General features: G+C 42.7%; 1 protein-coding gene, 1 long non-coding RNA gene and 1 pseudogene across 8 annotated transcripts; 1 reads left to right on the top strand and 2 right to left on the bottom strand.

Annotated features, from left to right (window-relative positions):
* Nucleotides 1-16,128: 16,128 nt before the first annotated feature.
* On the bottom strand, nucleotides 16,129-44,101 carry LOC309608473 (tyrosine--tRNA ligase, mitochondrial pseudogene; annotated as a pseudogene). Its single transcript has one exon. The product of its transcript is annotated as a tyrosine--tRNA ligase, mitochondrial pseudogene (transcript).
* A 1,710-nt stretch (nucleotides 44,102-45,811) lies between these two features.
* TGFBR2 (transforming growth factor beta receptor 2) lies at nucleotides 45,812-140,574 on the top strand. The gene is made up of 7 exons (XM_082348608.1): nucleotides 45,812-46,374; nucleotides 81,033-81,201; nucleotides 85,027-85,217; nucleotides 115,907-116,706; nucleotides 118,422-118,563; nucleotides 135,162-135,289; nucleotides 137,949-140,574. The coding sequence occupies exons 1-7, from the start codon at nucleotides 46,281-46,283 to the stop codon at nucleotides 138,126-138,128; spliced, it is 1,704 nt and encodes a 567-aa protein (XP_082204734.1). The 5' UTR covers nucleotides 45,812-46,280; the 3' UTR covers nucleotides 138,129-140,574.
* LOC309608533 lies at nucleotides 46,385-134,188 on the bottom strand. 6 transcript variants are annotated; one of them, XR_014232934.1, is made up of 3 exons: nucleotides 127,299-134,188; nucleotides 124,370-124,417; nucleotides 91,735-97,355 (listed from the first exon to the last, which is right to left on the bottom strand). It is a non-coding gene; the product is annotated as an uncharacterized lncRNA (long non-coding RNA). The 6 variants fall into 6 exon arrangements; XR_014232935.1 differs by lacking the exon at nucleotides 91,735-97,355 and adding an exon at nucleotides 116,936-117,577; XR_014232937.1 differs by lacking the exon at nucleotides 91,735-97,355 and adding an exon at nucleotides 118,570-121,974.
* Nucleotides 140,575-144,179: the final 3,605 nt, after the last annotated feature.

Below are 144,179 nucleotides of genomic sequence, written 5' to 3'. Positions count from 1 at the left end.
TTTTCTGAAGCGTCAAATAATTCGGAAGGTTAAAACACATTAACTCACAACTAACCATTAACACCTCAAAGTGAATTAGTCCAGAATACACTTTTCAGACTGTATTATTCTTAAGTGTCCTAGTATCAATATGATTTTTAAAAGGGGTTTTGGTTTCTCAAAAAATTAAACATAGAATTATCATCTGATTCAGCAATTCTACTCCTAGGTATATACCCAAAAGGCATGAGGCAGTCAAATAAAAACTAGTACACACATGTTCAAAACAGCACAATATTTTGTGCTTTTTTGTTTTTTCACAATAACCAAAAGATGAAAACTTGAAATGTCCGTCAACTGATGAATAGATAAACAAAATGTGGTATTATCCATACAATGGAATATTACTGAGCCATAAAAAGTAATGAAGTACTGATACATGCTACAATGTGGTTGAACCTCAAAAACATTATGCTAAGTGAAAACCAGACACAAAAGTTTACATATTATGTTGTGTATTATGTTGTGTGATTACATTTATATGAAATATCTAAATTAGGTAAATCCATAGAGACAGAAAGCAGATTGGTGGTTGCCAGGGGCTGGGAGGAGGGGCAATGGAAGTGATTGCTTAATGGATACAGGATTTCCTTTTGGGGTGATGAAAACTACATGCAACTAGATAATGGTGGTGGTTGGACAACACTATAAATATACTAAATGCCACTGGGCTGTATGGTTTAAAATGATTAATTGTATGTTATGTGAGCATTTTAAAGACTCTGAGAACTCCTGCAATGACTTAGATTTAACTGAGAATTTCTCAAGTGCCTTGCAGCACAGAAAACTCAGTGCTTTGTATGTGTATGTGTGTATGTTCAACCAGTCTCAAAGAGAGAGACAGCAAAGTCCACAGTAGGCAGCCCTTAAATATCAAGGACAGACCAAGAGGAGAAAAAGACAAAAGATGCAGGAAGGAGTGGTGGGTAGGTGACTAAAATTCAATTGCAAAGTAACACGGATGATTTAATGAGATGGGGACCAGGAGACTTGTACTCATGTGTCTTAGGTCGGGTTCTCTGGGAAGTAGACTCAGAGATGAGACTTGTAGGCAGCAATCCCCAGGGATTCACATCTGTAAGGGGTGCAGAACAAACGATGGATGGAGGAGGAAGCTGAGCTGCGATGCAGGCTCAAGAAAGATGTTAGCCAACCCCGCAGGAAGCCTGGAGCTGCCTGTCCTTGAGAGTGGTCCACGGCCCCCGGTCCTCTGCACTAGCGAGCGTGGGGTGCTGGCTGCCCCAGATGTGCAACCTTGATTGAGGAGGACAACCCCTGCAGACAGATTTGTCTGTAAGCCAAAGGAAGGAAATGCTCCTGGAAGCTGGGTGATCAATATCTCTGTGCTGAAGTGGGGATCGGGAGGCCACACCAGAGCATCCTCTACCCTAGGCCGCGATTTTCTGAAAAGTGCCCAACATCCCACAGAGGTCATTCCAGTAAGACCTCTTCCCACACTCACACATCAAAGGAACATCACCTTCAGGAAATCTGCACTCAGTGATACTGAGAGATTTCCTATCCCCACGCACTCTGATTCAGCAGGCATTTTCACTTTGTGAAGAAAAGGAAAAATACAAGTCTACTTTCTAGGAGAAATCCTCTCTAGAAAGTTAGCCCACAGAGTTTGCATTAACATTACTTCAGAAAGAGTTGTTACAGATTAATCATCCTCAAATTGAAATGATTGTTTCTTGCTGCTATCCCCAGAAGTTTCATTAATTTACATCAAATAATGCCACTACTTGCTTTTGGTCCCTGCTCCTTCCATTGGAGTTAGCCTGTAACAGGGAAGAGCCAATTTTGACTCCATGTTGGATCTGTTTCTTTGACTTTAACCTTTGCTTTTTGTTGCTTTTGTTATTATAATCATACATAATGGCCTGCCTCAGGGAACCCTATCCCTCTGCCTGAATGTTAAACTAAAGTGCCTTTGTTCAGCCCACAGGGAGATAATCTGACCCTGCCCACTTGTGAATGGCTGCAGAAAAGAAGAAATTAACACATCCCTTCCGGGATGCTGGCCAAGCCAGGCAAAACTAATGGCCTCTTTACTTTACTTCCTCACCTCTTCTCCCTCTCTGTTCTATAAAAGAAACTGGCATCCAGACTCCAATAAGATGGGTATTTTGAGACATTAGTCTGCCATCTTCTCTGTCCGCCTGCTTTCCGAATAAAGTCATATTTCTTGCCTCAACACCTCGTCTCCCAATTTACTGGCCTGTCGTGTGGCGCGCAGAGCGAGCCTGGGCTCCGTAACAAGCCCACCTTCTACAGTGGAGTCATTTCAAAGGGGTGAGGGGCAATAGCTAAAACTAGAGATTTCTGGTGCCCCTCCAGATGATCTGTACCAGAATCTCCGCGGAAGAAGCACAGCAATCCATCTTTTGTACTTTATGATTCTTGTGGATATAAACATTGGAGAACTGCTCTTAGGAGTTCTCAAACCTATCCTAGTTTAAGCAGATAATTAGGGAGTCATGGGTTTATGGTCCATCATATTGGCTTCAGTAGCCCTCCTTTTACTTAATTGCACTTTGGCCAGATGCCAGGGTTACCAAACTCAGGTTCGGCTGCTCGCTGCTGGAAAGTTGAGTGTTGGTTGGAAAGGAAAGGCTGCTTTATTCAGGAGGCCAGCAACTGGGGGAGAAGGTGGACTCATGTCCAAAAACCAACTCAAAAGACTGCTCAACCACGAAAGTTTTTAAAGGGAGAATCATTTGGGGAGGGGGTCAGAGTCTTCGTTACCTTCTACGGTGTGCAGAATTCCTTCTGACAGGTTGGTGGTGAGGTAACAGGAATCTGTGTTCAGCCTGAAGTTACCGTCCTCCACCTGGGTGGGAGCCTTAGTTTCTGCAGAAGAACTCCGAGATATGTTGTTCTGTATATCCCTTGAGGAGGAACCAGGACCCTGCCCCAGGGCGGCTGCACTAGTGGTTCTTGCCTGTTCCTCCTTTGTTTCTGCATTCCTTTCCCTCCCTGATTAGCAACTGTTTGAATCTGCCCTTGGATCTCAGGGAAGGCCAAGGAAGCTGAATGAAGCCTATTTCCTACAAATAAGAAACAGGGGACACGGAAAGGATTTGTACCAGGGCCCCCAGGGTCCTGCTCTGTTTCACCAGAAGCCCGTAGTATGGCGTGTTGTATGAAACTCCTCTGTACAACTATGTCTGTGTTTACTGATGAGATGACGTTTATGACATTTCATGGTGCCCTCTCTATAAAGACTCATGGGAGAAAATTCTGATCTCAGAATCAGACAGAATTGGTCATCTCTTGAGAAACTAGATAGTTTTGACATTATAAATGGTGTGAATCACACATTTATAATGTTTCCTTCCTTTCGTTGGCTAGCAGAAACTTAAAATCAAGTTTTTGACACACTTCTAGAAAATATGCATGACTTCATAGTGTGATTTTTGTGTCCTGACTCACCTCTGCTTCTACTGGACTTTCCTGATTCATTTTTCTCATTTATTTGCTATTTCATATGTATCTTAGTAAGTTGTTTTAAATCCTTTCTGGAAAAAGGATGGGTATAAATAATCAAATGTTTTCCAATTATTAACAGTTGGACACACACTGGACAAATCCAATACATCAGTGAAACATCTTAACAGTAAAGTATTCCCTGCCAGTATATTCTAAGTGTTTCTGCACAGAAAACTGTGTGAAGTTATTCTAGTAAAGCTGTAGCCAATTAATTGAATAGAATTTCAACTTTTGACACCAAGAACTGGTCTAACAACATTCTGCGACTTGGTACATCAGGGGACATAGAAATAATACACCTTGTACATTTCCAAAGAATTACTGAGGAAGGAATTTAGAAAATGTCCTACAATTTTAATTCTCTTTCCTTCACCCCAATCTTGTTTGCTTATGCACGTGTAGGCATAAAAATAATACAAAGGTTACAGAACCCCAAGATTTGAGTAAAATATTTCTGCTTCTCTGAGCTTTTACACAGAGCAAATTCCCTCTTTTCACCTAGCTGAAATGCATGTATTACACTCTGCTATGGCGTGAGGAAATTCCCAATACATGTTTGTTGCCATGTCTTCGTTCACCTTGGGAAAGTAAAAGTTAAACTGAAAATATTTAGAAGCTTGGAGTTAATACACTACAGATGAATTTGCATTTTGTAGTAGGTATTAACTGTAAGAGTATATTATAATTAGTGCTGGATATTTCCTAGAACTATATAAAGTATCTGAGTCTGCCAGAGATGAGCTCATAATTCTAATGACTTAGGAGTTAACGAGTGGATCATGAGACAACCCCCTCCCCCACTTTTACTGATGTCATCTTGGGAAAGATGGAAACAGCACAGGCCTCTGCTTCCGATAACAGATATGGAAAGGAAAGATGGAGCGCTGGAAAATCTCTGGGGCTGTTAGAATTAGCCTTCCACCACACTGGTGGGTGACATATCACATAGTAGTTAAGCAGGCTCTGGCATCAGATTGCTCAGAGCTAAACCCTGGCCCTATTACATATTAGTAGCAACATTTGGGTATTCAACTTAGTCTCTATGTGCCTCAGTCTCTCTTTCTGTAGAGTGAGGATAGTAATCCTATCTCACAGATTTGTTTTGAGGATCAAAGGAGTTAATCTATAGAGACCTGGACAATAACACAAGTTTAATAAATGTTAGGCTTGATTTTAACTCCTCTCTGGATGACGCCTTGAGACACAGATTTACCTGCATTCTTTATTAGGAGATTTGACAGGAAATTCACACCAAAAGGAGCCATTACCACCATAATTGTTCCTGACCCCATTCCTAGTGGAAGATGCCAGGGGCAACATGGTAGACATGGTCAGAATGAACCAGCCTTGTATGCTTCACTAAGGAGTTGGAACTTTATCCCAGCGACAAACAGAACCACTGGAAGGTTGTAATGAGAAGAATAAAATGACTAGAGTTGGCTTTTAGAAGGATTTTTTGTAGATAGAGATTTGTTAAAGCGAGAGAAAAAACACAAACTAAGAGTGGCCTAAACAAGATAAAAGTTTGTGTGTGTGTTCTGGGATGTGTGGGTGTGTGTATAGTTCTTTCTCTTCCTCCCTTCCTCTCTTTCTCCCTCTCTTTCTCTCCTTTTTTCCATGCGAATGAGATGTGCCCAGTCCCAAGCTGGAGGCTGGTAAGGCAAATTCTCAAACTCATCTATGACCAAGACTGCTCTGTCCTGCTTCCTCTCCATCCTCAAAAATGTGGACTGCACTTCGAGATTCAGGATGAGTATTCAAGACGCAGGCATTATGTCCTCATTCCAGGCATCAGGAAAGGACAAAGAAAGGAAGGCTGTGCATTCTTCCTTTAAGAATACTCCCTGGAAGTTACACATGAGACTTCTGCTTACTTCCTTTAGCTGAGCTCAGTCACCTGGTTTCCCGAGCTGCAAAGGAGTCTGGGAAATGTGATCTTAATTCCAAGTGAACATGTAATTTAAAATATCTTATTATTGGGTGAAAAGAGAAAGGTAACTTTAGGGGACAATTAGCAGCTACCACCATTTGGCAATAGCTATTGGAGATGTCAGAAAGCTAGATCTTATAGGACCAGCTTCGTGTAATGGGCAGAGTCAGCAGTGCCCCAGGTTTCTGGGGTTTGTGAAAGGATAGATAGGAAAATCCACTGATCTAAGGAAAAACTAGTTTGTACAGAAAATCATGTATTCATCTTTGAGCATATTAAGCTTGAGATATTTGTGGGACAACCAAATGGAAAATATACCTGAACAGTTGTATTGAAATTTGAGGAGCTCGGAGGATTCATTCCAGCTGGTCATACAGAGTCATTGGTATAGAAGGTGGTTAAGGACAAGAGAGTGGGTGAGACAGCATGGGCTCCACCTTCCTTCCCTAATTATGGCCTCGAAGGATGAGGGATGTGGCTGATAAAGGCTCCAGCTGTGACAGACCCCACGTGGCCACTCTGAGCGCTGGGATGACTCTAGACCCTCACACAAGCTCGGAAGGACCCGTACGGAAACAGAAAGGATAGTAACGACAGACAAATAAAAGCATGTTGCATAATTTTTAAAAAAAGAACAGGTAGAAAAGAGATTTTATGGAGTCTGTGGGTGAAGAAGGGTTTATTCAGAAGAGGTGGCTGGATAGGCCACATGATGATGGGCAGCTGAGGACAGAGACTCAGATGTCATGGCGGGAGGCCTTGTCTCTTCCCTGAGTCCTGGCAGCTGCTAATGCTTTAGGAAAAGGATTTTCTCCAGTGATTTCTCAAACCATGGCTTTTGCATAGGTAAACCTGTGTCCTAAATCCAAGCAGCAGCAGAGGCCTAAGGACCCCACAGTCTGAGGTCCTGGACCACAGTCTTCTGCCTGTGCTCAGTGCTTCAAGGGAAGCCAGGACAAGGGGTAAGTCTGAGACTTCCTAAGATGTGGAACTGTTTGCAGGGGTGCATCCTACTTGTCCAGGGGGTAGAGGCAGGGATCTTCTAATTTCTCTATCCCATGAGCAGCTACCTTCAGTGGCTTGGAGATATGTCTTCAGTAGATAAACCAGTTACTTATGAGGATCCGTTTAGATCAAACGTTGGCAAACTGGAGCCCAAGGGGCCAGAACGGACCCACTTCCCCTTTTTTTAACAAAGTTTCACTAAAACATGCCCTTCCTTTAGGATTATCTCTGACTACTTGGGTGCTACAGCAGCAGAGCTGAGTAGTTGTGATGCAGACCGTATGGCCTGCACAGTCTAAAATGTTTATTACCAGGCTATTTACAGAGAAAGTTGGCCAAGCCCTAATCTGATTAATATATACAAAGCACTTAATACAGTAATCTAGCACATAGTTAGTGCTGATGATTTATAGATGTTTTTATTTTTACCTCTAAAGGCCAAATCTGGATTACTAATGTCTTTGTGATTGGCAGCTTGATTTTAGATGCTCTGGAAGAGCAATCCATCCTTGCTAATTTACATGTTGGTGGTGGTAAAATTTACCTATTTCTCCATTTTCTCTAAAGGCATGGATATATCATTTCAGCCATATGGATCTTTATGAGTGTGGAGACCGTGCCTAATTCAACCACATGGAAATTATTTCCAACTTCAAAGCATTAAAACCAACAGATAATTTCATCTCTTATATATGCAATTATTATGAGAACTAAAATGTCCTACTTTTAGATGCCAGGACAAGTAAATTCAAGGGTCTTTTAATCACTAACATTGACAATAAAAAGGGAAGTAAAAATGCGATTCAATTAATGTGTAATATTCATGGTTGTCACATATGAAAATTAATAATGTGCGAGAAGAGCAAAGCAAAACAAAATGAGACTCACGTATCCTATAACCTATTTTCCATTTACTTTAAGCACATGATTAAAAGATTTCAGCCTTGAAACTAAAATTCTGTGATACGGTAATACACTAAATGTTAACCCAAATGATATTCAAAGTTTAGTGGAAAGAAATTCCTTCTATAGAATATGGGAAATATGCCTAGTTAATATATTTGATTAAATTTAATTGCAATCGTCTATAAAATGTAATTTGAGAAGAGGTGGACTGATTTGACACCTTATAAAGAAATACTAAAAAGTGACTCGTAAAATTAAAGGTAGTAACAGCTGGGCCCCCCTGCAAGGAGACTTCGAGTTGAGCGCAGGTAGTGATGGGAAAGGAAATGACTCATTTGGGGAAGTCTGGGCGTGTTGTGTTCAATCCTTAGCATCCTGGAGGGGCAGAGAAGTTCATGTCCCATAAAATCTCAGGCCTTGGCCAAGGTCAGATTTGAAGCAGTCATAGGCTGTTTTCAATCCCGGTCCTGCTCATCTTTTAGCACCTATCTACCTTCTTGTGGAGTTCTTTCCTCCCCTGGCCAAGGCCAGTACTGTGATGTTGGAAATGTCCCATATATGCACTGCCCACATGGTCGCCCCTTGCCACCCGTGGCTCCTGAGGGCTTGGAAGGTGGCTAATGCACTGAGGAACTGAATTTTTTATTTTGTTCCACCTAAATTAATTTAAATTTATGTTTACATAACCACACGTGGCTAACAGTTACCACACTGGAATCACAGGTTCTATATCAAATAGGTTTCAGATTATCTTCAGAGCAAAGAGGAAGGCTGGGGATGTTTTCTGTAAGTGACATTGATGGATTATAGCTAGAAGATGTTTCCTAACATTGTAGGAAGCCTGCCGGATATGATCCACTACATTCTGTACCTCTCACTACCTCTCATCCTTCAAAACATACTTATCCCGTGTCCCATTTCTGAAATTCTTTTCTTCCAATCACTTCTCTAATTCATTAACTCAGCAAAAAATTACAAAGCAGAAAGTACTGATACAGTGTCTTCCCCCCAAAGACTTTTTTAGTCAGTTTTGTCCAGAGATAAATACTACAAATTTTTAAGAAAAAAATTAATCATTAAGGTTAAGATTGAAAAATTCACTTAGAAATTGTGGGAAATCCTTATAACGTCATCTTGGTAAATATCTGATTATCTAGCATGATTCCAATTTTGTTTGTGTACATGTGAAACAGGAGGGAAGGGGGCAGGGCACAACCGTCAAAAGAATGACATAGCTCGAGGACACGGCATAAACTGATTAGAACCAAATAGGTCCAAGATGGTGGACGAGTCCACTTCCACTAGACCTTGAGCCTCAGTATACACTCATTGTAACACATCAGCTAAATGACATACCCACAGGCGCCATGATAGTTCCAAGGCCGACCATAAAGGTCAAAAAGTGGGTGGTGACCCAATTTATGGAAATCCCCACCCTTTTCCCAGAATAGCTGGAATACTCCTCCCACTCATTAGCCTATGAAATTACCCATCCGTATAAAAGCTGACAACCCCATAGCCTGGGGCGTCTCTCACCTTCTGAGATGGCCCACACTCTGTCTGTGGAGTGTGTTTCTCTCTAAATAAATCCACTTCTTACCTATCACTTTGTCTCTCACTGAATTCTTTCTTCGATAAGACATCAAGAACCTGAGCTTCATTAAGTCCTGAGACCAGGTGTGTGATCTCAGTTAAAAGAACATGGGTTCAAGTCCCAAACTGGGTTTTGGCTGGGTTTGAGTCCCGGCACATGGGTTCAAGTGCCAATCTGAGTTGCACGGTTTCATGTGTATAATCCTTAGATGTCCAAGTTATTAGACACAATGAAAGTGTTATTTTATAAAAGCAGACAAAAAAGTAGCAAGACAAGACTGACTCTCTAATAAAAGGACTTTCTAGAAAATCTGTAAAATGGAAAGATTTATATAACCCTGGACTTTTTTTAACTTTTCTTAAGTAAAGGCCTGTGCCTATCTATTGGGATAATGCGAGAAAAAATCACGTCAACTCCATCAATGACTAAAGTGAGTAAATCTCACAAATCGGCCACCAAAACAAAATCTTGTCAATGAGTTTCCTGACTCATACATGAGGAAATTATTTTCTTTTGTTTTCTGAGTTTTAGTTTCCTCCTCTCCAATGGAGATAAAACATGTGAGGGGCGTCCCCATGACTCAGAACTCAGTGGATACACTGCCTGGTGTCACTGGGCAGTTGTGAGAATGAAAGCGAGCAGGATACTGTAGGCTCCTGGGCACAAAAGCCTTTCAAACAGCTGCTAATCAGGGAAGGGAGGGGATGCAGAGACAAGGGAGGAGCAGCCAGGAAACAATAGAGCAGCCTTGGGGCAGCGTCCTGCTTCTGCCTCAAGGGATAAACATTAACAATATCTTTGAGCTCTTTACAGAACTAAAACCCTTGCAGAGAGAGGGTCACAGTTTGATAACCTCAAAGCTCATCAGGAGACCACCTGAGGCCAGATTAAAGGAGCGCAGGCCTTGGCACACCCTGATCCTTATCAGCAACCCCGCACTTGAACCATTGCTATAAAACTCCTCACCAAGTCCCCCTGGGTTGGGACACACAGTTTGGAGGGCATTAGCTCGCTGTGTCTGCCTTTGCCTGGCAAAGCAATAAAGCTATTACTTTCTACACTCAAAGCTCCGTCTCTGAGATTCAATTCGGCACCAACACCGGTGTACAGAGGCTGAGTTTTTGGCATCAAGAGGAAAAGATGATGTGTCTTCTAAAGAGTTTTAAAGAGTAGAATGTGCTGTCCACCACGTAGCATTGATTTTCATCCAGTGATCACATTTATGTTTTAGAGAGACTGTTATATTTCAAGAAGGAATTGGAAAGAACTGGCCCACATCCTTCAACGCCCTTCTTAGCTACATCACTACTTTTCCTACAGGTAGACCCTACACAGAGTCATCACAGCCTGACATGGGAAAGTGACTTCTCCAGCCAGAGTCCAGCCTGGGGAGAGAGGGAGCTGCATGCCTTTATCAAAGAATAAGGAGCATTCTCTGTGGCTCCCACCAGACCTGGCTTAACTCCCAGGGTAGCTATAACTCAGACACCTTGCTGCCACTCACTGGCTGCCATGTTATACTATCAGTTGTCTGTATTCTAAATTCTCTTCAAACTTATGTACTTAAAATTTTTAAATAAAATTCTTAGGATTAATAGAAAATTAATGCTTGATATGTACCTCTGAGAGGGATATTTTAAATCCCTTTTAATATTCATGGGACACCAACAGTGAGAATTAAAATGAAGGCCACATTTTGATAAACTTAATATTAACAGAGAAATAAATTTTGATACAAGTCACTGCCTTAATTAGATTGAGGTGATATAATAAAAGATAGCAAGAAGTGCAATTAAATCTTTTTTTTTAAATTGATGTCAAAAGAAAGATGAAAAGGGACAAGTTACGTAGGGAGGGGGAAGTAGAAAATGATGATGTCAAAAAAGTAAAATATACGTAAGATTGTAAGCTATGTGCCAACTTTTTCAATTTTTAACATAAAAAATTGTCCAGTCTCACTAGCACTTTACACAGAGACCAACCCTTCAGGCCCCAACCTCATTCTGATGGAACTTGGAAAAATTCCATTTTAGAGCCTTGATCTCAGGAGGAAGGAAACCTCTGACCTCCAAGTTAACCATGTTTCTCTTGCATGAGGTGAGCCCTCAGCAGCATAGGTGAGATTTACAAACCAGATACATGTTCATCTAATCAGAGCCAAAAAGGGACTCTCTGCCAGTAAGAAGTGGAAAAGGCATCGTTCTGGGCCAGAAAATTCCAAACTGTTTGATTAAGATTACATTTCTAGGGAAGGTCGAAACAGCAATTAAGTAAGGTATTAAATCTAGGTTTGCTTTTAGCCCAAGGGACACCATTTTGGGCCTGTGGATTTTGGTCACTAGGGTTAGCCCTTATCTAACATGACTGGTATCCTTATAGGAAAAGGAGATTAGGACACAAACACACATGGAGGGAAGACCGTTTGAAGACACAAAATGAAGATACCGAATGAAGACCGTTTGAGGACACAAACCAAGGAGAGAGGCCTTAGAAGAAACCAAACCTGCCAACACCTTGATCTTGGACTTCTAGCCTCCAGACTGTGAGAAAATAAATTTCTGCTGTTTAAGCCACCCAATCTGTTACGGCAGCCCTGGCAAACTATATAGGCACCTTTTCAAAATTTCTAAATCCAGTTGGTGCCTAGATCAGATTACACATAGAAGAGTAGTTAAAATGTTTCCTTATCACTGTCGACTGAAAAAATTTTAAAAAAAGCACAACCTTCAAGTTGAGAATTATGTTTTATTCCTTGGACTTTCTGAGGACTCAAGCCCAGGCAGGAGGCAGGCTCTCAGCTCTGAGGGACAGCTCTGAAGAGGTAAGGGAGGAGCTGGGATATACAGGGGGTTTTGCAACAAAAACCAGTAGTCTGAACAACAAAACTGTTAACTAAAGAAAACCAGACATCTCAAGTTAATGAATTTTAGCTCTTCTCTATGTATGAGAAGATGCAAAAATCTGAGCTCATTGAAATCTTTCCTTAGATATGCACCTTAGCTACCTACATCCAGTGTCCTGTTCATTCCCATCCTGAATCCCCTCAGGGCTCATCAGGGTGGCTATAGTGGCTGATGGGCTGATGGCCGCTGTATCCTTTGTTTGCTGATATGGCAGACAATGTTTTTCATTCACGCTAGGAAAAGAAGAAATACCATCAACCCATGATCTGACTTCTACTGGTCTACTGGTGCTGAAGCCAAGACTTTCTCACTCCACTTTTAAACACAGATCCTCCCCAAACCTGAGGCTGCGTGCTCATTTTTCTACTTTTAAAATGCTTAGCAAATGGACTAAGTAATTAATAACAGATGGTGAATAGGAGAAGTAGAATAAAAGAAAAAGCTATCTCCCCATGGCACTGTTACCAAGACCTTTCTCCTAGATGGGTTTGTAGCAACGGAACTATTCCAAACAAGCAACTGAGGAGAACTTTAAAATGTGAGCTCCATGGAATAATCAACCTGCTTCCCGGCACTTGAGTCTTTGTCAAGCGACAGGAACACCAGAATTACCCTAATGGAACAGAACAATGACTTATTTATTCTGATATCCTGTCTCCTACTGAGACTTATGCCAGGTTGTTTTGAGGAAAGGCTAAATACCGCATAAGCACGTAGTGTGTACCACTTGCTCGAGTGCGGAGGGGCGTTCTGGGGAGTATGTGAAGGGTGGTTTTCTTCCTGAAGCATATATGGGATGTATAAACAGTATCCAATCATCTGTCCTCCTAGTTTGGATTTCTAGGGACCTTGGTGAGCAGGATTTCTGAGCTGCAAAAAATATACTATGAATAGTGATAACACACACACCACTATATATTTTATTCTTTTCAATCACTCCTTGGTTTCTCCGTGCCTCACCTTCTTTGATCTCTAAGAGGGTCACACTGCCACCTTTTCTAAGCTTTTTATTTTGACCTTGGGTAAATGTTACATATTCAATTTTCCACTCTTGCCTATGGAATACTAATAACTTCTAGAAATCCATATTGATTAGATCCATTAAAAATGTATGATCTCTAACTTTACCTGGAGCATCAAGACAATTATTCTATTTATCTCTACTCGATGTCTGTTTATTTACACAGCTGTTAAAAAAATACTGTTTTCACTCTGGAATGCTTTGAAAATCCCAAATGCATCCTTGCATTTCCTACTACTTGCCTTATTTTTTTAGAATCTAATGTTTACTCAGTGAATTTTTTATTATATAATATTTTATATCTATTCATGAAGTTTCAAAATATGCCAACAATTTTCATTTCTTAACTGAGTAGCTGTGTATTCTTATAACAAGAAACATAAAAGTCTCAGAATACATCCTCATTATATCAGGGTCCCTGGTTCTGTCCACTGTAGCACTAGTGATGTGATGCCCTCAAACTATACAACTTGAAATCTTTTTTATATGGTAAGAGCTACAAGAAGATGGATAAAAACTCACAGGAAACATTATTCGAAAGCAATTTTCTCTGAAGGGAATGCCCTCACCAAAGCGACAATAGAACTCATATGGGAAAATGCTCCATTAGAAGCACTAGGAACTGGGGTGTATTCCGAGCAGCCCATGGGGTAGATGAAAAATCAGTAGAGGATGAAAGGGCAAGAGCCATTCACATTCCATTGAGCTTTCACTTATTCTGACCCATCTCCTATTGTCTGGTTCTATAAGTTTGTTTTTAAAAAATTTTATTATTTTCATTTTATGAGAAGTAATTCTATTAAACTCAATGCATGCACTGATTCAAAATGCATAAAATACAAAGTAATCTTCCCATATAACCTGAAATTTATAATAATGCAAACAACTTGGGGAAATATCCAGAAAAGAAAATTATAACAGATGAGATAAACAAGAAAAGGAAAAGACCAACAAATGAATCCTGTTTAACTGAATCATCCATGCTCCAATCAACAGTCCTGGCCCCAGGATACTTTGCAGAAATGGTGGAATCGTTTCCATGTAGTAACGTAGTGGAAGAAAAATCTTTTTCCTTCTGCATTTCTAGGTTCAGTGACTGTGGCCTGCAAATTAAACTGGTAACAGACAGACTAACAAGAGAAAACACAGTTCTAATTATAAATGTGTGCACTAGACTTCACAATGCAAAATGAGGCTCTAGGAGGCAGCCAGGTGATTGAGGCTTGCCATATAACATGTCAGGCTAAACAAAGGAAAAGGGCCTCTGGGCTCCTGGGCAGGGGAGGCAAGTTTTGGGACGTCCAGGGGAAGAAAAGCATGATCAGTAAGGGTAGTCTTGCTATGCAGACTAGAGTCTTTCAGGTGATAAGAGTCTTTTCTCTGATACAGAGACATCTCTACACTGGAAATTTCCATTTGTAATAAGTAAATTTATTTAATTTATAAAAAGGGACATTTATATTTACTTTATTTGTAGACAATTAGGGGGAGGTGAAGAGCTTTCCCAGTGTCTGCTGGCTCTCAATTGCCTTTTGCTCAAAATATTCCTAACAGCAAAGTGGCATATTTCGGGGTGCCCTATTCTGGTTCCCTTCAGGGACATATTACCACAAATTAATGAAGGTGAAATCCATCACTTCCCACTCTTCATGTCTATTGGAGAATGAACAGACTTCATTTCATCCCAGGAAAACTGCTAAATAATTTAAGAATATAGTGTGCTGCAAAGCCTTTTATTTTATAACAAGGATTGGAAAAACTTTGCTCTAGAGCGTAAATACACAGCCAGGACTAGGGTAAGGCAAGTGAGGCTTCTAAGGCACAAATTTAAGGAAGCTCTCTCTCATTCAGGGTCATGCAGGTGCCCCTGGGAATGAGTACCTACTTAAATTTTACACCCCAGGCCCCCTCCTCACCTCACCCTCGTCCTGATCCCAAGTCAATCTGTTATGCTTTGCAGGCCAGATGGGCTCCTGCATCTACCCAACTCTGCCATTGTCCCACCATCACACCATAGACAATGCCACATGAATGGGCGTGGCTGCGTTCCAATTAAACTTTATTGACAAAAACAGGCACTGGACCAGATCTGACCTGAGGGCTCTAGTTTGCTGACTGCAGTTTTATGGGAAAATTTAAAATTAATATAAATGTTATATTATGTGATTTGCCCATTAAATTTCATCAGTATGCAGAAAATGTTTTATGCCAGCAAATGACATCTATTAAAAAACAAATTTCTAGAATACTGACTGGACTTATGTAATGCTGGAAGGAAAGTTCCAGAATTGGGATCCCAAATGTCACATGCCTCTGGGTTAAGGCATGTGTATATTTTCACACCTTTTAAATTTTCTTTTAAAAATTTCTTTCTTTTCTTACTTTTTTTTGGGGGGGTGGCTTTCACCTACCCACCTCCTAGTCCACTTGTCAAAATGCTAATTTTTTTTCTTTAAAAGCTAAATTTAAAATTTGCTTCCTCTATGAAACTGTCCCTCTTGGTCTCATCTCCTCAAATACAACATTACTCGCACTCCCTCCCCAAGTGGCCTTGGGTTACAATTTACTATACATGTGTCTAATCCTCACTAAATTGTAATGGCAGGGCTCTTCTTGAATCACCTATTTTCCTAAATACTAAAGCATATTGCATTCTTGGTGGTCTTTAAATATATATCGCAATAAAGTGAATTGATGTTTTGCATTGATTTGTTCTTAAGGTTTATAAAGCACCACTTTTACAAATCTCTCTCAGACCACTGCCCTACAAAAAGAAGTGCCCTGAAACCATGTGGGAAGCATGTTCGGCAGACTCTTGGCTCCAGACCATGATCACAGCCCACACTTTGTATTTTAACGAGCTGATAAACCACCCACCAGTTAATTATTATACTCTAATTTTCTGATGCTACGTAACTCAGAATGAGAATACTCTAACAGCCCAAACAGGCCACGCTTTATTAGAAAAAGATTAATTGCAAACGATTTCTCAAAGTTATTCCACCAAATGCTTATGACATCTGGGATTCTCTTCGTAATAATCTAGTGGGGCAGGGGAAGAGAGGGCATAGATGAACCAAGAATGGTCACGAGTTGATGATTTTTATACTTAGGTGCTGGATCCATGGGGGCTTTTGTATATTTCTCCCCAGTTTTATGTATGCTTAAAATTTTCCAGTAATAAAATAATAGCATTCAGCTAAAAAACAAAAGTCTGCCTTTGCCTTTGGTAAATACATTTTTAATTAGAGGCCAATCCACTGGGAAACAGAAAGGAAGAGTAGGCAGATAGATGGATGGATAGAAAGATAAAGCATTTCCCATTGAACTCATTTTTCTGATTTCATTTGTCTTGCCCCAATTCCTTCTAGACCTTCATTTATTGGTCTGTGCTTATGTTCACAGCTCTGGTAGTTTTCTTACTGTCTTCGCCAAAAGCAGAGTAATGTGGCCTAATGGGTGGGTGGCTGGGTTCTGACATTAATACCAGCTAAATATTGAATGTGTAATAGAGACAGAACACTGAAGTACTGTGTATTCATACATTTCATACATTTAATCAAGCAGCCTTGTATACCAACCAATGAGTTCAATCCTGTTTATTATCCTATTTTGGAGAAGATAACTGTGTAACTTGACCTGTGCAATTCTGCTTATATGTCATTGGTCAAAATTGGGTCACAGAGTTATTCATATTTGCAAAGAAGTCTGGGTCAGTATCTTTATTTTTTTAAGTTTCTATCTGGAAGTATAGTCTCAAGAAGTCGCAAAAATCATACCAAGAGATCCCGTGTAGCCATTACACTGCTTCCCCCAATGTTAACACCTTCCATGACTATAGTACGTTATCAAAGTTAAGAAATTTACATTGACAGATTGCAGTTAATGAGACTAGACTACTGACCCCATTAAGGTTTCACCAGTTTTTTTCATGAACTCTGTTTTTGTTTTTTCTGTCTGTGTATGTAGTTCTGTGACATGTTATCACCTGTGTAGACTCATATTAACTATGGTCACAATCAAGATATGGAAAAGTTCCCAAACACAAAGGAACTCCAGGAGATGGGTCTTTTAAACTACATACATTGCAGCCCTGAACAAAATCAGGGATCCTGCTAGGAAGGAAGAAGGGAAATGCATTTGGGGTAGGCAGCAAGCAATACCTGCCACAAAGGGCAGCTATTTTAAGCAGATGGAGTTTTCCATGATCTTGGAGGTATGAATAGATTCTGTCCACCCCCATCCTTCCTCCTGACACATACACTCCTTTTGTTCTTTAGAAATCTCTCAAACAAATGCCATTCAATTTGATTTATCTCATGCTGTAGGGCTGTAATGACCCCACTGAGATGTGGAATTCATGGTTTCAAGAAACAGAAAATATATGTCTGAGTTCAATACCACTAAAACCACCCAAGAGACCAATGAAAGTACAAAGGGTTTTTGTTGTTATTGTTCTAATGAGAATAATTCCTTGACACAAGACCAAAAGGCAACAAGTATAGGGAAATGAAAAATCAATAGGTTCTCAAATTGCATTATGTTTGGACAGGGAGCTGGGAGTAAGGGTGACCTCTTAACTAGAGAACCAACCATTATTTGCTGTTCAATTCCAGAATTTCCTAAGTGAAATCCAGCAATTTGATTACCACAGGACCTGAGGAACATTCAATCTTGTTGACTAACATGAAAGTTCTTAAAGTGCCAATAATGAGGATAAATGAATATGAAGAAACATGTAGAGAATTTGCACATTCATAGTAGGAAAAAATTATCTTCCAAAAAGTACAAATGTATCTAATAAAATAGGATCGTTTATTGAGTGCACTTTGATTGCACTTGCTTCGTCAAAACAAGGGCAAGCTTGATGTGATATGGTTGATTGGTGACAAACAAAGGCAACTTGGGGACATTCTAATGACTTAGACAAGACTTGTCCTCCCTGTAACTATTAGCTATGAGGGGTCTGCTGCAACCACAGCTAATATAATTAGCAACAGGCTGCTCAGACTCTGAGGAGAATGACCCCACCCAAGTAAAGAAAGAGCAACGGGGAAAGCAGTTTACTCTCCTGGGCACATCCTCTTAAAATGCTGCCTTTTCCACCATTTTTGAGGTTGTGATGGAGGTTTAGATGGATGATGTAAGACACCAGAGTAAGCAGTGAGAAAATAAGGGTCAATCGACTCAATACTGGGTTGAAACCTTAGTGTTCAAACTACCAGAGAGCCAGCGAGAGTAACCAGAGGGTGATACCATTGTTATGTGGCAGCTCCCTCAAGATGGAGTGATGCCTGTGGCATTCAACCCTCCCCCAGCTCACCTGGGCCTCAGTTCTAGGACTTACCATTAGCAGCTAAGGGTGGGTGATATATATTTTATGTACTCATTTCCCTTCATGATAGAGGTGACCTTCTGAACCAAAAGACCTGAAAGACCAGCGAAGGCCATAGAGCTAATAATGCCTTCTCAGGTTTCAGCCCCTACACAAGTAACATCCCCAAGGGAAGCAGATCAGTGCATTCCCATAAGGAGTAGTGAGGACCCTGCCTAAAGGTAGCATGAATACCCTACCAGGGCACGTTCAAAAACACAATAAAAATACAACAAACAAAGAAAACAAACACAAGCACAATGATATGCTCCCTGGATAGTGAGGGACAAATTCAATCTGGGGTGCTCCACTATGAGACTTCTGAGTAAAAGGTAAATATGAGACCAGTTGTGTTCTTCCAACATGCTCCACTTTTCTTTTATTGCAAAGCTGAAAGCCTATTTTCTGCCTTCCTCATGGTTTCTTCCATTCATAAGCATTTTGCAATAAGTTAAACCTCGATATTTGATTATTCATCTCTAAGGCAGTTGGTTCACCTTTCAATTGACCTACTCAGCCTGAAAATTGGCTGATGGATGAGTCTTGCAGTTTGGATGCTGAGCGAGGACCTCCGGCAGCATCCAATAGCTTCACGGACGTGACAGATGTCTAAGCACATAACTGCCAAGTTCTAAGGGCTTGAGTTCTCTTGTGGCTCAATTCACAGAAGAGAAAGTCGAGATAGCCCACCTTAAAATCAAGAAATCCTGCACATGCTTTATAGTACAAAATATAATAGCTTTATTGGTACTACAAAAATATTAAAGGATTAACAGCTCAATGGTTTGTGTGGCCTTTAAAAGTCCCCAAACACAAATTTTTCCTAACGCTGTTTAAACTGTGTTGCATCAGCAGCACTGGTGAGGCTGAAGTGGAAATGTGTTTCCAGGCAGTGATGAAGCGGACATGTCCTGGGCTGGAGCAGGAGGGTAAGTACTTGATGAGATAAAGATGACAGCAAATTCTTTACTTTTTTCCCATTGGGACATGGAGTCTGATCCTTTTCCCCTTGAATCTCCATTGGTCTCTCTGTTTGCTTGAACAACAGAATGCAGTGCAAGTTATATTCTGGAACTTCTAAGGCACGTCCTTAAGATGTCTTGCAGCTTCCACCTGGGTCTCTTGGACTACCCGCTCTGAGAAACTTGGGCCACCATGTGAGGACTCTGGTTGTACAGGGGCTGCTAATTTGGATAAGTCACGTGTAAGCTCTCTGCAGGACAGTCCCAGACTTCCAATCACTACCCCCAGGTGCAAAACACGTGAATAAAGTCATCCTGGGCCCTTGGTCAACTTAGCTCAGCCACCAGTTGAGTCCCACTGAGTGATCTCAGTCAATGCCTAGAGCAGCAGAGGAATACCCATGTGAGCCCTACCAAACTCCTGTCCTATATAATTGTGAGATGTAATAAAATGCTTTTTAAAAAATTTTTATTGGAGTATAGTTGCTTTACAATGTTGTGTTAGTTTCTACTGTACTGAAAAGCGAATCAGCTATACGTATACATATATCCCCTCTTTTCTGGATTTCCTTCCCATTTAGGTCACCACAGAGCATTGAATAGAGTTCCCTGTGCTATATAGTAGGTTCTCACTAGTTGTCTATTTTATACATAGTATCAATCGTGTATATATGTCGATCCCAATCTCCCAACTTAAAATGTTTGCTTTTTAAAGTCACTAACTTTTGGGTGAATTTTTTTATGAGGAATAGATAAACTGAACCCTAAAAAAATACGTACCATGGTGTGATATTGTAATTGATAAGAAATATATTTGATCATTTAGACGACCAAATATATTTCTCATATATTTGGTCTTCATCCATGTTTCCTGGATCAGAGTTCCCCACACCCTTGCAATTTCCTTACCAATGAGAACTATGGGAACATCTTTCATTATAATATTTGGTGTCTTGTCCTTAGTTCCTGAAATCTTTTCACAGCCATAAAGGCAAAGTGGGTATCTTATTATTCATAACAAGCCCTTTCCATGAAGACGGGGTTTATGCTAATGAGGTGACTTTAGGAAAGCACCTGAGGATGGGGGCTGGTTTCCAGGGGAACGAACAATGAGGAGAGGGTTGAAATCCCCTGATCTCTGAGGAAGGGAATGGGGGTTGGAGGTTGAATAAATTATCAATGGCCAGTGATTTAATCAGCCATGCCTACGTAATGAGGCCTCCACAAAAACCCAAAAGGACAGGGTTTGGAGAACTTCCAGGTGGGTGAACACATGGAGATTCTGGGAGAGTGACTTGCAGAGGTCAGGGAAGCTCCTAGCTCTTTCCCATACTGTGCCCTACGCATCTCTTCCATCTGGCTGTTCCTGAGTCCTATCTTTTTCATAATAACCTGGTGATCCAGTAAGTAAAATGTTCCTTTGAGTTCTCTGAGCCACTAGCAAATTAATTGAACCCGAGGAGGGGGTCATGGGAACCTCTGATCTATCGCCAAGAGTCAGAAGCACAGGTGACAACCTGGACTTGCAGTTGGTACCTGATGCTGAGGGCAGTCTTGGAGGACTGAGCCCTTCACCTGTGGGATCTGACATTACCTCCAGGTAGATAGTGTCGGAATTGAGGTGAATTTTAGGACACCTGGCTGCTGTAGGACAACTGCTTAGGGTGGGAAACACCTTCCCCCTACCCATCTACATTGGAATTGGGTGTAGAACATTTTAGATGGTTTAGTTCAAAGCCCTACATAGGATAATGACATTTACATAATACTTACTATGTGCCTGGCACTGTAACACATGCCGTTCTCAAAAAACCTTATGAACCAAGTGTTATCACCCCTACGAGGAAACTGAGGCACAGAAGGATTACAGGACTTGTCCGTGGTTACTCCGCTAAGAGCAGCAAGGCTAGGGTTCAAAGCCAGGCAGCCTGGCTTCAGAGTTTGTGCTCTTAACATTTATACTAAAATCACAACACTTCTTTTTTAAAAATTAGATTCCATTTATTTGAGCTAAGCAAGGACTATGGGAATGTACGCCCTAAATCCTTCTTAGGCGGTCTGTGTAGGCAGACCATCTGTTCCCCTCTACTTTGCTTTGGGCCAAGCTGACCAGCTCCAGGAAGGACTGGGCAGGCTGGTGCGATGGCCACTGTCAAAGGGAGCCTCTGCGAACAGCCTGACCCCATTACAATGCTCCATTTACAAAGATCCTTGAAAACAATATTCTTCCTGACATTAGGATCAGGAATAGTTACAATTGTTCTGAACAATTGGTTGGCTTTGAATAACGACTACTTGGTTTAAAAACAAATATACGTCCCGACAATAGAGGATCTCAGGCTATGCATTTTCTCTCTTCCTCTCTCCAGGCTCTGTTGGATGCCCTAACCCTTGTTTCTGGTTAGATTTCGTCCTAATTCTTTTTATTTCATGTGTCTGCAATTTGTGAATGCTTGTAAGTTTTTCTAAACACATTTTAGAGTAAGACAAGGTAGATATCAATCCATTAATAAAATGATGGGTGAGAAGACAGTTTTGAGTACTTGTGTAAGTTACAGAATTTAACTTAGGATGCTCTAATATTTTCATCTTGAATCTGAAGTGTGTGTGTGTGTGTGTGTGTGTATAAATTATACCATACGTCACCCAGTTAGAAACTCTGGAATATTACTAAAAAAAAAGTTCTGGGCCAGAGAAGAAGAAAGAGGTTTGCTGCAGACATCAGTTAGAATGCTCTCAGGTAAACGAAACGAAAATCCTAAACTACAAGGAGACACAAAGTTGAAGCCCATTGATTTTTATTTACCAAGAAGTCTGGAGCAGCCCTTCCAGAGTCATTTCATCAGCTCCTCCATGAATGCGTGGGGGACTGGTGTCAGATGTTCTCTTGGACTCTGCCCTGAGGTGGCAAGGTGGCTTCTGTCACTTCCTCCATCACTTCCTCATGTGACTGCTTCTCAGGGCAAGCCAGGATGGCAAGAAACCTCTCCTTGGATACCCTCCTGTTTTCATCACGGAGGAGCAACGCTTCTAAGAAGGACTCCAGAAGACGGCCTCTTCCATCTCCTTGTTCAAAACTATCTGACATGGGCATTCTCAGCTGCGAGGGAAGCTGGGAAAGGCAATGTGGATCTTTCCATCCTTCAGAGTGGAAAGCAAGAAAGCAGAAATGGGGCTGGGAACAGTTGTTCAGAAGCCAAACATTGCTGTCTGCCACAAGAATTCAATAAAAAACACTGATTATATAGAATATTCACTAAAGGGGATGGCCTTGGGCAATGAGTGATCAGAACAGAGGTGGCCTTGAACAGCAGGTTAGACTGAAATGGGGTTGCCCTTTACATATTAGTCTCGATTAGATACAAGTCCCCCAAAACATTAGCGAAATTCTCACAAGAATGTTCGTGTTAACTGTGTAGTTCTTCCCAGGAAAGAGCTAGAAGGGCTTTTGTGGAATCAAGCTTGAGGAGAGAGGTAAGCTGGTTGTCAGCAGCCCGGGGGATGCTTCCTGGGTCACCTCTGGAGGTTGAAGGGCAGGTCAAGGCTGAGGGTTCTTAGAATGACCACCTGCCTTTGTCAGAGCAGCTCTGTATGTGTTATCTTTCTACACAGAGTTTAAAAAGCATTTAGAGGCTCACAAAATGTCTGATAAACACGGGTAATTTGTTGCAGCTGTAGACTAGGGTTTCTCAAAATGTGGTCTGCACCAGAATCCCCTAGGCCTGCTTGTCTAAAATTCAGTTTCCCAGATCCTATTCCAGGCCCATAAATTAGATATTCTGATTCACTGATTTGGGGCAGGGACAAAGTTTCTGTATTTCAAGCAAAATCTAAAGTTGGAAACCCACCGAGATTCCCTATAACCAATAATGCCCTAAAAAGACACGTATTTCAATAATTAGCGATGTGAGCAAAGATTAAGTTACAAAGATGATTATCCCCTTGTCTTTGAAGTTGATTTTTTTTTTCTTCTTTCCTAAATTCTTGTGTTTGACATTCAGCCTTGAAATTCTCATACAGATTCTGAAATTACATTCCTGGTTTCTCTTGGCTTGTGTCTATGTATGCAAATTAAAAAGTGAAATATTCATTGAAAGTGTTATATATAAGTCACTTTTTGGCTCCTGCCAGGAATGCTTTGTTCATTTCATCAATGAGGCAATATTTTAGAGTAATTGTTTTAAATGCAGACTTTTTCTTTTCCAGGAGTTAAATAAAAACAGGCAAGTACAGACAAATGCAAGCAGTGCTTTGTGAATGGCTGAAATTCAGGTACCCTTTCATTACATCACAGCAGCAAGAGACAGATTAAATTTCAAGTATGGAGACTTTCAATATTGTTCTTGTGATTGCAAAGCGTCCACAGGCATTCCTTTGCACTAATAATTACCCTTCTCAGTTAATGCAATTGTTCCTAAAAATCAAACAGAAAGGTCCTAAGAAAATTAGTTTCTTTTTGTTTATCCCAGTATGACAGGATCAACTGTAGACTAATTAAATGCTCTTGCTTCAGTTTCTGTACGGTGGTTTTCAATTCAGAGTTAAGCTTATGCTTTCACACTTAAAAGCCTGTTTATAGGATCATTTTTAATCCTCTTCTGAAAAGGTTTAATTTACAATTGAGCATGCTCTCTCCTCCACTTTAATTGTTCACAACAATGCAAATGGAAATGTCCTTTACAGCATGGAAAATGGGGGATAAGAGAATTCTCACATGTTGACTTTCAATATGTTTTTCTAATTTCTCCAGAAATGGCATTATATTTGAATAAGTGCCCTCTTCAATCACAATGGAAACATGGACCCAAAGAACGAGAGAGAGCACAGGTTTGTGTCGCAAAGGCAAGCACACCAGGACCCAGCGCAGTAATAAAGAGTGACAGCTTTGATTAATGACTAAAATGAGTAATAATTCTGTCCAGGCTTTATTTCCTTGCCTTTGCCTTCTGATTCCCTGCTTCCCTTTTCCCCTTCTTAATTTCAGTGACTACTCATCTCTTGTTCATCTTTAAAAGTTCTTTGTAGGGTTTCTTCAAAATTATATTTTGTATATTTTAGAAAAATACCAAGGCAATAAGAGAAGAAGAAGAACTGAAATGAGCAGGGAGAGTGAGCTGCAGTAAATCGCAAGTTCAAAAAAGGGTCCCTAATAATTGACTGCTCAAGTTGGAAATGTTAGCGCACACAATGCGCACACACACAAGCGCGCTCACACACAATGTGCACACACAAAAGCACGCGCACACACACGAGTATATTAAAAGCAAAGAGTAAAGATAGTTCTTACTTAATGTGCCCTTTTAAAAAGGGTATGACCCTACCTTTCATCATGAAAATAAAGAGGCTTATTAGCATGAAATGATTCTGTCCCTTCATTCTGTCTACTTTGGGAGTTTCTATTTGCTTCATTTCCATTTCTATTTGTATTTATGTCTTAATAGCAAAAGTCAACCTGATCCCAAACGGAGCTCACAGCCATGATGTAGAATGGAGATCACTGATAAAAGGTAATCCCCTTTGCTCCCAGCCTGGTGGATGAGATCTGGATAGATTAAACAGATTTGGACCAAACCAACAGTGCACTCCCTGATTTATGAAAGTCCAAGCTGTGACCTTGGTATCACACCAGAAACCATTCTTTGGATGCCCGACCCAGGAAATACAGCCACTCCTCTTCTTCTCCGGCAAGGTGGAATCATTAAGGAAACCCAAGGATCAGAAAGCTCACCAAGTTTGGAGACCATCAGCTGGCCTGCAGATATATGTTGTTTGGCTCATATAGGTTTTTAATATTTTAAATTCATTGCCAGCATTTAAAAACATGAGATTTAACATAGAAAAGCAAGATAATTGATATTTTTTGAAAAACTAAGATATCTGGCAGCACCAAGCCTGTGCGTGGCAGTGATTGGCAAGAACAAAGTAGATGCTACTCCCTTTGGACAGAAGGGGTGCCCTCCTTCCAGTTTTCAGTCTCCACCCCCACCTCTTGCTCCCTCTTGCCCATGGCCTGCCCACTTCACCCACAGCTTCTGCCTGCCTGGCCTCTATTGACATCTGAATTTGAGTCTCCTGATTCAGCTCAGCATCTGCACTTTTCCAGGTGAGGAGACACGATCGTAAGAATTGAAAGCCTTGACTGAAGTTGCAAGTTCAGTTGAAGCCAGCTTATCCCTCAGTGGGGTAAAGAGGAGCAGAACACAGTGAGTCAAACTCCCCTGTGCTGAGCAGGTGATGGAGCGTCATTCCAGACACCAGTGAGTGGGAATCCCAGAGGACAGGTGTGTGGGCAGAATTCCTTACACCTGGATATGCTTCTGCTTTCTCCCAGTAAACTTAGAGTCTCATACCAGGGATTAGAGGTTTATTGTTACTGTTACTAACAACATTAACCTTGCTGGAAAGGCGAGGCCCAATTCCTGGGACCTGATTAGACATGATTTAGTTATACCATCTAGCAAAGATTGCCCAAGACCCAGGGCATACCAAGGGAAGCCCAGGAGTGGCTGGCCCCCACTGCAGTCAGTAAGACAGGGAAGCAGCGCATGTAGACAATGCTAAAACAGTAATAAAACTGACTAAAAGTCAGCCTACTTTTTATTAATAGCACATGCTAGCAAATCTGAATGATGCCAGTGATACTGAGATGCTCCTCTCTAAAAAAGTATGTTGTTAAGTTCTAAGCAATTGCTGTGGTTATAATTGAATTTTTTTTAAATACAGAAGCAGAAAAATAGCATATTATTTCTACATGAAACTCATAAAATCCTCAGTTAGACATCCTGGCCCAGAACACCTAGACCCAGCTATGTGAATTCACTTTGACAGTAAGTTTTGTGACAGTTTGAAATCCTTTGAGCTGACTTCAGGCTAAGTTTCTGTTTCTAACCCCTGCTGTACTACATCTTCCTGTGTTTAAACAGTAGCTTGGAAATAAACAATGATGGCACAGTGATTGCAGAGACAAGAAACAGAACCTGAGTAATGAATTCTGTCATTGTATGGTGTTTTAATTTGTGTTTACAATCCTTTAACTGCAAAAACCTTTATTTAAAGCCCCTACAATCAATCACACTATCTTGAAGAAACAAATACATGGGTAGTTGCGTTTGGGGAGATTCATTATAAAATGGAATTTTTATAATCTCTGCCAAATTTATCCTCATGTTTAAGATTTTGCATAACTATTTTTGTATACGTTGCTTAATGTGAAACATTTTGAAATTAAAATGAATAAAACATGTTCTCTGATCAACTGTGAGTGAAACTGATTTTAAAAATCTAGCTATCTTCTTTTTTTAAGGAATGTGTTAAGATTAATTTTGATGAGGTTATCAACAAATTGGCAGAAATGAAGCCTCAAAAGCCAACTGTAATGTTATTATTCATTACTATGAGTGAACAATATGATGGCTTACATCTTCCCCTTTGTTCAAAGAATACATTAATATAATTAAAAGTTTTAAACCATTACTCTGTGTTTCTTTTCTGACCATTATTATTATGAGTATTATTACTGATCATAATTTTATCTAATAAAGAAGGGTAGTGTTCAAATAGCATGAACTCTGGGTCATGACTGTGCCAGAGTTTTCCCATTTTGAAGTGCCATGTTCCACCTTTACCCCAAACTAGATTCCCATGACTTCTCAGATGTAGGTGGCAGGTTTTCACCTGTCCTGCATGTGGACTGGATTTAGTGCCAGCTTATTATCTACAGTAGAATTCGCTGCAATGTGAAATTTTCTCAGAGATCTGGAGACTTGGAGAGCAGTTTACTCCTCAGTTGATTCCACAGCACTTTGCTCACAAATATATATGTCATGAATAAATGTTTGCGTGACCATCTCCCCCAGCAGACATAAGCTCTTATAACAAAGGGAACGTGCATTAATTATACTATTTCTATGACATTTCAGGCACCTAATAAACTCCACTGAATGAGTAGACAGATGAATGGATCGATGGACAGAAGGATGGATGGATGGATGAATGGATGGATGGATGGATGGATGGATGGAAGGATGGAAGGATGGAAGGATGGAAGGATGGATGGATGGATGGAAGGATGGATGGATGGATGGAAGGATGGATGGATGGATGGATGGAAGGATGGATGGACGGATGGATAGATGAGTACTATCTCATTGAAGAACAACACTTTGCAAATATATGAGATTTACATTCCTACTAAATTAAACAGATACTTCTGAAAGGAGTGATACTTTTTCTTTAAGAGCATACGCTAACCCTAATATCATTGATATCACTTTAAAACTACACCTCACTTGTGTTAAGTATCAGTAAATCTGAACAAATTCTTTGAAATCCTTAAAAGCCCATAGCCAATCAATGATATGGCAGCCTAACATAGCGCAGAGTTTCTCAGACTTCAACTTTATTGCATACTACTTCATCTTTTTGCCCAAACTATTTTATGTGATTATTTAGTAAATACTTTTGTTTAGTTCTGCTTTTTGCTTTTTTAAAACTTATCTTAATACTTTAATTCTGTTATAAGAAATAATACCCATGTATATTTCAGCTTTATGTGCCTCTTATGTTATTTTTCTAATGCACTCTTAAATAAGCACATAAATATCGAAACATATCCTGTCCATCTTAGAACTAAGATCTAGATACCAGCACAGCAGAATGAACATAGGCTTTGGGATAAGATGAATGGGTGTTCAAGACATAGCTTTGCCATTTCCAAGGTAACTTAATGTCATTAACAGGCAATTCCTCACATACATACAGAGTAAGGAAACTAACCTCACAGAATTGTGACGATTAAATGAAAAACATATGCAGATCTCCCAGTAGGAGCCTTCCATAGATTATTTAGGTGCTCAGTCAGCTGCTACAACGGTGTTGATGGTTTCACTTTTTAAACAAACCCTATTCTTTCTTTCTGCACTTCTCACTCTCTCTAAAAATCTGTTGACCATTCTTATTCTAAATACAGCCTCATAGAACCAACATGCCCAATTTTACGCAAAACAAGCATCAGTCATAGCAACTGCATCGAATAAAAATAAATATGAACAATATAAAAATAAATATGGACAGCTCTCAGGGAGCAAGAGTGGAGAATGGAGAATTCTCCTCCAGACACCGCTTCCATGTTTCTCTGCCACCTCGGAAACAGCCTGTGGCCCTCCAGACCTTGGGCTCTTTATCTAATAAGACTGAGGGAGTGAATTCTTTTTCCATGTAAAACATTAGTTGGTGAAATGTTCACTGATACACCATCCCTTTGCTTTCTTGGTTTGCCTTTTTCTTATTCTCATTGTGAGAGCATATGTAGAGCGAACGTGACTATGAAAGTGAAAAGATCTTGTACTGGGGTTTCAGGAAAGGATTTTTCAAGTTCAAACAAGTTTTAACTGAAGGTCTCTTAACCCTTCTGCTATTGAACCATCAGCCCAAGCTCTTATCAGGTGTCTGATCCACCCCCCCACACCCACACCTTTCACCCAAATGACACCAACTTGCTTTTATTTATTCTTATCGTGTTGGGGGACTTGCACTCTCAGAGAGAAAATAGATTAAAAACAAGAGCAGAAATCAATAGCTGGAATCTGAACAGTGAACAGAAATTTTAGTTTACGTTTTTTTTTTCCCCTGAGAGAGAAAAGTGCTTCGAGTTTTGATTGTATAGTACTGGCCTCCAAAGCATTTAATTAAGATGTCTGAGGCAGATAATAACAAATATGAAGGACTTGGTTCCTCAAATGATCACCCTGCAGACATCCCAGAAACAAACAAGCACCAGAGCAAGAATACATGTTTCTCCTTCTGCCCATTCATCCTTTGGACTTAGCAAGCTGGTCATACATGTGCACTCGGAGGTCAGCCTGATTGTGGGTAGAAGAACAAAGAATCTGCCTTCAGGCAGACCTGGGTTCCAATTCTAGATCTGCCATTATCAAAGGTAGATCTGCAAGTAACTTAAGTTCTCTGACTCTCAGTTTCCATTTTATAAAAATGGGGATTATGCAAGGTTTTGTGGAAACTGATTAACAAACTGTTCTGATTATTTATTACTGTATAATGCACCATTCCAGAATTTCGTGATATATCAATCACCATGTTATTTTGCTTATGAACTTTGTGGCTCAGGAATTTGGACAGGGAATAGCCAATGTGGCTTGTCTGCACTGTTCTGCCTGGAGACTCGGCTGGGGAGACTCAAATGGCTGGGGTTGACTTGAGCAGATGAGGCCTGGGATTACCTAAGACTTGTTCCCTTGCATGTTTGGTGCCTGAGCTGAGATGATATGGATGGCTGGGGCTCACCGGATCTCTCTCGGTGTAGCACTAGGGCCTCTCCAAGTGATTTCTCCAAAAGGCCTTATCACCATGGCGACCTTAGGATGGTCAGATTTCCCACACGGCAGCTCAGAATTCCAACAGCAAGTGTTCCAGCAAACAAGGTGGAAGCTGGATGGTCTTTTAGGACCTAGCCTTGGAAATCACGCAGTGTTATTTTCACTGAGCTCTGTGGGTCGGAACATGCCCTGCTCTCTCAGACTCAAGGGGAGGACACATAGGTACTGTACTTAAAACATGCTATATTTAAAAGCATCAGCCTCACACCTGTAATATTAATCTCCAGAAATATTGTAGATCAGAATCCCCCAAATCAATTCCCTGTTGTAATCATACTATAATAAATAAATCATAAAATATGTGAGCATATACTTCATAAGGCACTTTTATATCCATTGATTCATTATGTTACATTATCCCTATCTTAGCAGGAGAAATATTTTTTCATATATTGGAAATAACATTCAGAGAAGTTGAATCAGTTCCCCAGGATCACTGGTACATCATTGGTAGTTAATTACACCGTTGGCAGCACCATCTTCAAGTGCTAAAAAGACACGTGCATGCAAACTCAGGAGTGAGGTTATCTATCTCTAATTATCATTAGAATCTGACCTGCATGCTCATTAACTATTTCTCATTTCATATACCCTCGAGAACCTGAAAGTTAAATGCTTGAAAATGCACTGAGTGCAATACACTGACGAAATACCACATTCATATGCCTGTAAAGAAACACTTAATATTGATGCTACTTTGATAATAAATTATATATATATATATATATATATATACACACACACACCTATACATATGTATATATATATATGTTATAAAGAGCTTTCATAAACACGAGCACGTTCGATTCTCAAGGAAATATAGTTATACATGATTTTTAATTAAACTCTGGTTTTAAGGTAATTATAGATCCACATACAGATACAAGAAATAAAGCAGAGAGATTCCATGTACTCCAAACCCACTTTTCCATTAGTGGTAACACTGCAAAACTATAGTACAATATTTCAACCATGACATTGACATTCATGTTGCCTTCTCCTGTAGCCACACCCATTCCCCACTGCCTTCCACCCTCCTTAACACCTGGCAACCACTAATCTGTTCTCCATTTTAATACTTCTGTCGTTTTAGGAATGTTATTGACAGGTTTCCCGTTCTCCGAAAGTAGAGCGTTCCTATGAAACCTTCATAAGCCGAAATGGTGTGAAGCAAAGAAGTGATTACCTGAGGACACATCTTGATAACGATGCACTAAATAAATTGAGATAAAGCACAGATGTTCCCAGACACAGGGAACATAGCCTTTTCAACAAATGGTGCAAAAGCATTTGGACTTCCACATGCAAAAAACAAAAACAAAACAAAACTTTGACCTAATTCTCTTATTTTATAAGAAAATTAACTCAAAATGGATCACAAACTTAAATGTAGAAAGTAAAACTACAAGGATTTTAGAAAAGTAAACCTAGGAGGAGAAATCTTTGGGATCTAGCTATAGATTAGAGTTCTTAGTCTTGAGAAAGTCAACAGAAGAAAAAATTGATAAATTAGACTTCATCAAAATTAAAATCTTTGCTCTGTGAAAGACACTTTAAGAAGATGAAAAGACAAGCTACAGGTGAGTAAAATTATTTGCAATCCACATATCTGATAAAGAACTAGTGTCTAGATCACATAAAGAATTCACAAAATTCAACAGTACAAAGCAATTAGGACATGGGCCAACAATATGAGAAGATGTTTCACGAAGGAAGACATACGGGTGGCAAATAAGCACATAAAAGATGTCCAACATCAATGTTCATTGGAGAATTAAAGTAAAGCCACAAAGAGATATCACTGCATACCTATGAGTGGGGTTAAAATAAAAAATAATGACAACACCAAATCCTGGTGACGACGTAGAGAAATTGGGTCACTCATACGTTACTGGTAAAAATATAAAATGGTGTGGCCACTTTAGAAAAGTTTGGCAGTTTGTTAAATAACTAAACATACAACTATCATATAACTGAGCAATTCAACTCCTAGACATTTTATCCCAGAAAAAAGAAGATACTTGTTCACATCAAAAAATGAACAAGAATGTATAGATTTACTCATCATAAGCCCCAAACTGGAAATAAGACAGATGACTTTCAACAGCCGAAAACCTCCTTTTGTTGGCCCTTAGGATGAGTGAAGTTTTGAAATGTAGAGATGATCTCTGACATTTCTAATGGATACCTGCATGTTCTTACTATGTAAATAAAATTACTGGTATGAAGTGACATTAAAGTTTGTCAGTAAATGAATTCTTCCTAACTTTACTCCCAGAAGGAAGTTTAGATAAGCTATAGCTTTTTAACATATAAATCTACTTTGGAACATAGCAATACAGCTTATACTGTATGAAAGTCTTATGACTTTTTTCCTTTTAGATTTTTGTAATTGACTGAAGTATTATTACATCTCCATTTTTGCATATGAAGATAAATGACTTGCTCCAAGTAACGCAGGTAGTAAATGGCTAGAATTTGAACTGTTAAATCCATGCTTTACTGCCTGTAAGATTCTTCTAGAACAAATCTGATTGTAGACTATTTTGTGTGTATGTTTGTGTTTTACTTGATCCTCAGGGGAAATAAGGGTGTTAATACTTTGATTTTTCAGATGTTGGAAATAATTCTGGAGAATCAACTTGCCTGATGAATGCAGAGCTTAATTGAACTGTCTTGATTCCAAATCCTTTAAATTTGACCTGAAAACTTCCCTTACTGGAATATCTTTTGGTATTCTCATATGGTTGCATATTTAGTATAATATTTGCCTCTATTTCATTTTGTTGGTTACTTAACTTTTTGGTTCATCTCAAGTTGCAATCTGATTGGGGACAGAAGCTGGAACTTGTACATTTATCAACTTTTAAATCAGTTTTAAGACATTGCTACCTTTTTACTGAGTATAAAAACAAGACTGAGTAAATTTAATTATATGGAAACACAGGCAAGGGACTGGAAAATTGATTAGAAACTTTCCAAAAAGTCAAGTACTGATTTTTCTTTTCCTTGAAAAGAAACTATTTCGGGGACTTCCCTGGTGGCGCAGTGCTTAAGAATCCGCCTGCCAATGCAGGGAACACGGGTTCGAGCCCTGGTCCAGGAAGATCCCACATGCCGTGCGCCACAGCTACTGAGCCTGCGCTCTAGAGCCCACGAGCCACAATTACTGAGCCCACGTGCCATGACTACTTAAGCTGGCGCGCCTAGAGCCCGTGCTCCGCAACAAGAGAAGCCACCACAATGAGAAGCCCGTGCACCGCAACGAAGAGTAGTCCCCACTCGCCGCAACTAGAGAAAGCCCGCCCGCAGCAAGGAAGACCCAACACAACCAATAAATAAATAAATAAATAAACTATTTCTACTGCAATTTCTAATGCCAACTATGGCTTCCTCTAACTTGTCTCCTTTTTTACAGAGAACTGTATTTGCTTCCCAAACAACAAAAAAATCCAGTGAGATACACACCTGATATAAAAGTATCCACAAGTCCTTATAGTACCTCTTTTTCAGTGTTCCTACTCATCTCCAAAAGAGCAAGGACAGGATAGGAAAGACAGCATTTAGTTTTTCATGAAGTGTAATTATTAAAAGAGATTAATCCTGGAAATTATGCTTTTCTATGGTAGTCCTTAATGCTTATGGATCAGGAAATAAAAGAGCCCACTACTCCACAAACATAACCAACCTATATAAATAATGAAATTACTCACACTGTGAGGCCGAGAGCATACTCCATTCTCTGTTTTGGATTTGCAAAAGCGAAGGTATAAGTTCGTGTGTCTTGGGAATGAATGATGCATAAGTTTGAACCATCAGAAGGGTTTTTCATCATAGCTGAAGCCATTTTATCATGCAGAAATTCCTTTTTCCTATTTTACGTAACGAAAGGCCATTCTTAAGAATACGTGGTCCGACAACTAACACACTCTCAGGATTTGTTACTTGTCTGTGATTTATACTGACTCTGCCTTCTGTGATCACCTGATACCCTCAGGGACCATCTGGAATGGCATTTACTTTGCAGCAAATCTAGGATGCTTGTTCCAGGGTCAAGAACTAATTCAGAAATGAAGCTTCTTTCAGCAACTCTTCTTTCAGCAACTCTTATAACCCTCGATCGCACATGACCTCCAGTGCATCTATGCTGCTAAAGGGTTTGTGTGCACCTTTTAGCAGAGTCCAGCGCTTCTTGTTCCTCAACGAGCTTTGTGACTTATGCAGCAAGTCGTTTTTGAGGACCCCGCTTTTCTGGCTCTTTGACATGTAGCTGCATTATGTGGTCAATCTCTGCAAAGGGCAGAAAAGTGAAGAGCTTCAGGGACCTTTCTACCCAATCATCTTGCTGCCTGACAAAAAATCGATACCATGAGCCAAACAGCATTGCCAGCAGACTTTCCCAGTTTTGCTCCAGCTGTAATTAGAGGAACAGAGATTCCAAATATTATACATCTTCTCCAGTCAACTTGTGGATGAACTCAGATTCGGACATGATATTGTTTAGTTGATCAGATCCACCCAGCTGGACCCGGCATCCATAACGATGGAACATGTAGTAGAAATCAGAGGCCTGGAGCACCTGGTATTAAAACTCGGCCAAACTCCTGCCTTCGAGGCTCTTGAGGTTCAGCCGCGCGCCCATGCGGAAGTGGCCGAGCACTGCCGCTAGGGAGTCCACCTGGGGCTGCTTCCGGTACCAGGCGGGGTTGTGCAGCACCATGAAGCTGCCCCAGGTCTGCCCATTGGTGAACAGCCGCTGGGGATGAGCCTTTAGTCTTCGGAGAAGGCGCGCGCGCGCCGCTTCACACAGGCTCCGCGTCCAGCGCCTAGCGCTCTGCGGCGCCGCAGCTTTGGTCTCGCGGGCGCGCCATGGCTCCGCCCACCAGCGTGGTCACGTGGGTGCGCGCTCGCTGGAAGGGAGGCCCCAAAGCGCCAGCAGGTGCCCTACAGGAAGCCAGTCCGCCGCGGGGTCGAAGCCGCCGTGGATGGCCTGGGGAGAACTGCTTGCCAGGCCGCGGTCAAAGAGCTGGGGGAGCTCTGTCTTCGTTCCTCTCTCTGGGGAGAATTCCTTGAACCGACCCCGAGCCTTCTGCACCGCCAGCAACCCCTGGGCGCCCAAGTGGGCTTTACACAGCCCCGGGGCAAGACCCCTGACCGGCCTGGGCTCCCAAACCACCGGCCCCAGGAAATGCACCGCAACAGGGGCGTCGCCATCCTGGCCGCAGCAGGAAGGACATGCTGCCTCATGTGGGTTTATTTTTTGTTTTTTTTTCTGTTTGTTAATTTTTATCTTAGATTGGAGTATAGTTGATGTACAACGTTGTGTTAGTTTCAGGTGTACAGCAGAGTGATTCAGTTATGCATATATATTTATGTTCTTTTTCAAATGTTTTTCCTATTTAGGTTATTACAAGATATTGAGTATAGTTTCCTGGGCCATACAGTAGGTCCCTGTTGATTATTTTATATATCGTAGTGTGTGTATGTTAATCCCAAACTCCTGATTTATCCCTCCCCCCAGCATCATGTGGTTTTGATGAGAAATAAGATCACATGTGTAGAGACTCTTGGCAAATTGGCGAATGCTACCCCAATTTTATTTTGAGGTCTGACTAAAGATTGTACACTTCGCCCAGAAGTAGAATTTTATGTACAGAATTGTTTTTTTTTCTGTAAAATATTCATGTAGAAGATGTGAGTTGAAAACTTTAAAAAGTTCTGTGGTAAAACGATAATCTCATTTTCTCTAGTTGGAGAAAAATGTCTTATGGGTGTTCCCTATAAGAGAAGCAATATGTTTCGTTGGAGCAGTTGGCTGAGATGGAAGAAAGGCAAGCATAATAAAAGGTGCCTATAAAATCAGTCAAGTAAAACATTAAGTGCTGGAAAAAGAGCTCAGTGTTTTAATTGTCTTTCAGGAGTTTGTTCTGGGTGTGCAGGCAAAATGATAACGTCAAATTTCAAAGGCAGCCTCTCTGAACGACTTCCTCTGAAATCCTACAGAACTGGTAGCATTCTGATAGTCTCTAGGTGAGAAATGAGGACGCAGAGCAGGTGGTTGAATGTTATTATGACTTGGAGATAAGCATATGCCTTGGCAACTCTAAACAAGAACCAATGAGTCTGCTGTCAACTTCAGGAAGGAGGCAGCCCTTTGAAATGCCTGCAGCGCATGCTTTCCCAATGATTCAGCAGGTTAATAATTAATAACATCTGAGTCTTGTGCAAATGATTACACAAGAGCACTGCATCCCACTATGAATTCTTCACCCCTGATACACTCGGGCCGAGTGTTTTGTTACCAAATACTCTCCGCAATCATTCTTAGCCATTAATCTAAAGTTTCTGTGTTTGTAGAACTGCTGTGAACGGACCAATTTGTCATTGACAAATATTTGGTTACCTTCGGTTGATGAGAGAAGTTGGAAATGGATCAGAACTCCAGGTCTTGCCACGTCCTCACTACCAGGTAACGCTTCACAATAAAAGTGGGTCTCAGACTGAATTCTGCTACGTGTACAAATATTTGTCAGCAAATCAGCATTGGCTTCCTCTGTGGGAAGGCAAAGACTCTGCTCTCAGTCCTTTCATATATTCTGAAAGTATTTTGCAGGAAATGGTCACTCCAGGAAAATGTGACCATTTTCTAGCAGTGGAATTCAGTTAATCTGAGATCAGGGGTCAGACTCTCCCAAAAGTGGCTGAACACAGGATACTGGGTGAGGTCCAGGGCACCACTCCTTTAAGCCAATCTCCATATCCTGAGCACCAATTATTTCACCAATGAAAATTCACTTCTGATCTTCTTTTTGTCAATTGACAAACCCTCTGGAGTTAATCAGAGATAAAGATGGCTTGGGAATTCCCTGGCCATCCAGTGGTTAGGACTCTGTGCTTCCATTGCTGGGTGCCTGGGAACTAAGATCCCACAAGCCATGTGGTGCAGCAAAAAAAAAAAAAAAAAAAAAAAAAGATGGCTTAAATAATGGCAGAAGCTGCTTAGGGGGTACAGTCTTTTGATAAGGGCTTCCTAAAAGCTACTATTACCTTCCCAATACTTATCTTTAACTAGGGTACAAAATTTTTACCAGAAAATCTCAAATAGTCATTGAATCTAATTAGCACACATGCATGTTTTATGCTCTGAGCTGTGTAATAGCATGAATTTGAAGTACAAATTAAATGTAGCTCTTAAAATGGTTACTAATCATTTCTCTGACACCAGCTAAATAAATCCACCTTAAGATACTTATATTTTTTAAGTCATTGAACCTGTACTGTTAAGCGATTTTGTACTTTTGTGAAACGAACAGTTAGAACAGTTTGTTGTAATTAAAGTAATAACTTTTGTTTGATTAAGTTTCCAACTTTCAAGTCTTGCAATATATTTTAGTTAATAACTATTCAGTTGAGTGATTTTGAAGATTGGAAAATAATGTCAAAATGAGAGGGAAGTTGTCCAGCATTTCTTAGGAAGCAAGTATAGTCAGCCCTCTGTATCCACAGGTTCCAAATCTACAGATTTCAACCAACCACAGATGAAAGAGACTTGAAAAACAATTCCTGAAAGTTCTAAAAAGCAAAACTTGATTTTTCTGAGCTGTGGACAACTATTTACATAGCATTTACATTGTATTTACAGCCATTTACATAGCATTTACATCATATTAGGTATTATAAGTAATCTAAATATGATTTAAAGTATAAGGGATGATGTGCACAGGTTATAAGCAAATATTAAGCCATATTATATAAGGGACTTGAGCATCTGAGGATTTTGTATCTGAGGGGGTCCTGGAACCAATCCCCTGTGGATACCAAAGACAACTGTATTGTTAGATAAAAAGATTTAAAGCTGTTTTGTTTTAATTTTACCTTCTCAAAAACTTAAGAATTAGAGATGGATGTTTTACTAGGATAAAACTGATTAACGTAATTGTCAAACACATAAATCCTTTCTCCTGGGTGAAATCTATCCTCATTTGTACCATTTTTACTTTGGGAAGCATTTTTCAGCATTTTAAGAGGAAGTTTATGCTGGTGTTTAGATCCCTTGACAAGCATTTCTAGCCTCATTTGGTCATCAGGCATTGAGGGCACCACAGATTTTATTTCCCAAATTCACAATCTGCAGACTCTCAGTTCTTGAATATTATATATTATGGAGTTTATTCAATGAATCATCCTCTCATTCACAGGTATTTATTAAGCAACAAATATGGATCAGGCACAGGAAGCTAAAGCTATGAGAAACGCAGTCCCTGCCTCAAGAATGTCACAGTCTAGTGGGGAGACCTGGAGGTAGCTGGTGTGATGGCAGTAGGTGACAAAGTTGCTGAGAGCCTGGGCTCTGCAGCCCTCTTGCTGGGCTGGAATTCTGGCTCTGTCATGACTTAACCTCCCTGGGGTTCAGTATCCCCACCTGTAAAATGGGTACGATAAGTACTTATACTATCACCTGCATAGGACTGTTGTCAGGACTAAAGGCAGTTATTCATGTTAAAAACTCAGAACAGGATCTGTCACATAGTAATGAATGTGTGGACAACACGTGTTGGCTACAGTTATTATTAAGTGTAGGGTACTTGGGAATCTGCTTCCGCAAGAGTCCCTCTGGTTCATCCAAGTCAATTCAGACACCAATTCCCTCCAAACTGAACTCATTACCTTTCTTATCTAGGACTTCCCTTCATTCCTGGTCATGACTCTGGTAAGAGTTGTTATTTCACACTTCTTTTCCTCACAGAGTCTTATGCCCTCAGATGTATCTTTCAGACTTCCCAGTCACTAATTTGAAAATCTTATATGATTATCTCTGATCATCTCCCTCCCCTGATCAAAATCTCCTTCGATGTCTGTCATCATCTTGAGTATAAAATACAGACTCTTCAGTCTGACATGAAAAACAGGGCCTCCCAGAGCTCAAGTTATCCTGGGTCCCTCTTGGGTTTTGAGATGCCTTATTCATGTGTAAAAATGGAGAACTGCTAAAATAAAATCTCAAAATTTTGGTACATTTACATGTTTGCAACATATAGTAAACAAATACAAATGAATTTTTATTTATGACAACAAATGCATAAACATACAATTGTGTAATTCACAAGATAATTGGAAAAACCTTACAGATCTTAATTGATAGTTGATGTGGTTCATATTTGGTACACAGGTTGACAGCCATTGGTGACTGGAGCACCTTCCTCTTTCCATATGATCGGTGAACTTCTTTGTATTAGTTAGAAATGATTTTTGACTGGAACTAATGAGTTGCGCAGTATCAGTTTATTACGTCCCTTGATTCTGCCATCTGGATTGGACTCACCTTGCTGAATCTGTTCCCTCTGCGTTTGCTGGGGCTGGAACATCCAAGATAGCTTTGTTACTCACATGTTTGGTGCTTCAGCTGGGGGGCTGGGGTATCTGGTGGCTGACCAGCTGTCTCCTTCTCCATGTGGTTTCATGTGGCTAGCTTGGGCTCCCTCACAGCATGAAGATCTCAGGGCATGTAGACTTCTTACCTGGTAACTGGTTTCTGACAGAGGAAGTCACTCTTTGAGACTAGTCCTAGAACTGGCGCTGTGTCATTTCCATCATATTCTGTTGGTGAAAGTAAGTTACAAAGCCAGCCCATTCAAGGAGAGGGAAAATAGAAAATAGATCCCATCCCACCTCTGGATGCGGGAAGCAACGTGTGAGTATGGTGAGGGGAGGAAGGGATCGCAGCCATCTTTGAGGACTTTCTACCCCAGATAACGTCCGCATGGAGATAGTTACTGTACTGATTCAGTGGGTCTACTCTGATACTTTTGGCTTCCCTCTCATTGTTGAAAGTTTATTGCATCTCTTCTGTTTCAGCCTCCCCTAATCATGTTCAAAGGTAGGAAACAGAAGTAGTGAGGGGCACAGTGGCTTTCCTTGGTCGCTTCTTTCTAACCACGTAGAGAAGAAAATCTTTCTCACAAGCCCCGATCAGATTTCTTCTTATATTTCTTTGTGCAGAATTGGATCGTATATCTACCCTTAAAAGGATGGGTCCTTTCCCTAAGATGTAGTTAAATTTACATCCTAAACAAAATTGGACTTCTGAGAGCAATATGGAAAGGGGAGAATAGATTTTGTGCAAGCAAGTAACGATGCTGGCCATGTTCTGTAACTGCATATATAACCAAAATTGTAGAACAATTATATAATTGTATATAATTTCAGATAACACTGAAATATCCAAATTAGATATTTACCATCTACTGTCCGCATAACAAACCCCATGCTAGTGTTTGACCATGAGAACCCTTTGCCCCTAGTGGGAGAAACTACATAGACATGAGGCAAAGAGCGTGAATTCAGGGAGGGGTGCAGAATTGGGGCCAAAACATTCCATCTAAAATCCCCTCAAATTTATACTCCAGGCATTCTGAAACCTTTGCATTTCCTTACCCACTCCAAGCTCGCACGTCTTGTCTTTAAACTGCTGATCTGTGTACCTGTAGCATCCTTCCTCATGCCTTCACCTGACCATCCTTCAAGATTCAGCTCAAAAGGCATTTCTTCCCCTGGGCCTTCTCTTATTCTCAGGCTGGGTTAATGGCCTCTGTTGCCTGCCTTCTCCCGTGGTACTCTGAGCTCATCACTACTGTGATAATCGTATTATCAGATTTGTTAATACTATTTGTTTACTTATATATGTTTCACATCAGATCATAAGGACAGCCTAATGCCCTGCAATTAAGGCTAGGAGTACATTTTCTGAGTCCTCATATCGTCAGCACTTAAAGAGTATTTGGGTCACAGTAGAGAATCAAATGCTGGTTGACTAAATAAATGGCTGGACAGTAGCTTGACATTCTATCCTGAAGGCAATGGGAAGCCACTGGATAATTTTAAATGTGATTGTTATTTTTGTATTTTTGGAGGGGAACATTTTGGTAGCAGTGAAGGATGTAGTAGAAGGGGTGAGACTAGAGAGGCAAGAAGATCAGGAAACTGATGTAAGACTATATGAAATAACAGGAGATAGAACTAAAATAATGTCAGTGTTGAGGATGAGAACAGAGCAGACTCAAGCGATATTTAGAGAGTAAAGAGATAGATCCTAATTCCCAGTTAGTTCTGGAGGGTAAAATAGAGGCAAACTCTTAGCTGATTTTTATGTTTCTGCCTTGGGTTACCCATTGAAGATAGAGCCTTTTCTTGATGTCAGGAATGTACCAAGGGGCGGGTATTCTGGAATCCAATTTTAGAATAATGAGCATGTGGTACCAGTGGAACACCCATGAAGAGAGTTGAGTAGGCAGTTGGAATAATGGTAGCTTAGGTGAGAAATCAGAGCTTGATAATTAGATTTGGAAATGATCATAGATTAGTGAAGCCATAGAAATAGCTGTGTTCCCCAGGAGGAATGAGAGAAGGGACAGAGAACAAACTTGGTAAGAACTAGCACTGACCAATGAGTGGAAGAAAACAAACCTGTAAAGATACTGAGAAGGAACATCTGGATAAGCATGTAGGAAATGGGGTGGGCTAGTTTGCTAGGGCTGCCATTGCAAAATACCACAGACTCGGTGGCTTAAGCAACAGAAATCTGCTTCTCACAGTTCTAGAGGCTGGAAGTCTAAAGTCAGGGTATTGGCAGGTTTGGTTTCTCCGGAGGCCTCTCTTCTTGGTTTGTAGGTGGCCTCCTTCTTGCTGTGAGTTCACATGGCTTTTTCTCTGTGTATTCACAGCAGCATCCCTGGTGTCTCTTCCTCTCCTTATAAGGACATTAGTCACATTGGGTCAGGGTCCTACCGTCAAATATAGTCATGTTGGGTAGGGCTTCAACCTGTGCATGTTGGGGGATACAGTTCAGTCCATACCATGGGGATACAATAGCAACATGGCAGTCAAAGGAAGGAGGTGACATGCTAGTATCCAAGGCACTAGACAAGGAAGGTTCCGATTGAAATGTGCCCATGAGTTTTGCTGGTTGCAGACAAGGTGTGAGCTAAACAAAAGGACTTTCCACTGGACAAGGGGCTGCAGTGGCTGATTAATGAGTGAGAGATGAGGAAGCAACAGCAAAGGGTGGTCTGATCATTCCAGAGTCATCTCAAAGTACTAGGGTGACCAGGCCCATCAGCCACCTGATCAGTTTATCATAGAGTGGAGACTCTGGAGCTGGACAGGCCTCATTCACACCCTAGCTCGGATCCTTACTAGCCCTGTGACCTTGGCCAAATAGTTAATCTCTCTAAACCTCAGTTTCTTAGCTGGGAGGTGAAGAGTAACGTAGTATTGTGAGGATGTGCTCCAAAATGTTAAGGGATTATCTTTGGGTGAAAGGGTTAAGGATCCTTTTTATTTTCTGCCTTTGGCTTATCTGTATTTCAGATTTTTTCTACCTAAAGTTAACATACATTACTTTTGTAATTTAAAAAAGTTATGTTTTCTCCAAAAGAAACTATTCATGCTTTCTGTAAACGTGTGGCAGTTTCTATGAATATCTGTGATGAATTGCAAACAAGGAAATGGATTAGAGAGGGACTCTCGTTTTTCCCTCTAGTGAAGACAAGAAACATACGTTGAGTACTGCAGGGCACAGAATGGGGTTCACAGTTGAGAAAACAATCTGTGCTTTCAAGGACTTTACAATTAGTGGGGTAGAATTCCCCCAAATAAATGAGTAACGGTAATGCACTCCATGCCAGAACAGGACAAACATTAAAAAATAGGTTAAATAAACTAAATGCTTCTGGGGTTCTCCCTGGGGGAGGAGGGATGACATTAGGCTGGAGGAATCACAAAATGTTTCCTGGAAGAGGTAGCATGCTGGATGACCTGAAAGGTGGGGAGCGTTCCCTCACAAGTTCACTGTTGTCTCAGTGCTATTGGTCTGCTTCACAATGGAAGGAAAATTGGCCCAGAGATAAGAGATAAGGATGCAGAACGACCAGTTCACATGGAGAGGAATCTCCCTGTCCACTGCTTTAGTTGCCAGTAACCTCAACAGCCATATGTCAGAAAGCACAGGGGAGTCAAAAGTTCTTGCCTCATCACAACCGGGAGATGCAGGACTTACAGTAACCATATTTTGATCCAGTCCAGTTGTTTTCTGTGTGTGTGTTCAGAGTTTGTAAAACTGGAAAAACGAAGATATTCCAGCTGTTTAACTTTCATTCCAGTTGGTTTTTATTGTTTTACAATTTGATGAGAACTTAAAAATTACCTTCCTTGTTTTTCAAACCCTGAGTCACACTTTTATCTTTTTGTTTCCATCTGCAAAAGGCCCAGTTTTTGTGATTGTATCTTAACTGCCTGTGTGAATACACAGAAAATTATATTAAGTTAAATATACAACTATATGTGAAGACCATGGCTTAAGGGTATCAGACTGCTCTTTCAGTGAGAATTCCTAAAGGAAGTTCATATTGACAAATTTGTAAGATTGTCAAATTGCAGTATACACGAGTTTACGTGTCTCTGATTGCACTTCAATGCTCTTTGAAAGATGAGTTTGCACTTGGCAATGCCAAAGTCAGACTCTCAGTTTCACAGGAGATTGAGGATGAAATTGGAAATATGAAAGGCAAACAAAATTAAAATCAACATTAGTCTTATATGATGACAGAGACCACCAGTTAAATATTCCACCCTGGAATCAAATACCTCAAACCTGGCCTCTAACAGTGTAAAATATCTGTTCTTTGCAATAAATATAGAAAAGAAGGCCTTTGGAATCAATTGGGCATTTATTTGCCTCAGTGTTTCTGGGAGTAAGGAAGTGTATGTATACTGTCCAGAGGAACTGGGTGAATTTAGAAAAAAAGAAAAACAAAACCAAACCACAGACTTCTCCATTTTTAAGAAAAGGAAGTAGTATGACATCATCCTCGGCTAAAATCTAGCCTGTTTATATCTCAGTTTGTTAGGTAATAGAATGCCTTTTCCCGAGTTATAAAATAATTAGGATGATTAAGTACAATTTTCTTCTGAATCTTGATTACTTCATTCGTTCATTCATCCAACATATGTCTATTAAACACCTATTCTGTGCTAGGTCCTGGGAATACAATAGTGAATGGAGGAAAAGATATAATTCCTGTCCTCAAGAAATTTGGACTTGATTTGGGAGAAGGGAAAGGAGGTGTAGTAAGTGCTAAAAAGGAGAGGCATATGGTGCCAAGTGGACCCATAATAAAATGTCTATTCAGGGACTTCCCTGGTGGTGTAGTGGTTAAGAGTCTGCCTGCCAATGCAGGAGACATGGGTTCGAGCCCTGGTCCAGGAAGATCCCACATGCCGCGGAGCAACTAAGCCCGTGAGCCACAACTACTGAGCCTGTGCTCAGGAGCCCGAGAGCCACAATTACTGAGCCCGTGTGCCTGGAGCCCATGCTCTGCAACAAGAGAAGCCACTGCAATGAGAAGCCCGCGCACCACAATGAAGAGTAGCCCCCACTCACCGCAACTAGAGAAAGCCCGCACGCAACAATGAAGACCCAATACAGCCAAAAACCTAAATAAGTAAATAAATAAATAAATTTATTAAAAAAAAAAAAGTCTATTCAGGGAGGTCAGGGAAAGCTTGCCCATCAAGGAAGTCATGATTCACCCAAGGAAAACCAGGAGAGGGCTGGGTGGAAGGAAGGACAGAGGAAGGGAAGTGTGCCCCAGGGGAAGGGGGGAGGCTCTGTGTGGGAGGAACACAGGGGTGCATTCTAGGAATGTGGAGATCCTCTCATTGGGAGAGGAGAAACCCAAGGTTACAAGAGAGAAGGGGCTCAAGGCACCTTCAAGGATCTCATTTCTATCCTCTGTCTCAAGAGCAGTGGGAAGCCATCAAATGATTTTAATAGAAGGGTTGGTATAATCAGGTTTGCCTTTTGAAAATTTGACTTTCGCTAGGTTTTGAGAAATTGAGTGAAAAGGCCCAGAATGGCCCTGATTGGGGGTGAGTGGCTGGGAGACTCCTGCTCAAGGGGCGGTGGTGGCATGGGCAGGGCCTGTGGAGGAAATGGGGAGAAACAGATTTTGAACTCAACTTTCCTCCTTTGCTCAAGTGGCTTTGGCAAGGAGGTTGGTGGGAAGGAAGATACCCAACCCTGCTGATTTCACCCCACTTCCTGCATCCTAAATTCAAGAGCTAGGAAGTGGTCTTTTCCTAAAAGTCAGCTTCTGTGTTGGGTGGAACAATGGAGACAAGACTTAACTTCCAGGATCAAGCAAAAGAACTCTCAGATTGACAGGGAAGATTTCAGGGGTTGGGTTTCCAGGGAGAGCTAGTTGCCTTTATTCCCAGTAAGCCTGGCCACCTGCCTCTGCAAACAAGCTTTGTCTCAGATAAAGGAGTGTATTGTGTAACCTGCTGGAAGATCTCCTGACCAGAGAGAGGGCTATAGTGAATCTAACTCTTTGAGGGGGCTGGAAGTAGGATGAGCATATGAGTCAATATCCCACCAAGACACATGGGAAAGAGACAGGGGGTTCTGTTAATAATTCAACTTTGAACCAGATGTACACCAGGATAGTTTGGGGGCAAACCTGGTCACCTTAGCAAGAAGAGAAAGTTGAAAGTTCGTCCTGTTCTGCTCCCACCGATGTCCCCTTTTGCAGGGGAGGGGCTCAGAGTTCTGTCCCTTCACAGGCAGTGTTGGAAGGCAAACCCTGGCACTTAGCTGACTCCCAGGCCACTTTTACTTTCACACTTTCTGCCATACCTGATACATTCTGAAGATAACATTTCCCATTACCATTATCACTCTGGGATGGCTTGTCGTTTATAATTGCTCACTGAGTCACCCCCAGGAAGAAAGAGGCGGCTCAAAATGGGAGGCACCACCTAAGAGCTTATCAGAAATGCTGCCTCTTAGATGTACTGAAGCAGAATCTGCATTTTAACAAGATTTTCAGGGGGTCCATGAGCACATTGAAGTTTGAGAACAGACTTCTGGACTTCCACCTACAGTAAAATAAACATTTTACAATGTGATGGTTTAGGCATACACAATTGAAACAAAGTTTAATGAGGAAATACTTTTACTACTTTACTTGAAAAAAAAAAAGTGCTCACAACTTAGACTTCAGCATCCACTCTTGGGTCGCCACTTGGAGTTTGAAAACCAGCTCTGAAGCACTTAGGAACAGCCCGAAGAGGGTTGTGGGGAAGGGGAGGATGCTGGTGGGGGCGCTTTGGAGAGCGCAGACACTCTCTGCGTTCAGTGACTTTCTGGAACGTGTGCACTTAGTGCTCCGTAGTCAATCTTCGGAGCGGGAACGCGCGAGGCCGCTGAAAGTTTGCCAAAGCCCCGGAGGGGCCGGTCCCGGGGACGTGATTGGCAGCTGCGAGGGAGGGCGAGGACCGGGAGCCGAGACGGGGAGCAGGCTCGGGGCGGCGAGAGGTCCTGCCCAGCTGTTGGCGAGGAGTTTCCTGTTTCCCCCGCGGCGCCCGGGCGAAGTCGTGAGTCACTCGCGCGCCCGACCCGACGACACTCCGCGCGCGCACCCGCCGGCCGGGCCGGCCTCCCGCGCAGCTCCCCTCGGCCGCCGGGCCCCCCGCGCCTCGCCCACCGCCACCCTCTGCGGCGCCACATCTGGCCGCACCGCTGCCCCGCGCGGGTCCGCAGGGCGCGGCGCGGAGGCGCGGCGTGCGCGCTCGGGCCGGTCTATGCGGAGCGGCGGGGGCTGCCATGGGCCGGGGGCTGCTCGGGGGCCTGTGGCCGCTGCACATCGTCCTGTGGACACGCATCGCCAGCACGATCCCGCCGCACGTTCCCAAGTCGGGTGAGTGGCCCCCGCCCGGGCTTGGCGCCGGGGTCCCCGGGGCCCCGCCGGGCTGCGCTTGACAGTCGGCCCGGGAGGCGGGCGGAAGCCGGGACGTGGCCCCGGTGCCCGCGCCCCAGCACCCTGCGCTGGGACGGGTGCGTTTTTCTTTCCAAAGACTAGGAAAGTAGTCTCGGCGGGGGCGCGGGGCGCGCCCGGCCCCCTTTGTGCGGGCAGGAAGGGCGCTGCGTCCCGGGCCGCCCCCACCCCCGGAAAGGGAAGTTTGAGAAGTTGGTGATCGGCGGAGGCAGGACGCGGCCCGGGCGGCCTCCGAGCGAGCGGCGGGCACACCTGGTCCCCGGCCCGGGATCGCCCAGTGCCCCGAAAGGGCAGGGCCCCCATCCTCAGCTCTTGCCCAGGGCCACATGCCCCCGGACCTGCTTTTTGGCCCGGAGTTGCTGTAGCAAAGTTTCAAGGAGAAGGGCGATTGCCAAAGGAAACTTGTCTCGCTCCACTGCAGGCTGGCGTGGATGCGGCAGGGAGTGGGGCTTGTCAGGTGGAAGGCGGAGTATTATTTACTGAGTGCCTGCTAGGTGTTAGGTGCTGGAGATGTTGCCTGGAGCAGGACAACCCCGTCTTGCGGTCTTGAAGGTTCTGTGCAATTGTTTGGTGTAAATGAAACCGGAAGGGTTAAAATCATAAATCCCCCTGCCCACCTGATCTTGGTGTCTAGGAGGTTTTGAGGGGAGAAAAATGCAGGAATTGAACTCTTAAGTATTTGTTATGTAAAGTACCGAACCCCTGAGACCTTAGAAGTTAGAAATTTTGTAGCTCTTTGCTACAGAACTGAGAACCTGCATCTGGGGTCTGGTAATGGAGTCTTTGGAGTTTTGGGACCTTTCTGGGCCTCAGTCTCCTCATCTGTGAAAGGACATGGTTAGATTTGGATCATTTTACGTTCCCTTCATCTTTAACATCTTTTGTCTCTCTACTCCTGTTTGGTAACTTGGAGATGCCCTGTGTGGATTTGGGATGAAATGTGGAGGATCTGACAGCCTCCGTCACTCTGAGGCACACATTCTGTTTACCAAGGGCCAGAGGCAGACTTACCTTTGGTCTTGTCTAAAAGAAATATGGACCAGTTTCTACACGGGACATTTCACAGTTCTTGAAGTGGATTGAGAATTTTTGAAAGTTATATTTTTTTACTGAAGGTGGCATGGAGATGGGAGTTTTCAAGATAATGAGGAAGGACTATTGTAAACAAAAAAATCCTAACACAAATTTGAGTTCTACAGTCTAATAAAGTTCCACTGTTTCATCCTTGGAAGCTTTCTTACTTTGCAGTACCAGATGTTCGACTCTCTGATTATATACCAAACTCTTAAGAACTGAGTTATATTTTGCTAATATTTTAAACGGCACCCTTAATTTTCAGTGTACCTTAAAAATCGTTAAAACTTTGGTTTTAGATTACGAAAGAAGGAAATTAGCGGGCCCTGATTCTGTTAGTCTTTGCTTAGGAGGATAAGATTTATGATTTGCAAATTCCAGACTCAGTAGTTCATGAGTCAATCTCAGTTCATCTATATACACACTTTTAAACAATTAGCTTAAAAGCCAACTGGCTTTTTACTTGGGCTTTTAAACAGTGTTACAAAAGCCACAGATTTCATATTTTTATGGAATTAAAGCCACAAAATGGTTGAACTAAGGAATCATTTTGGATTAGTATTCATGTGAAATTACATTTTGAAGATAGTTGAAGGTCAAAGGTAGCTATAATGGAGGTGGGAAACCTAATTCCACTTGCATTTCATTTTCTATGGAAGTAAATGGTTTCAGGATTTTCCTAACGTAATTGGTAATCTGTCACTACATTTTTCAAAATATATTAATGCATGGTAAGATAAGAGGAAATGAGATTGTTCACAGCCTTCTCTTAGGTTACTTAAAAAATCCATCTTATATTTAGTATATTGACAAGTGAGCCAAGGACTTCAGTATAAGAGCAAACTTCACTAAGATACATACTTAAAGATATTTTAGTTTTTGTTTTTGACTTAGTAGATTCACTCTTCCTAAATGCCCAAAATTAAGCAATTGCTCTTTGGGGGAAAACTCTAAATGTTTGACAACTCTTCAGATCTGAAAACTATAACTTTTACTTTTCGAATACCTAACAGGAGATCCTTGTTGAGGACTCAATGTTGGTAAAAGTGTTGTACGGATAAATTTCTTCCCCCAAATCACTGCTGATTTTGTCAGGGTTCTGGAAACTGCTAGGTCCAGAATTTGATCTTTGGTCTGTTTGCTTTTGTTCCCAGAAAGCACATTTTTTTACCTCTAGGCCATTTATTTTTAACCAGTTATGGTTTCTATAAGATACTCATCACATTTTGGATTCCTTGCCTTTATTTATTTATTTATTTATGTATTTTTGACCACGTTGGGTCTTAGTTGCTGCGCACGGGCTTCCTCTAGTTGCGGCGAGTGCGGGGGCTACTCTTTGTTGCGGTGCGCGGGCTTCTCACTGCGGTGGCTTCTCTTGTGGAGCACGGGCTCTAGGTGCATGGGCTTCAGTAGTTGTGGCACACGGGCTCAGTAGTTGTGGCGCACGGGCTTAGTTGCTCCGTGGCATGTGAGATCCTCCTGGACCAGGGCTCAAACCCGTGTCCCCTGCATTGGCAGGCAGATTCTTAACCACTGCGCCACCAGGGAAGTCCCTCCTTGCCTTTTTTTCAAGGTAACACCCCACCTTGAAATGATGAGTCCTCATTGCTGTCTGTGGAGCCGGCATACCTGCTACATGGTCTCCATTTCAGTTATCAACACAACTTTAAAAATTTTCTTTTTTTTAACCATATTTTTCCAATTAAGAATGACACTTCATTGGTGCCATTGCAGAAAGTGGCCATTACCCATTTCTTTCTTCTCAACAGTATCTATAGAATGTCACTTTTTGCCAGGCGGGAGGCTCAGACCTGGAAACAGTATTCTGAGTGAATAAGACAGGTCTGGTCTTTGCCTCCGTTGAGTCTAACATATGGGGGGGGGGGGTGGTGTTGAGGCCCAGAGAAGGATGTATATTTTAACCCTGTGTACTTGGAAGCATTATTGACTCTAGACCCCTTTGTCAAAAGCCCACTCTGTTGGGTGTTGAGTGTTTCCTTCCATTCCCTCCACTGTCCCTCTGAACGTGTTTTTCATTGATCTATTCTTTTCTGTGCCTGCCTAATTCCGGGCCCCCAGTTGGGCCACCTCACTTTTGTTCAAGCTGCTGTCTGTCTGGAACTCCTGCTACCCTGGATAATTTAGATTCATCTTTTAAGACTTGACTTAAGTGTCATTCTTAAGCAAACCTGCTTTCAACGCCCTGGGTGGAGCTAAAGGTTCCCTCCTCCCGGGGACAGGCCTCTCTTTTCGCTGCTAACAATAGTAAGACAGAATTAGCTCTTGATGAGACTCCCTTACCCATTCTCTCAAAGGCACTGGGTTTGTCCCACTCATTTCTCTGTCTCCAGGGTCTCTGGCAGTGCCTGGCATATCACTTAGCACCCAGGAAATGCTGAGCTGAGCCTCCGTTCATCCTCCTAGAGGCACTGAAAGTCAGTCGAGCATTTCCACAACCAGGCAGTCACTATTTGTTGGGTGTTTGGTCTGAATGGTAAAATCTTAACTGAGAATAGTTTGGCTTTGATCTCAATAGGCAATTTGGCTGTTTTATACTGTGTTATTGGTTCTTTTATTCTGATGACCTATGGAAAAAGATGACAAACATGTCAGCTTCTGACAAACATGATGGAAAGCTGCTAGAAGTTTTCATCCAACCTCTTTAGCTGTACATTTGAATTCATGTAGGGCAGTCAAAGCCATTGCAAAACTTTTTCAAAGTCTTACCAAAGACATTTGCCAGTGAATACTGACTCTTCTCTCTCTCTTTTTTTTTTTTTCTAGAAGGTTGTTGAAAGGAGACTTTCATTAAAAATGAAGTGCCAAAATCTAAACTTAGCTTTGAAGTTTCTTTTTTCATCAGGGTCTTCTGTTTTGGTTTATAAACAGTGAAGTGAGTTGGTCTAAGGGAAGTGCAGACCTGGGGCAGCTGCTATCTGCAGAAGAGCAGTGTGGCTATTATTTAGGTCTGATGCAAACCACCGAAACAGTTTAAAATAGGGTGTGGAGGAAAAGTCCTTCCTGGCTACAGCATGACATTATTTAGCCAATTTCCACAGAAAAGCATAACTCTGTCACCTTGTTGGCTTCTGCCCTCGGGGGCCTTCTGTACAGCTTCAGCAGATTAACTCATGATTTTCAGTAGAAATGATTTAGCAGATAGGTATTAGCAGCAAGAACGCTCACCATTTGTTTTGCACTCCTTCTTTCCCTTGTAATATGTTGCTTCCTACCTACTTGTGGCTTCTGACCAAGGCAGGATAACGATGATTCTCCTTCTTGCCTGGCGTGTCATGAGGGTTGGGAAGCCAAGCAGGTAAATTGGCTCATCTCAAGGACAAGTGGGGAGAAGGGAGAAGTAACATTTGAGAACCTGTTCTGAGCCAGCTGCCTGACATTATTATCTAATTTAATCCTCAGAAGAAACCGACAAGATAATTTTCATTACCTTTATTTTATAAATGGAGAAGATAAGAGTCTGCACAAGGCAACTTGACGTTTGCCTCTGTGTGTGTCTGTGTGTTTTCTAACCTTGTCTTCCTTGTGTTCTGCTCGGCCCTTTTCCTTGGTGTATCTGTGTGTATGTGTGTTGGGATGGAAGTTAGGGAGTGAGTAAAGGGATATCATATTCTAGAAAGGGGAACTTACCATCTAATATCCATTCAGTGCCCCTGAGATCATGATTTGCTTTGCTTGCATGATCTGCCTCCTTCCTGATTGTCACCTGATTGTCATTGTCCTACAGAAAATCAGGATAGGGTAGAGTCTCTTTGCCCAAGAAAACTCTGCTGTTCCTAGTCTGATAATGGCGTCATGGTGGTGGGACCCACTGCGGGTGACCTGTGCCTTGACCATTGACAGCAGCTGGACATGCGCTGTTTTCAGAGATATATACTGGCAACCCCAGATTCCAGGCATGTAGGACCAGCATCTGTGTACAGTCCTCGAAGAGCTGCTGGGGAGGGTGGGAAGAGTAGAATTTATCCAGTATCACAAAGGGGGATGATTTTGAAGAGTAGAATTTATCCAGTATCACAAAGGGGGATGATTTGACTTTTAGAAAACTTGTAGGTGGTTAATATTCTTCTCCTCCCAAAAGGATCTGTCTTTTATTTGCCATAATCAGCTTTTTAGGTCTTGGCACTCAACATGGAGCAACTGCCTCCTTGCCTGTGGTCAATTTAGGATCTCCGGCTTGGCCTCTTTAGGGTTTCCTAGCGTCTGTGTTTTGTTCACAGGGCTGAAGCTATAGATCATTAGAATGGACTTAGCTCAGGGCAATTGCATGTGATGGGTGAGATTGTATCTGGGGAAGGCTGCCTGCTCTCAAGATAAGCGACTCGTTTTTATTTTTGCTCCTTTCTGATGAGATATTCCCCCCCCCCCAATTTTTCTGCTCAATTAAAATATAGGCCTAGTATACAGGCAAAAGGAGCCTCTGCTCTGGGATTTAGAGGGCACTACTTTTATTGTTCTCTGGTCAGCCTCTGTCTATGGGGTGAGGAGACTCCTGGGCCTCTGAGTCCAAAGTCTCCCCTTTATAGATCAGTTTCAGGTACCTGGAAACCCAAAATATGCTGCTCAGATGGCCGTGGACCAACTTTTACAGCCTACATGGACCTTTGGACCCATCTTCCTGAGGGCCATTGTAGCCACTGGTCTGTGGGCCTGAGGGGTGGTGAAGGGACAGCTGTGAATGTGTGGGGTGTGGGGGTGTGTGAGTGTTAAAACTTGGGTGTTTTACATGTTACAAGGTCCCTCTTGGTGCCGGATGGAGCAGCCACTGGAAAAAGGAAGGTAGGTTGTTGGCCGGGTCTGGGACAGTGTTTCCCCAGTTCCAGGGCTGGTCTCTGAGCAGGTCAAGAGTTTGAAGTTGAACTTGGTCTTTTCTAAGACGTTATGGAGGTGCATTTGTCAATCAGGGTAGAAGGATAAAACCTATTTTATTGAACAGTTTGTCAGTGTGATTTATAACTTTCAATATTCTGACCTGTGGTCTGTGGGCCACCATTTGTCCCCCCGCCCTGGGTCTTCCAACACTGGGGATTGATCTGCACCAACAACACGCCTTTGCAGAGGTGTTAGGTACAAAATTAGTTATTGTTGATTATATCATATTTTCCCCAGAGTAGAGAGATTGCTCATTAATGAAAAAGCTAAGAGTTTGGCTGTAATCATAGTGTCGTATTTCCTTGGGGAAATTCAGTTTTTCATGGCTTGTCTTTTCCTGCAGGAAACTTCAGCTGTATTCATTTGACTTGTTCTATCCAGGATTTCACTTACACAGTTTCTTTAAGATTTCCCAGTGCCTTGGTTGCATTTTCTCTGGGTATTGGGAACATGAGGCAAGGTGCAGCTTATCTGGACGTCTTCTTCTCTTATTGTAAATGTTTTATTTGAGTGATCCATGGCCTTCTCAAGCCTTTTTAAGGAAACAAGAATATCAGAACAGATAAAGAAGTAAAAAGCTGTTAGGATACTATACAAGGTATAGGATTGTGAAAACTGTGCATCGCAGGGAGCTGGGGGCTTGGCAGAACAACCATGAGTGTCTTTGAAGGAAAATACAGAGTCAGGTTCGTATTTTCAATATTTGCCACTTTATCTGTTAAAGTTGTAAATCGTCATGGAGGATTCATTTGCTGTGGCAGGAAATTCACTCTGCCTCTTTGTGGATGACCGCTGGTGATCCTAAAACTCTGCAGAACTTTCCTATGGAAGGAGATGACAGTGGCTCATGCCCCTCTGAATGGTGTTACTATCTTGAGGAAGCTTCACTCGAGAGATTTTGTGGGCAGGTTTCCTGATAATGCATAGTAATGATTGTAGCTGCACTAACTGCTGCTGCCTGGACCATGCTGAGCACTTCACGTGTGTTATTTAACCTCCAAACAGCTCTGCAAGGTCGACTTCATAATGCTCATTGTAAGTCCTCTAGAGATCAGGGAAATTAAAGCCACTCAATTAGCAAATGATTAGGCTGGGGTTGAACCTGAGATGGTCTGGTTTGGGGACCTAGACCCTAAGTGCTAGGCTCTACTGCACCAGGCTGCCTCGATTGATACAAACCACTTCTCCATTATAGCGTGGGTGCTGGGAGACTCTAGGGGTTAAGAGAAATAATGGTAAGATCCAACATTTTTCTAATGCTTTGGTGTTCTTCATACGTTATCCCATGTAATTTGTTTAGGTAAATAAAATAACGTTTGATCCGTACACCAGGTAGTCAAATGTTAGGCCTGTCTTGTGACCTTGATGGGAAAAATGAAATATACACATCAGGTGATGCAGTCCTGCCTGAATCATGGCATAGTTATGCCATCAAGGAATTTAGTAGGTATTCTGAATAGAACAGGCACTTTATTTGGAAGAATTGGGGGAATTCAAGGATGCATAAGTAGGTGGGGGATATATATGGTGTGCCAAGGTGGATTTACCATGATGTGGTTGGAACCTCAAGGCTTCTCCCTGGTGCAGGCCCCCTCCTGGCTCTGGGAGGGGCCCTGGCAATGTGGTTAACGAGTGTTATCAAGGTAGAGAATATTTAAGACATCTTGCAATGCCCTGAATATTACAGCTCACCTGGAAAAGCAACTTCATAGAGGTTTTCCCAAAACATTTATATGACATTACTTATAATGAGTTATGAAGCTGGAAAAAACTTCCAAGTTATCTCAAGAATAAATTACAAATTCTGATCAACAGTTCTAGAGGAAAGATTGAATTATTTTAAATTTTCCCTAAAGAGAATATCGTGAAATATCATTGGAAGAGGTGATCAAAGAGAATGTAACCAAAAAATGTAGCAATAATATTTCAGAGGTGTATCAGGCAGTTAATTAATAAAAATATTTGTTTTCTTTTAACTTTTATATTTGTGGTATCTGCAGCCTCTTAAAATTTGTAATGTGTAAGCTGCCACTCTAAATTCTAACTATTCTCTTTCATACCTAAATTTCTATTCTTAATTTTTATATTCTTTTTCTTAACGAGTGCCCCTGAAATTTATAAGCTTCGACTTCCACAATACCTGACTACATGCCTAATGGCAGGATTTGCTGGTTGGCTTAGAAAATAAATTCAAAGTGCTCCTCACCGCCAACCCCATCCAAATACTCTGGGGTCTGCATTGTTACATCACCAAACCAAAACGCTTTTTTTTTCCCTAACCTCTTCATCATTTTCCTAGTTTAGAGGCCCCATACCAAACAGAAAAGAAGTTGCAAATGTGTAATGATCACAAAACCTTGATCTTGAATTCTCTAATCCAGCTCTGACCCTTAGTTTGAGATTAAGAATCTGCCTCGGAGACAGCTGGTGAAGATTAAACCCTGTCATACTAGCAATCAAGGTGTCTGGGGGACCTGGTTACCTCCTTTGGTCTCCCTGGGTCTCATTTTTCTTCTGTGTATAGTGACAAGCATTGAACTAGATGAGATTTTTACCTTTTTATGTTCCCAAATGTTTAATTCTGGATGTTAGTAAAGGAAATCATTGTTGTTGACTTAGAAAACATAATCCTTAGCTAATCAAAATAGAAAACTATCGAAAGTCATCACAGGTTGGAACTAACACATACCACAAACATCCAATTGGAGTTTGTTGGAGACAACTGCTGTTTAAAAAAGAGAGAAGCCACGTTTATTTTGGAATGTTCCTAGTGCAGGTGCCTGAGCAGACGTCCTAACTAAAGGGCATGTTTACTGCAGCTCCCACTTTCTCCTTGCTGAAGAAAGGCTGTCTTGGTTTGGGTGGGAATACCATTTCCCTCTGGTTAATTACGGTGTTTGCATCCTCTCCTTTCTTTGAGCTGGTGAGAATGTCTGTGAAGGGTTTTCCTAAGTTAGAGAATTATGAAATGCTTTGCTATGTCTAGGAAAAGAAAGAAAGCCCTAAAGGAGCGTCTGCGTTTCTTTGGGAAAAAAAGGAAACTTGTCTGAATATAGTCTTGTCTTGCCTTTCAAAAATTTCTCCACCTCTTTTCTTAAAATATTCTCAGAGAAGACAGAATTTGCTCCACATTGGCAGTTTTCAGACTGCTGTTTTAGGCAGGGGAGTAACTGTGAGTCCTATAATCGCATTTGTATAGTCAGCAGTGGAGGACTCTTCTAACTATTGCTTTGAATGACGGTCTTGTTGCTACAGCTCACGTTTATGTTTTATTCTCTAAAACCCAGAGTATTAGGCAAAAAAAAAAAAAAAAAGAGAAAGACCATATGTGAGAAGGGACAAAAACACCCAAGAGTAACATTTTGTATTCACTATTCTGGAATCCCTTGAAGTTCATTGTTCCTAAAATACTTTCTAACACTCTCAACACACCCTGGGCACTCTTACTTTTTTTCTTATAATTTCTTTCTTGTCACCTCCTATTTATTCTAATGAGCAGCGGGCCAGCCAGCCTTTTCCTCTGTTGCCCTCTTCTGTTTTCCATCCCCTCCTCCTGCAGCCCTGCTGGCTCTACTTTCTCACTCTCCAGGAGCCTCATTCTCCTTTTCACATCTACTTTTTATGACTTAGAGTATGCCTTGAGGCCCGAATCTTGAGCTCAGAAATGATGCCTTTCTACCATCCCCTGATAACAGCCACTAAAGATGCTCCAGCACTTTACTACTCAAAGGGTGGTCCAGCCGCCAGCAGGATCCGCGTCACTGAGGGTTATGGGAAATGCAGAGTGTCGGGCCCCTCCCCAGACCTATGGCATTGAATCTGCATTTTAACAAGACCCCCGAGTGATTCGTGTGTGCATTGAAGTTTGAGAAGCACTGTTGTAACAGCATGAAAACCTTTCCACAGGGGTGTCAAGTGCAGAGATTTCAGTGTGTCAGGTCAGACTTGTTTCTGTCACTGAGGAAGAGAAGGATTCAAGGAAGGGTAGCTGCCCATTTTATGAAGGTGCTTCGACTCCTCCTCAGCTACAGGGCCCATTTTAACTGGGGGTAAGTAATGCTCTAAGGCTAGCAGGAGAGAGATTTGCTGAGGGCGAGTCAGTTAACGAGTGGGTTTTAACCCATCTCTTTTCCCAAAGCATCCTTCTAGGCTGCTTCCTCCACTCAATGTCCCTTGACCACCAAGTGTAGCTCCCAGGAATCCTTTTCTCTGCTGAACTCACACCATTCATCATGTTTACTCCTTAGGTGTTTAATCACAGACCACCTTGACATCTGTAGGCCTTAAATCAGTTTGGAGCTATTACACCTCGGCATTTCTTAAAATATGTTGCACTCCCTTGTATGCAAAGTATGTCTCCAATAAATTACTGAATTAATGTCAGGATTTTCAGGAAGTGGTTCTACTTTTCAACATTTAAAAAAAAAATCTTCTTCTTTTGTCTTGAGAATGTTATTTGGTCAGTGCTCAGTGAGGACTCAATTTTTCTTGAATCCTTCAACATTAATTTTAGACTGTTCTGAGAGCCCCATGGCTGGCTTTCTCACTGATGAGCTTCTGTATTTTACTCAACATAAGGCCATGTTTGCACCTCAGTTACTTTTGTCTTCAAGAATTATGGGTCCCTGTCAGTTGCAACAACCGGTTCTCACAACTACTTTCTGATTTTTCCAAATAATTTTATTTCCTGACTTTTTTTTTTTCTCTTGACATCTTACTTGGCAAAAACAAAGACAGAAAATACTTCCCATTGCAACCTGGTCTCATGTTGCTTCCTGTTTCATCAGATCTCAACTTCAACTTATCAGAATAACTTTCAGATTTTAATACCTAGAATCTCTTCATCAGACATTATTTACAACAGGAACATAGTTACAGGAAATGCAGTTTTGCTCTTATATTATGCTACCACAATGCAAGTCTGAGCTCCTGTTTTCTGTCATCTGTAAGGATCTCCTCGTTGGTTTCTGCCCGTGGACACCCTTCATCTCTTCAATACACAATACGTCGCCATCAGTTAACTCTGCCCCTCAGATGTCACGTTGAATAGGTGACCTGCTGGAAGCCTTCTGGGGATCCTCTGCATGGATCCTAGGTGACTGCGTGGCCCTTGCTTCCTTTTTGAGGTCAGGGCATCCCTGGCTCCTAGGACACAGAGGAGGGCCCCAGCGTAAGTTAGATCACCGGAGGCCTGGACGGTGCCAGCCTCTCCCCCAGCCCCCTTTCTGCCCTCGTGCATCCTCAGGCCCTGGTTTTACTCAGCTTTTCTAACCTGTGACTCCTCTGCTCCCCACGATTTTCCCATTCTCTCTTCATGCCCTACAGCACCTCTGTTCCTTTGAGCCAATGCTTGGCCGAACCCCACTTCTTCTGTCAGGTCTGCAGTTGGATTTGTCCTATTTCTCCCCTTCACAGCCTCTCCATCAGGCCTGGCTTCCTCTCGGGCGGCCCTGGTGGGCAGCTCCCTGTGGCTGGACGTGTGTGTGTTTTAACTCCCTTCCTAGGAGGAAAGCTCTTTGAGGGAGAACAGTCTGTCTGATTCTTCCCTGGCGCTCAGCATGCATTGTCACTGAAAGATTGTTGCTGTTTGGAATTCGTTGCTTTTAAAGGCCAGGGACGGTGCTTATAAATGCAACATGGGGGTGACAAGATTTTTTTTTTTTTTTGCTAGACTGCCTGCCTTTCCCCCAAGTGTGTTGTCAAGGGCTTTGTTATTTATAGCCACGTGTGGTGGTGTGTGAGAGAACCGTGGGCTTGTGGGAAATCTCGAACGTTCTGATTTGTGTAAGTTGCCCTTTACAGTGGAGGTTTTCTGCGTGTTCAGCCTTTATTTTCTGTGAATTCAGGGGAGCTGCAGTCTGTGGGTGGGGAGGGCTGTTGTTTTTCCATCCATCACAGCCTGCCTTTGATTCATTTATCTTCTTGTGTGCATCTTTTAGAGGGCTCAACGTGTTATGACTGCAGAGGCCAGGAAAAGTCAGAAAGCAAATCACACCACCTGACCTAGGATGGTGTTTTTTGTTTGGTTTTTTGGTGTTTTTTGTTTTTTTTTTTGCCAGTCCTGCCTTTCATTTTCTGACTCGCAGGTTATTTCCTGTGTTGGGATGGCTGGAGAAGGGGCCGTTGAATAGGGGGGTATTGGGGCAGTGGAGAGCGGCTGAAGACATCCTTCCGCCTGCCTGATGCAAGACATCCCACATACAAGGGGACTCCTGGTTGCACTTTTGGGCAAGCCCTGGTAAAACAGCACATGCTCAGGAGACTTAGGCAGGAAGGCTGCCTGAGGTGGGCGCTTAATATGGATGGGTCTCCAAAGAAGTCCTGGAAGGTCTCAGCACCTCCGTCACTGTGGCCTCCACAGCCCCCTGCTGTCTAGACTCCATCACTACTGCGCTTCCTTGGTCAGCACGGCTTCCAGACACGCCTCCCCCCCCTTCCACCTGAGTCATCACCCCTGAACACCCCTCTGTGGAAACTCTGGGGCAGACTTCATAAAATTATGTAGACATGCATTAGCAATGCCCTCTCTGCTTTATCCATGGGGGAAAAGGAGGCGAAATAAGAAATTTGTGTCTTAATGTTTCTGTGGCACTGACTAGGCAGAAAATACTTTTTTTTTTTTTAATTTAATTTAATTTATTTTTTTATACAGCAGGTTCTTATTCGTTGTCTATTTTACACACATCAGTGTATACATGTCAGTCCCAATCTCCCAATTCATCCCACCACCACCTCCCACCCCACCACTTTGCCCCCTTCGTGTCTATACGTTTGTTCTCTACATCTGTGTCGGCAGAGAATACTTTTAGTTTGATGTACTGTTGGTGAGCTCTCAAAACTGTTGAAAACATGAATCTTCCAAGATTTTGATGGTGGTGTTGGTGGGGATGTGTGTGGCAATTATAGAATCACTTATATTTATTCAGCACTTTGCAAAGCAGTTTGTCAAACTCAGAGTGTTTCCTGTTACCAGTTTGTGAATGAGATGCTTCTCATGTCTTCAGGGCCCAGGAGGGAATCTGGTTTCTTAACAGTTCAGTGGTTACTTCTTGAATAACTGTTGGAGCCCCAACAAACTTGAACCCCCTCTGCTCTAAGCCTATTGGCTTTGCTTTTCTTTTGTGTAAAAGCAATGGACTGAATGTTAGGTGTCTATGTTACTTGTGTTCTGCCAGTCAAAGCAGTTTTGTTCTTCTCTGTATGTCTTTATTTACACATTTAGCTTTAAGTTCTGGAAAATGAAGCCCCAGACAGTACTTGACCTCTGATACAATGGTCTGTTTTGATGATGACCCGTACTCTAAAATAATTTATGTTCAGGAGAGTTTTTGGAGCAAGCCCCTGAAAAGTCTTGGCACTTTTCTTAAATCATCTTCCCGGGTTACACAAGAAGCCCATGGAAGCAGACATGGCCATCATGCTTTCTCAGTTGAAGGGTCTTGAAGTTATAAGAAAACCAAGAGATGAGGGTGGATAGTTGAGGATTGTGCTGGTTGAAAGCAGCCGCATAAACCTCAGGACACTACTGGCTTGTGTGCCTTTTATCAGCAGCGACCAGGGCTGCAATGGAAGGACCCTATTTCAGTGAACATTTCTGCCAACCGCCTTCTGGTGCGTATCTCTTGGGAACATATACTGTGTCTTTCATTGTTAAAATAGCTGTTAAATGAAAATTAAAAGCACAACAAACGTTGTAAAACTAGTCATTTACTTACTTGTCCAGGAAGATGGAAAACTAGTGCCAGGGAAACAGAAAAGAGAAGTGATTTGAATAACTTTACTATCATTGAGACTGATGGGGGAAAGAACACCAGTGGAAAAAATCTAGTCAGATAACTTTGAAGAAAACATATTGACCATGTCTGATTATAATAGTTTTTTAATAATCCCATACGTTCATAGAGTGCTTTGTTATCTGTAAAACACTTTCCCTTGCCTGTCACCTGTAACCTTGGAAACAACCCTCTGAGATGAGTCTAGTTATCCCATTTGACATACGTGGAAACGGAGGCCCAGAAAGGTGAAACCACCCGAGGCATCATAAAGTGTCATTTGTCTTTTCATCATTTTACTGTTTTTAGTCATTGTATTCCCTCGCCGCTTAATTTCTAAGTAAATATAAGATCAAAACTCTGGTCCCATTGTGTTTTTATGTTTCCGTAACAAAAGAGGGGACGGAAGGGTTGGCATCAGAAGCCTCGTTGTTTTGCCTTGAACCTGAGAAGCTGCATTTAGGACTGGAGCATTACCTTCTGCCAGACATTTCTTTGAGGGTTTTGTCCACCAGTCTTACTGGAGTTCAGACTATGTCGTGAGTCATTTTCTTTTTCCCCTTTTCTTGTGGGGACAGTTTCTCTTTTAAACACCATGCGGTCTGCTTTCTGAGGGTTATGTCACCATTATCAGGAGGCAGATGTTGCCATTTATAAAAACCTGTGGCCATTGCCCCAGTCCTGTAGGTTTGCTCTTCCCCAGAGCTTCAAGGTGCATGACATGGTCAGGGGTATGGGGGTCTTTATGTAGGAAGGCCCAGAGGTGAAGGACTGTCTGGGGTTCCTTCACAGATCTTCTTAAAGATGGATGTCTGAAAAAGATGGAGGGAAGAACAGAATTGTTTAGACTGGCAGAACACGAGTGACATTAGACATGTAATGTTTGGTCAAATTACTTTGATATTAAAAAAAAAAAATTACTTTGATATTAAAGAAGTTATACCTTGAGGAGTAGCGAAGACTGTGCCTGTGACTGTGACATTTTGAAAGGATTTGGTAAAAAAATAACCTCTTGGCAGAAGCATTATTCAGGCTGCCAGCACGCAAAGCTAATTTAGATTCCTGCTTCCTGCACCGTGCTCTATATAAATGTTATTTTCCCCACAACATAAAAAAAGAAGTTGGGTTGTGTTGTTGTTTTAATTAATGTCGGTTAAGGAAACGCATTGAAGCAGCCCTGTCTGTCACATGGACCTCTTTTTCTCCCCCACCAGATCCGTCGGGATGACTTCCTGGACTCGGGACCACAGATCATTCTGATCCTTCCTCCTCAGTGAATGTTTCCTAGAACAGATGAGCTTCTTTACATAATGACTGGGTTCATGAATTTGTATTATAATTGGAGAGATTTTCTTCAAACTATAATACATTTCAGTGTTACCTTTTATGCACTTTCTTTTTTAAAGGGATTTTGTAGTAAATCCTCTGGAATAATGCCTTTTATATAATCCTTTTAAAAATTATTGTTTTTACATACTGATTCCTGTTAATGCAAATGTAATTGTACGAAGGAAAATACTCACATTTTGAACATTTCAGAAATGATCCTTTTTTAGACCTATCATATAGATGGTACTCAATATATGTTTGTTTAAATAGAATGAAAAAGAAAAACATCCCAAAGACTAGGAAGAGAAATTACGTTGCAGGAACATGTTGACTTAAAACTTATCTTTTGTGTGTGTTTTATCTACTTAGCTTTGTGATTTTCTGAAGGAAAAGCTTATCTACAACTGTTAACTCTGATCTAAGGAACTGTGTATCTTATTAACTTCTTTGCTAGTTTCTCTAAAGGGAGATACACTTTCTCACGTTCGTCTCCTTGAACTCGCTGTTCATTTTGCCTCATGGGGTCAGAACACTTGAGAAATTCAGCTTTCTCAGGAAGCCTGCTCCTCAGATCTTTCAAACAGACCTTCCTTTAAGCTTATTGTCCCCTTGGTGATTGGCAGAGGATTTCCACCCTTTAAATGATAGTAACTTGTAAAATCTGTGCTTAAAAATTAATCTAAAAATGATCTTCCTGGAAGGAATTTGTACAATAGCAACCGAATGCCTTGGGGCCATTGTGTTTATGATCCCTGCCTCATCCCAGAAAGATTTTTTATGAGTCACATAAGATTGCTTGGGTTGGACTTGACCCTACCTGTATACATTTATAATAAGGTACAGTATTAATGCAGTCTGTGATTTTCCTAACAGCAGGCCGAGTGGGGAAACATGGCTGGTAGACCTGGCACCTCTGTCCGGTACTGCCATGCCTCTGTCTCTACGCCCTAAGTTTGTCCCCAGTGAGTTCTTCACTCCATATAGAATAAATCCTCCCTGAACAGTATTTATTTTTTTAATTCTGGCTGCACATTAGAATCATCTAAGGAGCTTTTAGATGCCTGAGCCAAACCCCTAAAAGTTCCGATTCATTTGCCCTGGGGTCGGGCCCTGGCATCAGTATTGTTTCAAAAGATCCCCAGGTGATTCTCATGTGGAACCCACTCAGCTAGGTTACAAATGGAGAATTTGACCAAGGGGCTTACTTGATGTCTCCTAGCAAAGAAGTACCATTTTTCAGGTTCAAAAGCTCACATCTTCTGACTTTAAATCCTGTATAACAAGAGCAAGGTTTTGTTATAGAGCTGTAGGAGAATCAAAATCCCTTTAATTCTGGAAACTCACCTGCAGAGTGGGGTAAATACAGGCCTACCTCACCATAAAGGTGGTTAAAAGTCAAGGCCAAAGGAGGCAGAACTCTCTGGGTTGGGTTGGAGATTGATGACCTTCCAAAGGGGGAAATGGTTGACCTGCATCTGAAGGGCTAAGTACCACTCAGTGGCACCACTGTCCATTTGTTAGCCGGAGTCACGCTTCTGCGTTTGCCGCAAGGAAACAGGGGAAGCTGGGAAGACGCCTGCCTGTGGTGTGTGCCCGCCGAGCACACAGAGGCCGACCTCCAGCGCCCAGACCGCAGCCAAAGTGGGCATCAGGCCTCCTTGGAGAAGCCATTCTCCTGGTCACAGTCAAGCTCACAGCTGCTGGCAGAGGCGCTGAACTCTTTCCGGGGCCTGGGCAGGCACCTTGGGGGTGATCCCTTGGCCTTGCACAAGTAGATCTTGGGAGAAGGTAGAAATGCCAGGGGTGAGGAAGGCAGAAGGCGTTAACATATCAAAGGATTTCTGATAATGGGTTTTTTAGCAGAAAGGTAATCAGATTATGGGGGCCTTCAATGCCAGGCCATGTTGTTTAGGCTTAATTCTCCAGTCACTAGCAAATCATAAGTAGGGGCATGTCATCCTAAAACCATTGCAAGGCCAGGAGTGTGTGATGTTCAGGCAGTGGACCCCTTTCTTCTTTTCCCATCATGCTCCTGCAATGAGCAGAAGGCAGGGGGGCCCGTCACAACCTCCCTACGCATCAAGTCAGCTCCTGGACCCTTATTTCTGACCCCATGGTGGGGCTAGGGTTCCACCAGCAGTAGCATTTCATGATTTTTTTAAAAATATATTTTTAAAAATTGTATTGGAGTATAGTTGATTTATAATGTTATGTAATTTCTGCTACACAGCAAAGCAATTCAGTTATCATATACATATTATTTTTTATATTCTTTTTCATTATGGTTTATCACAGGATATTGAATATAGTTCCCTGTGCCATACAGTAGGACGTTGTTGTTTATCCATTCTATATGTAATGGTTTGCCTCTGCTAACTCCAAACTCCCAATCCTTCCCTTCCCCAAACACTTCATGATTTTTTAAAACAATAGTTCCTTCATTGCACCTCAGAAGATATATAGGGAAGCTCTGAAGAGTCCCAGAACCTTTGGTACCCCCACCTATCCTCAGGTTCCATCTAGACCTCACTCCACGCACAGCCTGCTGACTCCTCTGAAATATGGTGTGAAAAAACAAACAAGGAAAAAAACAAAACAAAATAAAACAAAACAAACAAAAAAAACAAACAAGGGCACAGATTCATTAATTCCAAGGGAGCACTTTCTTTTACCAAGTCTCACTCAGAGATATTTTCCTGGCATGTCTGCACCACGGGTAACTCAAACATACACTTCATACTTTTAGAAATCTAAAGAATTTAGAGTTTCAATTGAGGAGAGCCTCAATGGAATCCTTTTATTATATCTGATGCCATTTGAATGGGCCTGAGCCCTGGGAGGTTGGTTTGATTGTACAACATACATAACCCTCTGCAAGGAATTCACTAGGGTGGAGAAGAATGCCAATAGCCCAGAAACGTGGTATTCAGGGAGCTTTTTACTTCATAATCTCTATGATGTTATTGGGACAAATTATGTAGCTGTCTTGGTGAGCAGCCCTGTTTAGTAGAACTTTCTGCAGTGGTGACCATATCTTATATCAGCACTGTCCACTGTGGTAACCATTAGCCACATATGGCTTGAAATGTGGCAGGTGCAACTAAGGAACTGAATTATGTTATTTTATTTCAATTAACTTAAATGTAAATAGCCACATGGGGCTATTGGCTACCATAATGGACAGGACAGTCATATCCTTGAAATTCCCATTCTCCTCAAGTCTTCCAGTGAGGATAATCAGGTCATTTCTTAGGGGAACAGATTGAATTATTTGCACCTTTCCATTCCTGTCCTTTGGAATTAGAGACTGTCTCTGTCCTGGATCCATGATATCCTAATGTTTATGGAAATACTCAATAGCAATACACTCTAATTATAATACCTTCTTTTCAATACACACTAATTATAATACCCTCTTTTATTATTATTTATTATCTGTGTTTTTAGTTTTAATCTTTAAAGGGCTGGACAAGTAGTGTTGTCTTGCAGGAGAAAAATATGCTTAAGGTCTCTGCCCATGGAGAGCTAGGGATCATAAACCATTCCTGCTGGAAAACCAGGTAGAGAAGTTAAAGAAGCAGGTAGAAATCTCAGGGAAAAAACTTGCTCTGAAGGAATGCTTTTCATTGGGATCAGCTTCCTTCAAAAGCGTCCAGTGGAAGTGGCTTCCCGGAGGGCACTGGGATTTTTCCCCTGTGAATAAATTCTCCCCCCTTGGTCACCTCTCTGCTGTGTTCTTCTGGGAACTCACCCTTCTTTGGCATGCTGTGACTTACACCCTCCCAAAAACCTTGGGAAAAAAAAAAAAAAAAAGGCCAGTATTTTTCCTGAAATGTTCATTTCCTTGCTGTAGGCTTATGTGGGCTCTGAATGGAAACATGATCTGTGTGCCTCACTCTGGATTTGGTTCCAGCCGTTGAAATGGGGTTTAATAAGAACTGTTTGGTACCTTAGGAGTCAGACAGGCCTTATTTCGTGAGCAGTGTATTGTCTTGGGTAGAGGGGTTTGCATCTTGAGAGGTGGCGTCAGCTGACTTGAGCCCTCCCAGGTGCCAGCTTGTTGCAAACCTAGTTTGGTCCATTTTTTCTCACTTCTGGAACCTTCTGCGCTGCCGCTCACAGCTTATGGGTTTGCTCTGGAACTCTAGTCCCTATCCCTGACTGTCTTCTGTCCCTCCCTCACTTGTAATACTGCAGATGGCCAATCGTTTAATATAAAACACATTCCTTATGAAGTCAGGATAGTCAGGATGGAGCTTTAATTTCCAAGGACATCTTAGCCAGTATGCACATCTCTCCTGGGGGACTTCTTTTCTGCTTCTGCCCTGCTTCTCCTTCCATATCCCTTGGAGCCTTTGATTTCAGAGCTCCTTGGAAGCTGAGGAACCCAGGTTTTTTTGGATTTCTTTAGATTAGTGTTGTCCAGTTGACCTTGGTGCTGTGATGAAAAATGTTCTAAATCTAGCCTGGCCACATGCGACTACTAAGCCTTTGAAAATGGCTAGTGCTACTTAAAACTGGAGGTGTGATTTTATTTTACTTTAGTTAATTTAAATCAAAATGTCAGCAGCCGTGTGTGCTCCTGGCACCAGGTTACACAGTGCAGCCCCATATAATGTCCTTGAACTTCAGAACAGTGCATCGGAAAGAAGCACCTTCTCTTGGCTGCCCCCGGTCCTCCACCTTTGTGAGCCAGCTCTTCCTGGGAAAGAAACTCCCTTTGACTTCTTTTTAAAAAATGTTATTGAAGGGACTTCCCTGTGGCACAGTGGTCAAGAATCTGCCTGCCAATGCAGGGGACACAGGTTTGAGCCCCGGTCTGGGAAGATCCCACGTACTGTGGAGCAACTAAACCCACGTGCCACAACTACTGAGCCTGTGCTCTAGAGCCAGTGAGCCACAGTTACTGAGCCCACGTGCCACAGCTACTGAAGCCCGCGTACCTAGAGCCCGTGCTCCACAACAAGAGAAGCCGCCGCAATGAGAAGCCCACGCACCGCAATGAAGGGTAGCCCTTGCTCTCCACTACTAGAGAAAGCCCACGCACAGCAACGAAGACCCAATGCAGCCAAAAATAATTAAAAAAAAAAAAAGTTATTCAAGTATAGTTGATTTACAATGTTGTGTTATTTCTGTGCAGCAGTGATTCAGTTATACATATATATACATTCTTTTTCATATTCTTTTCCATTATGGTTTATCACAGGATGTTGAATATAGTTCCCCATTCTGTACAGTAGGACCTTTTTGTTTATCGCTCTGACTTCTGAACTGACTTCTTTATACAGCTAATGTTGATTAACCAATCCTCGAGGTTTTCATTTTCTTTAAACTCTGCCATGACTACTTATACCCTCCATGCCTGGGTCCAATACATCTTTTTCCCCTATTTCCTCTGTGAGCATATTTTTATTCCTGTTCCAGCAAATATGTATTAATTTTTTACAAATGAGAGGAATTTATCAGGAGGGTAGAAGGTTTCTCTTGGAACCTAAGGAAGGGATATGAAACTTGACTTTAGAAGACTAAGGGAAACAGAAAACTGGAAACAGTAAGTGTTTATGGAGGACCAACTACCACGTGCCAGGCAGTGTTCACGATTCTAGAGCATGAAGTCCGTGTGTACAAGTGAGTAGAGAGTGATGGTTGTCATACCCCTGTCGGAAAAAGGCAGATGTCTGGGGTAAGAACGTTCTGGTTGGAGGGAACAGCAAGTTCAAATGCCCTAAAACTAGAGGCTGCCTGTCACCTCCCCACGCCCACCGTCTCTCATCTTTACTTCTCTCTTTTTACATTTATAGACACACGTTTTTATATTGGACTCCACAAGAAATGGAGCCAGACTACAACTCCATTGGTGTTGGTAAAAAGATAGGACTAAGACGGGTAAGAGACTGTGAAATGGAGTCAGAAGGTACTTTCTCGGTCACCCCCGGGGCCATGTAGCTTTTTACACATCTTGGCCTTCACTCCAGCACTGGGTAGGTTTAATGAATGAGATTATTTGACTGCAAATCAAAGACGCCAAAGTTAGCTGCATACAAGGGCTTGCTTAAAAAGTCTTCTGAAGAACTAGAAAGTATTGTAGTTTGACTTCCTAATCAAAGGTAATTCACAACATTTCAAAGTTGAAGTTGCGTACTCCACCCTTAGCCCTCGTACTGAATGGTATTTCAGTATGTAAAGGTGGCCATCGCCCATAGCTGGGAGCAGCCCATTGGATTCCAGTACCAAGTGAGAAGACGCACTTCCAGGGCTTTGTGGTTCTCATTTTTCCGTATTAAAATGACTGCTGGATGAATAAAGAAGATGTGGTACATATATACAGTGGAATACTACTCAGCCATAAACAGAATGAAATAATGCCATTTGCAGCAACAAGGATGCAACTAGAGATTATTATACTAAGTGAAGTAAGTCAGAAAGAGAAAGACAAATACCATATGATATCATTTATATGTAGAATCTAAAATATGGCACAGATGAACTTATCTACAAAACAGAAACAGACTCACAGACATAGAGAATAGGCTTTGGTTGCCAAGAGGGAGGCAGGGGTGGGAGTTGATGAGCAGATGCAAACTATTATATATAATATGGATAAACAACAAGGTCCCACTGTATAGCACAGGGAACTATATTCAGTATCCTGTGATAAACCATCATGGAAAAGAATATTTTAAAAAATTTATATATATATAACTGAATCACTTTGCTGTACAGCAGAAATTAATGCAACATTGTAAATCAACTAGACTTGGTTAAAATAAATTTAAAAAGTAAAATAGGGCTTCCCTGGTGGCGCAGTGGTTGAGAATCTGCCTGCTAATGCAGGGGACACGGGTTCGAGCCCTGGTCTGGGAAGATCCCACATGCCACGGAGCAACTAGGCCCGTGAGCCACAGCTACTGAGCCTGCGCGTCTGGAGCCTGTGCTCTGCAACAAGAGAGGCCGCGATAGTGAGAGGCCTGCGCACCGCGATGAAGAGTGGCCCCTGCTTGCCACAACTAGAGAAAGCCCTCGCACAGAAACGAAGACCCAACACAGCCAAAAATAAAATAAATTAATTAATTAAAAAAAAAAAAAGTAAAATAAAATAAAATGACTGCTAGGATCTATCTTGACCCTACTGCAGCCTGTTGACAATCCAACATCATCATGTAAATGCTGCTTTCTCTTCTCAACAGCGTGAGTGGGACTGTGGGGGCCGGGAGGGCTATTGACTTCTCACTCATTGGAAGATAGCATCGCACAGATCGCAGCTACATACCTCCCCAGAGCCCTTCACACTGTTTACTGCAAATAACAGTAAGGTCATGACAGCCACGAGTGCTGCCCAGGAAGGGCAGAGACCACCTCACTTTCTCATCCAGCTGCACTGTGAGAAAACAAGCCAAGTTGCCCAGTTTAAGGGCAGATTCTCAGATTTTGTTTCAGATTTCCTACACTTTGTTGTCCTTTCTTGAAGGCTTAACAACGCTTGAAACTTGTTTCTTTTTCGTTTCACTTCCTCTGCTTGAACAACATGCAGGGGGAGGTTTAAAAGTGGTTGGTGTTATCTTAGAAACCAAACTGAATCTGAGCGTGCTTTTTGCTCTTCTTACGCCAGTGAGTCAAGGGTCGTTTGGCTGCTGCTACTCCATTAAAAGTACCCCCTGCACACGAGTTCTAAAACTGGGTCCCTGCTAACATAATGCTGAGACTAGGAGTGCTTTTTACTTTCACTTCCTTAAAATTGGCTGTATTTCTTTTCCTTCATTTGCATTTTGGGGAGAATCAGCCTTAAATAGATGGCATTGTGGTTGGAGCTTGATTTTGAATTTTGGCCTTTAACTCAGCCAACGTTTATGGACCCCCTAGTATGTGGCCGACCTGGGCTGAGGCTGTCTGTCCCGGAACAAGACAGGTGACAGTCCTGCCCTCATGAAGCTGCCAGCCTCTGCCTGCCAGCCACAGCTAGTTATTTAAACACTTCCCTGTTCTATAAATGGGAACAGTCATACCAATGTTTCATTAACTGTTTGCCACACGTAATCAAGGCATTGAGCAAGCAAAAGGCTGTTTTTGTATAACCATACCTGTTATTAATAGTTATCATTCAAGCTGATCCCAGAGAATGGATCCAGGGTAACCACAGATGTTTCAAATGCTGAAGGTTGTTGTTTGAAACTTTACAGTTAAAGTGTCTGTTCTAAATCAGAATTTCCTCTACATCCCCTGTAAAGTCAGAGGAAATGCCTACAGGGGCTGAATGGAAAGTGATCCTCTGTCACCTGACAGCATTTTCCTTCCTTCCAACCTTATGATGCACGAATGACACTGTACTTTTGTTCTTGGAAGACTGGTCAGCTGCCCTGATCAGGTTTAAGTCTATGCACATGAAGGGGGGATGTGGTCCTTCATCAGCATGTCGAGAAGTGGCACAGAGTGGATTTCTTCATTAGCAGAGAAAACAAAACAAAATGATAGTCTTGAAGCCATTTTTCTTATATAAACGGAATCATGGCATCTCGTGCTATTTAAGTAGGGGTGCCAGGTCAGTGCTGGGACATGTTTGAATTACTCAGCTTTCATGACTTTGGGGGTGGAATTGTGAATGTTTTCCAAAATGAAAAGGACCTTAAAAATCATCGTGTTCAACCCAGTATTTGACTGGCAGAGGAGGGGCTAACTGCCCTGGAGCTTGGAGCCAGCTCACCGTCATCTAGAGCTTTCTCTACTCCCAGCCTGGACAGTTCTCCAGTATGACTCTGAGAGCAGTAGCCCCTCATTAATTTTTACGAGACTAAATGGCCTCAAGGAGAAGAGATTAAGGACTGTTGCTTTCCATACATCTGAATGGCATTCCTTCTTAACTAGACACTTAAAAATCTAGTAAAGTTGCTGCCAGTGTCCTCCAGTTTTCTGGTCAGCTGTGAATCTAAGTGTCTTGGTTTTGTTTCCTTTCTTTCATTCTCAAAGAAAGCCAAACATAAGCTTATTTCAACATGTTAGAATTCCAGAATCTTAAGACGCCTCCTTGCCTCCCCGTCTCTGAGTGTCAAAACTCACTAATTTTATCAGCACATTGTCAGGTAACATACTAGGTGTCGCAAAGCCAAAGCAGATCAGCTCTGGCCTGTTGCATGCTGTGCAAGGGTCAGCAGAGGATTGGAAAACTGAACTTGATCTTCAACTTACTGCCTATTTGCGAGACCTAAGCTGGTTATGACCAATATTTTAAAACCAGGTTATTTGGTTCTAGAAGGGTTGTTTAAAGACCCTAAGTACTCCTGGGAACTTTACAGTAACAATGACTGATTTCATTCTATCTCTTTGAAAGCTTTGGATCATCGCAGTAACAAAAGTTATTATATTTCAGTTTGTTTACTCAAATGTCCTGAAAGATTTCTTAGAAGTCATCAAACTGCTGCATTCTACTGATAAGTGGGAATAGATTTACCAGACTCTTAATTGTCTTGTCATTGGCATGCCTTTCCTGTAATTTCCTTTTGGGAGAGAGAGCATTGCCTGCCCTGTTCCTTTTCTCGCCAGGGAGTGCTTATGTGGCACTTTTTACCGTCTAGACAGTTTTCACATGTACATCAAGCATGTTTTCTCTTTGTCTTGACCCTAAAAAGTACCATTTCATAGATCAAGAAATGGAGGTTCCAAGAAGTTAAGTGGCTGGCCCCCAAACCTGAACTCACACTCAAGTCTTTGACTTGAGAACTCTTGGACTTTACTAACCTGCCCTTATTACAGATGTATCCTAAAATAAAATAAGTGAAGTAATTGCAGAGAACCAAAGCTGTCTTCCAAGAAACATACTGCTCTCCCACCCCTACCTGCTCCCCTCAACTCCAGCTGGCCACACTCGGTCTTTGCCTTCAGCTGGAATGAGTGTACAGCTCTGCTCTTAAACCTCTAGGGAAATCTCTATTTTCTTGTTCATATCAGGAGGGATGAGGGCTTGCATATGACCTGTGGCTTTGTCTCTCCTTGGCTGTCTCTCGTTGACGTTCCATAAGTTACTTCACCTCTCTGACCCTTAATCATCTATAAAATGATGATGACAAAATTACATGGCATTTGTGATGAGTAAATGAACTAATCATTACAGCACTTAGCACTGGACTAAGCATTTGGTCTGCATCCAGGAAATGGTGATAATAGAAATTATTATCGTTGTTGTTATCATCATTTATCCCACACAGATCTGATTTCTAAAGTAGAAAATTTTCCTTTTCCTTGAGCTGAAATGTGAGTATCCACATTAGAGAATAAAATGCATATTGGAAAATATCCATATTAGAGAGTTAATCATGAATTTTTACATTCCTGTGAAACCTCTAATATGGGAAGAGAGAATTGAATGGGCATGTTAAATACTCACTAATGGTACATTCAGGTGGCCAAAGGGGCAGGGGGTAGGAGACACAGAGGAGCGGCGGGGATGAGGCCGACTTAAGGAGGGGGCACCGCCCCTCCCCACCAGATATGGTTGTCACGGAATGATGTTGCCCACTGTTGCCCAGTCTTTTTATTTTCTTAAGTGGAGTTGGAAATCCAGCTTTTCATGTGACATCGCCTCATTTTCAAACTTGGTTCACATTTGAAAAAGAAGAGAAGTTAAGCCAAACGATACATCTGGGGGCTGTCCGCGCCCACCACCCCCGCGTAGCGATCTTGGCTGGGCTGCAGCATCTCCCAGCCTGGTCCAGCCCCAGGCTCCTTCGCTGCCAGAAACCAAGCCTCTGAGACTCACCATCTGAAGGAGTATCTCTCCCGAGTGCAGTAGTGTTTTGGCCCTTTTCCAGATCACAAATATGGGAATCATCTGCTTTGACTGATATTTTCACATACTTCATAAAACTGTAATTGAAAAACCTTTCCGGCACCGGGCCTGCATCAGGACACTGCAGCCCATTTTGGAAGAGAGGTAGGGAAAAACCACCACAGAAATTTAGAAATGTAAAGCTGGATCTCACAGGAGATTGATATTCCGACCAAATTCCTTGCTCAGTTGAAACAAACGGCTCAACCCAGATGCCTATTTTTCTGATTCTCAAATAGCTGCTACCTTTTAAAAAAATCCCTTATCGGATTTTGTATTAGTTCTGGCATTTTGCATTCAGTGGCCTCAGCATTTTGAGTTAAAGTATTGTTTAATTCCTAAATAAATAACTTAATGGAAAAGCATATCTTTGGGTAGACCGTTTCCAAAGTTCTTTTGCTAAAAATCATTTTTGTGCAAGTTTTTTATTTCCTGTAGGATCATAAGCATCCTGAAAAAAGAACCATGCCCTATTCTGTCCAACCTTTCCATAAAGGGTTAATTTGAAGGCTCTTCCAGAGCAGATAAATAATGCATGTTTGTTTATGTTGGCTAATATTTCTGGTAAGTAACAAATGATTTTAGCTGAATTGGAATGCGATAATGCTCCATAAATCTTGTGCTCATTATCTTGCCTCTATCAGACTATTTACCAATGTTGTTTTGACTGTCACTAAGAGAGTTAGTTAATCATCTTTTATTTTCAGTGATCTCTGGGTTATTTTCCTTGTTGCTACAGCCCACCATCCAAGTCATATCAACTGAGGGAGAATTGTTTTCTCAGTTACTATTACTTTATGTAAAGGGCCAACTTTAAAGCCCTTCCTAGCGGGAAAGTTATGATTTTGACAGACTATGAATTAGCGCCACAGTCTAATCTTCACTTGATGAACTATCCCGTGTGCATTGATATGGCTTCATTTTTTCCAACTTGTTTCCTCTTTTCCTCAGCCCCAGCCCTGCATGCTCTTGGGTTTGGGCTCATTTCAAAAACTATACAGTTAGGATTTGCCAGATAAATGCACTGTTAAAATCAGCTTTCTCAATGATAAACTAAAATTGGCAAGTATGGATGGTGGCATTTGTTGCAGACTGCTCACCTCTGTCCAGCTCTCAGAAGGGTGTTTTATGCATGAGATCCCTGTTAAAGATGAAGGATCTCTATTAAAGTTGAGAGTGCTAAAAGTGTTTCAACTCTTTGAACAGGGCACAAGTGCCTGTATTCTGAAATACTGCCTCTGGCAACAATATAGATATTTCCATCTGCAAGAATCATTTTAAATGTTTGGGTTTTGTCACCCGATATGTGACCTGATTCTGGGACATATATCAAAAAAAAAAAAGCAAATTCAACAACTTGTTTGAGAGCTCAAACTGCATTTCATTGCTTAGTGATCCAAGAAATTCAGGGATAAGTAAGAAAACAGAGCATGCCTATTTGGGAGCTATTTGGAATTAGAGGGGCTGGGGAGTGTTAAATAGGGAAGATGCAGGTGAAACTCCTGCTCAGTTATTTTATGTTTGTCACTGGAAAAAGCAATTATTTTTCCATTCAGTTACAGCTTGTTTTATACTATATATAACTCCTTTAATATTTCCTTGTAAATCAAAATTTAAAAATCCTAGTTCAAAGGCACAATCAAGGGACTTCCCTGGTGGTGCAGTGCTTAAGAATCTGCCTGCCAATGCAGGGAACACGTGTTCGAGCCCTGGTCCGGGAAGATCCCACATGCCGCGGAGCAACTAAGCCCATGTGCCACAACTACTGAGCTTGTACTCAAGAGCCCACAAGCCACAACTACTGAGCCCGCATGCCACAACACGCTGAAGCCCGCATGCCTAGAGCCTGTGCTCCGCAACAAGAGAAGCCGCTGCAATGAGAAGCCCGCACACCGCAATGAAGAGTAGCCCCCGCTCGCTGCAACTAGAGAAAGCCCGTGTGCAGCAACGAAGACCCAACACAGTCAAAAATAAAAATAAATAAATAAAATTTAAAAAAAGGAACAATCAAGTTTTCCATTTAAAGTACTGTATTGAATTAATCCCTTTGAAACATCCCTTAATTCCTTAATTTGCTACAAATTTATGTTTATACAGTTCTTCTTAAAACCATCCATAGTGAACTGTTAAACTTATGAGCCAAAAAGGCTAAAAAAAAGAAACCCTTAAAGCTAAGTTCCCTCAGTTGAACAAGTCAAAGAGGGTGGGGAATTATACACATAAATGCACACACACACTCTCACACTCACACACACACCTCTGCCTCCTTTCCAGGTCATTCACAGTTACCTATATAACAGTGAATTTAGGCTGGAATTTTATTAAGAGGGTTTCCAACTGTCCAGATTCAGTGGTTTATTCACCAGCCCTTGACTTTTAAGTTTTTAAACCAGGCATTGAGTTTCTTCAGTTCATTTTAGAAAGGAATAGTCCTATTATGAGACTAGATAGACAAAATTGGATTCTGTTCTTGCCTGTTGTGCTCCTGCTGGGACATTTTTTATGCCTCGTCTATCTTCTTGCCTGTTCTAAATCCAGTTTTGGCCAAGCCATGCTATGACCTGAGTACACACCTCAGACATCGTGTACCTCACCTTCTGTCCATCTGTAAAACAGAGGATGCGTGTTTGTTGAATAATTTGCTGTCTTCAGAGATCCTGCCCCTAGATTGTTTAGATCCCCTGTTCTGCTCAACCTCTCCTGGTCTATGCTCTGTTCCCAATCAAATGCCTTTCTGTCCTCTTGTGCCTCTCAAAACCAGACTCTGGCCTCCCAGTTACCTTAATGGTGGTTTCTCCAGTACTGATCCTGGTTCCCAGAGACTTTGGGGGACTTTCATTGGAGAAAAGCCCCTCCTTTCCTGCTTTCAATATACTTATAATTATTTAAGGGATGAGGGTTAAAATACAATTTAAAAACTAATAAGGTATCGCCTTGTATTAGAAGTTCCAAGTATGCAATAGAAGTTCAGAGAAGGGAAATCTTCCTAAAGTATCTTTGACTTAATTACGAGGGTTTTTTTTGTTTTATTTGTTTGTATTTAGCAGTTGGCCAACTTATTTGACTCTCTGGGGAATGGCTTTCTTTCATGACGAGTCATGAAGGGCCCTGTGAGTTGTTTGAGTGGCTGCTTTGTTCTGGAGGGGATGGCGCGTGTGACAGGCCAGTAGACTGGTCCCACCGGGTCTCGGGGGCCATGGGTGTCTGTTGCCAACATCGCAGACCATGGCGGCTGGCTGCCAGATGGTTGCCTCTGTGTCTGACTCTGAATGCCAACTGCGATTAAAAACCTTCTTGCGGAGAACAAGTCTTTCCATTGTGGCCCATGTGGTGATCAGAGCCTCTGGGCCCACAATCGTTTACAAGGCCAGGAGCAAGAGAGGAGCAGATGGAAAGAACTGTAAGAGGAGACCATGCCTGGAAAAATGGTGAGGAGGAATCGGTATTCGATTTTGCTAGATCCAGAATGAGTGGAGAAAGGGAAGTCATGGCCAGCCGCAAACTGGGTTCTCCGCCGACTTCCTGCCCAAAGTATGGACAGGCACGAGCGTCAGCTGAGGACAGAGTCGCTGTCCTACCCTGGATGGTACCTGCGAGCGCCTGGCAAGGCTCTAGTGCCCTGGTCTTTCATCACGCACGAATCTGGGGGTTGCTGGGAAGGTAGATGATTGACAGCTACAATCAGTTGACTTTCTGGAAAGTAGATTACCCTCAGTCATGTGAATGGGCCTCCTCCAATCAGTTGGAAGGCCTTACAGGCAAGAACTGAGGTTTCCTGGAGAAGGAATTCTGCCTTAAAACTGCAGCACTGATTCCTGCCTGAGTTTCCAGCTTGCCGGCCTGCACTAGAAACTCCAGACTTGCCAGCCCCACCATTGCATGAGCCAGTACACTCCATACACATACCCCAGCAGGTTTAACATATTCCCACGGGATCTGTGTGCTTGTTAATATCTGAGGAGCACTGCTCTGAGTCATAGTCTCGTTTGCCAGTTGCCGTGGATTATTCTTTGAGATGCTCCACTTGGTTATATCAATTTTAATGATCCTGCTATGAAATTTATAGCACAAAGCAAGACATCCACAGGTGTTTGTGGAATAAATGAATTCCTAAATGCCCCCAAAACATGCCATAAAACAACAGTAGATAGATGCAGGAATTGAAAGATACGTGAATGCATTTCTGCCAAAGTGTTTGGGATTATGTCTGGAATTTTGAGACTTTACCTAATAGTTCAGCTAATAGTAGACACCATTCCAAAGTTACGGAGTAACAATTTGTATGCAAAATTCCTAATATTTATCTGGAATAATCTAACCTTTATTAGGCTGCTCATCTATGACCTTCAAAGATAGTAGTACTATTCCAGAAATAGACATAGCTAAGCATTTACTTAGTTCTTATTCTCAAGACTCGAAACCTCTATCTCTAGGTAGTGAGTTGGGGGAAAATGTGCCCTAAAATGAGGAAGGCAGTGTGATCTAGACTGAAGGTCTTGCTATTACTCATGGGTCTGTTTGAAGAGAAGTGACATGTGATGGGCCATGTGTTACTGTCATATGCTGGAGGAGGCCGCCCTCATTCACTTCCTTTACTGGATGGCTTTCCAGGTGAGAGATCTTGTCATTCTGGAGAACGTTACGAAGAGCTCATTTGCCTGTTATAGGTAGAAAATTCCCTGAGGATGGTCAGTTGCTCACAGAGCGTCCCTAGGCAGGAAAATACACCTTAATATGAGATCATCTTAACTGAAGACACTTAGGAGAGTAATTTTCCAACCTGCGTTGGAAGGAATTTTGAAGTTGTTTGGGGTTGGCTGTAGGGTTCATTAGGTGGTGTTTGTTATGCTGTTGTTTAGAGGAATATCTTTGTCCCTGGCTACTTATGTGCATGCATTAACTCTTCATTCCTTTGGCTTCACAAAAATTATGTATTAAGCATACGATGTTGTTTGCTATGACAGTAGCTTTTTCTGTGGACTGGAATGCACAAGAGGCAGTTGTAAGTGGAGTGAATCACCATCCCCCCCACATTCTGCCCCACTGGCCCTGCCCCCCACTCTGATTAGCCTTGAACTATCCAGCATGTTCTCAGTGACCTGCGAGGACTCCGGGGTGGGCCTCAGATTCTTCACCTGGGGCTATGGGCTTTCAGGGAATCTGTGAACCAGCCTCTGAAGCCATGAGCAAAAGCTTGTATGCATTTCTCTCTGTCCCTTCGCCCCAAAATGAGCACTTAAAGCCTTTATCAAGATTAGGTGACCCCCAGTAAAGGTGAAGGGAGCCATGCTCCTGCACTTATCTCTCTATCCCACCACTGCACCTGTTCACAAAGGACAACACTGGCCTTAAGCGGAGCCTGGATGCTATTTGCTGGTGGAATCATCCAGATCAGGAGCCTCCTGGATCCGCTAGTAGGGAGTGCCTGGTGGGGGTGGGGACATGGCAGTGACTATGCCCTATGTCAAGGCTTTCGAACTTTTCCAATTAAAAAAAAAGCTGGTCAAGCTACAAAGTCTGCTCACCTTAGCACCGGTAGCTGTTACTGTAACAAAGGGAAAAATGGGGCCCCCTCACTGGGTACTCAGGAGGCTCTATGTGATAACTTAGCACTTTGACTAGCACATAGTAGGTGCTTAATATGGACAAGTTCTGGTGTATGCGTCCCCCTCCCTCCACATGCCTGTGCCTCCGCGTGTGGAGTCAAGTTGTCCTTTTGCCTTTTCCCCAGAATTCAGCCGTGAGATTTCTCTTTTTTGGCCTCTCCATCTGGCAGCAGGGCTGTGCATCTGCCTGTCTCCCGGCCCCCTGAGCTCTGCAGCCTACTGGACCCTCTTTCTTCTTCTTTCTCTCTTCTTTCTTTTTTTTGATGACCCTTTTTTTGTCTCTTCCCTGTGGATTGTGTTTTGCAGGCATCAGATCTGAAGCACTTGCACTTGTCAACATATCTGTGGTCGCCGCTGCAGCTCCCAGCACCAGTCACATCTGGTTTTTTTCTCTCCCATCACTCCTGACTCTGCCACTTTTGTCACACTTCTTAGCTTTTGTTAGAAAAGGATCTGCCAGCCCAGGGAAGGACTCCTTTCCATCAGCAGTGTGTCAAAGTGCTAATCACGTGGCTTTAGGTGTATGTTTTTCATAAGGAAACATCTTCCAGCTTTATTGAGGGGCTACCCCACCACTGTCACATACATTATATATGTGTTTGTGTGTTGGGGGCCGGGAGGGTATTTTTGTGCTGATTTGTTTTGTGCCAGTTATGTCGTTTCCAACTAATTCCAGGTCAGGGTCTCAGCCTTGGTTGCACGTGAGAATCGAGAATTGTCTGAGCAGCTTCTAAAAGACCTGGTGCCCAGGCCACCCTCCAGAATAATTAAATCAGCATGTCCGGGGGGTGGGGCTGCTTCATGAGTTTTTAAAGTGCCCTAAGTGATGGATTCCAACATGGCCCCAAAGTTGATAACCACTAATAGAGGCTAAAATCCTAAAATGCTGGAAGGCTGAATTCCAAGTCTTGGAGGCTTGATTTTATATTTAAAAACAAAGCTTTCTAACCAGCAAATAGATGTTTGTCTGAAACTACTCTATTAAAAAAATCAAATAAACAGAACATGGCCTAGCTTTTTTTTGTTTTGTTTTGCCTTGCCCATGTCTTGTAGGGAAGCCTGAAGGGTTAAATTAGCTGTTTCACAAATGGATCCAAATCTAACCATTGTAGAAAATATATATATATTCATTGTTGTTTTGGTCCCAAATGGAACACAAGATTCAGAGAGCATTGTGGCCTGTATTTTTAGCTAAGCTTAGTTAGAGCTCTTGGTTTGGGAGACATTGAGAATTTCAAAATAGTTTGTTACCTAAAAATACACTTCCTGAAATGAACTTGAGGCCTGAGAGGGATGAATGGGTTTATTTTTTTGCTTCTATATTTAATGTACCACAAGAAAGCAAATCTTAAATTTATATAGGTTTATATTTTTAGAGACCCAGGAAACAGGTGCTATGCCCAAGCGACAAAGACGTCTGCGTGGCAAAGTGTCGGTGACAGAAACTAGAATTCATGGGCAGGGAGCGGCCATGGGAGGTCTTGGAAGCTGTGCATCCGGACTTAGGCTGGAGCGTCCTTAACACAGAAGAGGACGAGGAGGATTTGCTCAGGCCTTTCCAATGGTGACCCTGGGAGAAGCACCCTCCCGCTTCCTGATGGAGTCTGGTCTAGTGCCCCCTGCTGTCTGGGTGCTTAATCTTTCCTAGTCTAGCAAAGAAGTGTCTTTGAGTTCACGTTTGTTGACAATAGCCTGGTCTCACTCTCCAAACTCATGCCTTTAGTTACCACCATTGCCAATGGAAAAGGATCTCATTGAGGAAAAAAAGAGGGAAGGGGTGTTACACCTTTTTAGCGCGTCTCAGCTTGCAGACATGTGTTGCCAAGGACAGTTTGTCTTCAGTGTGTTACTGGTGAACGTGAGTGACTATTGCGTGTATCATCACACTCCCCCAAGGGGAGGGAGGAAGCTCTCTGTCCCTTCCCACCTGGCGCCAAGGCCAGATGTGAATTTCTTGTGTTCATTCCTTCGTGTATTAGCTAGTCACCATTGATTCAGTACGTTTGTTTGGATGTCTTCTATGTGACAGCCCCTCTTCTTGGCCCTGGAGAAGCAGTGTGGAAACAAGGCAGAGAAGGCCTCATGGAGCTTGCATTTTGGTGGTTGGAGCAGAAGCCAGTGAGTGATGGAGATTGTGCAGAAGATCAAACAAAACCCTATGTTGGTTCCTTGTGGGCTGCTTTAGGATGAAGAGGTGACATTTAACCGGAGATCAGGAAGGTGACAAGAAGGCAGGCAAAGGGCACAGCAAGGGAAAGGCCTGAGGAAGACAGGAGCTTGGCTTCTTCCAGGAAAGGCCCGTGTGTCTTAAAAGGTAGTGAGTGAAGAATAAGAGGGTGGCTGGTGGCGGTGGGAGGGATGAGGTCAGAGAGGTTGCCGACAGCAGACCCTTGAGGTGGAGCTTGCTGGCACTCACCTGTGGGACTCCAGGCCTCACCTGTGTGTGTGTGTCAAGGAGACACACCTTATCAACTGAGTTGGCTCAAGGCAACAGGAAGCAGTCAGAGCCAGGCTCTTGCAAAGAAGGCCCCGATAGCTCTGTCGGGTGTAGGTCAGGAAAGCGATGGCAAAGTCCCCCGTCACCCCCAGGGTCTCCTCCGAGCTGGCCGACCCCCTTTCCCCCTGTCACAGCTCTGCTCCTCGTGACCCCTCTCTGCCCATGAGGCGGTGACTCTCGTCTGGCTCCCATGTCTTCCGTGCCTCTCTTTTGGGTTGCCCTGCCCTGGTCTGTTTTCGTGTCCATCCACCAGCTAAACTATAATTTCCTTAAGGGTACGTTCCCCAGCACCCAGCGCCATGCAGTGGGGCGACGCAACCTCTGTCTCTGGATTGAATGGGGAGGCTTTTGTAGAAAGAGTGCCTTATGACGATCACTGACAAAGGCAAGAAGTTACCAAACCTCCTCCACCCCAACCATCTCCACCCTGCCCTGGCTTTCATTACAAAATTCTAATCTGATGTGGAAGCATTATGTGGCCTTTCTCCGCATTCATGCTTCTGACACCAGGTTCATTTGAAATTGCATCGTATCAGGAATCCACTGGCAGCTGATTATGTTGGTTAATCACGTAATGCATCTCTTTTCCCTCCCAGTTAACAGTGACATGATGGTCACTGACGACAATGGTGCCGTCAAGTTGCCGCAGTTGTGTAAATTCTGTGATGTGAGATTGTCCACCTGTGACAACCAGAAGTCCTGCTGGAGCAACTGCAGCATCACGGCCATCTGTGAGAAGCCGCAAGAGGTCTGCGTGGCTGTCTGGTAAGGCTGCCCTGTAACACCTTTCTTTCCCCTTTTATACGCAGTGTGCGTTCGTGGTACGTAGTCACGTGTCTCCATGCCCGAAACTTCGACATCTGTCCCGTTCCCTTCCCTTTAGACCATCTCTTTTTCAGTCGTTCAGTGTAATTTCTAGAGATACTCTGTACATTTTCAAATACACACATGTACCTTTACTATTTATAAGTCTGGAAACCATTCCTTGTGTCCAGGAGAGGGATTTGCCACTTACTAGTCATTTAATTGAGACCCCTTGGGATCCCCGTAGTGACGCCAGGAGCTTTGTTCTTCTGACGCAAACTCAGTCCTGTTTCGTGGAGATGAAAGGTGGGCTGTTGCAAGAGGGACGCACTTTTCAAAAATGGGGGCAGCGACTCGGCATCAGGAGACAACCTATTCCTTAGTCAGAAGCCTTGGCCAGTGCCTCACACCACTGCTGGGCCAAACACGGCGTCTTCCTCTGGGAGCAGGACCACATCTTCCTCTTGGAGCAGATTCCCTTCTCTCCCTCCCTCTCTCCACCCCTCCCTCCCCTCCCTCCCCCCCTTCCCCTCCTTCCCCCCTCCCTTTTCCCCTCCCTGTCCCTCTCCCTCCCTCCCTCCCTCCCACCCTCATCCTCCCATCTTGCCAGGCATGCACACACACAGACACACACACACACACACACACACACACACACACACACACACACACATACACATACACAGTGGGTGCTCATGAATCATTTGATTAACTCATAGTTATGAATTGGGAGTATGAGCCAGAGATTAAAAAAAAAAAATAGAGATCATTAAGAGAGTCCTTATTTTATAAAAAACTACACATTCATTAATGAAATATAACATTTTGAAGCCTTATTCTGATGGTTTCAATTTATCAGCTACTTTTTTAAAGTAACCTCTGTGTCTCCTGGCCATTTGCAAATGAGAATGTAAACCCAGATATCTTGCCCGCTCCTTTTGGAAGGCGTCTTTTGAGACTTTCTCCAGACCGTTTATACTCAGCCTTGATGATAAATCTGAAACCCTGGCACATTTCCCTATGTACCAGGACATGAATTAGGTTCTTAAGAACTAAAGGAATGTTAACAGCAAAGATCTGTCACGGCAGCTTGCCATACCTGCCAGCTGCACTTGTGTCCAGCTCTGAGCGGTGCTTTTGAAACAGGGATTTTGACAGAGATGGTGTTCAGAGCAGAGGCACGAGTGTGATCAGAGGTTCAGAAGCGTGCCATCTGAGGGCGGGTGGGGGCAGTTGGCCACGGCTAGTCCAGTAAAGAGGATGTGGGCTCTGTTGAGAGATCTGAAGGGCTCTCAAGTGGAAAATACAGTAAACTTGTTGTGCAGAACTCTGCAGGACAGAAGGAGACCCGTAACATTTACAAGGGGACAGACAGACTTGTTTGTACTCAGGATCAGTTGAAACATTTTCTCAGTCGTGGTTTCCTGCCAGTGGGACAGGCTTCCTTCTCTGGAAGAGTCAGACCAAGTTCAAGAGAGGACGGAGGACCACTTGTCAGGTTCGGGGCAGGAAGCCTCAGACCCCAGACCAGGTGACCCCAGGCTCCTCTTCCTTTCTGTTTTCTGCTGACTGTCTTTACTTAAATATCCACTGGAGGTGAGAACATACTTCTGCACCCAAACAGGCTCTTTTCATTAAAGGTAGTTTCCCTACCCCAGTACAAGTCCAAGGGGTGGAGTGTGAATCACGCGTCCCTGGCACTGAAGCTTTGCTGTCTCAGAAGATGCGGGCATGTGGGGAAGCCTCTCTGTGCCCTCTGTGTCTCAGCCCTGAAGATTAAATACAGTGAACGTTATTTTCACCTTTCTGGGCAACGACACATTTGGATGTGGAGAGAGGGAGGCGCCAGGGATGTTGTCCTGCACCCCCGCCCAGGCAGCACTGAGGCGCTCACCCTGGGCTGAGGGGTCACCCCAAGCCCTCCAGGGGTGCTCCTCCCCTCCGCTCCCCGAGCTGCTTCACTGGAGTCCGGCAGGTTCAGCCTCTCTGTACCAGCAGCCAGCATCCCAGGACTGGTTGCTGCAGCGGCCCAAACGCCTGACCGCTTTGCCTCAGCTTGGGACAGCTCTGATGGGCCATCCCAGCCCCCAGCTGCCCACAGGTCAGCAGGAGCCTCATCGCGACCCCCTCCCCGCTCCGTGCAGCATTGCTGCCTTTGGTCCCTGCAGGGGAATCTCCCTAGAGCTCCTGCACAGGGATCCAGAGATCTCACAGCCTCAGAGTCTGCGACCGGGGCACGCACACTCGGACACCAGGCTATCTTGGGAATAGCCCAGTGGGGGAATAAAAGACTCTGCTCTCTGTGGTGGTACTCTCCCATGATCAGTTGTAGTGTTCTTTTCATTTCCTCGCTCGATTCCTCGATTCATTCATTCACTGAACTAATGCCAGTTGTGTACTCTTACCACGTGAAATGCTTAAGTCCTTTTCAAGGATAGAAATATTTTGGAACCAAAATTAATTTTCATAACTGGGGTTCTTTTGTCGCAGATATGGACAGCCTCTTCAGTAGCAGGACGAAGAAGTCTGTACTTATTTCACTGTATCCTCCCTTTCTGTGCTCCAGTGTACCCACAGATGTTTTGCACAGTGGGCCCTGCCTGTCCGGGAGACCCCGTTACAGCACTGAGTGGAGGAAGCAGTTGAGGGCCTTACGGAGCCTCAAGCACTGTGGTTGAGTTTCCTCCCTCTGATTCTAGTTCTATAGGCAGCGGGGGGTGGAAGGCAGGGGGCTCTGAAAGAGCTGCCCCAGGGCTGCAGAGCAGCTTTCCTTCGTGGCTCACAGTTTCTTCCTTGTCCCATCCCGGGGCCTCTGGAGGCTTCACAAGGCAGGGACCCCGTGCTTTTCCCTGGGATCCCGGAGGACTCGGCACGGCTTCATTCTGTTACCAAAACCAAACACAAACCCCCACCTACACAGGCGGGCACACAGCTATGGGGGCAGGGAGGGAGGTCCTTTTGTTTCATGGCCACTGTTTTTGCCAAGACCTTCCAATAGCTTGGGGGTTAAGGATAGGTAGGGGTTGTGGTGGTTTTTTTTAGGTTTTTTTTTTCAAAATGTATTACTTTTTAATTTTTTATACAATCTTTAAAGATAATGCTCCATTTGTAGTTATTACAAAATATTGCCTATATTCCCATCCTTGAGCTTGTCTTATACCCAACAGTTGGTACCTCCCACTCTCCCCACCTCCCCACTGGTAACCACTAGTTTGTTCTCTGTGAGTCTCCTTCTGTTTTGTTACATTCACTAGTTGTATTTTTTAGATCCCACATATAAGTGATATCATATACTATTTGTCTTTCTCTGTCTGACTTATTTAACTTAGCGTAATGCCCCCCAAGTCCATCCATGTTGTTGCAAATGGCAAAATTTTGTTCTTTTTATGACTGAGTAATATTTAGCTAGATTCTGTCCAGCAAACTAGAGATGCAATGCTAGCTTCACAGTGCGGTCAGGATGGAAGGTTTGGAGTCACCCCGAGGACCTAGCGATCTCCTGTTTCCCCACGCCCTCCCTTTAATGATTTAATTAAGGCATAACGTGTAAAGTTCTCTGACAGGTTTGTCTCCAAGGAAAGCCCTCACGTTATGATCCTAAGTGGGTTCTGAGATAAGCAAAGGAAAAACTGAAGTGCGTGGAAAAGCACAGGACATGACGGGACAACCTGTAAGTGATGGAGAACAGGAGGCAGCGCTGCTGTTAGAAACAATGTCCTGATGGAGACACAGCCCAGACTGCTTCCCTGTGGGACCACACTCACCCCCTCCTTCTCTGTACCCCAGGAGAAAGAATGATGAGAACATCACGCTGGAGACGGTCTGCCATGACCCCAAGATCGCCTACCATGGATTTGTCCTTGACGACGCTGCTTCTCCAGAGTGTATTATGAAGGAAAAAAAGGGGTCTGGAGAGACTTTCTTCATGTGTTCCTGCAGCTCCGAAGAGTGCAATGACCACATCATCTTCTCCGAAGGTGAGTGTTCCTCTCGGGATGGTCTGCAGGCTCAGGGCACATCCCTTCCTGGCGGGTGCTGGAGGGTGGGCTCACACTGGGGACCAGGCCCCCTTCACCTGCTGGAAAGAGGGGCTTAAGGGGTAGCAGGGTTGGCTCTGGTCTGTATCAAATCTGGCTCCCGGGGCCCACATGATGATTTGTCACTGAGAAATAGTTTGTGTCACCCAGAGCAGTGGTTCTCAAAGCGCAGGGCCTGGAACAGCAGCAGTGGCATCACCTGAGAACTTGTTAGAAATGCAGACTCCGGGGTGCCACCCCTGACTGTGGAACCAGGAACTCTGGGTGCAGGCCCAGGGTGATTCTGAGGCAGCTCAAGTTGGAGAACGACTGGTCCAGAGTTGGGAGGAGGCTGTATGATTCAGGAGGGAGACTTGCTTTAACTCAAGTTGTTGTGTGTACATACTCCTAGGATTTGTCTGAAGGGGAAAGTACATTAACCTCAGTAATGATAGCCTGTTGGATGCACACTTGTCTCTATCCATCATGCATATTGTATTGGCCAAAAAGTTCGTTCGGGTTCTGTAACATCTTCCACAAAAAGCCAAACGAACTTTTTGGCCAACCCAATATTATCCTTCCCTCTCTCCCTCCTACCTTCCCTCCTGTCTTCTATCTGCCCATCCATCCATCTGCCCATCCATCATCCATCTGCCCATCCATCCATCCACCCACTTTTCCATCTCTCCATCTGCCCATCCATCTCTCCATCTGTCTATGCATCCATTCATCTATCTGTCCCTCTGTCCATCCATCTCTCTGTTCATCTATCCATGTATCTGTCCATCTGTCCATCCACTCAAACACCAGTCCATCTGTCCATCCATCCACCATCCATCTGTATATCTGTCTGTCCATCTATCTGTCCATCTCTCCAACTATTCATTGCACCCACTCATCCATCTTTCCATACAAATAGTTGATCATACTATAAATATTACCTGGCAATATTATTTTTTCACCCACCCACTTTTACTTCTCTTCTAAACAAGCAATATAGGTAGATATATTGTACACCTTTTAATTGTTGTCCAGAATTGCATAATATGGCATACCTTCTATGAGTGACTTAACCATTCTTAACTTATTCCCAAGTAAGTTGGTAGCTTATTTTAGGTGTCTCCAGTTTTCCACTTAATGCTACATTGACTATCTTTGTTAAAACATCTTATACATTTGTGCTAGTATTTCTGCAAGACAGATTTCTAGAAATGAAATTTCTGGATCAGAGGTATGCACATTTTAAATTTGGATAGCCACTATTAAATTGTTCTCCTCCCCCAGAAGATATATAAGCATATGAATTTCCATCTACTTTCTCCAGCTCTGGAGATTATAAGCCTTTTAATTTTTCCAGGCTGATGATGCAAATAATATTCTCTTGGTTTTAGGAATATAAATTCAGCATGGGGAAAGGTTATTTTAGCCCCAAATAGGTCCAATTCAATAAAAAATCCTTTTGGAACACAAGTGCTGGGTCGACACACTATCCCTGCTACTGTGTGTGTCCCGACTATGGAAAGTGATGAGTCTCATGCTTTGTGTATGGTGCTCATGGGCAGTGCAAACCCACCTCTTTCTCTCCGTGTGTCCTTCAGCCAGTTTCCCTCCCTTCCTGTTCCACTCCCCACCTGTGCCAAGTTCTCAGTGTACAAAGGCAGGCATGTACATCTTGTCAGCGCAACACTTTCCAAAATCACTCCCCTCTTCTGTTTTTTCGTCCTACAAGCACTCCATGTCTCTCATTTTCCTTATGTAATTTGAGTTAGGAGGGACATTGTAACTAGATTAAATCACACTAAAACATGGTAACCTTGATATCCTGGTTTACCACGTTAAACCTTCCCCAAGTACTTCACCTTTAAAAACAAGGCCCAGGCTAAGCCAAGGGAATTAATCCCTAATAGTGGAATATCCAGACATGTTTATTACCATCTATGAAACTTTTCTCTCCTTTTGCATACTGGCTTATCCACAATGGAAAAATTTATTTCATTCAAAGGGGACAAAAGTTGATAAATGGCTTGCAAGTTGGATATATTTTATATATATGTATATTACTATAAGCTCTTAAGGTATTTATGATTTCAGTTTTCAGTGTATTTTCAACTCATGTGATAATCATGGGCCCACATTCATGTTTTCCCTCTTATACATTATCAGACTGTTTGTGTCTTTATGAGGTGAGATAATCAGCATAAAGATGGTTTCTCATTGTACAACTCAAGAAATTCAGCACAGCTGATGACTCAGATATTTGAGTGATTTCAGAGTCTTCTAAAATGCTCCAGGGAGTATGCTTAAAAATAACCATCTCTCTTCTCTCTATTTGTTGTAGGGGGATATTTTCCTCCCCTACAACATCAGGTATTAGGAAGAACACTTTGGGGTCCATTTCTCTTATTGCCACCATCTCTTCTTTATATTAAGGAATGAAAACTTTTTTTTTTAATTGAAGTATAATTGACTTACAATGTTGTGTTAATTACTGATGTACAGCAAAGTGATTCAGTTATGTACATATGTGTGTGCATGTATATATATATATACATACACACACACACACACACACATATATATATATATATACACACATTTTTTAATATATTCTTTTCCATTGTGGTTTATCATGGGATTTTTTTAAAATTGGGGTATAGTTCTTTTACAATGTTGTGTTAGTTTCTACTGTACAGCGAAGTGGAGTTCCCTGTGCTATACAGCAGGTTCTCATTAGTTATCTATTTTATACATATTAGTTAGTATATATATGTCAATCCCAATCTCCCAATTCATCCCACCCCCACTTTCCCCCCTTGGTGTCCATATGTTTGTTCTCTACTTCTGTGTCTCTATTTCTGCCTTGCAAACAGGTTCATCTGTACCATTTTTCTAGATTCCACATATATGTGTTAATATACGATATTTGTTTTTCTCTTTCTGACTTACTTCACTCTGTATGATAGTCCCTAGGTCCATCCACATCTCTACAAGTGACCCAATTTAATTCCTTTTTATGACTAATATTCCATTGTATGTATGTACCACATCTTCTTTATCCATTCATCTGTTGTTGGGCATTTAGGTTGCTTCTATGACCTGGCTATTGTAAATAGTGTTGCAATGAACATTGGAGTGCATGTGTCTTTTTGAGTTATAGTTTTCTCTGGGTATATGCCCACTAGTGGGATTGCTGGGTCTCATAGGATATTGAATATAGTTCTCTGTGCTATATAGTAGGACCTTGTTGTTTATGCATTCTACATATAAAAGCTTACATCTGCTAATTCCAACCTCCCAGTCGATCCCTCCCCCAACTCCCTCCCTCTTGGCAACCACCAGTCTGTTCTCTATGTCTGTGACTCTGTTTCTGTTTCATAGATAGGTTCATTTGTGTCATATTTTAGATTCCACATATAAGTGATATCATATGGTATTTGTCTTTCTTTTTCTGACTTACTTCACTTAGTATGATAATCTCTGGTTAATCCATGTTGCTGCAAATGGCGTTATTTCATTCTTTTTTCTGGCTGAGTAGTATTCCATTGTATATACGTACCACATCTTCTTTATCCATTCATCTGTTGATGGGCATTTAGGTTGTTTCCATGTCTTGGCTATTGTGAATAGTGCTGCTGTGAACATAAGGGTGCATGTATCTTTTTTGAATTATAGTTTTATCTGGATATATGCCCAGGAGTGGGATTGCTATATCACATGGTAATTCCATTTTTAGTTTTCTGAGGAAGTTCCATACTGTTTTCTACGCTGCACCAATTTACATTCCCACCAACAGTGTGGGAGGGTTCCCTTTTCTCCACAATCTCTCCAGCATTTGTTATTTGTAGACTTTTTAATGATGGGCATTCTGATTGGTGTGAAGTAGTACCTCATTGTAGTTTTGATTTGCAGTTCTCTAATAATTAGCGATGTTGAGCATCTTTTCATGTGCCTGTTGGCCATCTGTATGTCTTCTTCGGAGAAATGTCTCTTTAGGTCTTCTGCCCATTTTTCGATTGGGTTTTTTTTTGTTGTTGAGTTGTATGAGCTGTTTGTATATTTTGGAAATTAAGCCCTTGTCAGTCGCATAATTTGCAAATATTTTCTCCCATTCTGTAGGTTGTCTTTTCATTTTGTTTATGATTTCCTTTGCTATGCAAAAGCTTGTAAGTTTGATTAGGTCCCATTTGTTTATTTTTGTTTTTATTTCTATTGCCTTGGGAGACTGACCTAAGAAAACATTGGTACAATTTATGTCAAAGAATTTTTTGCCTATGATCTCTTCTAGGAGTTTTATGGTGTCACGTCTTATGTTTCAGTCTTTAAACCATTTTGATTTTATTTTTGTGTATGGTGAGAGTGTGTTTTCTAACTTCATTGATTTACATGCAACTGTCTAACTTTCTCGGCACCACTTGCTGAAGAGACTTTTTCCCATTTTCTGGCCTTCTTTGTCAAAGATTAATTGACTGCAGATGTGTGGGGTTTTTTTTCTAGGCTCTCTATTCTGTTCCATTGATCTGTATGTCTCTTTTTGTGCCAATACCATGCTGTTTTGATTACTGTAGCTTTGTAGCATTGTCTGAAGTCTGGGAGGGTTATGCCTCCTGCTTTGTTCTTTTTCTTCAGGATTGCTTAGGCAATTCTGGGTCTTTTATGGTTCCATATGGATCTTAGGATTATTTGTTTTAGTTCTGTGAAAAATGTCATGGGTAATTTGATAGGGATTACATTAAATCTGTAGATTGCTTTGAGTAGTATTGCCATTTTAACAATATTAATTTTTCCAATCCAAGAGCATGGGTTATCTTTCCATTTCTTTGAATCATCTTCAGTTTCCTTTATTAATGTTTTATAGTTCTCAGCATATAAGTCTTTCACCTCCTTGATCAGGTTTATAAGGTGGGAAAACTCTTGAAGCAATTTTTATTTTTCTACTCCAAGTCAAATAAGATGGTGAACACAAAAGCTCTCTGGAGTGTTCTGTGTGGTATTTTTATTAGGACAGCACTCTTTTCTTGTTGATTTCTGATCTACAAACAATGGATAATGATTACTTACATCTTACATTTTTCTTAAATATGTGAGGGAAAAAAAGTTGAGCCACAAGATTTACTCTTTAAATGTAGATCTTTATTTTCAGTGCTACTATGAATGATAGCTGACATTCAGAGGGAATGTAGTTGCTGTGTTTGTTGCTAAGCCCCTTTGATGGCCTGGCCTCATTTAATCTCATAGCCACCCCATGAGGTAGGCACTGCTAGTATCCCCATCTTATGGATGAGAAAAACAAGCTCAGAGAACTGTAACACCTTGTCCAGGATCCCATGACTAGTGGGTGGCATAGCTAGGATTCATAATGGGCTGTGTATAAAATAAAACTTCTGTGAGGGTTTTTCCCCCTTCCTTCTCTTTTTATTTCCTTCTTTCTTGCACTCTCTCTATCTCTGTCTTTCTAAACAGATAATATATGTACATATTAAAAAATTCAAATTCGACAAACTGGATACAGTGAAAAGAAAGCCTCCTCTTGGTCTGTGATCATCCATTCATCCAGAGAGATTTTTCTGCATGGAACTCTGCATGGAAATCCTAAACTTGGTAAATCATATCATTGAGATTTTTTTTAAAAGTCAGATTCATTGATGTATAATTTACATAAAATAAAATCTACCGTTTGAAGATACTATTTTCACTGAATTGTGACTAATGTATATAGCTGTGTAACTACTACCACAATCAAGATACAGAACATTTTTGTGACTCCCAGTAAACTCCCTTATTCCCTTTTTCCATCATCATTGGGATTTTATCCTCATTTTAGAAATTTGGTTGCCTTCTTCCTGTATTTGGTGATTTCCATTTACTTAACCGAGGCCATGACCTCAGTCCTCCGAAGAATGGACAGGTGGGACAGCCCAGCCTCAGACAACAAGATACCACTGTGTTCCTTTGCCTCTATAGGCACCCAGGCCTAGTCTACCAAAAAAAAAAAAAAAAAAAAAGGACAAATGCCAACTCTTTGCATTATTTAGCACCGATTTTCTCTCCTGCTCCATGTTGCTTGTCTGTACGCCTGGCATGAAGCCTGAAGCCTGGCAGATGGTTTGGGGGAGGATGGGCCTCTACACAAGCCACCAGTCCTCCCATCTTCACTCCTTTCAGGTTCCCGGAGGTTGGTGTGTAGTGATGGCTTGTTTGCCTCTGGCCTTGTTCACCTTGTCGAAGCACCTTTATGTTCTATACCTGAGAAATGTGCAGAGAATGTATTGAAGATACTGAAGATTCGTTGAGATAATCGTCTTAAGGCCCAGAAAGATGATTAGATTACTGTCCCCAGGTGATGATGGCAGAGAGCCAGGAACACAGAAGTTAGGTGACTTGCCTGTAGTTACTCAGCTAGTTAGTGGCAGAGCTGGGCTACAGCTTTGGTCTCCAGACTCTCACCAAGGTCTGTGTCCCTAGTACAGGGTTTGAAGTCTGTATTCCGAGGCGCATCAGGGGCTGCTCTGAGGAACTGAGGGAGAAGGGAGTAAATCAGCTCTCCTTTACCTGCCATGTGTACCAAGCTTCAGCAGAAGATATGAATCACAGAAAGGTGTTGCCAGCTTTCATGAGTTTGAAACCAATGTTCCAAAACAAAGGAATTAAAGAGACCTTGCTGTCTTTCTTTTTGAACCAGGTACCTATCTTTTCCCCCAAAACCCCCCAGTGGTGCCTTGTGTTATGCCCGGTGGCTCCCTGCTTCCCTAAAGTAGATCAATTAGAATGAGGCCGGGGTCCGTTCTTCCAGCTGCTCTCCAAAAGTCAGGTCTCCCTGTCCTGTCTGATGATTCCTGCTTGGTGAAAGATGTGTAGAATTCTGAGGAAGTCATTATCTCCCCCTGAGCTCACCAAGCCCTACAATTCTGGTTAGAAGAGAAGGCATTTGTCTGGGTCCTTATTGATGTCTTGGTGACAGCTGTCAGTCAAACAAGCCCTGTCAGGCTCCTGGACCAAAGTGAGCCCAGGATGTGGGTGGGGACCCCAAGCTAACGGCTCCCTGTTCACTTGCAGATGACATGTCCACTTCGCAAAGTCATGATGTGGGTAGGATCGCTCATTAAGCCTTGAAGAATCCAAAAAACCACTCTGTTTTATTCATTTCATAAATGGTTTCCAAGTGCAGTAAAGATGCTTCATTTGCAGAGTGCCGGGCAAGGAGATGATTTCTGCTTGTTTTAGGTACGAAATAAACAGTCTAGTGTAATGGTTAAGAATGGATCTGTGGTGGGTTTCCGGAATTTTAAGGCCCATTCTACCACTTGTTCGCTTTGCCACATTGGGCCAGTTACCTGATGTCTCCTAGCCTGTAAAATGGAACTGAAACGGGGGGTGGGTGGGTTGCGGCTAGATTGTTACATGCAGTGCTTACGACAGCGCCCCATCTGTTAGCTGCTGGCATTATTTGGGGGTTTATATCCGATGGGGACTTTTGCTCACCCTGAGATGTGAAGCCAGGCCCGTCCGGCCCTCTGGTGTGTGCCAGCACTGAGGTCTGTGGTGGAGACTTGACCACAGTGTGCAGCAGGCCACTCAGACCTCCTGTGTATGGCGCTGCAAGGGTCGGTACCGCGCTGCAAGAGTTTGGGAGGGGCTTGTGTTGCTATAACTCGTGCCTCGAGCAGCTTCTGTCTTCTCCACGTGCCTTCACAGAGGTAGGGGGAGCATACCGAGTCCACAGTGTGTAATCAAACCTAACCACATCCCTCCATCGTCGGATAATATCACACATTAGGCGCGTTGTTCCTATTTTGACGCAGAGTCACAGTAGGAGGTGGCTAAATTCGAGTGGGAGGACTCACAGCGCCGTTCAGGTCAGTGCTCGGGGCGATCGCAGTTCTGTCCTTGCCAAAGGGCTTCACTCCCTCTTCCTCTTCTCAGCAGAAAGCTGCTTTGGGCCGCGTGGCCGCCTCATTGGATGGCTGTGCCTCTGTGGACCACTTAGTGCGGGTAGTGATACCTATGGCCTCGGGATGCCGTGGGGATTGAAGGAGGTGAAGCTTGGGAGGGCCAGCGTGGCAGTTGGTACACAGTAGGTGCCTCCATTCTCCCTCATTCCTCCGGATAAGGAGTGCACTCTTTGCTGGGGAGAACCCCTCCTCTGAATGGGGAACCCTCGCTACTCCAAGTGTCCACAGACCAGCCGCAGCATTGCTGGGCAGCTTGGTAGAAGAGCAGAACCTCAGGGCCCTCCTGGACCCACTGCATCAGTATCAGTGTTGTAACAGTGTCCTTGGTGATCTGTTCTCACACTGAAGTGTGAAAGCGCTGGTGTGAACTCACCCAGCTAGGAATGGAACCGGAGAACCAAAGATGGGTCTCGTTAGCTTCATGCTGGTAACTTGCCCAGCTGATCAGTCAGCCCAAGAGGAATACATTTGGTCTTAAACCTGGTCATTTGGAAATGAGCTAAATATGCTTTACTCCGTCCTTTCGTGTAACAGAACTCCCCACTGAAATGGGGGTGTTTTTCCATAGCGATAGTGAAGTCATTTTTTGTATGCGTTACAAACTTTGTGCCGGCCTGGAGCTCCGCGTAGAGAAGATGAGGTGCCTTTTCAGGAACATTTCTTTGGTTTCCGTGATAATGTTCACATACTTTATCTATGGGATCATACTCTACTATTTCCCAAAGCAAGAAGATATGTAGGAATACCTTCAAGAAGCATTTCACAAGATGTTGTTCTGAACTGGATCTGTTGATACAAGGGAGTTGTTTGGTAGCCCGGGGGAGCCCCGGACAAGGAATACGGAGGCGTTAAAAGGAGTTCGCCTGAATCGGTTTGCTCTTCAGTTGTTTGTTATCATCATCTGCTGGGTTAGGATGGTAACTTGGCAGATTGAAGGAGGTGTGCTTCTGGACTGCTCCCAGCTCCCAGATGGCTGGATCCCTGGCCATCCCACCTTTCCTCCTGACTTACAGCTGAACTGCTTCTTCTGGAAATGGCAAGTCTCCATGGCCATGAGGGAAAGGCAATCAGCATTAAACTCAAGCCTGGACTCTGAAAAGTTTGGTTTCAAGGCCAGAGTCCCACCCCCTTCCTTAGCTGAAGTGCAGGGGAGCTGGCACCATGCCCAAGGCCCAGACCATGGAAATCCCTAGAACAATAGTAGCGATGGTCTCTGCCCTGGGGTGAGAGCCTCCTGTGGTTGGTCCACCTGTGCTAACTGCTTTCAGGTGTGTTGCCTTGTTTCCTAGAGTCATAACTTTTTTTTTTTTTTTAATGTTTCTCAATTTGGGGTAATTCTCTTGGCTTTGTTTTCTTTATTAATTAATTAATTAATTAATTATTTAAATTTTTGGCTGTGTTGGGTCTTCGTTTCTGTGCGAGAGCATTCTCTAGTTGCGGCGAGCGGGGGCCACTCCTCATCGCGGTGCGCGGGCCTCTCACTATCGCGGCCTCTCTTCTTGCGGAGCACAGGCTCCAGACGCGCAGGCTCAGTAGTTGTGGCTCACGGGCCTAATTGCTCCGCGGCATGTGGGATCTTCCCAGACCAGGGCTCGAACCCGTGTCCCTTGCATTGGCAGGCAGACTCTCAACCACTGTGCCACCAGGGAAGCCCCCATAACTTTTTTTTGATGTCACGTTCTAGCATTTTTTCAAATTTATTGAGGTATAATTAACAAATAAAGTTGTAGATATTTAAAGTGTACATCATGGTGACTTGATATACACATACTTTGTGAAAGGATTCCCTCCATCTAGGCCGTTCACACATCCATCACCTCACATATTTTCCTTTTTGTCTGTGTGAGAACATTTAAGTTCTACTCTCTTTTAGCAGATTTCAATTGTACAAGACAGTGTTATCAACTATAGTCACCATATTTTACACTAGATTCTCATCACTCATTCATCTTAGAGCTGAAAGTTTTACCTTTTTACCAACCTCCCCCACCGCCCCCAGCCCATGGCAACCACCATTTTACTCTGTTTCTGTGAGTTTGCTTTTTTTTTTTAGATTCCACATGTGAATTATACCATGAGGTATTTGTCTGTCTCTGTCTTATTTCATTTAGCATAATGTCCTCAAAGTCTATCCATGATGTTACAAATGGCAGGATTTCCCTCTTCCTCATGGCTGAATACTATTCCATTGTATATACACCACATCTTCTTTATCCATTCATCCCTTGGTGGACATTTAGGTTGCTTCCATGTCTTGCCGGTTATGAATGATGCTGCAGTGAACATAGGAGTACAGATAGCTCTTTGAGATCCTGTTTTCATTTCTTTGGATAAATACCCAGGAGTGGGATTGCTGGGTCATATGGTAGTTCTATTTTTAGTGTTTTAAGGAATCTCCATACTGTTCTCCATAGGAGCTGTATCAATTTACATTCCCACCAACAGTGCAAAGGGGTTCCCTTTTCTCCACATCCTTGCCGAGACTTGTCATCTTAGTCTTTTTGGAGTCGTAACTTTTTTTATGCTGAAATGAAGCCCATGCAATTAGCTCGTCCAAACTTTTCATTTTACTGACAAAGAAATGGATTTCTAGAGAGTGGTGTGAACTTCCCAAGATTTCGCAGTTGGTTCTCCACCATTTGTCCACAGGAGAGTTGGAGAATCTTGTCTCTTTTTTCAGGGAGTACCATCAACCCTCCACGTTCAGGTGTGTGGGGGGTGCCTGTTAACAACAGTCTTACCCCCATGTGAGGCTGTGGACACAAGCCTGAGTGCTAATCTGTGCCCAGACTCCCCATTCAGCCAGTCCTGGGCAAGCAGCACAACCAGAGGCTGTACCATTCATGGGCTTGTTAGGAACGAGCTTTATAAATGACGCTCAGCAGGATGCTCATCTTTTGAGAAGATCGTGCTCTCCCCAGTGAGATTTTCTGGGTTCAGATCTCAGCTAAGCCATTTATGAGTTGTTTGTCCTTGGGTGAACCAATTTACCTTAGTTTTCCCCTCTGAAAAATGGGGATAGAAATAGTGCTCACTTTGAATAGGATTTTTGTGAGGATAAATGTGTTTATTCATGTAGGGAACTTAGAATAGTACCTGGCACAGAGCAACTATGCAATAAATTTTGGCTGTAAAGAGTTACTATTATTCCCCTAGATTCAAATGTCTTGTCTTTGGATTTAGCCAGATGAGTGAGGCACTTTGTACCAATGTTGTGTTGCATTCTCCCTCCTGAAAATTCCTTCTTCTGACTCGTCTGTAAGTACCATCCATCATCAGCAACAGTCCTGTGAATCAGAGGGACAGGTTCACGGTAAAGAACGCTGCTAAGGAAGCTGTTCTCTGCATTGTATTGTCACCTTGCTGAGGAAGCCAGGAGAAATTTCTCTCAGCTCTCTGCTTTGGAAAGATTATTCCCCTCATGAGGACATACTTGCTTCTGACCTTAAGGACACTTTGAAGCATATAGAGCTTCAAGTAGAGCAGGGATCAGCAAGCTTCTTTGGTAAAGGACCAGTTCATGAATATTTTGGGCTTTGCAGGCCAGAGAGCCTCTGTTGCAGCCACAGGCAGTATGTAAACAAATGGACGGACCATGTTCCAGTAAAACTTTATTTACAAAACAAGGCTTCAGGCCAACCCCTGATATACATGACCATGTTTTGTTGTATTTCTCCCTACCAGAAAAGCTCGAGTCATGCTTCTAGCAAATATGTGGGCGTGTACTTTGCATACTGACATCACCCCTGCTTGCCTGTTTTCCTACATTTACCTTCCATTTGTCTCGATCCCAGCTCCCATTTTTACTTTTTTTTGGTCTTCCCCCCACTACTGTGTCTATCTCTAGGTTGCATGAGATTTTTTTTTTTTTTTTACAGGATGGAACTGTCAGTAAATACGTCAGTTATATCTAGTTAACTTAGGAACCAGGACTCTAGAAACCACTCTGACTCAGAGCTCACCTGCTGTGGTTAAATGCTCCTGGCTGACCCACAAGCTGCCTGCAGGCCCCGCAGGACCCGGAGAGGCTGAGAGCGAGGAGACGAGCAGACAGGGACCCCTGGTAGCCACAAAGTCTCCATCTTTCCTTTCTCATTGTTGTCGAGTTTCTTTTAAATGAAAACAGCCTCTTTGGTTTGCAGGCCTAAAGCTGGCAGGAAGACAAATGATTTTTTTTTTTTTACAATATCAGACACGCGGTTTCCTGTCTCTGTTTAACTGGCTAGCAGATCATCTCAGCCAGCTGGGTCCCCCTGGACCTGTTGTGACCTTAATAACGTTGCTTCCCGCCATCCAGCAGACCCACTCCGGGGGTGCATCACGCGCCTTGCCTACTCTACGGACTCCTCTTGGCTTCTGAGTCGGGGAGGGCTTGGACGTGCTGCCTCCTTCCTCTCCAATCGCATTTTGTGTTCGTTCTGCTCCAGCATGCGGCAGCTGGCTCCTTGGGGGAAGCTCTGAGTTCCTGCGTGTAAGAAACCAGCAGAACGATGGTGCTCTGGCAGCTCTGGGCTCTGGGTGTGCTGCTGCCTTTGAACTGTGCCCTCACGACTCAAAATAGCTGGCTCGCCAGCTGTGCTTTTTTGTTTCAAGAGAAACAAACCAGATTTACTTTCTGGTCTCAATGCAAAAGGAAAAGAAACCTAAGTGTGGAAATTTGGTGGAGAAAAGTTGTTAGAAGAGGAAGAAAATTATGCATTAAAGTCACTCGTCTCATTCCGGGGAAGAGAAATCAGTTATTTGAGGGGATGACTCAGTGCTGAAGGAGACTTGGGTCGTGAATGAGTTAGAAGCATCCTCTGAATCCCTGAATAGAGCCCCATGTCTGGCCAAGGAAATCATAAAGATTGTGCATGCCAGAGGGCACTGTGACTCAGTCCAGTGAGGCTTAACGTGTATTTGAAGTGTCTTCAGGCAAAGCAACTGGCTTCTGTAGGTTTTTTTTTTCTTTTTCCCCTAAGCAGCAAAGTAAACAAAGATGCTCTGAGGCCAGATGTGGTTGCCAGCTGTGAATATTTCTACCCTGGGACCTCATCCTGACGTGAATCACAGCCGAGTGGAATCCATTAAGGACACAGTCTGTCTCGAATCCCATCCCCTAGATGTGAGTGACCAATTAATCAGTTGAGCCAGCAAGGCTGGCGTTGCTGCGAAGCTGTGGTGAAACGTCTGCAGTCTCTGCCCTCATAGCGGCCTTCTCGTGTTCTGTAAACAACACACAGATGGGTGATGGCAAAAAGGGTCCAGGAGATTGTTTGCTACTTTCCAAGTACCTCAGTGTCCCACCAGTGGAAAAACACTGGAGCTAGCTAACCACTGGGAAACTGACCCTCATTTCCTCCCGTCCTGAACTCCAGAGGCTGTATTTACCTCCAGTTGGACATCCGGCTGACTGGCTCTTGGAAAACCTTTTCTGATCCTCAAATAACTCTTACACCTTGCTAATTATGTAAAATCTCAGTGTTCCCAGCAATAATTATGCCTTATAAAAACTAATATTAACTTTTAAAGAAACAATTCATATTTGCTTCTTTACTTTAAAAAAATACATACACCTCATGCCACTGGCTCCAGTGTCAGGAACAATGGATCCTAAATTTAGTGATTAAAATTCCTTCCATGCCTTCTCTTTTTTCCCAGGTCCCATCCCAGTCTCCCGTCAGGCCGAAGTCGTTGTTCTCGGCCTTGGCTGCACATTGGAACCACCTGAGAAGCTTTAAAAATGACTCATTAACTGGGTCTTAGCCCTGCAGTTTCAGATTTAATTGGTCTGGGGCCTGGTGTCAGGATTAAAAAAACAACCCGCCAAGGTATTCTAATATGCAGCCAATGTTGGGAACCACTGAATTCAAGACAGTTTGTTCTGCCACATCTTTTTGTATTTTTCATCATGTTCCCCATATAACTTGAAAGAGGATGGTAACAATTAGAGAGCAGTAACCACCACAGGAAGTAGCTAAATTCAGCCCTCGAGGTTAGAGGAGAAGAAAAACAAGCAAACTCACACCTGGGTCCCCCCCCTCCCTGGGGAATAATAGGATTCCTTAATACAGGATGTCACTGTGCTTGCCACACTTTACAAGCAAGTACCTCAGAACGAGGCCACGGGCCTCGCTGGGTAGGCATCTGAGGTTTTAGAACTGGTGAAATGATACATTCAGGGCAGGCACACTTGCAGCCTGAAGGTGTGGATGGCAGGGTCTGGGTGCCAAAACCCAACCACAGTGTGGTTCAGGGGGAGCCAGAGAGAAGGCAGGAGGTGTTTCGGTGACGTGACAGGTATTGATAATGTGCATAACTGATGTGCTTTTCTAAAGCCGGTGGGTCTCCCTGTTGGAGAGGATAGTGGGGTAACTCAAGCCCTCTCTCTCTGTTTTCAGGTTTCCTGAAAACATGAAGGGCCCCTAGACGGGGTGGAAGATATGATCCAGACAGGCAGCCGGGACAAGAATGAGAGAATCGGGGCAGCTGGGGGATCTTAACAAAGCCCAAGCTAAGTTAGTGGTCAGAGGACTCTAACACAGAGAAGGAAATGAAAAAATCCTGCTCCAGAGAGCACAGGTCAGCCCGTGGAGGATAGATGTTCATAGGACGTGTCATTGTGTTGTGGGCAAAGCCTGGCACGTTTCAGGCTCTCTCTTCATGTGGGAAGGACGATCAGCACAGGGGAAGGAATGCCTAACGGCAGGGACAGGATCAGGGTTCTAACTGCCTGAAATGACCGAGATATGAAACTGAACAGATACACGTCAAGCCAGGCCTGTCTGTTCACACAGTTGATGGCAAAAGAGCAGCTTGTCAGAAAGCTGGCTTGGCATCTGCTCAGGCGATAAAGACCCGGGGGGTTAGAGGTGAGTTAAGGTCATTCTGAAATTGGGGTGACCTGCTGGAGAGAATCAAAAGGAAACGAGAGCACACAAACCAGCAGTAGTCTGCGCTCATTGGTAAGAACCGTGAGAGTCCTACTGTTACCTGTCTACACGGATTACGTCCCACGTATTGGAGCTGGGTCTGGTGAAACGTCACAGAGAATCTTGAGAAGCAAGAATGATTTCAGAGACCAGATCACTTTATACTTAGACCCGGCACGTATGGGGTGCCTGCTCCATGCTGGCAGGCGGGAGTCTGATAAACGTGCCAGACTTTAGGGTCTGATCAATAGGCCTTTTTAGGAGTGACTGAAGAAGACAGAGATGTTCAGCCTGAAAATGAGATGATTTAGGGAAATGGGTTAAATGCCAAACAGCATTTAATGGGGAATGGGTTAAATGCCAAACAGCAGTTTGAGAGCTGCCATCCCATAGAAGAAGGAGTCATTGCATTGTCTTTTGCTTTAGAGAATAGCACGAAAGCCAGTAAGTGGACTTCCGGGAAGGCCATATTTGATTATAAAGAATATATTTTAAAATATCCCAATGTTGAGACTTTCTCCTAATAGGTCTATTGGAGTTAGATTATGGTATGATTTATAGAGGAGTGGAGTCCCTCTGCCGTAACACTTATGACAGAGGTTTCCTCTGTACCTTTCAGGAATATTCTGGAAGAGGTTGTCATACTGGATTAGACTACATGTAAAACCCTTTTATTGGGGAGAGAGGTAGGGAGGAAATAACCTAAAGGAGACTCTGCAATGGGATGTGAGGTGAGGCAATAGCTTAGTTTTGAAATATGTACAATGGGAATAAAACAATCAAATGGACTGGAAAGAAGAATTCTTCCATCATTTGGGGAAAATGTATTCTCAAAGTCTGTCTAGAATGTCAAACAGTGCTGTCCATATGCTGGAAGTTAAATTAAGCCCTGCATGCCCGGTGAGCTACTGTCCTGTTGTTTAATTAAAATGATTTTTTATTGTTTGCCTGAATTTAATTGTTACTTTTTCTTGAGATGATGGATGGGGAATTACATCTCATTCTACACTCCTCTTGAAGTTCATTTGACTAGAACATTCTTACGGACCATTTTCTCATTGACTAGCCCTGAATACAATTGCCCTAGGGCTTTGCAAGCAAGTCCACTGTGAATTTTCTCTGTAAGAGGGAAACAACTCTGTGGCAGAATCCCAAGGGATGTTTGCTAAAGCAGTGCTTCTCAAACTTTACTGTGTAAATGAATCTCCTAGAAAACTTTATAAAATGCAGATTCTGCAGTCAGCAGTGTAAGACAGGGCTGAGATTCTGCGTTTCCAGTAAGTTCCCAGATGCTGCCTGCTGATACTGCTGGCCTGGAGGCACCAAGAGATCCCTCTTGTACCGTGCCACCAGAAAATATGCAAAATATTGGAACTCCCGAGTTAGAAAGTATGTATACAGTATGATGGATTGGGGTGTGTGTGTGAGTGAGAGATGGGGCAGTAACAGAGGAAAGCTGATAGGATGTGGAGTGTCACAGAATAAGGAGGCAATTTGCTTTGCTCCTTAAGAAATCCTGTATCTCTCCCTCTAGGGATCCCCATGTGTCTGTGCCCGGCTAGGGCTGTGACTCAGTAATGCTCCCTTTGTCTGTCAAATGAACATACTTGGAACATAGCCAGTAAACGTCTAGCGGATATCAGTACCTTTTGTTCACTTTCATCATTTTCTTTATTATAACTGGGTCCAACTTCACTAGATGTGATAAAACTGAATTTTGTCTCTGGGAAAACAGAAACCAAACCAGACAGCCAAAAAGCATCTGCCTTCCCTTCTCTCAGCGCAGCCAGACTGACTCCCTCCAAAGCCTTCTACCTGTTTTTCTAAAAAAATTGAAGTATGGTTGATTTACTTTAAGGTGTACAGCAAAGTGATTCAGTTAAACATATATACATATATATTCTTCTTCAGATTCTTTTCCATTATAGGTTACCAGAAGATATTGAATATAGTTCCCTGTGCTCTACAGTAGGTCCTTGTTGTTTATCTATGTTATATACAGTAGTTTGCATCTGTTAATCCCATACTCCTAATTTATCCCCTCTCCCGCACTTTCCCCTTCGGTAACCATAAGTTTATTTTCAAAGTCTGCGAGTCTGTTTCTGTTTTGTAAATAAGTTCATTTGTATCATTTTTTTAGATTCAACATGTAAGTGATGTCATACGATATTTGTCTTTCTCTACCTGGCTTACTTCATGTAGTATGATAATCTCCAGGTCCATCCATGTTGCTGCAAATGGCATTATTCCATTCTTTTTTATGGCTGAGTAATCTTCTGTTATAAATGTACCACATCTTCTTTACCCATTCTTCTGTCAATGGACATTTAGTTTGCTTCCATGTCCTAGGTATTGGAAATAGTTGCTGCAGTGAACATTGGGGTGCATACGTCTTTTCAAAGTATGGTTTTCTCTGGATATATGCCCAGGAGTGGGATTGCTGGATCATACGGTAGCTCTATTTTTAGTTTTGTAAGGAACCTTCATACTGTTCTCCATAATGGTTGTACCAATTTACATTCCCACCAACAGTGTAGCAGGGTTCCCTTTTCTCCACACCCTCTCCAGCATTTATTGTTTGTAGACTTTTTGATGATGGCCATTCTGACCAGTGTGAGGCGATACCTCATTGTAGTTTTGATTTGCATTTCTCTAATAATTAGTAATGTCGAGCATCTTTTCATGTGCTTTTGGGCCATCTGTATGTCTTCTTTGGAGAAATGTCTATTTAGATCTTCCACCCCTTTTTTAATTGGGTTGTTTATTTTTTTGATATTGAGCTGCATGAGCTGTTTGCATGTTTTGGTGATTAATCCCTTGTCAGTCGCTTCGTTTGCAGATGTTTTCTCCCATTCTGTGGGTTGTCTTTTCGTTTTGTTTATGGTTTCCTTTGCTGTGCAAAAGCTTCAGAGTCCCAAGTTCTTAAAAACCAACTTATACTACCTCTAAGTATACAGAATAGTGTCTGTAAATGTTTTCTTTTTTTTTTTTTCCGGCCACACCACATGGCTTGTGGGATCTTAGTTCCCTAACCAGGGATGGAACCCAGGCCCTTGGCAGTAAAAGCACAGAGTCCTAACCATTGGACCACCAGGGAATTCCCGGTATCAGTCAATGTTTGAATTGCAGAATCTGCTTTGATTATTCTTAGGGCTTTCCATTGCCTGATAAAATATTACTTGTTTGAGCCTAGAACTATTTTTTTTCCTTCAAATTGTCAAAAAAGGCAACTTCTCTGTGTGCATTGAGAAAATCATGAAATCGAATCTCAGCTCAGTGTGGTGTCTGGACATATCATGGTTTAGAGGCAAAGAAGTAATGTGAAAGTATATCACTTAGATTGTAGACTTGGAAAACTCAAGAGAAGTCCTCTTCCAAGAGCTGCGGGGACTTCAGGATTTGAAGTGCAGTCTCTGTTGTGTAATATCCTGCACAAAATGTGGCCTTAAACCCCCGGCAGCAAACACAGCGTGGCAAAGAGAGATGATTTGGGGATATACAGGAGACTTGGGATAAAAATCCTCAAATAAGCTTTTTTTTTTTTTTTTTTTTTGAGAAGCTTTTCTTTTTTTTCTTTCTTTCTTTCTTTCTTTCTTTATTTATTTGGCTGTGTTGGGTCTTCGTTTCTGTGAGAGGGCTTCCTCTAGTTGCGGCAAGCGGGGGCCACTCTTCATCGCGGTGCGCGGGCCTCTCACTATCGTGGCCTCTCTTGTTGCGGAGCACAGGCTCCAGACGCGCAGGCTCAGTAGTTGTAGCTCACGGGCCTAGTTGCTCCGTGGCATGTGGGATCTTCCCAGATGAGGGCTCGAACCCGTGTCCCCTGCACCAGCAAGCAGACTCTCAGCCACTGCGCCACCAGGGAAGCCCAAATAAGCTCTTTTAACAAAATGTACTCTGTGGACTTCCCTGGTGGCACAGTGGTTAAGAATCCACCTGCCAACGCAGGGGACACAGGTTCGATCTCTGGTCTGGGAAGATTCCACATGGTGCGGAGCAACTAAGCCCGTGCGCCATAACTACTAAACCTGCACTCTAGAGCCCACGAGACACAACTACTGAGCCTGCGTGCCACAGCTACTGAAACCCACATGCCTCAGCCACTGAAGCCCACATGCCTAGAGCCCGTGTTCCGCAACAAGAGAAGCCACTGCAATGAGAAGCCCGTGCACCACAGTGAAGAGTAGCCCCCGCTCGCCGCAACTAGAGAAAGCCTGCATGCAGCAACAAAGACCCAACGCAGCCAAAAATAAATAAATTTATTTATTTAAAAAAATGTACTTTGTGTTAGTCTCTTTGGAAATATAGGGTTTTGGGACTGAATGTAAGAGTGCTTTTAATATTGTGAACTTCCTGTCTTCCCGATATCAAATCATCCTTTAAATATAAATTATCTCATCAGAAAAGCGGCCACCTGTCAGTGGATCTGTGTGTACAGTAGATGAGCGAGCACAGTGACATCTGGAGACTAAGAAACACTGCCCAGGTGTAAAGGACCAGGCGAGATGAGGCTGTCGATGTATAGACCTTTTTTACCTGGTACGGCCTCCCTTTTGCCTTACTGTGCTGGTTGGTTGGGATCTGTAATTCATGTTGACTAGAAATAGCTACAGTTGGCCTCAGTGCCTGAACTGTTTTTCAAAGGAATGCATTTAAAATGTCCCCATTACAATAAGGTTTGCTGAGGATTGTTGGTATATATATTCCTTACGGAGGCCTTTAGCTTTGTCATATACTTTCTCTATATCTACTGAATTGATCATACAGTTTTTTTCTCATTTAAATTATTAATGTGGTCAGCGATAGGAGTTGTTTTCTTTGCATATTTGTTTTTAATTTAAAATAATACTTTTTATTTTATACCCTCAACTGGATTTGGGTTGCTGCCATTTTTATTGAGAATTCGTTTTTTTAAATCATGGTACACGAGTGAGATTGTTCTGTAATTTTCTTACATTCTTTTTGTCTGCTTTTGGTTGTACTATTTTCAGAGAACGCTTTTCCTATTCACTGAGTTTGTGTGACACTGAAATAACCTACTTCTTGAGAGTTCGGTGGCTCTCAGCTTCATCTAGGACAGGTGTGTGTCTGGGGCTTCGAGGGGAACACTGTTGCTCAAATGTTTTCGGATACTTTTTCCCCCAATTTTTACTGGAAAAAAATTAAACTTTCTGAAAACTTGAAAGAATGGAACAATGAGCCCCTGTATACCCTTTCCCTTTCTCTCTATTTACCATTTGTTAACATTTTACCACCTCCTCATTTCTATGTGTGTGGGGAGGCACTGGGGGTGGGTGTGTGGGTGTATTACGGTCCACGTTCAAATTTCCCCAAAGCAGTGGGGTTGCTGCTCTTCCAGTCAAGGACCACACGTGGCATTTGGTTATTTTGCCTCTTCAGTGTGTTTCTTGTTTTTTGTGACTCTGACTGGAAACAGGTGGGCCATTGATTTTATAGAGGCACATTCTGGATTTATCTGATGGTTCCCACTTGTTTAGACTACGATTAAACATTTTTCTAAGATTTCCACTGGCATTTTTATTGTAGGAAGTTTTTTTAGGGGGTTGGCAATTCCACAAAAATCAAATTCTGATGTGTATTCAGTCATTGATACTAAGAAATTTGACAGTAAAAGGCTTAAAGATAAAAAAATTAGGGTTATACTGTGGAAGATTTTTAACTACTCAATTTCTTTAATGTTTGTAAGATTATTCAGGTTTTTCTTGGGTCAGTTTTAGTAAGTTACACATATAAACTTTTAGGACTTTGACCAATATTGTTTTAAGTTTTCAAACTTACTGGAAAAGTTTTTCAGATCCCTTGAGTCTTGGCTGTGCCCGTGATTCTGTCTCCTCCGGGCCTTTGCCCTTGGCTATGTTTATCAGTCTCACCGAGGTTTACGGGTTGTGTTGATCATGATACAACCCATTCAGGGTGTTGTTGATTCTCCCTCTTGTAACTTTGTTTTCTATTCCACTGATTTCAACTTTTATCTTTACTCTCTCTTTCCTTCTCTTTTCTTTGGTTGTGTAATCTTGTCCTTTTTCTAAATGCTCGTATTGAAGCCTCTGTTGGCCAGAGATCCGGGGAGCGGCTGTCAGCATCCCTCTTGAATGACACTGCCCCTCCAGCTCGCCACTAACTGGCACAGCAGCCTGCTCTGCAAGGACCGCAGCTCACTGTACACACAGGCTTCCATCGGCACGTCTAGGAAATGGGAACTGATTCAGATCTAGCAGTGTGGCTGCAGGGGTTCAAAATAATCCACGTGAAACCCAGTGTTTGGCATTTAGTAGGTTCTCAATAAATGAATGCTGTGCTTTTAAATATTACAATTAACTTGACTTAATTAATGAGTTGAGACAGGAAATTCTCCTTTCCCACCAGCGTATCTCTCTTGAGCACAGTTTCCTTCTTTGGATCTCAGCCGGTTGCATATATATCCTGTTGCTTTAGATGAACATGTTGGCGTGTGAAAATCTCTGTGGTTAGTGTGTCACTGCCAACTTCAAGCATCTCTGTGGTTGTCTTGCAGTGTTCACTAACGCACTGAGGTGTACAGAAAACGAGCATCTGTATCCATTTCTGTGTCTTGGATAAATTACTATCATCTTGGTAAATTTTTGCCCAAACTCTTCATTGAGTGGAGGAATTGCAGAACTAATTCAAATATTAAAGTAGGAGCCCATCTGTGAAATTCAGCTCTGTTAATTTGGTTTTTATCAAGATGCATTAACCAACCCACATAGGCATTTTTACTCTTGGCCTTAATTTAATGTCCTTTTTACTATGTGATTTTTTAAAAAAGAAAAAGAATTATAGAGACTCAGTTTTAAGTTCCTTTTAGGAATCAGTGTTGGATTTGGGCCTCACAGAGGACTTGAAAGAGCCTGGGAGCTACATGTTTCCATTGTGTTGCATGTTGTGTGCGCACCTGTGTGTGCACGCCTGTGTGTGTGTGATTAGGCAACTTATTTACTTTTAAGTCACTCTGGAGGAACCTATACCAAGGAATTTCCCCTTGAGGTTTTCTGCCAGTTTGTGTTTTGTTTTTTTTTAATGGCGTACTAACATTTATCTTTGACATTTGTCCTTAAAAACTGTTTATTTATCAAGATTCTGACATTTGCAAATGGCTCCTTATTTGCAAGTCAGTTTGGCTCCTCTATGTGGGACACATTTGGTTGGAAAATTTTGGAATTATTAAACGGGCCTTTGGTTCATTGCTAGGGAGACATCTTGGTGGCGTGGAAAGAACAAGGGCTCTGGAGCCACTCAGACCTGCGGGAAACAGGCTCTTCTCAGTTTCTTTCTTTCTTTTTTCCCCTCTTTCTTTCCTTCCCTTCCCTCCCTCTCTCTCTCTCTCACTCCCCCTTCTGCCTCTCATTCCCCCCCCCACTTTGCCTTTCTCTCTCTCTCCCTTTCCCTTCCTCCCTCCCTCCCTCCCTCTCTCCCTCCCTCCTCACCCCTCTCCTTCCCTCCCTGCCTCCCTTCATCCCTCCCTCCCTTCCTCAGTAGTTTCCTCTATAAACCAGGGCAGTGAACAGAACCTGACTTGGCTGTTGAAGAAATAAAGTGAGATGCTGCTGATAAAGTGAATGATCTGTGCCCAGTTCGATAAAGCCCATGATAGGGGAGTTATCTCTGTTGTCCTTAAGAGAGTTCAGAGAATTTCCCGTCCTTTTCCACTGCAGAGCTCCCCTCACACATGACAGAATCCGCCCTTGTCCGTGGGGCACACAACATATCACCCCAGGAGGGTCCGTCATTGGCACCCGTTTCCTTCCTTACTAACTTCCCAGAGAAACAGATGAGTCTGGAAATCTCTGCTCTAGGAAATCCTGGCAGAGAGGCTAGGGCGTGATGCCTTCACTCTGCCCAGGGCTCTCTGGTTTTATGTGTGTGCCCTGGACTTCTGGGACGTCTGGCGAAGCCTGTGGATCTCTTCACAGTGATGTCTTCAAATGCATAAAATAGAATACACAGGAGTTCAAAGAAGATCAAACATAGTGTAATACAATTATCAAATATTTTATAAAATAAATTTGTGATGTAGTAATATTTACTTCTATAGTAATGGTTTAAATAACAAGATCTAGCATCAGATCGAACAAATTGAAATGGCTAAGTGATGAATATAAAGGATTCACCGAGGCCTCTGCAACACACGTAAAGCGGCATGAAAATATCTGTGGTTTCTCTTGGTGACAAAGTCACAGGTGTGGCTAATGCTGGGAAATGTGAAATTTTAGTTAAAGGTTAGAGAAAATAAAAAGATGTCATTTTGCCCGTTTAAATTTACAGACTCCCAGAAGTCTATCTCTGGAGCCCAGGCTAAGTCTGCTGTTAACAGTGGAGAGCCGCGTGTGTATGAACTCTGGAAAAGTTCTCCTCGTTTGTAATGCCCCCCAGAACTCTGTGTGGCTCAGTGTTACATAACAAGGGAGTGTCATGTGAACATCACCTTTTGAGCACTGGTTACCTGTGTGCCCAAGAAACAATTCATGGAGGGTTCCATATCTTGAGTGCCCTACATTCTAGGTCCTACGAAAGATTTTAGGGTTCTTCCTTGTGTAAGACTTTTACTTCCCAGGCAGGGAAAAGATGCATATTTGCAAGAACACTAGTCTACTCTGGTTCTTAGTTAAGAGCCAAGGGGAACAGTCTGCACACCCGACACGTTGTCTGAGAACTGCCCATAGTTCAGAGTTAAACCTTAGTGGACGGCCGTGAAATCACTTAGTCCAGCCCCCAGTGAAGAAAACCACTTTATCAAATTGAGAGCTTGTATAAAGTCATTCTTAATCAGCTCCCACTGATGTGAAGTTTAGAGACAGTATGGCATGGGGTTAAGAGCAGGGGTCTCTAATCAAACAGAGCTTGAGAAATTATTTAAACTGTCTGACCCTTAGCTTCCCTATCTGAAAAATTGGGTTTATAATAATAGCAGTATCTACCTCATAGGGTTTTTCTTTCAATTAAATATAAATGTCATATAAAACTATTGGCACACAGAGAAGTACATAATTTGTATTCGATAATTACGAGTTTCTGTGTAACTGGGGGCTGGCAAAAAGAAATATTTCCTGCTGGTCTCTGAGTAAAGGAGAAGCTAGCTTGTACCTACTATAGCTATAGCTGTTGGTTTTTCTAGGAGCAGCTCAAGGGTTAACTCTGAGAGGGTGTGGGTGGCTTCTGTTTAGATAAAGCCACATCCCAAAGCTTCCTTTCAGCCTGATTTGCTATTGTTCGGGTTTTTCACCACCTCTTTGAAGTTTCAAGTTTGACAGTTGTTAATAGATAATTCCTTCCCCACCACATTTTTACCTGTAGGTTTTCAAAAAGAAATCAAAGGAAATTTGAGGGGAAAGTAACACTTTGGTTTCTGACCTTGAAAGGGGGATTTCTAGAGTCTTCTTCAATTAATAAATTAAAGGAGATTTCTGTTTTTGTGTTTCCCTTAGCCTGAAGAAGACTAGAAATCAGCAAGGAAGACCCTTTTACATATATGGACAGGAATTAGAAAATAAAATTATCAGTGATACATGAACAGTTCATTTGGATGTTTTACACCCTTTAATGAATTGGAGACATAGCTAAGTAATTATGCAGTTAATATTTAAAATTTTTTCGTTGTGTTGTTTTCTCATACGTAAAAGAATATTCACATTGGACCAGAATGAAGTCTCTCCAAATTCTGCCAATGCATTGCAGGTTGTTAAAATAACACCAATAGAAGAGGGGCTAGTAAACTTTTTCTGTAAAGGGCCAGGTAGTAAATATTTTAGGCTTTCTGGGCCAGATATGATCTCTGTTGTATGAACTACTTCGTTTCTTTTTGTATTTAAACAACCCTTTAAAAATGAAAAATTCACAGCTCTTGAGGCTGTACAAGAGCAGCCTGTAAGCCCCGGGGCCATAGTTTGCCAACCCCTGCTGTAGGGCATAAAGAATGGGAGGGATTTTTTTTTTTAATTGAAGTATAGTTGATTTACAATGTTGTGTTAATTTCTGCTATACAGAAAAGTGATTCAGTTATACATATATATATATATATACATTCTTTTTTTTCATATTCTTTTCCATTATGGTTTATCACAGGATATTGAATATAGTTCTCTGTGCTATAGAGACCCTGTTGTTTATCCATTCTGTATATAAAAGCTTACATCTGTTAACCCCAGCCTCCCACTCCATCCCTCCTCCACCCCCCTCCCCCTTGGCAATGTTCTCTATGTCCGTGATTCTGTTTCTGTTTCATAGATAGGTTCATTTGTGTCATATTTTAGGTACCACATGTAAGTGATATCACATGGTATTTGTCTTTCTCTTTCTAACTTACTTAGTATGATAATCTCTAGGTCCATCCATGTTTCTGCAAATGGCATTATTTCGTTCTTTTTATGGCTGAGTAGTATTCCATCATTGTATATATGTACCACATCTTCTTTATCCAAGAATGGGAGGGATATTGTCCCACAAAAGTAATTATTCATTCAGCTTCTACGGGAAACATTTGCTGAGTACCTAAGTGCCCCGCCCTGAGTCAGCTGCTGGGTAGAGAGTGGTGACCAATATGTGTGGCTTTACCCTTGTAGAGCTTACTTTTTCATGGGAGGAACAAGCAATCAGAGAATCAAACCCATTTATTTATAAGACATTCTATGTTGTTAAAGACAAGTGGCCACCTGGAGAAGACACGCCCATTGGATAGTTCAGATAGTAGAGGTGGAGTTATAGGAGGGGAACCTTATTTTCTGCTGCATCTCAGTATCATTTCATCTGTCCCCCCAGTCTTGATCTCCAGGTTCATTCTTTGCTGGACAAGAGAGACCATCCATACTTCTGCACAAGATCTTCTGTTTCATTTGTAGTTCCAATCTTTCTTGTAATCGCTTTGTCCCACCACACTGAAGCCTCTAGTCCCACCTTCCCTGGGTCCCACTCAAGCCTGACAGTGTAAGAACTTAGGTTTTCAAGAGTCAATCACCAAATTGTTTCCTTCTTCCTATTCTTTAAAATTTTATTGAAGTATAGTTGATTTACAATGTTGTGCTAATTTCTTCTGTACAGCAAAGTGACTCAGTTACACATACGTATATATTCTTTTTTCATATTCTTTTCCATTATGGTTTGACACAGGTTACTGAATATAGTTCCTTGTGCTATATAGTAGGACCTTGTTGTTTATCCATCCATATATAATAGTTTGCCTCTGCTAATCCCAAACTCCCATTCCTTCCTGCCCCTACCCCACTCCCCCTTGGCAAGTCTGTTGTCTATATCTGTGAGTCTGTTTTTGTTTCGTAGATATGTTGATTTGTATCGTATTTTAGATTCCACATATAAGTGATATCATATGGTATTTGTCTTTCTCTGTTTGACTTACTTCATTTAGTGTGATAATCGCTAGGTCCATCCATGTTGCTGAAAAATGGCATTATTCTTTTTGATGGCTAATATTCCATTGTGTGTGTGTGTGTGTGTATACACACACACACACACACACCACATCTTCTTTATCCATTCATCTGTTGATGGACATTTAGGTTGTTTCCATGTCTTGGCTGTTGTAAATAGTGCTGCTATGTACATAGGGGTGCATGTATCTTTTTGAATTATAGTTTTGTTAGAGTATATGCCCAGGAGTGGGATTGCTGCATCATACGGTGACTCTAGTTTCAGTTTTTTGAGGAATCTCCATACTGTTTTCCATAGTGGCTGCACCAATTTACATTCCCACCAACAGTGTAACAGGGTTCCCTTTTTTCTGCACCCTCTCCAGCATTTGTTAATTGTAGACTTTTTAACGATGGGCCTTCTGACTGCTACGAGGTGGTACCTCACTGTAGTTTTAATTTGCATTTCTCTAAAAATTAGCAGTGTTGAGCATCTTTTCATGTGCCACTTGGCCATCTGTATGTCTTCTTTGGAGAAATGTCTATTTAGGTCTTGTGCCCATTTTTTGATTGGGTTGTTTTTGTTGTTGTTGAGTTGTATGAGCTGTTTGTATATTTTGGAAATTAAGCCCTTGTCAGTCACATCTTTGCAGATATTTTCTCCCATTCTGTAGGTTTTCTTTTTGTTTTGTTTATGGTTTCCTTTGCTGTGCAAAAGCTTGTAAGTTTGATTAGGTCCCATTTGTTTACTTTTGTTTTTATTTCTATTGCCTTGGGAGACTGACCTAAGAAAACATTGGTACAATTTATGTCAAAGAATTTTTTGCCTATGATCTCTTCTAGGAGTTTATGGTGTCATGTCTTATATTTCAGTCTTTAAGCCATTTTGAGTTTATTTTTGTGTATGGTGTGAGGGTGTGTTCTAACTTCATTGATTTACTTGCAGCTGCCTAACATTCTCAGCACCACTTGCTGAAGAGACTATCTTTTTCCCATTTTATATTCTTGCCTCCTTTGTTGAAGATTAATTGACTGTAAGTGTGTGAGTTTTTTTCTGGGCACTCTATTCTGTTCCATTAATCTGTATGTCTCTTTTTGTGCCAATACCATGCTGTTTTGATTACTGTAGCTTTGTAGTATTGCCTGAAGTCTGGGAAGGTTATGCCTCCTGCTTTGTTTTCCTCAGGTTTGCTTTGGCAGGGTCTTTTATGGTTCCATATAAATTTTAGGATTTTTTGTTCTAGTTCTGTGAAAATGTCAGGGGTAATTTGATGGGGATCACATTAAATCTGTAGATTGCTTTGGGTAGTATTGCCATTTTAATAGTATTAATTCTTCCAATCCAAGAGCATGGGATATCTTCCATTTCTTTGAATCATCTTTAATTTCTTTTATTAATGTTTTGTAGTTCTCAGCATATTAAGTCTTTCACCTCCTTGGTGAAGTTTATCGCTAAGTTGTTATTTTTTTTTTTTTTTTGATGTGCTTTTAAAAGGGATAGTTTATTTACATTCACCTTCTGATATTTCATTGTTAGTGTAAAGAAATGCAAACAGTTTCTGTATGTTAATCTTGTATCCTGCTACCTTGTTGAATTTGCCTATTCGTTTTAATACATTCATGTATCTTCCTCCAAAATAGTGATTTTTTTTTTTTCTTTTGGTTGCTGGAATTCTGATGTTTGGGGGTACTTTTCATGTTTTTAGTGGCATCACATAGATGTAAGACCTAAGGCTTTCATCTAGAATAGTCAGTGGAAGTTGGCATTTCCACTTAGAACTTCCCTTAAGAATAGGTAGTTAATCATAGGGCCACTTGACATCGTCTTAGTTTCATTTCTCTCTGTGCTTCATTAAGTGAAGGCATCAAATACCATTTAGGTAATGGATTCCCTTTGAGAGATTATCTCTGTTCCACCTGGACTGTATTCTCATCACTTTTTAAAATACACCGCCAGTGGGTGAATACTGCCAATTATATAATTATGAATCCATCCTTGGACGTGATGTCTGGTCCCAAACCACCTACCCAAACTTTCCTCTCTCTTCCTTTGTGCACAGTTGTCAGTTTGGGACTCCTGCTCTTCCTCAGGTAGATCCTGTATTCTTACTTCTTCACATAACATTCCTTCTGCCATCACTGACTGCTTCCCATCCTTCACTGGCCAGCACACAGTCCTTACCACTGTGCCATCCCTGTCTCTCTGTCTTTCCCACACTCCAGCATAGATGGGGGCACGCATTAGCTTCCATCCCAGACTGCTGGATGTTGCCAGGCAGGTGTAGACACATCCTAACTTCTCTGCTGGGTCATCCCCGCTTTGAGGGCTGTCCCATCCCCTAGTAGGACCTCAGTAGTGCTGTGTTTAATGAATGAATCTAGCTTCTGAGCATGAGGACTGCTCCTTAGTGGGCACCTTTGAGAGAAAATGAATGGCTGATAAAGTAATAGAATTCTGGCATCCGTTCCCAGTGGAGACAGGCTAGCACAAAGCTCTCCCTGAACTATAACTATGTTTTCCTGACTCTTGCCCACTGAGCATCTCCATCCACGTTCTTCTTCCCAAGAAGAAAACTATTTAACCAGAGCCAACCAAGGCCAGCTCATGAATCAAAGTTTGAGGAACAAGACATTGTAGTTACTTAGCTGGTGATAAGGGCTCTTCTCCATCCCCCACAGAGCCTGCCTCAGTGGTCCCAGTCAGGAAACTGGCCTGCACTTCCTTCTATAACTTCTCTCACTAATGTTTCCATTATTGCTACTAAATATCCCTGTTCTATGAAGCTATAAATCACATGACACTGAAAAGAGAAACATTAGGGGGATATAAGGTAACTGACTTCCAAAGAGACCAGTAGGCCCAGAGCTGATGTTTCGTGGTAGCCTGGGTGTTGAGCAGAACAGGACAAGTTAGAGTTTACAAAAGAGCACAGACTGCGGCAGGACTGTGGCTGTCTCTTTGTTTTCACCAGATACCATATACATGAGCACTTTGGAGGCAGGAGTTGTCATTTTCTATATTCCCAAAACCTCCTGCAATGCTTGGAGCTTAGTGAACGCTCAGTAAATGCTTCATCCATTTATTCAACACTTAATAAGGCCCTCATGTGTGCTAAGTGCTGGTTACAGTCATGGAGAAGAAAGGCATGGTCCCTGGCAGCATGGAGCGCTCAGTCTGCTGGGGTGGGGAAAGTAGGGAAAGGCAGATATGAAACCAATAAATGGAGTCATAGTTATTTAACTCAAATTGTGCTCACTTGTTGCACAGGAAAAATGTGGCATGCTATGGGAATATATAAAATAGAATGTTTTCCTAAATTTCCTTTAGGGAGTGACGTTTAAGCTGAGTTTTGTGGGGTTTTTTTGTGGGTTGTTGTTTTTTTTGTTTGTTTGTTTGTTTGTTTTTAGCAGAGAAAGATTTATTGCAGGGCCAAGCAAGGAGAACAGGTAGCTCATGCCCACCACCGCCCCCCCCAAAAACCCCGAATCTCCCGAAGGGTTTCAGCAAAGCATTTTTTAAATTGAAGTATAGTTGATTTACAATGTTGTGCTAATTTCTGCTGTCCAGCAAAGTGATTCAGTTATACATATTGGTACAGCCTTTTCTTTTAATATTCTTTTCCATTATGGTTTATCCCAGGAGATTGAATGTAGTTCCCTGTGCTATACAGTAGGAACTTGTTGTTTATCTATTTTATAGGTAATGGTTTGCATCTGCCAACCCCAAACTCCCAATCCATCCCTCTCCCACCTTCCCTACCCCTTGGCAACCACAATCCTGTTCTCTGTGTCTGTGAGTCTGTTTCTGTTTTATCGATAGGTTCATTTGTGCCATATTTTAGATTCCACATATAAATGATATCATATGGTTTTTGTCTTTATCTTTCTGATTTACTTCACTTAGTATGATCATCTCTAGGGCCATCCATGTTGCTGCAAATGGCATTATTTCATTCTTTTTTATGGCTGAGTAATAGTCCATTGTATATATGTACCGCATCTTCTTTATCCATTCCTCTGTCGATGGACATTTAGGTTGTTTTTATGTCCTGGCTATTGTGCATAGTGCCAGCAAACCATTTTTAAAGACCAGGCGTGGGAGGGGCATCCCAGGGTATGTGATTAGCTCGTGCACAATTCTCTGATTGGTTGATGTTGAGTTTTGATTTCTAAGATGAGTTTTGAGGGAAGAGTAGGAGATATTGACTAGATGGCCAGAGGCAGGCAAGGCTGGACAAGTGCACAATAGCATCCATGCCTGTAATAAAAACTCACCATATGTTGTCCACAAAAACTATGCTGAAGGTAAAACCTACGATGCTTGGGGTGTGGACCACTTCCTTCCAGTGCACACCTGCTGACCCAGCTCCTTCTCTCCTTTGTTTCCACCTCAGAATACGCCACCAACAACCCCGACTTGCTGTTGGTCATCTTCCAAGTGACAGGTGTCAGCCTCCTGCCGCCGCTGGGCATCGCCATTGCTGTCATCGTCACCTTCTACTGCTACCGCGTCCACCGGCAGCAGAAGCTGAGCCCGGCCTGGGACTCGGGCAAGCCGCGCAAGCTGATGGAGTTCAGTGAGCACCTGGCCATCATCCTGGAGGATGACCGCTCCGACATCAGCTCCACCTGCGCCAACAACATCAATCACAACACAGAGTTGCTGCCCATTGAGCTGGACACCCTGGTGGGCAAAGGGCGCTTCGCTGAGGTCTACAAGGCCAAGCTGAGGCAGAACACGTCTGAGCAGTTTGAGACCGTGGCCGTCAAGATCTTCCCCTATGAAGAATATGCCTCCTGGAAGACGGAGAAGGACATCTTCTCGGACATCAACCTCAAGCACGAGAACATCCTGCAATTCCTGACAGCTGAGGAGCGCAAGACGGAGCTGGGCAAGCAGTACTGGCTGATCACTGCCTTCCACGCCAAGGGCAACCTGCAGGAGTACCTGACGCGCCACGTCATCAGCTGGGAGGACCTGCGCAGGCTGGGCAGCTCGCTGGCCCGTGGCATCGCGCACCTGCACAGCGACCACACGCTGTGCGGCCGACCCAAGATGCCCATCGTGCACAGGGACCTCAAGAGCTCCAACATCCTGGTCAAGGGAGACCTCACCTGCTGCCTCTGTGACTTCGGCCTCTCCCTGCGGCTGGACCCCACTCTGTCTGTGGATGACCTGGCCAACAGTGGGCAGGTAGGGCAGCCCCGGCCCCCTTGGGCCCCTCCCCTTGCTACTGGCACCCCTCCCTCTCATCTCCATCAGCCCTGCACTCTGACACTGGTCCAGGGAATCCAGTTAATCCTGACTGCACCCCGCTCTCGTGCCAGGGTACCTCTGCCAACAGCAGCATTTCTCTCCCTGGTTCTCCAGATCCTTACCAGCTTAGGACAGGCATTTCTCCTTGAGTCAGTCCTCATTTCTCTCCCTGGTTCTCCAGATCCTTACCAGCTTAGGACAGGCATTTCTCCTTGAGTCAGTCCTCATTTCTCTTCCATTTGGACATTATTTTCCTTTGCTTCAAACACTGCTAGTACTGTATCTCTATCTTTTTCCTGTCTTAGGGTTGTACTCAGCCCTTGCTACTCTGTAATCTTGGTCCTTATATTGGTTTTTTTGGTTTTTTTTTTTTTTTTTTTTACCATTTTAGAAGGCAGTCTCCTTGAAGTCCAAATCCACATCTATTTGGTCACATCCATCACAAGGCCTTGAACAGGGAAAGTGACCAATAAGTATTTGTAGAGTGAGTGACAGACTGGGTGAAGGAAAAGTTCCTCTTTTGAAGCATCTCACAGATTAAAATTGAAACCTTTTTGGTTAAGGAGCTATCAGATACTAACATTACCGTCATTCTTTATGTTTTACACGCCAGAAGCTTGGCTGTGGATTAGAGTGAAGTGTTGAGAGTGCCGTTGTTTCCTCTAACTAGGCTGAGGGGAGTGCTTTTGAAGCATCTAGTCACTGCTCAGGCAGCTTTCCGGGTCCATGGCCACACATCCAAGTGTAGAGAGAAACATGTTGAAACACGGACAGATTACTGTGCCAGGGTAACAAGTCATGCAATGACCTATTAAAAAGAAAAATTTCTTCTAATTTATGCCAATAAGAAGCGTTATTTGGGGTGATATTATCAACTCACTTGACGTTCCCTGGATCCTTGGGAAGATAGGACTTCACTGTTATTTAGTCAATCTATACAAGCTACATTATCAAACATTCAAGTGATTTTTTTTCCCCAGAAGCATTTCTTCTATGTTCCTATGTATTGCAGTGTTTTCATACTACCAGTCATCGTTCAAATAAAACTACATAGCATGCCCATCAAAATTATAAAATGACCAGGTTTGGGCTCTTAATGGAAATACTTTCATACAATTCAATTTAGCAGAGATTTTATGTAATTATACGACATGCTCGGCACACTAGAATGTGTAATGGGGTAAACAAAGAAGATTAAGACAATTCTCAAGTGACAAAAAATTAATGGTAATTATTATTTCACCACAAATCTTGGAGTTACAAGGGTGAAAAAATATTTAATTTGCAAAAACAAAAATCAGCATCAAAAATATCACTGATGTGGTCACTCAGGTTCTCTGCAAGGATGTTACTGTATACGTGATACGATGACATATGTCACGGGGCTAAACAAAGCAGCTCTGGGGTTTGGCATTTCCTTATTGTGGCATTTTTTTCTTTATATTCATTAAAGGGTTTTCAGGGAGAGAACACCTATTTTTTAAAAAATAATTACATAAGCTGTACCTTTCTGTGCAGGTCTCGTTACTTTTAAAAGCATTGTGCTTTTTAAAGGTCAACTACCCGTGTAGGGGACAAACATCAGCTATATTTTGAAAATAGGTATGCAGCTGGAATTCAGTGATGGGCCTCAATGTCTGTTTTTGCTTTAGGTGGGAACGGCGAGATACATGGCTCCAGAGGTCCTAGAGTCCAGGATGAATCTGGAGAATGTCGAGTCCTTCAAGCAGACGGATGTCTACTCCATGGCCCTGGTGCTCTGGGAAATGACATCTCGCTGCAGCGCAGTGGGAGGTAGGCATGGACACCGTCGCGGTGCAGTGGTGCCTCACGCGCCTTAGAGCGTGATGTCGCGCTCTTTGCTTCAACACGGTTCCAGGGATACAGAGCACTCATTGAGATCTGGTAGGACACAGCTATTCCAGAACGATCTGGAATGGTGCTAAAAAGCCTAGGTTTTATAGCTGAAAGCCAGGTTTGGAGCATAAAGCATTTTATCTCCTTTCCTGAAGTTTATAATTACTTTTCTCTTGACCCATCACGCCACAGATATTTACATATCTGGCAAGAGATGAACACTAGTAATATTCATAAGAATTATTTCTGCCTATCAAATGGGTACCATGATTCAGAAAAGTATCTGACTTTTGTTTCATTTTGTATTTTAAGGTTTTTCAGAATTATATGGTCCAGGAACTGGATTTGACTCAAAATTTACTTTTATGGACATAACTTTCCTTTGTTGAACAAAACAAGCAAAATGGTTTGACATATTTGTTTAGGTTTTGAAAAATCTAGTGAAGAGAGGTTATTGATGAATGCAGTATTCTTCAGGGGTACAGGGGGCTGTCATCGTTTTAGAGAGCATTGTCCCCTGATCTTCTTGGAGATGGGATTGGCTGATGTCTACATCACTTTATCCTTTTCTGACCCTGCTCTCAGTGGTTTCCGTCAGGGTCTTAGGTCTCACCTTAGAAAATTGATATATCCCAACCTGGTCCTGGCTAGATGCTAAGTCAAGCCAAGCTAACTCCAATTTTAACCCTTTGTTTTGTAATAATGTTAGACACACAGAATCACTGCGTGAGTAGCACAGGGAGTTCCCATATGCTCTTCACCCAGCTTCCCCTTGTGCTAACACCTTACCTAAACCAAGCACAGCTGTGGAAGATTGGACATTGACATTGGTACCATGTCTTTAATTAATCTATAGAACTAACTTGTATTTCCAAGCCCCTAGTAATGGGGAACAGGATCCACTCCAGGATTCCACGTTACCTTAGCCACCAGGCCACCTCAGTCTCCTTTGATGTGTGGTGGTTGCTCAGTCTGTGTTTCTTTCGTGACCTTGACACTTGGGAAGAATTCAGACCAGGTATTTTATAGACTGTCTCTCACTTTGGGTTTCTCTGATGTTTTCTCATGATTAGATTGAGAATGTGCATTTTTAGGCAAGAATACCACAGAAATGATGTTGAGCCCTACTCAGGGTGTCACATGCGGGTGGAGATGCCAGTGTGCTGTCCAATCTCATCACGTGGTGAAGGTGTCTCCACATTTCTCCCTGTAAAGATACTACCTTTTCCATTTGTAATTAATACAAATCTTGTGGGAAGGCACTTTGACCTGTTTCTACTAAACACCTGTTTAGTACAGAGACTAACCTGTTTTTTACCATAATTTTACTTGCTAATTCTAGGGTCCATCAGTAGCTCTTGCAAGCTACAATTATTACTGTAATGTTTGCCTAATGGTGATTTTCTGTTTTTCTTATCCCTTCTACATTTATTCATAGATATTCTGCTTATGAGATATCTGTCCTTTCTCTCACCAACCCCTTTTATTTGTTCATTTTACTATGTATTTATATGAGTATGAAGTTGTGGATATTTATCTTATTCTATGGGTATTTAATATTATCAATATTTATTTTGTTGCTTAGATTATAACAGCTTTGGTCACTGGGCTAAACTACCTAGCATTTTGCTCCAGGTGGATCTGGTTGGCACCATTTCCTGCTCTGATAATTCCTCCTTTTGAGAACTTTCTTAGCTGACTCTCTAGGATGGGTCCTGCTGGGAGCCTTGCTGTCCCATCACCTGTTTCCCTGGGTCCCTGCATGGAGATGGCACTTCCTGTCTGGCTGACCCTGTTATTTTCTGGTTTCCTGGCTGAGATATCTTCCCCCGTAGCACTTCCAAAAGTAACAGTTTTTTCTTGCACAGTGAAATTTGTTTAATCAAGTTTCAGCCACTGAGAATCATTTTCTGCTTGAAAGCTTTGACAGCTCGAAAATGAATCCTCAGACCAGACCAGTGTGAGTTGTGTCAGAAGAGACAATGATGCTGTTGTCATCGTCTCAATAAATTTACCTCGTCTTCGGTATCTCTCTTATCCTTTCAAGCCCGTCATTCTATAAACGTGAGCTGGAAGACTGTGTCTTCCCCTCTGGCAGTGCCGCCAGCTTCTTAAGGCCTGATGTGAGCTCCCTGCTTCCACGGTTATCAATGACTGACGCCCTTTCCTGTTGATATTTGCTGAGTGTGGAAGAATTCAGGCTAATGGGGAAGAACCGAGTTCACCAGCTTTTACAAGGTCTAAAAACGGATACAGTATAAATAAGTTTTCCCAAGGAAGGAACAGGGTCCCATTTGTTCAGCAAGCCTCAAAAAACCTTTCATAACCTTTAGGATAAGAACAGACAGCTTTAGGGAACCGGAAAGAGGCCATCCCGGTTTTCATTTTGTTTGATCTTAAGCCCACAGTACTGTTCCTCCCATCTCCGCTCAGGCTGCAAAAGTCAAAGTTCTTTGTCTATCCTCACTTTCGTCCAGCAGACAGCCCTTCACTTGATTAAGTGCGTGAACTCATGTATTAAACCCTTTCTTTTGCCTTCTTTTAAAAGTACTGTTTTTTTCTGTTTTGTTTTGTTTTCTGTTTTTTTGTGTCTGTGCTTCAAAAACCGTGAAGGCAGATTTTCAGCCTAGTCTTAATTACAGAGACTTTTCTTTTATATTTAAAGAGCCCCTTAGAGGGTACATTAAAGTTAGTACCTTCTAAGGGAAGTTAGGGGTGTTCCCTCTAACCTGCTGTACAAACACAGATGGAAGGACAAGTATTTCCATGAAGAAGCTTGCTGTCTACTGATGAAACAGACTTTTTTTTTCCTCCTTTACTTTTAAAAACTTTGCACATTCAGACACATTTCTTACCTTACACATAAAATAGACAATATCCCTCTAGTTGATATTACACTTTAATTTATACAGAGAGAGGGCAGGATATAAAAGGGCTTTCCTGAGGCTTAAACTTCTTTCTGTGACTTGAAATACAGCGTATGTAATTACTATTTTTCGTGGACAGTCTCATTTCAGAAAAGGAAATGTGGAAAATGCTTACCTCAGTGTGATGAGTTATAGATTGATATTTTATTTCACAGTATAGATCCACTGATATTCTCTCCCATTTATTCTGAGTAGCAGGACATCTAACTGAATGAAGCAGGAGACTAGGCATCAAAGGACGGTCTTGCAGGAGGAGAAGGTGAAATCCCAGCTTTCCTGACTCGAGTGACCCTGTTCTGCTCTCAGGGCTGAGCCCCAACTCTTGGCGTGGAGGCCCAGCAGGCCTCGCCTGCTTCTCGCTGCCTTTATCACAGGCCTTAGTGCTGGGCGTTGTCTCGGACTGTTTACTGGGCCTGGAACACTGAAGGAGACTTTTTTACAGGCGAGGCAGGGGACAAGGGACTGAGGGCCCAGATTGGCTAAAGGGAGTTCAACAGTAGGGTCAGGCAAGGAGGGTTAGGTCAGCTTTCCAAAGGAACAATGAGCCTAAGAAGTGTCCTCTCTGTGCAAGAAGGACAGAGGAAACACAAACAAGAGACAACACAACACTGGAGAAGCCGCACTCTTCTCAGGTGAGAAAATGCAGAGGTGGTAATTAATAGCACCCTTTGGAAGCCAGCTGGTCCAGCTCCCTTACCACAAGATTCCACCTAGGAGCTCAAGAGATGGGTTGTCATAATTGAAGAGAGTCGTCAAAAGGGAAAGACTTTCTGGTAGAAGTAGGTTTGGTCCAGATGAAGAAGGCCACCGAGAAACGACAACTACCGTTACATAAGCAATTGCTTCATGGAACAACTCATTCCATCTACCAAGGACTCTTTGAAGGGTGTGCTGTTACTAGCCCCATTTTACAGATGGGAAAACTGAGGTTTTAGGAGGTGGGAAAGTTGTGGAGACAGGCATCAGAGCCCTGTTGTCTGGCTCTGGCCCACAGGCCCTAACCTTCCTAGTACAGTGTTGGCCTGACCAATGGAGAGCATGTATAGCCCATGGCAGCTAGGACTACCATTATTAATTTTACAGAAGGGGGTAGTCAGTGCTACTCTGTGTATTGTGGCCTTTGACTCGAAGCCTTTCTGGAAGCATCTGGCAAGACAGTCACACACTTGGGGAACATTCAGTGATGGCCTCACTTCTGAACATTTCCAGTGGTTGACTTTCCTCTCACCTCTGGGTGAGTCTCTGTTAAAAGAATCCCAAGGCTATTAAATGCTGTAGTGTGTTACAGCCTCAGTGCCTTAAAGTCTGAGATAACTTCCTTATCCTTATTTCTCTGAAGATATATCTATTCATTCTTTCATTCACTAAACCAATATTTATTGAGTACCTACTGCATGGAAGGCATTACTCAAAGTGCTGAGGGTACAGAGACTCTCAGGAGATGGCAGAGTAGAAGGATGTGAGCTCACCCCCCTCACAATAACACCAAAATCACAACTAACTGCTGAACAACCATCGATAAAAAAATGCTGGAAGCTACCAAAAAAGATATACTACACCCAAAGACAAAGAAGAAGCCACAACAAGACGGTAGGAGGGATGCAATCGTGATAAAATCAAATCCCATACCCATCGGGTGGGCAACACACAAACTAGAAAATAATTATATGGCAGAAGTTCTCCCACACGAGTGAAAGTTCTGAGCACCACATCAGGCTCCCCAGCCTGGGGGTCTGGCATCAGGAGCCCCCAAAGCATCTGGCTCTGAAGGCCAGTGGGGTTTGATTGCAGGAATTTCACAGGACTGGGGAAAACAGAAACTCCACTCTTGGAGGGTGCACACAAGGTTTCGTGCACACCAGGACCCAGGGGAAAAAGCAGTGACCTCATAAGAGCCTGGGCCAGACCTACCTGCTGTTATTAGAGGGTCTTCTGTGGAGGTAGGGTGTGGCTCCGGCTCACTGCAGGGACAAAGACACTGGTGGCGGTAGTTCTGGTGAGTACTCATTGGCGTGAGCCCTCCTGGAGGCCGCCATTTTCTCACCAAGACCTGGCCCCACCCAACAGCTTGTAGGCTCCAATGCTGGGACCTGGGCATCCGCCTCAGGTCAAACAAACAACAGGGTGGGGACACAGCCCCACCCATCAGCAGAAAAGCTGTCTAAAATCTTCCTGAGCCCATGGCTTCCTGCTAAACACACCCCTAGACACAGCCCTGCCCACCAGCGGGACAAGACCCAGCTCCAGCCACCAGTGGGCAGGTACCAGTCCCTCCCACCAGGAAGCTGGCACAAGCCCATTGAACCAGCCTTATCCACCAGGGGGCAGACAGCAGAAGCAAGAAGAAATAAAACCCTGCAGCCTGTGGAACAGAAACCGCAATCACAGAAAGTTACACAAAGAGATAGCAGATGAATATGTCCCAGATGAAGGAACAAGATACCCCAGGAGAACAACTAAGTGAAGTGAAGATAGGCAATCTACCTGAAAAAGAATTTTCATACACCACAATCAAGTGGGATTTATCTCAGGGATGCAAGGATTTTTCAACATCTGCAAATCAATCAGTATGGTACACCACAATAATAATTTAAAGAATAAAAACCATATGATCATCTCGATAGATGTAGAAAAGCTTTTGACAAAATTCAACACCAATTTATGATGAAAACTCTCCAGAAGGTGGGCATAGAGGAAACATACGTCAACATAATTAAGGCCGTATATGACAAACCTACAGCTAATATCATGCTCTGAGGAAATGCTTTCAGCTTTTCACTGTTAAGATCAGGAACAAGACAAGGATGTCCACTCACCACTTTTATTCACCATAGTTTTGGAAGTTCTAGCCATGGCAATCAGAGCTGAAAAAGAAATAAAAAGAATCCACATTAGAAAAGAAGGAAAACTATCACTGTTTGCAAATAACATGATACTATACATAGAAAATCCTAAAGATGTTACCAGAAGACTACTAGAGCTCATCAATGTATTTGGTAAAGTTGCAGGATACAAAATTAATACACAGAAATCTGTTGCATTCCTATACACTAACAACAAAAGGTCAGAAAGAGAAATTAAGGAAACAATCCCATTTACCATCGCATCAAAAATAATAAAATACCTAGGAATAAACTTACCTAAGGAGGCAAAAGACCTGTACTCAAGAAACTATAAGATGGTGATGAAATAAATCAAAGATGATACATACAGATGGAAAGATATACCGTGTTCTTGGACCGGAAGAATCAATATTGTCAAAATGACTGTACTACCCAAGGCAATCTACAGATTCAATGCAGTCCCTATCAAATTACCAATGGCATTTTTCACAGAACTGGAACAAAAAATCTTAAAATTTGTATGGAGACACAAAAGGCCCTGAATAGCCAAAGCAATCTTGAAAAAGAAAAACAGAGCCAGAGGAATCAGGCTCCCTGACTTCAGACTATACTATAAAGCTACTGTCATCAAAACAGTATGGTACTAGCAAAAAACCAGAAATATAGGTCAATGGAACAGGATAGAAAGCCCAGAACTGAAACCACGCACCTGTGGTCAATTAATATACAACAAAGGAGGCAAGACTATACAGTGGAGAAAAGACAGTCTCTTCAATAAGTGGTGCTGGGTAAACTGGAACGCTACATGTAAAAGAATGAAATTAGAACATTCTTTAACACCAAAAATAAACTCAAAATGGATTAAAAACCTAAATGTAAGACTGTACACTATAAAACTCTTAGAGGAAAACATAGGAAGAACAGTCTCTGACATAAATTGCAGCAATATCTTTTTGATCCGTCTCCTAGAGTAATGGAAATAAAAACAAAAATAAACAAATGGGACCTAATTAAACTCAAAAGCTTTTGCACAGCAGAGGAAAACATAAACAAAATGAAGACAACCCACAGAATGGGAGAAAATATTATTTGCAAATGATGCGACCGACAAGGGATTAATCTCCAAAATATACAAGTAGCTCATGCAGCTCAATATCAAAAAAAAAAAAAAACCCAATCAAAAAATGGGCAAAAGATCCTAAATAGACATTTCTCCAAAGAAGGCATACAGGTGGTGAAGAGGCACATGAAAAGATATTCAGCATTACTAATTATTAGAGAAGTGCACATCAAAACTACAATGAGATATAACTTCACACCAGTCAGAATGGCCATCACCAAAAAGTCTACAAACGATAAATGTTGGAGAGGGTGTGGAGAAAAGGGAACCCTCTTGCACTGCTGGTGGGAATGTAAATTGGTGCAGCCACTATGGAGACCAGTATGGAGGTTCCTTACAAAACTAAAAATAGAGCTATCGTACGATCCAGCAATCCCACTCCTGGGCATATGTCCAGAGAAAACCATGGGTCAAAAGGATACATGTACCCCAATGTTCATTGTAGCGCTGTTTATAATAGCCAAGACAGAGAAGTAACCTAAATGACCATCAACAGATGAATGGATAAAGAAGATGTGGTACATATATACAATGGAATATTACTCAGCCATTAAAAAGAATGAAATAATGCCATTTGCAGCAACATGTGTGGACCTGGAGCTTATCATAGTAAATGAAGTAAGACAGAGAAAGACAAATATCAGATGATATTGCTTATATGTGGATTCTAAAAAAAATGATACAAATGAACTTATTTACAAAACAGAAACAGACTTAGAAAACACACTTATAGTTACCAAAGGAGCAAGGTTGGCCGGCAGGGGGGGATAAATTGGGAGTTTGGAATTGACATATACACACTACTATATTTTAAGTAGATAATCAACAAGGACCTGCTGGTGGCTCAATGGTTAAGAATCTGCCAATGCAGGAGACACGGGTTCGAGCCCTGGTCCGGGAAGATCCCACATGCTGCGGAGCAGCTAAGCCCGTGTGCCACAACTACTGAGCCTGCGCTCTAGAGCCCGCGAGCCACAACTACTGAGCCCGTGTGCCACAACTACTGAGCCCGTGTGCCACAACTACTGAGCCCGCGTGCCACAACTACTGAAGCCTGCACACCTAGAGCCCATGCTCCACAACAAGAGAAGCCACAGCAATGAGAAGGCTGTGCACCGCAATGAAGTGTAGCCCCCGCTCGCTGCAACTAGAGAAAGCCCGCATGCAGCAACAAAGACCCAGTGCAGCCAAAAATAAATTAATTAATTAATTAAAAAATAATAATAATACCTGAGAAATGTACAGTATGACCTCAAAGGGAAAAAACATACTAAGCACAGGGAACTCTGCTTAGTATTCTGTAATAACCTATAAAGGAAAAGAATCTGAAAAAGAATAGATATATGTATATGTATAACTGAATCGCTTTGCTGTACGCCTGAAACTAACACAAATTGTAAATCAACTATAGTCCAATTTAAAATAAAAATTAAAAGAAAATGCTAAGGATGCAGTAGTGAAAAAAAAAGAGTCCCTGTCCTCAAGGGACTGGGTGTCTAATGAAGAACTACTATGCTAGAAAGACAAGTACTGCATGAATAGATATGAAATCATAACTTAAGGGCTGGGGGTGTGTATGATGATTGCAGAAAGAAAAACAAAATAGAGTTAGGGGATAGCTAATAACAGGGGTTGTTATTTCAGGCACTTGGGTCATCTGAAAGTATAGAAAAGAGAAACCAAGAAAATAGGTTTTTCAGAGTTGCTTGAGGAGGGAACAAATGGAAGGAGGTGGCCAGTGTGTTACTGTTTTATAAAGAAGGAGGAAAGCCATGAACTCACCATCCCTCCAGGACAAATCAGGAGAGTTGTTCTCTTCTACAAAGAAGTCTCTGTCCTGGCTTTCGGCTTGTCTGGTGTCCATGCAAGTGTTTGCACCGTGTGTGGTGTGTGGGAAGCGGAGGAAGGTGGGTCCTTCAGGGCCCCCTCTGGGAGCACAGCAGGCACAATAGTCACGTCACCCCAGCCAACCGGGCCCCCAGGCTGGCTGACTTCCAAATCCCTGGCCATGTCGGCCTTTGAATAGCAGCTGACACACAACAGCCAGCTGAGCAAGTATTTTCACAAGAGGAGAAACACAACCCCAGCTTGCTGCAGCCTGTAAGGCAGACAAAACGTGCAAAAGAATCAAAAGGAAAGGAGGGAAGAAAAAAAAGAGGGGTGGGAGAGGAGTGAAGAGAGCCCGGGATCGCAGCCTTCATCTTCCTGCATTTCCAGGCAGGATAATTTGGAAGGAAGGCAGATATAAAAGTCAGGGTTGTGCTCAGGGGAAAACTGCCAACAACTTCACGGCTCTATGAAGTTGGAACCACGATCAAAACAGCAGCTGCAGACCAGATGCTGACTTTCAGGGAGTGAGCATCTCCGCTGCCTGGGTCCCCTCTGAGCTCCAGAGCCGGAGACGGCAGACTTTCTCCTGAGAGCCTCCAGCCAGACAAAGAGATGCTGTGGGGCCGGGATGGGGCGGTGGCCCTCAGTGAAAGGACTGCGGGGAGGACGGGATGGGGGTGGGAAGAAAAGCAGAGAGATCTAAAGGTTTCTTAGAACAGAGGCTGTGTGAGGCCCTCAAGGAAATCCCAAGGTCCCCGTTGCGCCTGTAGGGAGGCAGCCAGCTGAGGCGCGAGAGGGAGCCTGGTCCCAGCAGGTGGTCCTGCCGTTGCGAGCAGGGCGTCTGCCTTGGGTTGGGTGCCTCGGGCCCTGGAACCAACGCCCCACGAGTACCGAAGGAGGACTGTGTTAATGATGGCCAGCACTTGCGCTTTCTCTTCTTTTGTGGATACAGAAACTGAGGCACAAAGAGTTGATGTCTCTTTTCCAAGTCCTCATCTCTAGTTTATGATGGGTCTGGGGTAAACACAACGAATAATACCCCTACTTATGATGCACACCGTTAGCACTTCTTTTTAAAAGTGCTAAACTCGATCTTACTCTCTAAGCTGTTTGCTTTTTTTTCTTAGAGGCATTTCCAAAATTTTTAAAAGATGGTATTTATTTTAAAAGATGGCACTCTCTGAACTAACCCCACTCACCTTTTGACTTGCTTTCTCTGCAGTTCTTCACATTATTTGATCAAAGGCACAAAAAGAAAAATGCAACAGTCTCATTTTTCTCCATCTCCACCACCATCAGCCTTATCCCAGGGGGAGCTCTGAAGCATGAATTGCACAGTAGTCATCTCCTCTAGAGGCAAGACAGACTGTTAGAACTCCTGTGTTGACCCAGCAATCCCACTACCGGGCATATACCCAGAGAAAACCATAATTCAAAAGGACACATGCACCCCAATATTCATTGCAGCACTATTTACAATAGTCAGGACATGGAAACAACCTAAATGTCCATCAACAGAGAAATAGATAAAGAAGATGTGGTACCTATATACAATGGAATACTACTCAGCCGTAAAAAGGAGTAAAATTGGGTCATTTGTAGAGATGTGGATGGACCTAGAGACTGTCATACAGAGTGAAGTAAGTCAGAAAGAGAAAAACAAATACCGTATATTAACGCATATATGTGGAATCTGAACAAATTGGTCTATACGATCTTATTTACAAAGCAGAAATAGAGACACAGATGTAGAGAACAAATGTATGGATACCAAGGGGGAAGGGGGGGGGATGAATTGGGAGATTGGGATTGACATATATACACCACTATGTATAAAATAGATAACTAATGAGAACCTGCTGTATAGCACAGGGAACTCTTAGTGCTCTGTGGTGACCTAAATGGGAAGGAAATCCAAAAAGAGGGGATATATATATATGTATAGCTGATTCACTTTGCTGTACAGTAGAAACTAACACAACATTGTAAAGCAATTATACCAATTAAAAAAAAAAAAACTCCCATGTTAATTCATCATTGGCTACAGACTGCCCTCCAGGCCAGGCCAGGAAGCTCCCATCAACCAAGGGTAATTCTCCATAGAAGGGAGAAATTGTGACCCCTTACAACTCAGCGTTTGCAGCAGCTCGGGGCTGGTGTTCTTGGCTTGGTAAAGGGGGTCTAGGCAGGCTGCCAACCACATCTGCTATGGCAGCCAAAAGAGTTGGAAATGGAGAGTCAGTGGACTGATACATTGTCTAAGGAGCAGTTTATGTCATATGCAAATCATATTACACTAATATATTATATTATATTATATTATATTATATTATATTATATTATATTATATTATATTATATTATATTATATATTATATTATACATACCTCAGGGCATGGCACTAAGAGAGCATCATTATTTGATTAGATTGAATTACAGGATAGCTCTGGAGGGGGACATGGAGGTCATCTAGTTCAGCCCACTCATTTTATAGAAGAGAAGATTTAGGTCAGAGTAAACCCTTACTGGGAGCTTAGCTCTTGCTTGAATTCAAGCCAGCTCATATTTATTGAAAGCCTACTGTGTATAAGGCACAATTTCAGCAGACACAAAACTCAGCCTCTGCCTTAGGCCTTAGGAGTTTACAGTCCAGTAAAAGATAAGGGACTAGAAGAAAGAAAGAAGGTGTATAAATACTATGCAAATCAAAGTTCAGATCTCACCCCAAGAGCAGTACAGATTAAGTGCTATGGGCACTTGAAGGCAAATGCAGACACACAGAAGGATGGTTTGTGCTTGTTTCAAAGTGGTGGAGGAGGGGAGGCCTTCATCCCAACTAAGGAAAGAGAAAATACCCTGCCAGCTCTTCTAGTTGGGTGAGGCGGAAAAAGATAAATATGCAAGTAAGGTTCTGGGAAAGGGGGAAGATCAAATAAACAAGAACAAGCCATCTCTTTTCAAAATGTCATTTCGCCTTAAATGCCTCTTCAATTCTCAGCCTGGAAGGGCAAATTATTGAAAGTTTCACTCATTAAACAGGGTTATTTTGAAGTAAAGGCCAAAGGTACTATTTATTTTGGAGGAACATGGCGAATCCAGCCCACTCTTCCCTTTTGGCTCAGGCATGTTTCAGTACTGGAGTGATTTTATTTTCTAAATTGTCCTGTGATGCACTGACATGGGTATTGTCCCACCCACTTAAATTAGTAGATGTTCTAATATTCACCCAGAGTTTATGCATTGGCCACTTTGGACAGGATCTAAGATTAATTCATTCATTCGCTCAACAAAGCATTTATTGAGAGCCTGTTGTATGGGAGGCCCTGCCGTGGGTGCCAGGAATACAAGCATGAGAAAGGGACTCTGAACCTGCCTGCGGACGCTCACCGTCTGGTCGAGTGAGACAGATAAGCAGTGGCTGTACACCCTAAAATAGAGCTCTGCCCCCAGACGTCTAATAAAGAATGGCTCTGGGGATATTCAAGGAAGCTTCTATAACGATACCGACCCTAGAACATGAGGGGGGATCAAGATGGCAGAGTAGGAAGACCCTGAGCTAACCTCCCCCCATGAACATGGCAAAACTACCACTACATATAGAGCAGATCTCTCTGAGAATGACCTGAAGATTAGCAGATCAGCTCTTCTACAACAAAGGCTATAAAGAAAGAACCACACAAAGTCAGGTAGGAGGCGAGGACAAGTGATCTCGTCCAGACCCACACCCCTACTGCATGACCCAGAAGAGGAGGGAGTATCACAAGCTCAAGGATCCTCCCTGGGAAGCAAGAGGTTCGAGCCCCATATTAAGCACCCCAGCCCTGGGGTCTGGCACTGGAAGATGAGTCCCCTTGGCTGGTTGGAAAACCAGTGGGGCACACCAGAGGACTGTAAGAAACCGAGACCCCACTCTTGAAGAGCACAGACAGATTTGCTTGCTCCCGGCCCCAGAGCAGAGGCAGCATCCCAGGAAAAGACACGGTCCATGCTCACTTCAGATCCAGCTCTCCCACCAAAGCCACAAAGGGCACATGCAGACTGCATAGGGATGCACACAAGGATATGCCTTCAAGATCAGGGTAGATAACTTTTTCACTTAATTTAAGAGAGACAAACAGAAATAGTCAAAGTGAGAAGACAGAGGACTCTATTTCAAATGAAGAAACAAGATAAAACCCTAATGAAACACAGAGAAATAATTTACCTGATATAAAGAATTCAAAGCAATAGTAATAAAAATACCTTGATACAAATGAAAATAAAAACACAACTTTTCAAAAATCTATGGGACATAGCAAAAGCAGTTCTAAGAGGAAAGTTTATAGTGATACAGGCCTACTACTTCAAGAAACAAAAATCTCTGACACCCTAACTTTCTACCTAAAAGACTTAGAAAAAGAAGAACAAACAAAGCCCAAAGTCAGCAGAAGGAAGGAAATAATAAAGATCAGAGAGGAAACAAAATAGAGATCAAGAAAACAATAGAAAAGATTAATGAAACCAAGAACTGGCTTTTTGAAAAGAGAAACAAAATGGATAAACCTTCAGCCAGGCTCACCAAGAAGAAAAGAGAGAGGACCCAAATAAACAAAATAAGATATTAAGGTGGAGAAGTAACAACTGATATCACAGAGATACAAAAAAATCATAAGATAATACTACTAACAGTTATGCCAACAAATTGGACAACATGGAATAAATGGACAAATTTCTAGAAACATACAACCTGCCAAGATTAAATCAAGAAGAAACAGAAAATTTGAACAGACCAATCACTGGAAGTGAAATTGAATTTGTAATTAAAAAACTCCCAGCAAACAAAAGTCCAGGGCTGGATGGCTTCACAGGTGAATTCTACCAAACATATAAAGAAGAGTTAATACCTTTATTTCAAAAACTATTGCAAAAAAATTGAAGTGGAGGGAACACTTCTAAACTATGAGGTCAGATTTACAATTTACAAATTCTAAGAGGTCAGCATTACCCTGACACAAAAGCCCGACAAAGGCATTATAAAAAAAAAGAAAATTACAGGCCGTTATCCCTGATGAACATAGATCTTCAACAAAATATCAGCAAACTGAATTCAATAGTACATAAAAAGTCTCATACATCGTGATCGTGTGGGATTTATTCCAGGGGTTATGGATGTTCAGTATCTGCCAATCAATCAATGTTTTACAGTACATTAACAAAATGAAAGAATAGTCATATGATCATCTCAATAGATGTAGAAAAAGCATTTGACAACATTCAACATCCATTCATGATAAAAACTCTCAACAAGATGGTATAGAGAAAACACACTTCAACTTAATAAAGACCATTATGATAAAGCCACAGCTAAATAACATTATACTCAATGGTGAAAAGCTGAAAGGCTTTTGTCTAAGATTAGGAACAAGACAAGTATGCCCACGGTTGTCACTTCTGTTTAACATATTATTGGAAGTCTTAGGCACAGCAGTCAAACAAGAAAAAGATATAAAAAGGCATCCAAATTAGAAGGGAAGAAGTAAAACTGTCACTGTTTGCAGATGACATGAAACTATATGTAGAAAACCCTAAAGACACCATCAAAAAACTATTCGGAGTAATAAATGAATTCAGTTAAGTTGCAGGATACAAGATTAATATACAGAAATCTGTTGCATTTCTGTACACTAATGATGAACTATCAGAAAGAGAAGAAACAATCCCATTTATAATCAAATCAAAAAGATTAAAATACCTAGGGATAAATTTAACCAAGGAGGTAAAAGACCTGTACTCTAAATACTATAAGACATTGAAGAAGGAAATTGAAGATGATACAGATTAATAGATATCCCATATTCATGGAATAAAAGAATTAATATTGTTAAAATGTCCATACTCTTCAAAGCAATCTACAGGTTTAATGCAATCCCTATCAAAATACCCATGGCATTTTTCACAGAACTAGAACAAATAATCCTAACATGTGTATGGAACCACAGAAGACCCTGAATAGCCAAAGCAATCTTGAGAAAAAAGAACAAAATTGGAGGGATCACACTCCCTGACTTCAGATTATACTACAAAGCAGCAGTAATGAAAACAGTATGGTACTGGCACAAAAACAGACATATAACACAGCTCAGTGGAACAGAATAGTGAGCCCAAAAATAAACCCACACACTTTCGGTCAATTAATCTACAACAAAGAAGGCAAGAATATACAATGGGGAAAAGACAGTCCCTTCAATAAGTGGTACTGAGAAAACTGGACAGTTAAATGTGAAAGAATGAAATTAGAACACTTTCTCATACTACATACAAAAGTAAAATGTATATGTGTGTACACACAACACACACACAAAATGGAATATTAGCCATAAAAAAGAATGAAATTTTGCCACTTGCAACAACATGGATGGTCCTGGAGGGTATTATGCTTAGTAAAATAAGTCAGACAGACAGAGAAAGACAAATACTGCTTGATTTCACTTACATGTGGGATCTACAAAATAAAACAAGCAAAACAGAAACAGACTCACAGATACAGAGAACAAACTATGGTTTGTTGCCAGAGGGTTAGGGGTGAGGGGGATTAAGAGGTACAAACTACTAGGTATAAAACAGATAAATTACAAGGATGTAATGTACAGCACAGGAAATATAGCCAGTTTTTTATAATAACTTTACATGGAATATAATCCATAAAAATATTGAGTTACTATGTCGTATACCTGCAACTGATATAACATGGTAAGTCAACTAACTATATATACTTCAATAAGAAAAATTAGAAGAAAATCAGCAAACTGAATTTCCCTTAAAAAAAAAAAGAAGAAAAGATTTTGTCCTTAGTTGAAACCTGAAGTCCTAATGAAGTGTTTACATCATCCTTCATTATTTTCTTTTTAGCAAGTATCACTGAAGGAAAGTTACCTTTTTAAATTTTGTTTGTTGGTGTTATCAGTCTCTCTCCTCTGTCATCTAAAACAGCATTTCTGAACCTCTTTTTCATTATTACTATTGCAAGGAGCCTTTGTAGACATTTTTTTCTTAATCACTACTCCCCATGATTTTTTTCCCTGTGGGAAAATTATACATGATATAAAGTTCACCAGTTTAGCCATTTTTAAGTGGTTACAATTCACAACTTAAGTGGTACAGTTCGGTAGCATTAAGTACATTCACAGTGTCGTGTAATTATCACCATTATCCATTTCCAGAACTTTTTCATCCTCCCCAACTGAAACCCTGTACCTATTAAACAATATCTCTCTACCTCTTCTCCCCCCATCCCCTGGCAACCACTATTCTGCTCTCTGTCTCTGTGAATTAGCCTGTCCCAGATACCTCATATAAGGGGAATCATACAATATTTGTCCTTTCGTGTCTGGCTTATTTCACTAAGCATAATCTGTATTGTAGCATCTATCAGAATTTCATTCCTTTTTTTATGGCTGAATCTCTCCGAGAAATTTAATACCACATATTAAATCTATTTATGTACTGTCGACCTTTGTAGGGCTACAAACTATTGTAATATGTAAGATTTTTCTACCTCCCAGGAACCAGGCTCGCCCCCATTGAGATGTCTGCATTAAAACCTGAATCCCCTGACCTTGTTGGTCTTGTTCTCCGCTCTGTCCCCAGCTGTTAGGACATCGTGGGCACTCAACAGTCATGTGTTGAATTTCTCAAGCTCCTTCCACAACACCTCCTTATATTTGAACCCACAAGAATTAAAAATTGCCCTTAGTGTAATCACAGGTGCATCACACTCAGTGTCTCAGCTGTGCACACCCTTCTCAAGCGCCCTGTGTTTGCCTGCTCTCTCCAACAGAAGTGAAGGATTATGAGCCTCCATTCGGTTCCAAGGTGCGAGAGCATCCCTGTGTCGAAAGCATGAAGGACAACGTGTTGAGAGATCGAGGACGACCCGAAATCCCTAGCTCCTGGCTCAACCACCAGGTAAGGAGTGACTGTTGCGAAGGGCAAGTGAAGTTCATCCAGAGTAATATCTTAGGTAGGAGAGAATGCCTGGCTATTGGGCATCAGTCTGAGGCAGGTCCCTTTGTTTTCCATGAGCCTGTTCACTTTTCTTTATAAAGAAGTTTCAGTAAAGTGGGATGACCTTGTTATTGCATGTTCTACCCACCATTCAGAAAGGGCTCACACAGAATCATTTGACGGGCATTTGTCATATTGTCCAAGCCGTCTTGCTTCTGAGTTAAAATACTTTGTTTGCAGCCTGTGCCACTCACCTCGTATAGGGAGTTTATGTTTTGTTCCCTTCTGCGTTCCAAATGTTTTCTTCTGGGAATCTTCAGCTCTGGCAGGAAATACTTAGTGAGAAAGAAGGGGTGTTTGTCAGCCAGCTGGCCCGCAAGGGGCTGCTGCGCTCTCAGGCTGCGGCAGGTGTGTCGAGAAGGAGGAGGCTGGGATAAAGGAAAGCACAGAAGAGCAAAGGGCAAGGGGACAAATAGGAAATCTGTCTTTCCAGAACTTCCTAATGGCTTCTTTTTTTTTTTTCTTTTTAAGCAGTGGTAGATAAGACCGTCCATCCATAGCAGGGCAGTGGTTCTGACATACAGGGAGACCTATCCAAATTCCCCTCATCAAAATGCCCCCAATCGGAGGAGAAGAAGGAGGTTGTGAGAGCGGGGGACTGTCAGGCACGGCAGGGAAGAGCCGTGAATGAGGGAGAGGGGCCTTGTGCCCATAGCTCACTGACAAGACTGTCCTTTCCATTGACGTAAACCTTTTATGGCCGCCTTTGGCTGAATTCCCTTACCCAGGGAAGGCTGGGGCTAAGTCATAGGTTTCCTAAGGGCAAGGCAAATAATTCAGATAAGAAACAGAAACCACAAGTCAGGTGCAATCGAGGAGACAGATGGAGCAGTGCCAGCCCTGGCCAAGAGCCACTTCAGCGGACAGACCCTGATAAAGTCGGGGGAGAGCGTGGACCAGGCCATGGCCCAGGGCTTCTCCCTGGGTTTCAGGAAAGCCTCTTTGACTTTGAAAATGCAAGACTATTTTGTGTTAACTCTGAAATCAGAAGGCACTAGTATTGTTTCTTTCAAACTCTTGCTGCCGCCTCTGCTGTACAGTTCTTCTAATGAAGCCATTATTCATGATGATAAAATTCTGGAAAGAATTTGCATAATACATTTTTTCTCTTAATGAGATTTGTTGCCCTATTTATTTCAAGTTAATGCTTAATATTTAATTTAATTTACTACCTGTAATTACAGTGCCAGAATAAAATAAATGTTACTTGTGTACCAACAATAACACTCCACTCTTAACAAGGCCATCAATCAATACCACCAATTAGGTGAATTACACAATTAATTCAACATCATGAACTCACTCACAGGGCGGGAAGGGAGGGTCAGGTTCCTAGGTGTGTGGGGAAAGTTGTTGGTTAGACTGCAAACAGGAAAGTGCCATTCTCAGGGCAGAGTTGGGATTGATCCATCCCACCTGGCCACTCGTGTGAGGGGACACCAGTGATAGGGTTGGGCCTCTGATTGGCAAGAGCACAGTCTGTTTCCACCTATTGGGCTATCTGGTTAATCCGTGCCTTCTTTATTTCCAAAAAATGACTTGAAATAAAAATATTTGCAATGCAAAATAAAAATTACAGCCATGAATGAAGACCCTTGTCACGCATTGTGGGCAGCATTTTCTGGATGGGCCTTTTGAATGGGGCCTTTATGGGGTTAGGTTGAACTCTCTGAAACAGCCTGCAGGACCTACAAAGACAGACAGGGTCCAGCCTGATGCAGGAGAGGAGGGGCCTAGCAGAGGGTCTCCTCAGCAGCTGCTGGAAGATGGGACTTGAACCCAGAAAATGCAACCAGACCAATGCCTGGACTTCACTCAGATATTCAGTCCTGTTTACATAGGAATGTGTATATGATTCCAGCTCTTAAGACTCTCTGGAAAAGGCAAAACCATTAAGGCAATAAGCAGATCAGTGGTGGTCAGGGGCTGAGGGGGAAGGAAGGAGGGGTGACGAGGTGGAGCACAGAGGATGTTTAGGGCAGTGGCCTTCTGTGGATACTGTGATGATGGACACATTTGTCAGAACCCACGTCCGGTACATTACCGTGAACCGTGTTCTGGTTGACTTTGGTTGATAGTGACGTGTCAGTGTTGGTTCACCGATTTTAACAAGTGCACCACACAGACGCAAGGTGTTGATGGCGGGGGAGGTTGTCCGCGAGGGTGGAGGGCGTATATGGAAACTCTCTGTAATTTCCACTTGATTTTGCTATGAACCTAAAACTGCCCTCAACAGTAAAGCCTAAAGCTGTGCCGCTCCCCACCAAACAGAAAGGTGTGAGATGGCATTAGAAGCCCACTTCACGGGAATTTTCAGGATTGGGGATGCTGCTGTGCCCCAGAAGCCTACTGGGGGGGCCTTGTGCTGTGTCTTCATTTCCCCACTTCCTATGATCGGATGGCCCCGGCACGCTGGCCGCCTGCAGCTGCAGTCAGGTGGTGCTGGGGACTGGCCTGCAGGCGGGGACAGAGCGATGGCGGCAGAGACAGGGCAGGGGCTGCCTTGCCCCCAGGAGCCGCCAGCCCCTCTCAGAGGCCTGTGGACCCTCTCCCCCTGCAGGGCATCCAGATGGTGTGCGAGACGCTGGCCGAGTGCTGGGACCACGACCCCGAGGCCCGGCTCACGGCGCAGTGTGTGGCCGAGCGCTTCAGTGAGCTGGAGCATCTGGACAGACTCTCGGGCAGGAGCAGTTCGGAGGAGAAGATTCCCGAAGACGGCTCCCTGAACACTACCAAGTAGCTCTTCCGGCGGCCGGCCAGTGTGGCTGGCCCTGTGGCCAAAGAGCAGAGGCAGCAGGAAGCTGCCCCTGGACGGTGCTTCCTGGAGCCCCGGGGCCGCTCCCTCCCCCCGAGCTGGGGAGGGGGTGACAGGAAGCGTCCTATGTCTTTGACTTTGTCATAGGATAAGCTGTGTTAGCACTTCCTCAGGAAATGAGATTGATTTTTACAATAGCCAATAACATTTGCACTTTATTAATGCCTGTATATAAATATGGAATAGCTATGTTTTATATATATCTATATATGTCTATATCTATCTATACAGCCATACTCTAGAAAGAGGTGAAGAAAAAGATCAAATATGCCCAAGAAATGGGTTGGATGGGCGAGCTTGGCACTGAGCACAGAAGGAAGGGCTCTGGGGCAGCCTCAGCACTTGGCAGTCACTCATGTGCTAGGCCTCTGAGCACACAGGGATTGGGGGTGGGGGTGGGGGGGCGCGGTCTTTGCCTTCAGAGAGAGGCTCCAGGTCTCAGAGCCTGCTGTGGCCAAGTTGCACTTGCTTTTGCAAAGTAATAATTCCCTGTACTGGGTCCTGTTCTGGCCATGGAGCTGATTGGAGTCGCACTGTTTGGGGACCAGACCCTGGGGTCCCCGTGTGCCATCATCTCTCCTGGACTTGTCACCGGAGCTTCACGACCCACCTCTGGTTTGTAAAGCTCCTTCCTCAGCTAGTTCAGAAACTTTGCCCCATTTCTAATTGCTTAAATGTTTTAAGCCCCATGTTTTACCTTCACAGGCTACAGAAAAATCAGGACACATTTCCCCACCCATGAAATTGCCACGCCTTCTACTAATGAGAAATTGTTATTTTTTAAAAAATTCCCCTCATACCTATGTTACTGTTCCCTGTTTCCTAAAAGGGAACAGGTCTCCCTTCCAGGTTCTTTATGTTTAGTTTTTTTACCACTCTTGGTTTCAGTCTCCAGCTTTCTATGCAACACTAGTAGGTTCTATGCTCTGGGCTTCAGGGGACTCGAGCACATTTTGGCCAAGGGGAAAGTATTTGAGCAGCACAGCACTGCCACAGTCAGGAGTCTCCTCAGGCACTCTGAACGTGTGTTTTGCTTGCCCAGCACAGTGTTTAACAAAATCGAGGCACTTTTTAAATACTTGGAGATTTTGCAAAAAAAAAAAAAAAAATTTGGATCCTCAAGTAAGACTAGAGAGCAAATGGTTTCCAGTTCTCTCTGGGCCACATCATTCACAGACGCAGGTGTGGACACTCTTAGAAAGCTGCTCACTTCCGCCATGAACGTTTGTGTTTTCCACCCACCCCCACCCCAGTCTGGGAATTAAACCTGCTTCCAACCAAGGGCCCCTGTGAGAAATGTGCGTCCACGCACTCCTTCTCTGGCTATAGAGTATGATTCTGATTCCCTTCCTGGAGTTAAGATTTGAAGCCGGCCTTCTTTTGGACTACCGGGGACCTCCTCTGGGTGGTCCCTGTTAACCCAAATCTCGTTTGCTTGTATTTTAAGAGCTTCCCCCTCTGCTTTCAGAGGGAGCCCTTTACTCCAAGAAGCTGTCGTCATAGTTACTGGTCTCAGTCACACCTGCCTTGCCCAACCTTTGCAGAATTTGAATGTGGGACACCGGAGTCCCATGTACAGTTAGGAAATCTGTGTCCACATGGACAAAAACAAAGAATGTGCTTTACTACTCCATAGGAAACTCGTTAATCCACAGACAAGTGTTAATGCTGCAAATAACAATTTTTTAAAAATGTTTTTGAAGCTTATTTTGAAGCTTATTTTCAGCCAAATAGGAATATTGGAGAGGGACTGGCAGTGACCAGCTCTGCTTGGGTTTTGGAAGGTCTCATCTCATTGGGGTTTTAGCAGATATGCTGAAGTTTGGGATTAGGTGGAACTTTTAGGAACCCTGCTCGGTGGGGTGGGCTGAGAGAGTTAAGGTAGTTTGACCCGCAATGCCGCGGAAGTGCCCAGAAATCCCCTGCACTTTAGGGCTGGTGAGGCCGTCCCAATAGCTGTTGCTCATTGACCTCTAGTGGTGAATTTCTAGAATACTGGTCCATTATGGGATCTTCCAAGAGTCAAAAGAGCTTTATCACTTCTGGGTGGCCATCAGCATAAACTGGAATGTAGTGTCAGATGATACTGTGGCTTGTTTTATGTTTGTTTCCCTTATTCAAGAAAAAGACCAAGGAATATCATTCTGTAGTTCCTAAAAATACTGACTTTTTTCACTACTCTACATAAAGGGAAAGTTTTATTCTTTTATGGAACACTTCACCAGTACTCATTTATTAAAATAGGAATGTGAATGCTATATACTCTTTTTATATCAACTGTGTCAAGCACTTATTTTCATTCTATGCATTGTTTGTCTTTTATATAAATAAAATGTTTATTCGATTGAATAAAACAAAAATACTCAGGTCAGCTTCCTGCCTCCTGTTCCTATTCATAGAGGCCCACGAGCCTCATTTGGTTATTTTGCAGTTTGTGCACAAAAAGCCACAAGACAAATCCTCTCCAACTTTTCCATATTCATTGTCTTCTTCAACTGACAGTGTCAGGTCCCTGTTTTTAAAAAAGCAGTCACTTCAGTACTGTGAGACGTCGCAGATGCTGGTGGTGGCTTGCCCCTTATCCCAGGTCCGGCACAGTGTCCCTCTACATCCCCGACCACCATCTCCCCTGTCCCCGGGTCCCGGGAGCGGCCCGTATCCACACATGGCTTTTCGTGGGGTGCGTAGCTGGCTCCGCGCATGCCCACTTCTCCCTCCCCACTCCTCACAGTAACAGGCTGCCGCTATCTCCCCACCTCCCCCCCCGCCACGCCCCCGCCCCCAGCCCCCAGCCCCGGCCATGTGTCACGCTTCCTCCCTCTTCCTTTCTACCCAGCCACCCCATCCCACTTGGAGCTTTTTCATTGAGGTATAACTGACATACGACATTGTACGTTTCAGGTATACAACATAATGATGCAATATTTGTATGTACTGAGAAATGATCACAGTAAGTCTGGTTAACATCCGTCATCATACAGTTACAGGATTTTTTTTTTTCTTGTGATGAGAACGTTTAAGATTGACTTTCTCAGCAACTTTCAAATTGACTTTCTCAGCAACTTTCAAATATGCAGCACAGTATTATTAACTATCGTCACCATGCTGTCACACATTACATCCCCAGGACTTATTTATGTTATAAACTGTAAGTTTGTACCTTCTGACCCCCTTCACCCATTTCATCCACTCCCCACCCCCTGCCTCTGGCCACCACCAGCCTGTTCTCTGAATCTTGTTTTGTTTTGTTTTGTTTTTTCCAATTCCACATATAAGTGAGATCATATGGTATTAGCCTTTTTCTGACTTATTTCACTAAGCGTGATGCCCTCAAGTTCTGGCCATGTTGTCACAAATGGCAAGATTTTATGTTTTTATGGCTGAAAAACATTCCACTGTATACATACACTGCTTTTTTTTAATCCATTCATCCATCAATGGACACTTAAGTTGCATGGTTATCTTGGCTTTCGTAAATAATGCTGCAGTGAACGTGGGGCGCAGATATGTTTTCAAGTTAATGTCTTCATTTTCTTCAGATAAATACCGAGAGGTGGAATTGCTGGATTGTGTGGTAGCTCTATCTTTAACTTCTTGAGGACTGTCCACACTGCTCGGTCTCCGTAGTGGCTGCGCCAGTATGTGCATTCCCACCAGCAGTGCACCCGTCCCACAGCTGCAACAACCAGAAATGTCACCAAACACTGCCACATGTCCTCTGGGGGACAAAAATCGTCACTCTCAGCTGAGAATCACTTAGCTGGATGACGGGGTCCTGTACTACTGTGGGCATTAGTTGTAGTGCTGTCTTAACTAGTAGCTTGGCAGTTTTAGAGGTTACTAATTTTAGCAGTTTCCTGCTCCTCCATTTACCACCTGTGTGACCTGGGCAAATTACTTAAGCTCTCCATGCCTCAGTTTAATTATATGTACAATGGGATTTCACAGGCTTCATCCCATACCAGTGACCACTGTGGCAAGGAATACTGGCAAGGCTTTTGGTGTTGCGTCTTGAACTTGGAGAGCCTTCAGTGCATACTGGCCAGTATTCGGTTGGTTTAGTGTGCCAGGGCTGCTTTCCAAAGAGGCCGATGCTGAGATACATCCTAGAGGGCGTTAACAGCACAGAGAAGTGGACACACTGCAGGCCTGGAGCACAGGGAAGCTCCTGTCCTGGGTGAGTACTGGTCATCTGGGGAGGACGCCCATTCACTGAGCACCTGCCGAGGCTAGGTCCGTGAGGTAGGTACTGTGCCCATTTTACAGATGAGAAATCACACTCGGAGGACTCCAGTAAGAAGCCTAGGGTCTCACAGAGGTAGGTCCGCTTGCAAAGCCAAGTTGTCCTGGACCTCAAATTTGAAATAATAATTTGGAATAATGCTTGGTTCTTTTCTCGTATTGTCTCCTGCCCAGCAGGATGAGAGGGCTGCACCACCATGAAACATCCCCATAGCACCATCACTGTTCTCATCCACCGCCACCCCCCGGGGGTCTGTCTGCACAGTGGGAACAAGGAAGGTGTGCTCTTATCTCTATTGCTCCACTTGCTTCCACTCACGTGAGAAGTGCTGTCTAAATTCTTGCCGAGAGCACAACTGGAGGACGAGTGAATAGTGTTGCCTAATGTGTGGAGTGTGCCCACTCCTTCAGACGGTTTCAGATTGTGCCAACCTTTAAAAACATTATTTTAGTGGGTCTGTTTTTATTTTAACATGTACTAGAAAAAATAAACACATTTACCCTGGGCTTTCACAAATATTATTGCTTGAAATATAGCTGGGTTTAAAAACTTGAATTGACTTTTAAAAATGCATTAAGTAGATAACGGTCCTTATTTTTGGCAACTGCAGGGGCTGGGAATATGAATGATGAGGTTGGCGTGCTCCCCACAAGGAAGCAAATCCGTATGAATTGCTAACATTCATGGAGCACTCGGGAAGCACCAAACATCATTCTCTGTGTTTTACCATCTTTATCTGCTTTAATCTTCACCACCAACCTATGAGGTAGTCTTACTTCCATATGAGAGGTGAGGAAACAGGCAGGGAGCAAGGTATTACTAAGAGTCCCACAGTGAGCAGTCTTAAGGCCAGGATTGGAACTGAAGCAGTCAGACTCCAGAGCCCGCATGTAGACCTTGAACACAAGATGAAGCTGGAGTTGAAGGGCAAGGTGGAGTCCTGGAATGCTCGAGGTATGATTCTTTAGGGTCAAATCCACAGGAGGAAGATGCAGTGCACACTGGAGGGGCCAGGGTGGCCATCAGGGAGCAAAAGTCATTCCTCAAAGGCACATGGACTCTGGGCTCCAGCCCAAGTGCTCCAGCCAAAACAGGAGCCAAGGTCCTCTGACGCACCCCCTTACAGGCTCCGTTTTACCCGGGTTATTTCAGTCCTGGCTACTGCAAAGTCGGGAGCATTCCCGGTTGGCAGTAAGTCTCCAAGTGCCCTCAGCGGGATCCTGGTCCTTGCACCCGTCAGCAGCTTTGGAATGCAGGCGCTCTCTGTGCCTGGCAGTTTCTAGTTTGCAGTGGTGGTTTTTGTTTTAAGCTCGCTATGCAAATGACAGGGTGTACACTAATAGTCTAGTCCTGAGGGAAAACCCTTCCCAGGGTGACAGAGAAGTTTTCATCTATGCAAGTGTGTCCATCCTTTTTCACAAAAGTCACCACAGTTGGCATCCGCAATTCTGTTCATTTTCCTTCTGAAATAGGCTGCCTAATCGTTGCTTATCACATTTCCAATTAGTATTTCTTTTTTTATTTGGATAATTATAGCTCCAGACTATGGGTGTGGGGCTATGGCTTTCGGGCCTACTTTGCAAACTGCAGATAAAGACAAGATTGTGAACCTTTCCCCATTACATGGCCTGCCAATCAGCCTCACACGGTGTAATTTAATTCTAATACACCTCCTGATCTTTGGTGCATTTAAAAATAGCTTGTTAATAGTCTTCCTATTCTAATTAAGCTAA

This window comes from Balaenoptera borealis (genome assembly GCF_965194805.1).
Source record: "Balaenoptera borealis genome assembly, chromosome: 12".
Classification (NCBI taxonomy): Eukaryota; Metazoa; Chordata; class Mammalia; order Artiodactyla; family Balaenopteridae; genus Balaenoptera; species Balaenoptera borealis.
The sequence above is the reverse complement of the archived record's forward strand: the minus strand, read 5'-3'. Positions and strand labels throughout refer to the sequence as shown.

Excerpts from the sequence above, each read along its gene's own strand:
- TGFBR2 (XM_082348608.1), top strand. The coding sequence starts at position 46,281 with ATGGGCCGGGGGCTGCTCGGGGGCCTGTGGCCGCTGCACATCGTCCTG. Across the intron at positions 118,564-135,161 it reads TCGCTGCAGCGCAGTGGGAG|AAGTGAAGGATTATGAGCCT; the intron begins GTAGGCATGGAC and ends TCTCTCCAACAG. Across the intron at positions 135,290-137,948 it reads GCTCCTGGCTCAACCACCAG|GGCATCCAGATGGTGTGCGA; the intron begins GTAAGGAGTGAC and ends CTCCCCCTGCAG.